This window comes from Coregonus lavaretus, assembly GCF_964263955.1.
Source record: "Coregonus lavaretus genome assembly, chromosome: 11".
NCBI classification, from domain to species: Eukaryota; Metazoa; Chordata; class Actinopteri; order Salmoniformes; family Salmonidae; genus Coregonus; species Coregonus lavaretus.
This window is the reverse complement of record NC_139998.1, coordinates 50,008,379-50,152,557: the sequence shown is the minus strand read 5'-3', so window position 1 is coordinate 50,152,557 and position 144,179 is coordinate 50,008,379. Positions and strand designations below refer to the sequence as shown.

Genomic DNA, 144,179 nt, shown 5'->3' with positions numbered 1-144,179 from the left:
AGACCATAATATGTCCTTAGTGATGTGGACACCGAGGAATGTTAAGCTCTCGACCTGCTCCACTACAGCCCCGTCAATGTGGATGGGGGCTTGCGCGGCCCTCCATTTCCTGTAGTCCACGATCAGCTCCTTTGTCTTGCTCACGTTGAGGGAGAGATTGTTGTCCTGACACCACACTGCCAGGTCTCTGACCTCCCCCCTATAGGCTGTCTCATCCTAGTCGGTGATCAGGCCTACCACCGTTGTGTCATCGGCAAACTTAATGATGGTGTTTGAGTCATACAAAGCCACACAGTCGTGGGTGAACAGGGAGTACAGGAGGGGACTAAGGATGCACCCCTGAGGGGACCCCGTGTTGAGGGTCAGCGTGGCGGATGTGTTGTTGCCTACCCTCACCACCTGGGGATGGCCCATCAGGAAGTCCAGGATCCAGTTGCAGAGGGAGGTGTTCAGTCCCAGGGTCCTTAGCTTAGTGATGAGCTTTGAGGGCACTTTGGTGTTGAATGTTGAGCTGTAGTCAATGAACAGCATTCTCACATAGGTGTTCCTTTTGTCCAGGTGGGAAAGGGCAGTGTGGAGGGCAATAGAGATTGCGGTATCTGTGGATCTGTTGGGGCGGTATGCAAATTGGAGTGGGTCAAGGGTATCTGGGATGATGGGATGATGGTGTTGATGTGAGCCATAACCAGCCTTTCAAAGCATTTCATGGCTACAGATGTGAGTGCTACAGGGCAGTAGTCATTTAGACAGGTTAGCTTGGCATTCCTGGGCACAAGGAACATGGTGGTCTCCTTAAAACATGTAGGTATTACAGATAGTCAGGGAGAGGTTGATAATGTCAGTGAAGACACTTGTCAGCTGAATAAGCATCCTGGTAATCTGTCTGACCCTGCGGCCTTGTGAATGTTAACTTGTTTAAAGGTCTTACTCACATCGGCTACGGAGAGTGTGATCACACGGTTGTCTGGAACAGCTGATGCTCTTACCATGGTTCAGTGTTGCTTGCCTTGAAGCGGGCGTAGAGTGAATTTAGCTAGTCTGGTAGGCTCGCGTCACTGGGCAGCTCGCGTCTGGGTTTCCCCTTTGTAATCCGTGATAGTTTGCAAGCCCTGCCACATCCGACGAGCGTCTGAGCCAGTATAGTAGGATTCGATCTTAGTCCTGTATTGACCCTTTGCCTGTTTGATGGTTTGTCAGAAGGCGTAGCGGGATTTCTTTAAAGGGTCCGGATTAGTGTTCTGCTCCTGGAAAGCAGCAGCTCTAGCCTTTAGCTCAATGCGGATGTTGCCTGTAATCCATGGCTTCTGGTTGGGATATGCACGTACGGTCACTGTTGGGACGACGTCGATGACGCATTTATTTATGAAGCTGGTGACTGATGTGGTAAACTCCTCAATATCATCGGATTAATCCCGGAACATATTACAGTCTGTGCTAGTGAAACCGTCCTGTAGCTTAGCATCCGCTTCATCTTACTACTTCCATATTGAGCGCGTAAATGGTACTTCCTGTTTGAGTTTTTGCTTGTAAGCAGGAATCAGGAGGATAGAGTTATGGTCAGACGTCCCCTCCCCACCCCACCCCGGACACACACAGGTCGACGTCCCCTCCCCCCACCCCGGACACACACAGGCCAACGTCACCCCCCCCACCCCACCCCACCCCGGACACACACAGGTCGACGTCCCCTCCCCACCCCGGACACACACAGGTCGACGTCCCCTCCCCCCACCCCGGACACACACAGGTCGACGTCCCCTCCCCCCACCCCGGACACACACAGGTCGACGTCCCCCCCCCACATTTACATTACATTACATTTAAGTCATTTAGCAGACGCTCTTATCCAGAGCGACTTACAGTTAGTGAATACATTTTTATTTTTTTTATACTGGCCCCCCGTGGGAATCGAACCCACAACCCTGGCGTTGCAAACACCATGCTCTATCAACTGAGCTACATCCCTGCCGGCCATTCCCTCCCCTACCCTGGACGACGCTGGGCCAATTGTGCGCCGCCCATGAGTCTCCCGGTCGCGGCCGGCTGCGACAGAGCCTGGATTCGAACCAGGTTCTCTAGTGGCACAGTTAGCACTGCGATGCAGTGCCTTAGACCACTGCGCCACTCAGGAGACCTACCCCACCCCGGACACACACAGGTTGACGTCCCCCCCCCCACCCCACCCCGGACCAACACAAGTCGTCGTCTGGAAGCTGGAAGCACAACTGCTTATCTGACTGACCGCGTTTCCAAACCCGGGTATCCTGCACACCTTAAGACTTTTAAGCGTAAATCATAGTCCACAGAAGCAGATAGTTCGACGTCCCATTGTGGCATAGCTACGCATCATGCGCTGGGTCGCACAGCCCAAGCGCACACCTCCCCCACAATTCCCAACCAACACTGCACTTCACAGAGCTGGCTTACTGTAATATCAAATGCTGGGCTAAAATGATTTGACATTCCAAGTCTGTATTACTTCAGTACGTACACCATTATTTTCTCAGCAGGCATTCAATTTTTTTGTTGTTGATTGAGTTAGATGTTCTCCCCCTTAGCTCCTCTATCTGTTTCTCTCCTGTGTTGTCTGTATGTTGTGGCACCTACGGTGGCCATATTAGGACAGCCTACGGTGGCCATATTAGAACAGCCTACGGTGGCCATATTAGAACAGCCTACGGTGTCCATATTAGGACAACCTACGTGGCCATATTAGGACAGCCTTCGGTTGTCATATTAGGACAGATTATGGTGGCCATATCAGGACAGCCTCACCATAGGCATCCCCAGTGGTGTAATACTCAAAACCAGTCTCGAGACCACATACTGAGTGTCTTGGTCTTGTCTCGGTCTCTGATACATTTTTACTCTGTCTTGACTCAGTCTTGACTCAGTCTTGACTTGGTCTCGGACAATGAGGACTCGTAATTTCTTCCTGAGACCAGCCGAGACCAGTGGAGTAAAAAACTCAGAATTATCAGCCCCTGTTCAGTCAATGCATAAAACTGCTTCAGCAGGCCAGATATGCACACTTCTTTCATTACACATTTATATCTTATAGCCTATTAAAACCTGGGCTTCCTATTTTACTCGTAACACTACTGTCCTTTACTTTTGTTGAAAGACATCCTCAAAATGTGTCGCACCTCTGAATTTCCTTGCTCCGCTTGTAGGTGAGAGTCGCATACTCCGCTTAGGGGAGACCGGGGTAAATTTTAATACATTTTGTAATTGTATCTATTATTTAGAGTGGCTCTCTATTTGCCCTCGGCATGCAATCTTTTTACCATTCTAAATGGCTAAAGAATCCATACAGTATGTTCTTCGGAAATATTAACACAGAAATACTGGACATTTTGAGCTATTATTATGGTGGCGATCTAACAAAATTACAATCATGGTCTTGAATTGAACTCGCATTGTTCCAGTCTTGGTCTTGACTCGGTCTTGCTTTAGGTGGTCTCGAACACAACACTGGGAATCCCCTCCCTCAGGCAGTGGTCAGTCAGGGGGTTAATGCAGGATGATATCTCTGTCACGCCCTGACTGATGGGACTCTTGTATGTTGAGTCAGGATGTGGATATCTATGTTAGTATTTCTATGTTCGCATTCTAGGTTGTGTATTTCTATGTTTGGCCGGGTGTGATTCCCAATCAGAGGCAGCTGTCGCTCGTTGTCTCTGATTGGGGATCATACTTAAGTAGCCTGTTAGCACTCATTAGTTGTGGGATCTTGTTCCGTGTAGAGGCTTGTATTGTGTTTAGCCTGAGGACTTCACGTTACGTTGTTTTGTTCGTGTGTTTATCGTTGTAATAAACATGTACGCATTTCACGCTGCGCCTTGGTCTGACCCATCCTTAAACGAACGTGACAATCTCTACATGTCAGCTGATCTAAAGCATTTTAAAAGTTTTTTTGGGAAGAAGGCATAAAGCCCAGATTAGGGGGACAAAAATAAAACAATCCCTTATGGGGCCTCCCGAGTGGTGCAGCGGTCTAAGGTACTGCATCGCAGTGTTGCGGTGTCACTACAGCCTGGGGTTCGATCCCAGGATGTGTCACAACTGCCCGTGACCGGGAGTCCCATATGGCGGCGCACAATTGTCCCAGCGTCGTTGGGGGAGGGTTTGGTCGGGGGGGCTTTACTTGGCTTATCGCACTCCAGCGACTCCTTGTGACAGGCCGGGCGTCTGCAGGCTTACTTCAGTTGTCAGTTGAACAGTGTTTCTTCCAACACATTGGTGCAGCTGGCTTCCAGGTTAAGCAAGCGGGTGTTAAGAAGCGCGGCTTGGTCATGTTTCGGAGGACGCATTACTCGACCTTCGCCTCTCCTGAGCCTGTTGGGGAGTTGCAGCAATAGGACAAGATCATAATCACGAAATTGGTGAGAAAAAGGGGTAAAGAAAATGAAATAAAAAATATCAAAAGTATCCCTTATGTTCATTCCATAATACACTGTACAGTGAAGCTTATAGGGGTTTGGGCTTGAATAAACAGCTTCAGATAGCTCTATTCTGTGGCTGATTGTAGGTGAGGTTCAGATCAATAGTGGGATAACACTTATTCTAAGAACTGGCAGCTTGGAGCCAAGGCTGATGAGTGAAGAGAATGTGGAAATTTAAGAGTAGGTGTCAGCACTTAGCAAAGCTAAGAGTGTTTTGGGGGGCGGGTGGGGGGGCAGTGTGTGTGTATGTGCGCATGCGTGCATTTTGAGTGTTCCTTATAGGCCTACATATCCAGCATACTTCGACCAAGTTCTCAGGTGTCGATAATCCATGCTATTCCCCCCATGATAGGGGTTTACACAGGTTTTGAAACCAGAGCCACTGTTCTGCTGTCGTATCTTTGTGATCCCAACGTGGTTCATATTGGGAGTGTAACTCTACAGTGACTTAAGCTCAACAGACTTGTATTTGTATTTATTATGGATCCCCATTAGCTGTTGCCAAGGCAGCAGCTACACTTCCTGGGGTCCAGCAAACATAAGGAAGTTATACAATTTACATTCACAACAGATTTCACAACACACTAAGTGTGTGCCCTCAGGCCCCTACTCCACTACCACATATCTACAACACAAAATCCATGTGTACGTGTGTGGATAGTGCGTATGTTATCGTGTGTGTGTATGCGGCAGGTAGCTTAGTAGTTAAGAGCGTTGTGCCAGTAACCGAAAGGTCGCTGGTTCTAATCCCAGAGCCGACCAGGTGAAAAATCTGTCGATGTGCCCTTGAGCAAGGCACTTAACCCTAATTGCTCCTGTAAGTCACTCTGGATAAGAGTGTCTGCTAAATGACTCAAATGTAAATGTATGCATATGTCTGTGCCTATGTTTCTGTTGCTTCACAGTCCATGCTGTTCCATAAGGTGTATTTGTATCTAATTTTACTGCTTGCATCAGTTACTTGATGTGGAATAGAGTTCCATGTAGTCATGGCTCTATGTAGTACTGTGTGCCTCCCATAGTCTGTTCTGGACTTGGGGACTGTGAAGAGACCTCTGGTGACATGTCTTGTGGGGTATGCATGGGTGTCCGAGCTGTGTGCCAGTAGCTAAAGACAGACAGCTCGGTGCATTCAACATGTCAATACCTCTCACAAATACAAGTAGTGATGAAGTCAATCGCTCCTCCACTTTGAGACAGGAGAGATTGACATGCATATTATTAATGTTAGCTCTCTGTGTACATCCGAGGGCCAGCCGTGCTGCCCTGTTCTGAGCCAATTTGCGGCACCTGACCACACGACGGATAAGTCGTCCAGGTGCGACAAAACTAGGGCCTGTAGGACCTGCCTTGTTGATAGTGCTGTTAAGAAGGTAGAGCAGTGCTTTATTATGGACAGACTTCTCCCCATCTTAGCTAATGTTGTATCAATATGTTTTGATCATGACAGTTTACAATCTAGGGTTACTCCAAGCAGTTTAGTCAACTCAACTTGCTCAATTTCCACATTATTTATTACAAGATTTAGAGGTTTAGGGTTTAGTGAATGATTTGCCCCAAATACAATGCTTTTAGTTTTTGAACTATTTAGGACTAACTTATTCCTTGCCAGCCATTCTGAAACTAACTGCAGCTCTTTGTTAAGTATTGCAGCCATTTCTGTCACGCCCTGACTCAGGGGACTCTTATATGTTGAGTCAGGGTGTGAATGTTCTATGTTAGTATTTCTATGTTTCAGTCTAGGTATTGTATGTCTATGTTTGGCCGGGTGTGATTCCCAATCAGAGACAGATGTTGCTCGTTGTCTCTGATTGGGGATCATACTTAGGCAGCCTATTGGCACTAGTTAGTTGTGGGATCTTGTTCCGTGAGTAGGCTTGTTTTGTGTTTAGCCTTAGGACTTCACGTTTCGTTGGTTTGTTGTTTTGTCGTTTGTTTATCATTTAAATAAACATGTACGCATTTCACGCTGCGCCTTGGTCTGACCCGTCCTTAAACGAACGTGACAATTTCAGTCTCTGTAGTCGCTGACGTGTATAGTGTTGAGTCATCCGCATACATAGACACACTGGCTTTACTCAAAGCCAGTGGCATGTTGTTAGTAAAGATTGAAAAAAGTATGGGGCCTAGACAGCTGCCCTGGGGAATTCCTGATTCTACCTGGATTATATTGGAGAGGCTTCCATTAAAGAACACCCTCTGTGTTCTGTTAGACAGGTAACTCTTTATCCAGTGGGTGTAAAGCCTATAACACATCATACCAGTCAAAAGTTTGGACAAAGCTGTCATCAAGGCAAAGGGTGGCTATTTGAAGAATCTCAAATATAAAATATATATATTTGTTTAACACTTTTTTGGTTACTACATGATTCCATATGTGTTATTTCATAGTTTTGATGTCTTCACTATTATTCTACAATGTAAAAAATTGTAAAAATAAAGAAAAACCCTTGAATGAGTAGGTGTGTCCAAACTTTTGACTGGTAGTGTACTTGGATTTGTAGTGTCAGCATTTGTAGCTGGCATGTCATGCCTAAGTTTGCTAATCTTGCCAATTAAAAAATCATTAAAGTAATTGGCAATATCAGTCGGTTTTGTGATGAATGAGCCATCTGATTCAATGAATGATGGAGCTGATGGAGCTGAGATGAGGTTCAATTCTCTAAATATCTGGGACAAGATGACCCACTGATGCTGTAAAGCACTTCTGATCAGATTTAGCAACAATAGACAGATTCTGAGGGCTGAGAAGTAGCTGGGTAAGGACTATTATATTATTATATCATACCGTCACAGTTTTCTCCCATTCCTTCAATTGAGAAAAGACTTAGAGTCGTTTCTAAGTGCTCCCAAATCAGATAAAACAGTAAACGTTCTCAGCGCTATGACGCTGACATTCTCCCAGAAAGGATTATGTCCTGGTGCTAGGCTGGCTTTGGAGAGACTATGTGGGAGTTGGAGGTGTAAACTCACCCTTTACTTTTTGATAGAGTCTACTGGATATTTAGCCTGATCCAACATCATGATCGGACTGCTGTGTAGTGAAACAGAATGTATGCTCGTGAGATTAGGATGGTCGAATAAGGCTACTGGATATTATCATGCTACCAAAATACAGTCCAATGGGTACAACCAATGTTCCCTCTAATTTTTTGGGGCACTGAACAAATGTTTGGTCTTGTGAGCGGAAACTTGAACGTTGTGAGAATTTTGTGCAACTTCCGGCGTGCGTTTACAGTGAAGACTGAGGCTGTACCCTTACAGTTTTAGACAGTAGCCAGTAGGCTGTTGTGGCTATTTGAACATAATGTAGGCCTACCAACAAAACCAATGGAGCAAACACCATAACATTTTCACATGGAAATAGCTTTTGATTTCTATTATATAGCCTACAGTGGAATATGTGATGTGTTCAATGCAGGCCTGCATTGCATGAGACTTTTAAAAAACGTTTTTACATTATGAAGGGCTTGACATTAATTCATTATGTTTTACTTGGTCTGTAACACCATGGGCCAAATAGGTGACTGTAAATTGCAGTGTATTGTGTTGTATGATGCAAGAAACCACTTTACAAAATAAAATAAATTCTTATTACCATACAGAGAATTAGACAATGTAGGCTACCCCTCTGCCTATTGGCTTATTTGCATATTCAAGCCTGTCTCAAGATACAACATTACCCCTTTAATTAAGACATAAGCTTTTTACCTGACTGGCTTTTCAAAGACAGCTTGAAATGTAGCCTGTCAGTGTAGATGGGAACATGCTCTCTCTGCTGTCTCCTGTAGTCCACGATCAACTCCTTTGTTCTGTTGACGTTGAGGGAGAGGTTATTTTCCTGGCACCACTCCGCCATGGCTCTCACCTCCTCCCTGTAGGCTGTCTCATTGTTGTTGCTAATCAGGCCTACCAATGTTGTGTCGTCAGCAAACTTAATGATTGAGTTGGAGACGTGTGTGGCCACGCAGTCATAGGTGAACAGGGAGTACAGGAGGGGGCTGAGCACGCACACCTGTGGGGCCCCCATGTTGAGAATCAGTGGCGGAGGTGTTGTTGCCTACCTTCACCACCTGGTGTCGGCCCGTCAGGAAGTTCAGGACCCAGTTGTACAGGGAGGGGTTCAGACCCAGGGTCCTGAGCTTAGTGATGAGCTTGGAGGGCACTATGGTGTTGAAGGCTGAGCTGTAGTCAATGAACTGCATTCTTATATAGGTATTTATCTTGTCCAGGTGGGATAGGGCAGTGGGCAGTGCAATGGCGATCGCATCATCCGTGGATCTCTTGGGACGATATGCGAATTGTAGTGGGTCTAGAGTGTCGGGTAAGGTGGAGGTGATATGATCCTTAAATAGCCTCTCAAAGCACTTCATGATGACAGAAGTGAGTGCTACGTGGCAATAGTCATTTAGTTCAGTTACCTTCACTTTCTTGCGTACAGGAACAAATGGTGGACATCTTGAAGCAAGTGGGGACAACAGACTGGGATATGGAGATATTGAATATGTCCGTAAAACACTCAAGCCAGCTGGTCTGCACATGCTCTGAGGACGCGGCTTGGGATGCCGTCTGGGCCGGCAGCCTTGCGAGGGTGGGTGTGTGTTAACCCAGCCTTGCGAGGTTTAACACGCACACAGTCCTCGTGAGCATCGGGGGCCCGCGTCGGCGGCACGGTGTTGTTTTCCTTCGAAGCGGGAGAAGAAGGTGTTTAGCTCGTCTGGGAGCGAGGCGACAGTGTCCGCGACGTGGCTGGCTTTCCCTTTATAGTCAGTAATTGTCTGTAGTCCCTGCCACATACGTCTCGTGTCTGAACCGTTGAATTGAGACTCCACTTTGTCCCTGTACTAACGTTTGGCCTCTTTGATTACCTTACAGAGGTAATAGCTGGTCTGTTTGTACACATCCATGTTCCCAGTCACCTTGCCATGGTTAAATGCAGTGGTTCGCACTTTCAGTTTTGTGAGGATGCTGCCATCTATCCACGGTTTTTCTAGTATTGGTTTCCTTACCGTAAGCAGTCTATGGACAAAGTAATACAGGTAAGGAAACCAATATCAAAGAGGTGTACACTAATTATGATAAACACAGAGCCCAAATGACACACATAATTCACTGTCTAGCCTGACATAACATAATCTGTTAGTGGTCCACCTATCCCTTTCCCCCCTTCTCTGTGGTGACTGTGTGACTGTCTCTTGGGTACTGCTAGTCCCAGCGCAGTCTGTCTCATGTCTCTTTCTCCTGGTTGATAGTTTAATTACCCCAGATAAATCCATTGGCAATTTGTCAGGCTGTGACAGTGTCTCCTCCCTCCCTCTGCTCCCCCTCCCTGGTTCTAACTAAGCCCCTGTAATGAATCACTGATCACCCGGTCTTTGAAGAGCATCTCCAGCCCATTATCCCCTAATTACCCCAGACTAGCAAAGGCTCTGATTCTGTCCAGCAGGGGGCACTCTGGGAAGTAGAGTCCTCACATAGTTGAAGTAGATCTAATCAAGTGTAGGCCAATTTTTGGTATATGTTTTTATGGGATAAAATGTGTGCTGCCTTGTCTGGCAATTTTTTTCTGTCAGAAGTTCAGTCCAATGGAGTTTCAGTAGGCGACCATCTCCTTGTCCAATGGATCCAAAATGGTAAGGTAGTTTGAAAGCCTGCTGGCTGGGGCAGTTTATGCACAGGGATCAAAGTATTGTTCTCCATCTCTACCTCCTGTTTGGCAGAGAAGCCATCTTGTTCTCCATCTCTACCTCCTGTTTGCCAGAGCAGCCATCTTGTTCTCCATCTCTACCTCCTGTTTGGCAGAGAAGCCACCTTGTTCTCCATCACTACCTCCTGTTTGGCAGAGAAGCCATCTTGTTCTCCATCTCTACCTCCTGTTTGCCAGAGCAGCCATCTTGTTCTCCATCTCTACCTCCTGTTTGGCAGAGAAGCCACCTTGTTCTCCATCACTACCTCCTGTTTGGCAGAGAAGCCATCTTGTTCTCCATCTCTACCTCCTTTTTGGCAGAGAAGCCATCTTGTTCTCCATCTCTACCTCCTGTTTGGCAGAGAAGCCACCTTGTTCTCCATCACTACCTCCTGTTTGGCAGAGAAGCCATCTTGTTCTCCATCTCTACCTCCTTTTTGGCAGAGAAGCCATCTTGTTCGCCATCTCTACCTCCTGTTTGGCAGAGAGGCCATCTTGTTCGCCATCTCTACCTCCTGTTTGGCAGAGAAGCCATCTTGTTCTCCAGGTCTACCTCCTGTTTGGCAGAGAAGCCATCTTGTTCGCCATCTCTACCTCCTGTTTGGCAGAGAAGCCATATTGTTCTCCATCTCTACCTCCTGTTTGGCAGGGAAGCCATTGTCGTATCGGATGAGTGGTGGCAATTATTGCTGATGAACAAAAGGAGTCTGCTCATACGGAACGTTGATCATAAGGTTTATTCAGATCACAAGCTTCAGCGTGAGTGACAGACTCACGAGGTCTGGAGAGCAGTGTCCTCCAATTCTAATGGCTGCTCTGCCCTTTCTGTAGTCTAGCCCCTATTTATAAACAATGCAACAAGATGGGCTCCCTCTTCTGGCCAATCACCAGTCTCCCCTGTCTACAACACACACTTCCTGTCTATTGTATATGACATTATACTAAACATTGCCTTTTGATACTAACATAACCAACATTCCATTTCTTCATGAAAAACATTTAACAAAGACATAATCTTAATACACTACATATTCCCCCCTTCGAGACAAAACTAAAAAGTCTCGACAACAATAGGATTATGACCAGTAACAATTTATCTTATTGAGTATCTTTAACCTTAAACCAAAAACATTCTCCTCTAGAGTGTAAATACCCTTCTATGAAATATGAATAACTGTTTATGAAATGTGAATACATTACTATGAAATATGAAGAAATTTCTATGGAGTGTAAGAGCGAAAAACTGTCCGGCAACCTTCCATCCATATCAATCAAGACAGTAAAATTCTCTCACGGTCCCTCTGCCCCAGGCAACCACCTCGGTACTCCAGATAAACTCATAACCCATGTAAATGCATTTGAAAGTATGATGCAATTAAATACACATGTAAGCCCCTGCAAACAAAATCCTATCCAAAAACATCCACTGTAAGGCTGGTCAACCCATTGGACCGTACAGTGAAACTCTCCCTTCCTAGCCTCTCTGTCCCTAAACATTCACGAAATAAACAAAAACATCTAAGATCCTCACATGTATTCAATAACATCAAACATCATTCTACAAAAATTAATCCCTGAGAATATGACACAATTATGTATTACACATGTCTATATTTCATTGCAGACACTGGAATGTAGTCCACTACACTTCATCTCCCTGTAGTCTCCTCTTCCAATGGACTGTTGATGATGGAATCAGCCACACCCTCCTTGTTTCATCTCCTCCAGTCATATTGTCCCTTCCCATGTTCCCCCAAATGCTTCTGGAAGAAAAGAAAAGAAACGACCAAACAGTATCTTTTGCAAAACAACATTTTCAAATTAAACCTCAATTTCACCTAAGAATTTAAAAATGATATATAAATGATGCATGAATCACATAAACCTATTCCCCCCTTTGATTCATAAATCATACCAACATCACCCCAATATTGAATTTTTTTTTTGAAAAATCATCAATTAATCAAAATGATATTTATCCATCAGTTCCACTTGTCCATCTTTATCCAGATCAGGAACAGTCAACACCGGCATCTGAGTGTTGTCTCCAGGCATCACTCTCCAACCTATCTTAATATCATAGCTTTCTCAAAGGTCAGTAACAAATTACAAACATCACACAGTGGTATCAAAGCTGCCATTAAAAATGTAACCCATCACTGCCCCTACTGGCCTAATTGATCTTGCAACCAAATCCTCTCAGATCTCCCAAACGCATCCCTTATAATGCATATATAACCCTAGTGATAATATCTGAACTATCTGGACTCAAAGTATCTACTATTATCAATATGATCTTCCCAAATGTTACACCATACCATGGAACAAATAAATCCCCCTTTCTCCCTTAGATTCATCCTTCAATGATAGACTTGAAGACTATGACATGTAGCCATGTCACCCTTTTAACCCTAGATTTAGCTGTGTCCGGTGCTATCCCTCTTATAATGGTAAAAACCTCATATGGAAGCTTCAACGTTGACATGTAACAAAATCCTATCCATCCATAATGTAAGAATATATACTTTATCACCACAAACCCTCAAAATATCTCTAAAATTCCCCATAGTCACATTGTCAGACAAAAGCTAATCTTTTAACCATCAAAGTCCTGCTGTTCTTACTACCTGGTACATAAAAAGTTACATTATATTTGTCATCTCTAACCTTATGTTCATGCTTATCCAAAGTCATCATATAATCATCACAATCTGATATTCCCATAAACATACCCCTTACCTCATATGTTTTATTAGAACAAAAACAACTTTTAGCCCTCACTGGTTACACCTCAAATGCTCCAGTTACGCTGTTACCTGATTTTTCTTTACCATCCAATAAATGCACACAAGTTAATTCACTTAACCTAATACTACCTAACCCTAGGCTTAAACAAATGTTTTGACCACGACATTATTTTATCGGTTACTGATTATTGTTGCTGATACCACAATCATGACAACGCATAAGATTGACACATACTTGATAGAGGTCGACCGACCGTCTCTAACATGTTTGTTGGAATTCTCACCAGACATGGACCCTCAAGATTCCTCACTGATCTTACAGCATGAGCTGCTGGAACCTACCCATCTATCTCTAATTTTCACAACAGAAGAATCAAACCACTCCCTTTAGTTTCTCTCTCCCCTAACGAGCGGTACTGCAGATACCTCTCCTTGTCTGCCATTAAAATCAAAGACCTCATCCTGTCCATGATGAATCTATATTCTCTCTACTACTATCTGTTCTCCTATTTTAACCCTATTCGTACTATCATTGACAGCACTCTCCATCCGTAACATAACCCCTGAGTCCTTCTTGCTACCCCCTTTAATTTCAGAAAAGTTGTTGTCGGTGTCATACTCCCTACATTTGCTATTGCCATCGTATCACTAATCCCTTCCAAAGTTACCATTAAAGTAGTTGACCTAATTAACCTTAATTATTTCTAGTGACAAAGCTACCAATATCCTATGTGTATTATTCACTGTTGGAGTGACTACTGTAACATATTCTTCCTGAACTCCTTCGGTGACTGCGGAAGCTTCAACAGATTTCAAATCTTCCATTATAGGCATCACTTTACGAATTACATAGCCTTTTAACCAATAATTCTTAACCGGAACAAATTTTAATGCTTGCACTAGATAAATACACATATATTCTCCCTGACCTTTCTCTGTAACATTACGCCAAATAAGTGAACAGTCACTCCTAACCTCTTCCACTTCATATCGTTGTACAAACTATCCCTCCTTTGACTAGGGGCAACAGCTTCTACTCCTGGTCCTGATAACAATACTTATTCTCCATAATTATCTCTCCATATGGGAGGAACGTCCCCATCCTAACCCTAATAAGTATTCTTTCCCCTAAAATTGGTGCTGTATTGGTTCCCTTATAATCAAATGCGATATATTTATGGCTTTAATAACTATCAATGTTGAAAGAGTTAAATTGCTTCTCACTGTTGTTTTAATAGACTGAAGTGTTAATGTCCTTAGTTACTCCTAGTTTTCCCCAAAGAAAAAAGTTGTCTTTGCTTGTACTTCCATCTATCACCACTAGTGTCACTTTTTCCCCAAATCTCAGTCCTCTCTATAATCCCTGACTTTCAACCTTTTGATTACACAAAAAACACCTATAATTACCTTGATCTTCCTACTCTAAAGTGTCATTCACTACTGTTCTCTCTCTCTCTTACTACTAACTTTGAAACTTAGCTTACTGTCTTAGAGTTCCTTCAACCTAGTCCTCCTAATTTATTTTAATCTAATCTTTTCCTCCTAATCTTTAAAAACCTTTCCCCTGATTTATTCACAAAATCCCTTTACCACCAAATGTTAGAATATGTGATTGGGAAAGTTCCCCACCTGCCTTTGACTCATTACACACAGACTTGGCAAAACGACTAAACACCTTTTAGCCTAGCCTGAAATCCCTTAGTGTAAGAATTTAACCCAGAATAAACAATGCATCTCTTTTAACTTTATTTTTCCAGACAGATTGTCTAATAGACAGAACAATAGATTATCATCCTTCCTATGCTATTATCTTTTTTAAGCACATGATTCCCAGATTCCCAAAAACCCAGTCGTCTAGTGTACATCTTATTGTACAATTCAATTTAAACAATGCATCTCTTCCCAACACTGCCATAACAGTATCTTCTAATATTAGTATGTCTATTTTGATTTCTCTTTGATTTTTATAGCAGAGCTCCATTGATTCCCTAACTTCAATTGTTAGCTATTTTCTCTTCTTCTCTAATCGATTCTCTCAGCTGACACCCCCCTTCGTCTCTTCTAGGCACTAACAGGTGATCTTCACTTGCTCCTTTATCTTCCTCTGTTGTTTTCTCCTGGCGCATTTCCATCCCAGGTAAAGTAACCAATCTGTCCACAATTATAACAGTCTTCTGAAAGTTGCTGGAAGTGTAGCTGAAATCTTCCTCCTTCTTCTATTTCTTCTTTGTTCTTCTCCAATTCTTGGGATCCTCTCAGCAGTTTCTCCTCTTCTGTATCTTCAGCGTCTCGAGCTGTTCCTCTAGCTCTCTTACCTCTCCCAAAGTCGTCGCTTCCTCCAGGCCTGATACGCCTCGGTCTATATCTCCTATTTCTTCTTTGCCAGTCATTGTAGGATAAAATCCTCTTGAACATAAAGCACCTTTAATCTCCAAATCTTCATCGCTTTCTTCATCAGAACTCGAATCTCTTGTCTCCTTCTTCGTTCAACTTTCATCAGAGATCAAATCTCGTGTATCCTTCTTCGTTTCTCTCTTGCCAACTTCCTTCTGATCACAGAGTCATATCCACCCATGACCTCTCTCAATCACTCTCAACTTCATCATCCTCATCTTCTTTAAGTTCCCAGACATCTCGGTTTTTCTTCCTTCTGGAGTTTTGGATTCATCTTTATCGTCGTTTCTGCTTGTCCTCTATCTATTATTCGTTCATCTTCATCTCTGATGCAACAATCACCCTCCTGGATGATCACTGAAAGCTTCCTTCTCATAAGGTGGGTGTCTTTTTGCTGAATCCGTATGTGAGAAAGGTGTACTAACATCTGCCATTAGTTTCTCCTAACACTACTTTAGTTAAAGAATTACTATTTTAGTCAATTTTCCCCTATATCAACCCTTTTATATTCCTTTATTGTGAACTATCTTATTTTAGACTGTATAGCCTATGGCTTCCCCCCTTAAATTATTAATATAACCCTAACAACCCCAAAAAATAAAATAAAATAAAATATGAATATTAAAAAATTCAATTAAATGCCTTATTCAAAAACCATTTAATTACAAATTAAAAACCAATTAAAAACTCAATTAAAAATTATGAATAATTTAAAACCAATTTTTTATTCCTATATCACCAATTTATCAATTAGTGTTGGCTATCTTACCACAACCCATCAAATGCAAGTAAATGTAACCCTAAACTCCATTGTTTAATATGCACCCAAGTATCTTAATTGCCGAATAATGTCAGTACCTGATTTCCAACCTAATTCCAATCAAACCCCAGTTATGCACAGAGCCTCAAAATGCAATTTTTAATGAAATAGTATTTGCCAAGCCTATGTGAAATTGTCATCAAATATTTTGTGAACTAGCCTGATATCTGATCCGATCGTCTGACTCTGCCTCGTCACACCTTGTCACGTCACGCACACGTTAGCCCCCCTCTCTCTCCTTTGCTCCGTTCTATAGCCTCATATAACAAGGGAAGAAAACGGTACAGACAAGCATTTAAAGTTTATACACTTAACCAAGTTATCCACATTCAATATTCCCCACTCACATTTGCTACAAAACTGAACTCAGGAATAAATAGATCGCTCAAAACATTTTAATTTTATTTTAATCCGTCATTTAATTCAATGCATTATACTTCGCCAACATATATTTAATTTATAAATTTACTACATCTCAACAACTAGTTTCTTGTTCGAATAACAGTTACTCTAACGATTTTAAAAGATTCGTGTCCACCTTCCTTTCTCTGTAGCTATTTCACCCCTGAAGGGAAACCCCAAAAACCTATGACCTTAAGCCACCATTTTGTTTTGTAGGCTCAGCGCGACCGCATGTCGTAGTTTTAGCCCTGTAAAATCAAGCGCATGCGCACATCCCCTTAAGCCCATGCTTACCACACAATAGAACGATAACATTACGCTACAGCGTCACTATTTTATACCTTATACTCACACAATTACACATAACAGAGCTCACATTTGCGTAGAACTTTCAGTTCCACCACATACAAACAAGTTTAAGAGGCTTGAATCCATCGCAGTGGACCTCTAAGGTTAAAGTTATCATGTAGCACGCAACACAATTAGCATTTAGCAATTAGCATTTAGCCGTAGCTTTAGGTACACTGTGACACCACACACATTTAGCATTTAGCATTAGCATTAGCCTTTAGCCAACTGCGGCCTACAACATGTAACAAAACCCCGCATTGCGTCTTTAATTGAGTACTGTTTCGTTTGTCCTAAATTTATTCTGCCGTGGGTATGGCTATTTCTACGAGCGATCCCCCCCAATGCAAATATCCCGTCGGACAGAAGCTGAGCAAGCCATCCCCAAGAAAATGTCCCACCAACCCCAGTCCCAGACTGACCTGAAAACTCCTAACGCGTTTCCCGGATTTTGGCCCACCCTTTGGTCGCCCCGTGTATCACGAGGGCTTATCTAAACCTGCAATGCTCTAAAATTGTATACATATCTTGGCCCCGACTGTTCTTGACTTACTATTCAAGCAACACATCTCTATAAACAATCCCTAAACTCTAACCACTTTTGCGCTATTTTTAAAATTTGTATAATGATTAGCCAGACCCCAGTCATCAGCAAAAACACCACCTGAGGCACGGTCATAATGGTACATTCCTCCAGTGTACACAAGCAGTAACAAAACTAACAACTTAGCTGTGTTTAGTCGGGTCATGACTCCAGACCGAAGTTAGCTTGAGTTAGCTTGGCGACTCCAAATGCAGCAAAGAAGGATTGCAGAACCACTCCTGGCAAGCTCGCCATTTGTCGTATCGGATGAGTGGTGGCAATTATTGCTGATGAACAAAAGGAGTCTGCTCATACGGAACGTTGATCATAAGGTTTATTCAGATCACAAGCTTCAGCGTGAGTGACAGACTCGCGAGGTCTGGAGAGCAGTGTCCTCCAATTCTAATGGCTGCTCTGCCCTTTCTGTAGTCTAGCCCCTATTTATAAACAATGCAACAAGATGGGCTCCCTCTTCTGGCCAATCACCAGTCTCCCCTGTCTACAACACACACTTCCTGTCTATTGTATATGACATTATACTAAACATTGCCTTTTGATACTAACATAACCAACATTCCATTTCTTCATGAAAAACATTTAACAAAGACATAATCTTAATACACTACACCATCTTGTTCTCCATCTCAACCTCCTGTTTGGCAGAGAAGCCATCTTGTTCTCCATCTCTACCTCCTGTTTGGCAGAGAAGCCATCTTGTTCTCCATCTCTACCTCCTTTTTGGCAGAGAAGCCATCTTGTTCGCCATCTCTACCTCCTGTTTGGCAGAGAAGCCATCTTGTTCTCCAGGTCTACCTCCTGTTTGGCAGAGAAGCCATCTTGTTCGCCATCTCTACCTCCTGTTTGGCAGAGAAGCCATATTGTTATCCATCTCTACCTCCTGTTTGGCAGGGAAGCCATCTTGTTCTCCATCTCAACCTCCTGTTTGGCAGAGAAGCCATCTTGTTCTCCATCTCTACCTCCTGTTTGGCAGAGAAGCCATCTTGTTCTCCATCTCTACCTCCTTTTTGGCAGAGAAGCCATCTTGTTCGCCATCTCTACCTCCTGTTTGGCAGAGAGGCCATCTTGTTCGCCATCTCTACCTCCTGTTTGGCAGAGAAGCCAACTTGTTCTCCAGGTCTACCTCCTGTTTGGCAGAGAAGCCATCTTGTTCGCCATCTCTACCTCCTGTTTGGCAGAGAAGCCATCTTGTTCTCCATCTCTACCTCCTGTTTGGCAGGGAAGCCATCTTGTTCTCCATCTCAACCTCCTGTTTGGCAGAGAAGCCATCTTGTTCTCCATCTCTTCCTCCTGTTTGGTAGAGCAGGGTCTAAATGGTTCTCCTGTACAGTTGCGACCCATCATTCAGGGCAGGTGGGGCAGTTTTTTGGGGGGGGGGCAATCTACTGGCAAATCCTTTATCATCCTTGTCATATGAAGATAAATAATGAAGAGTAATTATAGATAAAACATATTGGTGCTCATTGGACATAAACATCACACAACAAGTTGGAAATTGCAAATTCAACAATGAGTGGTTTGGAAGGAATCAGTGGCTAACTGCAAGCATTGCAAAGCAAACACTAGCCTGCTATTCAGTGGAGTGGCTGTGTGGTCCCAAGTCTGGGATTAAGGGTCTCTTTTCCAAGCTTAAAATGATAAACATTCAACATTGGCCATGCTGTCAATGAAGCATGATTTGTGCCGCGCTCAAAACAACTGTTAACTCGGGAACTGGGAAATCTGACTACAGTGAGTTCAAGACAACTGGGAACTCAGGGGAAAAAACTAGCTCAGACTGGGAAAATACGTTTTGAACGGTCATCCAACTCGGAATTGTAAATTGGGAACTGGCCTCTTTCTAGAACTACGACCTGAAGATCACTGATGTCATCATGATTCAACCTTGTTTTTTTCCGAGTTCCAAGTGCTCTTGAAAGCACCATAAATCCAGAGAATGCCAGACTTTGATGACAAAGTTTGATGACAAAATTTCCCCATGAAGGACCGCCGCGCCAACTTCCTGTTCAAGTGAGCACAGCACAACAAGGTGAGTCCAAAAATGTATTGTATGCTGCTGCATAAATGATGTAATATGCCAGGGAGATATGTATACTGTAGCTAAGAAAGTAATACAACTGTAAGTGTATGTTGTGTAGTAAGCTGTTAGTAGCCCATGTGCCTCACCATAATAATTTGGTCTATTTTCCCCTCTTAATTTCGCCTACTGTTTCGGACTTGGTGGTGCACATGTAGCCTATAACCTGTTTTAGAGAAATGTAATCATTTAATATTGTAAGAGCTTTCATTGTCTGCTTATATGCCCCCTTTACTTATCCTACGGTTCTGACGTGATGTACAGGGAGAACACTGTAAGAACGGCCCATGTTCTGAATTCTGTCGCTCTACATTTAAAAAGTGCTGAACAAATAGTTACATTGACTATGTCCGTCCTAGCTCGCTCATTAATGTCGTAAATCGACATTACGGATTGCCTCTTTTTTTTTTTTTTTGTCATTTAGCAGACGCTCTTATCCAGAGCGACTTACAGGAGCAATTAGGGTTAAGTGCCTTGCTCAAGGGCACAGACAGATTTTTCACCTATTCGGCTCGGGGATTAGAACCAGCAACCTTTCGGTTACTGGCACAACGCTCTTAACCACTAAGCTACCTGCCGCCCTACTCTTATCCGCTTGTCCTTCCCTTATGCCATAGTTTGTACACCTCAATTGTCAGTAGAAACCACATTTGTTTAAGCAAGTCAGCCATATCAGCTATGTTTTTTTAAAAGGCAGTAAATGAGGCTGAATGAACTGTTTCGCTGCCAGACAAGGCTCCGCTGATAGCCAAGTGTAACAGTGGTAAGGTGTTGGGACTGTTGTTGGGACTGCTGTTGGGACAGTTTTATGTAGGCCCTAACAGTTTGTGGGCACCGTTTGTCACCGTTATGGTGCAATTTATGTTTTGTTTAGTGTTGTGTTGTGTTGTGTTGTGTAGTAGCTTTGCTGGCATGCATCCCACATGTGTATTTTTTTTTTGCCCCACCAAAATGTACATTGCCACAGCTCCTGTAGAGTGTTTGGGCCACGGCAGAAAATGGAGCCCCTAACTCCCTATCTCACTCCCAGATGCTACACTTGGGATTTGGGGCGAGTCACCGCAGACCAATGATAAAAATTGGAATTGGTAGCCGACATGGAACAGGGTCAGGGGATTTGGTCTCAACACATACATATTATGTGTGATGGAGGCACATCTGGTTTACCAGGGGGTCTGTTAAAACAATGGAATTAGGGGTGTATAATATTCGAGGAATGTGATTCCACTCTTTGCAACATGATACGGAACTCCGCTAGATGTGTTAATGTTTTTTTACATTTCTTGGAACATCTCCACAGCCTAGGTACACTCCACTGAGTTCACTCTGATATAGAATGAACTGATCCAAATACAAAACATGGATTTGTGGGAGAGTTTAGACGCAGGTCAGAGTGTGTCGGGGATTCAGAGTGATGAAGCAGATTTACTAAACAGTGTGTGTGCTGGGACAGAAAAGTTCCCGTAGAAAAGGGTCTCTAGATCACACAACGTCGGCCATATTTAACATGTGCCTAGATCTCACACATTTGTGAGAAAGCGATATCTCATCACTTATTTACTGACCTTTTAAGTATAGCCTAAACAATGTTAGGCTATGTTTTCTAGAATACCTTTTTAATGTGTACCCGACTTTATCTGGGATCCTAAAGCTTATGCTTGAACAAAAAACTCTATGGTACTTTTGGGATCCTGGTGTCCGTTTTTTGTCAGTGTGGAGGTGAAAGCCTGTCAGAAAGGGTTAGCTTCTCCAGTGAAACTACTTCTTTGCATTTTATAGCTCGAGGTCTTGCCCTGTGTCTGCACTATTTCTTTCTATCCTCTTGTTTCTCTCCTTTTGTTTAGATAAAGCGAGGGATTAGGAAGATTTGCCACCATAAAGTAGTGGTTTGATAGGCTTTTATCCCTCCATCTTGCTAAAGCTGTGTCTCCCCTGGATTAGGCGGCTACAATAGGGGCCCTTGTGCTAGGCCGCAGCCCGAGGGGGACAACCAAACACTGGCTCAGGGAGAAAGGAAGGAAACAAACCTGCCAACTTCGATATGTCAAGTTGGCCAGAGGAACCGTTGGCCAGAGTGGCTGTGGAGCATGTACGGTGGTGTGTAGGTTATGTGATACGGTTGTATCTTGATCAGGGCTTCCAAATTCCAGTCCTGGAGGGCCAAAACACTTGTGGTTTTCATCCTCTCCTTATCAGGGATTAATTCAAACTTGGGACACCAGGTAAGTGCAATTAACTACCAGGTAGAAACAAAAAACTGAAGTTTTTCGGCCTTCCAGGCATCCCTGATCTAGATTCTACAGGATCCATTGGATTAGTTAAGTCAAACTCTTCAAGGGTGCCACTGCCACAGAATATCCAATACACATTACTAGTACCCAATATGGCTTAAAATCAAAAGATTCCCTACCTATCTGTTTACATTTTACATTACAGAGCTAATATGGGCACAAGGGTCCTATTGGTGTCAGTTATTATGTCAGTTATTATGAGCATTAACGCCAATGTATCTCAACCTACGCACCTGTTGAGATGAGCTGTTATGAGGTCTGTGGTTACCCTAAGAGTTTTACTGCCCAGGAATCCTATGGCAAAATGATGCCTTATCTCCAGATGCAGAATCAGATGGATTACCATCTCTCATATTTAAAAGAATCAACAGGGCAATGGACGCTAAGAGCTAACCGAATCCCATTGTGATGCAGGGAGGGACAGTATGCCAAGAGTGTGCAAAGCTGTTATCAAGGCAAAGGGTGGCTACTTTGAAGAATCTCAAACATAAAATATATTTTGATCTGTTTAACACTTTTTTGGTTACTACATGATTCCATATGTGTTATTTCATAGTTTTGATGTCTTCACGATTATTCCACAATGTAGAAAATAGTAAAAATAAAGAAAAATCCTTGAATGAGTAGGTGTGTCCAAACTTTTGAATGGTACTGTAAATATATATCTCAGTGGGTGTGTGCGTGCGTGCGTGCATGAGTGGATGTGTGCTAAGGTGAGGAGAATCAGAGCAGGTGTTCAGTTCAGTTCAAATGTCCAGCATTCTGATGGCTTGTAGATAGAAACTGTCTCTGAGCCTGTTGGTATCAGAACTCATGCTCTGATACCGTCTTGACAGAAGGGGAGTGAACAGCTCGCAGCTGTGGTGTGTTGGGCCGTTGATGACGACCGCAGGCCTTCCACTGGCACTGTTTTGAGTAGATGTCCTGGATGGGTGGGAGCACAGTCCCAGTGATGTACTGGGCCATCTTCACCACCCGCTGCAGGGCCTTGCGGTCGTGGAGGGAACAATTCCCATAGCAGGCCATGATGCAACAAGTTGCAACCGGTCAGGACACTCTCGATGGTGCAGCGGTAGTATTTGGAGAGGACCCGGGGTGGCATCCCAAATTTCTTCAGCCACCTTAGGAAGTAGAGACGCTGATGCGCCCTCTTGACAAGAGTGGTGGTGTTGTCAACATTCAACTTCTTTGTTTTGCTGATGTTGAGGGAGAGGTTAAGACAAAGGAGATGATTGTGGACTACAGGAAAAAAAAGAGGACTGAGCACGCCCCCATTCTCATCGACGGGGCTGTAGTGGAACAGGTTGAGAGCTTCAAGTTCCTTGGTGTCCACATCACCAACGAACTATCATGGTCCAAACACACCAAGACAGTCGTGAAGAGGGCACGACAAAGCCTATTCCCCCTCAGGAGACTAAAAAGATTTGGCATGGGTCCTCAGATCCTCAAAAAATTCTACAGCTGCACCATCGAGAGCATCCTGACTGGTTGCATCACCGCCTGGTATGGCAACTGCTTGGCCTCTGACCGCAAGGCACTACAGAGGGTAGTGCGTACGGCCCAGTACATCACTGGGGCAAAGCTCCCTGCCATCCAGGACCTCTATACCAGGCGGTGTCAGAGGAAGGCCCTCAAAATTGTCAAAGACTCCAGTCACCCTAGTCATAGACTGTTCTCTCTGCTACCGCACGGCAAGCGGTACCGGAGTGCCAAGTCTAGGTCCAAAAGACTTCTCAACAGCTTCTACCCCCAAGCCATAAGACTCCTGAACAGCTAATCATGGCTACCCGGACTATTTGCACTGCCCCCCCACCCCATCCTTTTTACGCTGCTGCTACTCTGTTAAGTATTTATGCATAGTCACTTTAACTCTACCCACATGTACATATTACCTCAACTAGCCGGTGCCCCCGCACATTGACTATGCAACGGTACCCCCCTGTATATATAGCCTCCCTACTGTCACTTTATTCTATTGTATATATAGCCTCCCCACTGTCACTTTATTTTTTACTTCTGCTCTTTTTTTTTCTCAACACTTTTTTGTTGTTGTTTTATTCTTACTTTTTTGTTTAAAATAAATGCACTGTTGGTTAAGGGCTGTAAGTAAGCATTTCACTGTAATGTCTGCACCTGTTGTATTCGGCGCATGTGACCAATAAAATTTGATTTGATTTGATTTGATTTGAGGTTGTTGTCCTGGCACCACAATGCCAGTTCACTTACCTCCTTGGAGTTAGTGTTGTGCAAAGCCACGCAGTCATGGGTGAACAGGGAGTACCTGTGTTAAGAGTCAGTGCAGAGCAGGTGCTGTTGCCAATCCTCACAGCCTGTGGTTTGCCCATCAGGAAGTCCAGGATCCAGTTGCAGAGCGTGGTGTCCAGACCCAGGGCTCTGAGCTTGGTGTTGAGCTTGGAGGAAACAGTAGTGTTGAATGCTGAACTGTAGTCGATGAACAGCATTCTCACATAGGTGTTCCTCTTGTCCAGATGTGTTAGGGCCGTGTGAATAGTGATGGACATGGCATCTTCCATGGATCTGTTGGAGTGGTAGGCAAACCTTTTTTTCTTGGGCACTGGGACGATGGTGGTCTCCTTAAAGCAGGTGGGGACTACAGCCTGGGGCAGGGACAGGTTGAAGATGTCTGAGAAGACGCTCGCCAGCTGGTCAGCACACACTCCGAGGAAGCGGCCAGGGATACCATCTGGACCAGCGGCTTTGGGAGTATTCACTCTTGAGAGTTTTCCACCTGTCACCCTCAGAGACTGAAAGCACCTGGTTGTCCAGAGCAGCGAGAATCTTCCTGGATGCCTCGCTATTGTCTGCCTCGAAGTGAGCACAGAATGTGTTAAGCTCGTCTGTGAGTTTGCCTTTGCAGTGTGTGTGTGTGTGTGTGTGTGTGTGTGTGTGTGTGTGTGTGTGTGTGTGTGTGTGTGTGTGTGTGTGTGTGTGTGTGTGTGTGTACACTTGCATATACAGTACTTGCCAAAAATAAATATAAAACAGAGATTTCTATAAAAAATAAAGGGGATTTATCCCTTTAAAGCTGGTATCTAACACATAGGGGTTGGGGGTTCTTTAAGGGAAGGCCCTGCTAAAAACATGTCTAAAAGATTGCTCTTGGCAAGTTGCTTTGTTACTCTTGTCACACAAGTCCCCAGGTAGCAGTCAATTCTCCCCCATACATCAAAATGATTAATTTAACATGAGTGAACACAGCCCTGATTAGCCTTGACTGAGATCAGGGGAGGCTAAAAGCGGGAGGATTGGAAGAATAGAATAATGTATTCATTAAGTTGCGAAAACCTCATAATGACTCTTAATGTGCTTTGAGAGACTCAACTTTCCACTCTATTAGGCCTAATGCAAAATATCAGTCGAAAATTAGCTCTATTTTTGAGCTGTAAAATTACAAACGCGTGTGTGTAATAAACATGATTAAACTGTAATCAAACGTCCTTTAGAGTTTCCATTTAGTGTTTTACCGCTCGAGTTGGTTTATTAAGGCATGTACTGCCAAAGTCCTGATATGACTGGATAAAGTTTTAGATCCTGAAAGCAGGCAGGCCTACGTCATTCAGAGATGACGAAGAGCAAAGACACTGATCAGTCGAGGCTTTAAAGTGATAAAGTCTAAACGGCATGCTTTAAAGTGATAAAGTCTAAACGGAGCAGATGCCGTGTACGCAGAGAACAATGAGCCCTAGAGCCAAATCCGTGGAAATCTGAGATGAATTTCGAAATAAGGGCTAGAAAAGTTAGAGTGTGTTGTTAAGATGAGAGCGAGAGAGAGGGGATGGAGAGAGAGAGCGAGAGAGAGAAAGAGAGAGAGCGAGAGAGAAATATCGCTGTAGGCCTAATAGAAGTTAGTCTTCCTCATGACCCTTGGCTTTAAACCATTTCGACGCGCTGGACATTAGCCCACATTAAGTTCTGTAGAAAGCTGATTTGAGGAAGAGCAGCTGAGGGGAATACCTTCTCGCTTTAATTGCTTTAGAAAGGGTTCCCACAAAGAGACACTGCCCAGATTTACCTCCCGTTTAAGTTCTTATTTCCATCGGTTCACAAGTTAATCCGATTTCTCTCTCAGGCCCAAATACTCCGTGATATATCTGCTGACAAAAGAGGGTCGGTTTGAAGGAATAAAAACTTTAAGAAAATAAAGAACTATAAGAACAAACAATGGGAAACGAATGTGCATTTATACGAATTAAGTCCCAATTACACTTAACTGATGAATTGCTAAATGTGTTGTGGTTATTTTCATTAGACATATTAACCCTATCGTTAGGCTAATTATCAGTTAATAGGCTTATTCGTTGAATATTGAAAATGACTATTAGGCCTGAATCCTTGTCACTATTATAATAAGGGAATATCATGACTATTAAGTCACCAAGACCCATCTAGACTCAAGACCCAAATCAGGAACGATTTTCTTTCGTCAATAAATCAAAGACACATTTTTAAACAAGAGACTGCCTGCGTGCCAGCAAAAACCCCCATTCTGATGTTGAATAAATACTGGACCTGCCTAGATTATTGTTGTAGGTAGGCCTAATCTAATAAAGTATCACAAATAAACAAAAACATTGGTTCGTGGAGATACTGAACAGTCCATCTGTTGCGCATAATGATCTCCGGGGCGCGCGTTGGATGGTGCATCAATGACAGCGCAGTAACTTGTCCTGCCAACCAGCTCAATCCACCAGGCTATGCCAAAACGGCGTATTCATTATCTACAACAATTTAATATCGTTACCACTATTTGCGTCATAGGTTTCCCAATTGTCTCATGCAGTCGATCAAGATGTGAGAATTGCACGACCTACAAAGAAAATACAACAACATATTCGCATTGAGTGTATTTGGCAATTCACCTCAAGACTGGATTGTGACTCTGTCTTGAGTGCCTATACATTTTCTTTTCATGTAGTGTCTTCTCTAAAGTCGAAACTTCTATGGATGAATATGGCCAAAGATCAAATTGAGTTTAAGATTTCACCCCCCCTCTCACTTTCTCTCCTCTCTTGGAGAAATTCCACAAAATATGCAAGCACTACATTAGAAGGCTACTTTTCGCTGACCTTAATTCCAGCCTAAACGGTTTTTCTCCAGGAGAATACATATTTTCTTAAAACCTTGAAGAAGAGAGGGGCATTATTGTTTTAATCCTCTTAGCAGCAGTCATTTTAAGACCGTTTTTTGGAGACTGAAATGGCGTCTTTTCTCCCCAATCCTAACCTAAATCCCTTGGGGCCGGGAGAGTTTCTAAAGGTAGGACCCTAGCATCTATTAGCCATCTCTCCACCGCAGTCTCCTCTGCAAATGTCTCGACAAAGTCGAAAAGCAAATAAAATTAAATGCATGAGTAACTTAATAACCTTTTAAACACCTCAAACCCTGCATGCAAACCACTGTAATGAAAACGTTATTGAAGCCATTGGCACTTCTTGAATGAACAGGCACTTCTTGAATGAACAATCATAAGTTCTTATTTACCACTGATTTGAATTAACCTGTTATTATTATTAAGATTATATGTAGGCTATTATAATGTTACATGCTTTTGCAACATGACATTGAAGATATTAGCCAATGTTCCGTGCTCCATTTGAAAATAGACTGCATATTGACCAAATATATACATGCAAAACAATTGCCAAATGTATATTTGAATTAAGAAAATGAGACTCAAGGAAACACTTATATTTCTGCTTATCAAAATATAGACTGAGCAACATGCGGGATTCCTTAATGCATGACTTGTACGTACAATTAATAGTTTATGGCCTAAGAAAATGAAATTATAATATTTTTGTGCAGGCCTATACAGCGAGAATAAAATATTATTATTGCTATTTTGATAGGCTTAATGATTATACCTTGCCAATATGAGAATTCTACATTAAGACATTTAATTATCACACATCTGCATACAAACTATTATATGTTTGATGATAACATTAATGTCCAGACAACGATTCATAAATGAACAGTCAAAATCAGTCATGAGAAAGCCTGGAGTAGAATAAACTTATTTTGGTTGACACAGCAAAGGACCATTTGAAACTCTGCATGACCTCACCAGGCGCTCGAGCTCCTTAAAGCCCATACGTCGTGCGCGAGCCCAATAGATGGCAGCTCTCTGGATTCCCGACACTCTCTAACGACAGGAGAGTGAGAGCACCGCGCGCAGAAAACGGAATACAGTATTCCTGAGGAGTATGCAGGACTTAACAGCACGGAATTGAGAAGTAACATACAAGGTGATACTTTGAAAGCTAATATTCCATTTGAAAACAGCCGGACATAGGCTATAGGCCACGGGCGGTGTTCGTAAGAGGTGAGAACTTTTTGAAGGGCATGCATCTGTATAAAGAATCAGGTTGGACCTGTTAGTAAAGTAAAATTATGTGTGGCTGTCATAATTCCACTTTTATTGCATTTCCTTGCAACTTGAAACCTCTTCCATTTAAACCTTGGAGCAAGATATTGTTCAAGTCTTCTCATTACACATTCATTACGCATGGAAAGATCTAAACAAACTTAGACTTTAACATTATTTCATGATTTTTGTATTTATCTCCGGAATAATTAAATTAACCATTGGCGTAATTTTGGGCAAAAATGTGAATAAAGGGTTCATGTAGAAGGAAGAGTGTGTCGCCTGTACAGGCATATCGGCGGGCCCCTGGGCGATATTTAGCCTCTTCCGTGTCTGGGGTAGAACATATAAATCCACGGCAATTAGCATAATGGGGGTTAAATCAGCTCCCCAAGGCTAACTGATTTTGTCCACATCGAGAGATTAATATTTTTGGTGACGAGAAGGATTTAAAGAGCCTCAATAAAGCAATTGTAAACAATATGTAGACTACAGGCAATGGCACTTATAGGACCTATGATGAACAGTCATATTCAAAAAGGGACATTATTAATCACATACATACATACACACACACACACACATCCATACATGAGTCTGGTCACACCAATGGTCACATCAATTTATTTTATTTTGTGTGCTTTTTCAGAGAAAAGTCCCTGATTAATTTCTGATTATTGTGTAGTTTTCTGTTGACGTTTTTAAGTTCCGCTAACGCTGTAGGGGGCCACGACGCTTAGCTATTCAGGCACAACGTCAAGTGCGACATTAAATTAATGAATATCAATATCAGCATTAACGTTGAGATAACACTGGAGGGCAGGCTAATTATTTCACACAGCCTCTGGGGCTTTAATGGGGGGAACTCTCATGGGAAGGACTGGTTAAATAGCGAGCTCTCCGTGGGAAAAGGGGGTTATAGGTTTAGTGACTGGCTAGGTTTCTCAATGCCGTCATATAATAAAGTCACTCTCAGCTTGAATCTTCTTAAAGAAAAATAGTTACAGTTATAGCCATATAATAACTGATGTAATATTGGATCATGTCCAAATGCAGCTTCACCATTAGGTTATTTGATGTCAGCTACTGACAGTTTTAATAAACACACACACACACACACACACACACACACACACACACACACACACACCTTTCACGTGTCAGAACTGATGACAAATGAATAGCCTAGCAGTTGGAGCCTATTTGCACCTACATTAGACGGGTAGCCAACAGGGGATCCCTATGCATATATTTAACTGAATATCCTTACATCTACCCGCCACTGCAAGCCTCCAGGCGGTGGGACGGAGCCGCCATAGACCGGGAGAAACGGCTGCCATTCAACTCCAATACTCAGGGAGCTAAATACATATTTTGAAAAGGCCCTTATGTCCCCGTCCTGGCCAATGTCAAGTGTTCCCTCATGGCCTATGGCATATTCCAGTTTATTGTAAATCATTCTATTGTAAAAAATAGTTTATTAAAATAAATAAAATACATTACAGTAAAAAGTAAGCCTATGATTTAAGCCTGTATTTTAGGCCCATGATGATCCCTGTAAATTTGTCTGAAATTACCCCCTCATTACACTACTGTATTATTGGCATGGCAAAAAAATGAGATCGATTTATAATAGGTATGCTTCCATCATAAATTATAAATCAAGATTTGTATAGCATTCAAACATATATCTTGATAAATGTTCATGCTCCTGCATTTGGTGACAATAAGAAAGTGAAAATATGGATGATAGCCTATTGATATAAGGTATATCCAGGTTATGAGCGTTCGATTAATTATAATAATAATAATAATATTATATTAAGCTTTTATTACCAATTTTTGTAATGTCACTTCATGCATTGTACATTTCTGCATTATCAGTTACAAGCTGAAATGTTAAGCTCGTGATAGGGATCTGATACAATCATTTTGGTACTGTATTTAAATGTATTGTTGGGGTACAAATTCCCGCTGTCACCCTTAGGGCTTTTCATTCCCAAGAGCATATAAAATGAAATAATACCGAAGGCTATATCATCTTTTCGACAAACGTTTCAACTCGATGTAAGCCTACTTAATATAGCAAATAAATAGGTCAAAAAATGGCATATTTTAATCCACCTATTTGAGGAATTTAAATTATATTCAAACAAATATTACTATAGGCCTAGGTATTTACAATGATTCTTAAAATACCAACATTGCAGTGTTCCAAATTTTGAACGCAATATGAACGCACATGAAGTTAGCCCAACTTGTCTTAAAAATAGACAAAACTAAAACATGATTCGTTATGACTTGTTTAATGCCCAGGATGCGATTAAATTCGGAACGCACAGAAAAACCTTTGATTTATGTGGTAGGTACCCTTTTCAACAGTAGGCTTGGGTCATTTTTATCGTAATCTATAGGCTTAACCTGTGTAAATAAAAATGGTTCGAGTTAGGCTATTATGCACGCTATTTTGCTACACATTATGGATAATGACAATAATTAAGCAATTTATAGAACTCTTAATGAAAACATGATTATAACATTTAATAAATGAGTCTGGTCACACCAATGGTCACATCAATTTATTTTATTTTGTGTGCTTTTTCAGAGAAAAGTCCCTGATTAATTTCTGATTATTGTGTAGTTTTCTGTTGACGTTTTTAAGTTCCGCTAACGCTGTAGGGGGCCACGACGCTTAGCTATTCAGGCACAACGTCAAGTGCGACATTAAATTAATGAATAACAATATCAGCATTAACGTTGAGATAACACTGGAGGGCAGGCTACTTATTTCACACAGCCTCTGGGGCTTTAATGGGGGGAACTCTCATGGGAAGGACTGGTTAAATAGCGAGCTCTCCGTGGGAAAAGGGGGTTATAGGTTTAGTGACTGGCTAGGTTTCTCAATGCCGTCATATAATAATGTCACTCTCAGCTTGAATCTTCTTAAAGAAAAATAGTTACAGTTATAGCCATATAATAACTGATGTAATATTGGATCATGTCCAAATGCAGCTTCACCATTAGGTTATTTGATGTCAGCTACTGACAGTTTTAATAAAATGGGCGGCAGATATCCTAGGTTAGAGCGTTGGGCCAGTAACCGAAGGTCGCTGGTTGGAATACCCGAGGAGACAAGGTGAAAAATCAGTGGATGTGCGGTTGAGCAAGGCACTTAACCCTAATTTACTCCAGGGGCGTCTTACTACTATGGCTGACCCTGTAAAACAACACATTTCACTGCACCTATCCGGGGTATGTGACAATAAAACATCTTAAAACATCTTAAATTAATGGAAATAAAAAACGAAGTTTAATATAAATACATAGCCTACATAAATAAAAGTTTAATATATAAATGTTCGATAATTTAGGCCACTTGATGTTTGAATCTAGGCCTACATCTACAGGCCAAGTCTTGCTTACAGGTACATAAATCAACATTGATATTACTGGTTTTACTAATTCAACAATAACTAATTGTTTGAAACAACAACTTTTCCCTCTGTATTTACAGGCGACGCAGCCATGCAGCACTACGGAGTGAATGGATATTCTCTCCACGCCATGAACTCACTAAGTGCCATGTACAATCTTCACCAGCAGGCGGCGCAGCATGCCCAGCACGCGCCCGACTACCGGCCGTCCGTGCACGCGCTCACGCTGGCAGAGAGACTGGCTGGTAAGAACTGGTTGCACATTTACTCATTCTACTGCGTAAATCTGTCCATAAATCAGGAATATTTGCAGTACAATCAGGCTTTCATGCTGTGTGATGGACAAATATTATGTTGCCTTATGTTCAAAAGGTGTTCTTGAGTTTTATGCAATAAATTGTTACATTGTTTCAGAAAGGCTTATTGATCAGCAATATCTGACCTGTCCCTCAATTAAATTAGCCCAATCTCTTTTCCTTCAACGGCTGCACATTTCAAGACATAATCCTGGAGGCCCGGTATGGCTCCCAGCACAGGAAGCAGCGGCGCAGTCGCACGGCCTTCACTGCCCAGCAGCTGGAGGCCCTGGAAAAGACCTTCCAGAAGACCCACTACCCTGATGTGGTGATGCGCGAACGCCTGGCCATGTGTACCAACTTACCAGAGGCCCGTGTACAGGTGAGGATATTACTTAGTCAAAATAAATAAAATATTTCACCTGCCTCTTAACTTTCAGTATTGGTGGGGGAGAAGAGAGGGGGTGGGGGCGATGAAGATAAATACTTGCTTAACCCTCTTCGTTCCTGGTGGAACATAGGACCATACTAAAGATCTCCAATGTTGCTGGTGGAACATAGGACCATACTAAAGATCTCCAATGTTGCTGGTGGAACATAGGACCATACTAAAGATCTCCAATGTTGCTGGTGGAACATAGTACCATACTAAAGATCTCCAACGTTCCTGGTAGAACATAGGCCCATACTAAAGATCTCCAATGTTGCTGGTGGAACATAGGACCATACTAAAGATCTCCAATGTTGCTGGTGGAACATAGGACCATACTAATGATCTCCAACTTTCCTGGTCTCAGCAGTTTTATTTTGCTTCTGGCCATGACAAGTGGATGTTTTTGAGTTTCGCTGTCAAGAAGTTCAAATGCAATTAGTAACAATTATATTAGTGAGAATACATCATGTACACATGACGCACCAAAGCCATGTAACAAATCACCAATATTGACATTATCAGAAGCCTTGGCTATTATAGAGAATTGTAGTTTATTACAAAGTGATGACATTGTGTTTATTATTGTATAACAACTGAAATCCGTCCTCTCACCAGGTGTGGTTCAAGAACCGCCGCGCCAAGTTCCGCAAGAAGCAGCGCAGCCTCCAGAAGGAGCAGCTCCAGAAACAGAAGGAGGCCAACAGAGAGGGAGGTGACGAGGAAGAGGCCAAGACCACCGACCCCTCCACCCAGACCACTCCACATCCCTCCTCCTCCTCCTCCTCCCTCTCGGAGACCATGCGACCCCAGCCTGCGGAGATGAGTGTGGAGGTGAATGTCACCTCCCCGGAGGCCTCGGACAGCGAGTCGGCTGCGGAGGACAACGGTGAGGGAGAGGAGGAGCTGAAGTGGGAGAGGCTGCAGGAGGACACGCAGCAGCAGCAGCAGCTTCAGGGGGAGGTGCAGCAGGGGGGTGCAGGACTGCAGCCAGGAGGAGGATCCCCATCCTGCAAACGCCTCAGCCCCACACCAGGTGAGAAATCCCACAGACATTGGGCCATTAGACATAAGTATTTATTATACTGTAGATGCACCCTTGATTTCCTTAAGAAGCACATACAGTGGGGAGAACAAGTATTTGATACACTGCCGATTTTGCATGACATAAGTATTTGATACATCAGAAAAGCAGAACTTAATATTTGGTACAGAAACCTTTGTTTGCAATTACAGAGATCATACGTTTCCTGTAGGTCTTGACCAGGTTTGCACACACTGCAGCAGGGATTTTGGCCCACTCCTCCATACAGACCTTCTCCAGCAGATCCTTCAGGTTTCGGGGCTGTCGCTGGGCAATACGGACTTTCAGCTCCCTCCAAAGATTTTCTATTGGGTTCAGGTCTGGAGACTGGCTAGGCCACTCCAGGACCTTGAGATGCTTCTTACGGAGCCACTCCTTAGTTGCCCTGGCTGTGTGTTTCAGGTCGTTGTCATGCTGGAAGACCCAGCCACGAACCACCTTCAATGCTCTTACTGAGGGAAGGAGGTTGTTGGCCAAGATCTCACGATACATGGCCCCATCCATCCTCCCCTCAATACGGTGCAGTCGTCCTGTCCCCTTTGCAGAAAAGCATCCCCAAAGAATGATGTTTCCACCTCTATGCTTCACGGTTGGGATGGTGTTCCTTCTTCTTCCTCCAAACACGGCGAGTGGAGTTTAGACCAAAAAGCTCTATTTTTGTCTCATCAGACCACATGACCTTCTCCCATTCCTCCTCTGGATCATCCAGATGGTCATTGGCAAACTTCAGACGGGCCTGGACATGCGCTGGCTTGAGCAGGGGGACCTTGCGTGCGCTGCAGGATTTTAATCCATGACGGCGTAGTGTGTTACTAATGGTTTTCTTTGAGACTGTGGTCCCAGCTCTCTTCAGGTCATTGACCAGGTCCTGCCGTGTAGTTCTGGGCTGATCCCTCACCTTCCTCATGATCATTGATACCCCACGAGGTGAGATCTTGCATGGAGCCCCAGACCGAGGGTGATTGACCGTCATCTTGAACTTCTTCCATTTTCTAATAATTGCGCCAACAGTTGTTGCCTTCTCACCAAGCTGCTTGCATATTGTCCTGTAGTCCATCCCAGCCTTGTGCAGGTCTACAATTTTATCCCTGATGTCCTTACAAAGCTCTCTGGTCTTGGCCATTGTGGAGAGGTTGGAGTCTGTTTGATTGAGTGTGTGGACAGGTGTCTTTTATACAGGTAACGAGTTCAAACAGGTGCAGTTAATACAGGTAATGAGTGGAGAACAGGAGGGCTTCTTAAAGAAAAACTAACAGGTCTGTGAGAGCCGGAATTCTTACTGGTTGGTAGGTGATCAAATACTTATGTCATGCAATAAAATGCAAATTAATTACTTAAAAATCATACAATGTGATTTTCTGGATTTTTGTTTTAGATTCCGTCTCTCATAGTTGAAGTGTACCTATGATAAAAATGACAGACCTCTACATGCTTTGTAAGTAGGAAAACCTGAAAAATCGGCAGTGTATCAAATACTTGTTCTCCCCACTGTATGTCAATTTTTGTTAGTGTGCTTATCCCTTATCTGCAGGACTTCAATGTATTCTATATTATTATGAATTCGTTTTGAAAGCGCAAAATCGACATTTTCTCTAAAATAATAAAAACTATAACTAAAATCTCTCTCTCTCTCTCTCTCTCTCTCTCTCTCTCTCTCTCTCTCTCTCTCTCTCTCTCTCTCTCTCTCTCTCTCTCTCTCTCTCTCTCTCTCTCTCTCTCTCTCTCTCTCTCTCTCTCTCTCTCTCTCTCTCTCTCTCTCTCTCTCTCTCTCTCTCTCTCTCTCTCTCTCTCTCTCTCTCTCTCTCTCTCTCTCTCTCTCTCTCTCTCTCTCTCTCTCTCTCTCTCTCTCTCTCTCTCTCAGACTCTCCCCTGGGCTCTCCCTCCCTCCCCTCCTCCAGCGGTGGCATGGGCAGCAGTTGTGTGTCCCAAGGCTCCTATGCCTCGTCCCCCCTCAGCCTCTTCCGCCTGCAGGAGCAGTTCCGCCAGCACATGGCTGCCACCAGCAACATGGTCCACTACCCCTCCTTCGACATGGGTACCCCCTCCTCCCTGCCCTATCTGGGCATGAACGTCAACATGCCCTCCCCCCTGGGCTCTCTGCCCTGCCAATCCTACTACCAGTCCCTGTCCCAGGCGTCCATTTCCCAGGCCCAGCAGGTGTGGAACAGCCCCCTGGCGGGTCTCCAGGCCCCTCCAGGCAGCCTGCCCAGCCTCAACAGCAAGACCACCAGCATTGAGAACCTGCGTCTGAGGGCCAAGCAGCACTCTGCCTCCCTGGGCCTGGACACGCTACCCAACTGACCCCCAGACTGACACCCCCCAGGGCAGGGCAGCTACCTGGGACACAGTCAGATGTTATGACCCCTTCTACTGACCTCATTACTGACTGGACATTACAGACACTGTATCAGTTTTGTACACTGGGACTGCATGGGACTGGAGATTAGATCAGTACCCTACCGGACACTACTTATTTGACCCCATTGCAGGTTAGATGCATAGACCCAGTGCAATCTCACTACTATACTGAACAAAAACATAAACGCAACATGTAAAGTGTTGGTCCTGTGTTTCATGAGCTGAAATAAAAGTTTTGCACGCTTTGAGGGAGCTTGCAATTGGCATGCTGACTGCAGGAAAGTCCACTAGAGCTGTTGTCAGAGAATTTAATGTTCATTTCTCTACCATAAGCCGTCTCCAACGTTCTTTTAGAGAATTTGGCAGTACGTCCAACCGGCCTCACAACCGCAGACCACGTGTAACCTCGCCAGCCCAGGACCTCCACATCCAGCTTCTTCGTCTGAGACCAGCCACCCGGACAGCTGATGAAACTGAGGAGTATTTCTGTCTATGATAAAGCCCTTTTGTGGGGAAAAACTCATTCTTATTGGCTAGGCCTGGCTCCCCAGTGGGTGAGCATAGGCCCTTCCAGGCCAACCCATGGCTGCGCCCCTGCCCAGTCATGTGAAATCCATAGATTAGGGCCATCCTTATATGAACTGCAACTCAGTAAAATCGTTAAAATTGTTGCATGTTGCGTTTATATTTTTGTTCATTATACTTCCTACCAAACCAGTTGGATCAGAGACTTCAATGCTACACTCTTAAATCACAAAGCCGTCATCTCATACTGGGGCAAATGCATTATGACGTCTACAGTATATCTGATGATCTCAACACTAGAGCTGGCGAGGGTGACAATAATATTAAAGATGTGCTTTGCATGCATCCTGAGACAAGTATTACAATGGCACAAAAATAGAAATGGCACAAAGATTGAACCAAGATTCCAGCCTCGGATCAAAAAGCCAATTCAAACATTTACAATAGGACAGACTGGCCAGTTCAATAGCCTACAAATCCCACAATGCCCTGCACCTGGCAGATGGACAGTACTTCCTGTTTTAGAGCGACATCCAGAGGAAGATGCAAAGCAAGATGGTTCACGCCGCCCAAAATCTGTCCACGAAAACAAGACTAGGAAGTGAGGAATTTTTGTATGGAGTTCAATGAGTGTCGAATTTGGTCAACAAAAAATTTAATTGCTAATTTGCTATGCAAGGCTTATTTGATCAAATAGACATTTCGTAATGGTTAGGTTGTTACGAATGCACTGATATAAGTGGACACACATGGCATTTCAGCAACAAAATATATATATATATATATATATATATATATATAGATATATATAGGAGTTGTGCCTGTTGTTCACATGCGTATCTGCCCTCTCATTGGCTAGAATGGTCCTACCGGATCTTGCCTACTCCCATCTTTGAGGATATGCATTTCCATTGTTAGAGCAGTTACTCGACTATCTTGTCAATATAATAGATAATCTTCGCTACATCCCACCTGCAAGAATTTATTCCACATTGTACTGTAAATATCCCTCCATGTTTGTTTCCATCCCATCTGCTTGGCTAGGGAGTATAAAATCGGTGTATCCTTTTGTGTCGAGGATTTAGAAGAAACATTCAACCTATTTCTGACTTGTTCCATTGTGGCTTAATGCAAAGGACCCACAGTATAATGAGCCAACACCTGCTGGGTACAGATTATAGTCTGTGGAATCCTACAGGGGGAACAGAGCGACGTTCAAATATGAAACTGTTCAACCTATGTTATGTTCGCCTGAGTGCCAGGCTGTTTCTGCGTTCAACAGCGTTGGTACATCCTTAAAAAGACAATGACAAAAAAACTTGGTGTTGTTGACTAAAGCAGAAACGGACTGGCACCCAGTTCATAGCTACACTATATGTATTTTATCATTGTAGATCCCAGACGTGTATTTCTCAATTGTTTACTTAAATGTGAGTAATGTATCTGTTAAAATGCAAGGGAATAAACCACATGTATGAAGACTGATTGTTAATGAGATTATTATTTTAGATGTTTATTAAAATTATGCAAATTACAATTTATGAATGTTTTAACCAAACAATTTTGTGAACACATCACAGGCCACAGAGGTCAATGTGTAAGCCTTCTATGTTGGTTTGAACTCGTGTTGTACGGGGAAGACAGTTTCTATTTTTGTTCATTGTATCTACACATCCCTCCCAAATACATAATCACTGTTAACGCGTCACACAATAAACACAATTAAAAACTTTCCATGTTACACCCAACTATTCAGTGAAAACATGCACAGAGCTGAAGTCACTCATCTCAAACAAAACGCACACATGCCACTTGTTCACCGAATGCAGAGTAACTAATCCTAAAGGAAATGACTGAATCCCCCTCCCCTTCTCAGCCCTGTCAGTCGAGGTTGGCTGCACCGAAACAGAATGCTTTGCCATAAGAAGATTACCTTGGGTTGGGATATCGATGGAATAAGATGAAATAGAACTGAAAGGGTGCCTAGAGTCAGCAAAGTTCAGACATCTGTTTACCATGGTCCACCCTCTCACTCCCAGTCTCACTCCCTCAACAACCCATAAGATCAGAAATCTCTCTATCCCACTTTACGTAACGGAAGGATATCAAGTTGCAGAGTACATAAAAACGATTTGAAAAAAATCATTACAAATCATTTGTTGATATAAAAAATCCTGCCAGAGAAATATTGGGTTGTTCAAGCCTGTGTGATTATGTGGTCATGTTACGCTAATCAGTGGGGTTTGTGCATGTACACACATTTGTATATCGTGAGTTTGTGTGTGGACTGGTCAATGTGAATGCTGTGTGTGTGTGTGTATGACACTGCTAAACCGCTGAAGGAAGGTTTCCATGAGCTCTTTGATTTGTATCTGGGTAATGTGCTATTAGAGGGATTTTCCTCGTTGACAGCTCAGAGAATGTGCGGAGGAATTGCGATGCTAGCGGTCTAAGAGAATACTGGAAACAGGATTAGGATCATATTCTGGAAGCGCCTGTCACTTCATCAATGGGCTAAGGTTCCCTGGGTGACAGCCCTCCTTCTCTGCCCGGCTAAAACCTTTAGCGGGCCCCATAAAGGGAGTGAAAGAGGGGGAAAAAAACAAATTATTAAATGAATGGTGCGCTATAATTTGGGTTGTGCTGGGACCAGGGGGGTATTGTGTTGGGAGGTCTAGGGGGCATGGATTTGGAGGGAGGGGTGGGGGGAGGAGGAGTTGGTGCTGGGTGAATGACTGGTCTCTGGGAAGTTATGCTGCATTCATAACATCTCGTAAATTGGTAAATACCAGCAAGCGACTAGGAAAAATCCACTTGAACACCCCTCAAACTGGTCATTTCTAGCGGGAAACTCATCTATCATCTCTGAGCGCCGACTTCTCCCACATGCTAAACTCTGACATTACATTTTAAAGGAAACCTACATAAAAGCATTTTCGGCAGTTAAATGCAACAAAACATTATTTATTAAAACAACTGATATGGTTTTTTAACACTATAATTTGTTTACGAGCATGATAGCTGTACTTTCAGTTTATGGTTGACGCAGCTCGTTTGCCATTAGCCAATTAGCGTTCTCAACGAGTTCAAAGCCCATGAATGCACAACACATTACGCCCAGTTTTCAAGCAGTATTTTCAGAGTTCGCCACTTGTTATGACGTCGCATTACACACACACACGCACAAAAACACAGACCCAATCCATTGGCTGTGCATAAGGGAGGGTTGTTATACTGATGCTATTGCACAGGGAGGAGGCAGGCATGGTAGTGTACTCCACAAGGAGGAATAGCAGCAAGTGTATGGTGAAGAACAGCGTCCTGTGAACGTTTACTTTTAGTCGAACATTACTCCCTTGTTTCCAACTGTATCAGTCATGCATGTAATTCATTTTTGTTGAATGATTAATTGTTTCATACATGTAGTTGTCTGAGCTCTATTGCTGTCTGAATAATCCAGTGATCTTTAAAGTAAAATCACTGATGTTTGGTCCACTTAGGAAAGTAAGTAGTGGCCAATTAGATGGGTTGAGTATACAGATGTAGGATCTCAATTTGATCACCCTGTTGCAGGAGAACTTCCCTGCAATGTATGACATTTTCAACATGTAGGGTATTTGAAGTTTTAAAAGGTTTCTGAAGTTCGTATTTTACACTTTGACATTTCAGACTTGATTTTCCCTTACGAATGTATCAACCCCTACAAACATATTTTTCTGCTGTAGCAAACAGGTTCATATTATGATCCTATATCTGTGCTCAACTAGATGGTTTGTGTTGAATTTACTCAAACAGACAGTTTACTTGATGGGTTGTGTTTCTGCATATGACTAGAGGAAATAGAAGAGGAATGACATGAATAGTTCATAAAACAAACAATGAACAGACAGTGGGGGAAAAAAGTATTTAGTCAGCCACCAATTGTGCAAGTTCTCCCACTTAAAAAGATGAGAGAGGCCTGTAATTTTCATCATAGGTACACGTCAACTATGACAGACAAAATGAGAAAAGAATTTCCAGAAAATCACATTGTAGGATTTTTAATGAATTTATTTGCAAATTTTGGTGGAAAATAAGTATTTAACAAAAGTTTCTCAATACTTTGTTATATACCCTTTGTTGGCAATGACACAGGTCAAATGTTTTCTGTAAGTCTTCACAAGGTTTTCACACACTGTTTCTGGTATTTTGGCCCATTCCTCCATGTAGATCTCCTTTAGAGCAGTGATGTTTTGGGGCTGTCGCTGGGCAACACGGACTTTCAACTCCCTCCAAAGATTTTCTATGGGGTTGAGATCTGGAGACTGGCTAGGCCACTCCAGGACCTTGAAATGCTTCTTACGAAGCCACTCCTTCGTTGCCCGGGCGGTGTGTTTGGGATCATTGTCATGCTGAAAGACCCAGCCACGTTTCATCTTCAATGCCCTTGCTGATGGAAGGAGGTTTTCACTCAAAATCTCACGATACATGGCCCCATTCATTCTTTCCTTTACACGGATCAGTCGTCCTGGTCCCGTTGCAGAAAAACAGCCCCAAAGCATGATGTTTCCACCCCCATGCTTCAAAGTAGGTATGGTGTTCTTTGGATGCAACTCAGCATTCTTTGTCCTCCAAACACGACGAGTTGAGTTTTTACCAAAAAGTTATATTTTGGTTTCATCTGACCATATGACATTCTCCCAATCCTCTTCTGGATCATCCAAATGCACTCTAGCAAACTTAAGACGGGCCTGGACATGTACTGGCTTAAGCAGGGGGACACGTCTGGCACTGCAGGATTTGAGTCCCTGGTGGCGTAGTGTGTTACTGATGGTAGGCTTTGTTACTTTGGTCCCAGCTCTCTGCAGGTCATTCACTAGGTCCCCCCGTGTGGTTCTGGGATTTTTGCTCACTGTTCTTGTGATCATTTTGACCCCACGGGGTGAGATCTTGCGTGGAGCCCCAGATCGAGGGAGATTATCAGTGGTCTTGTACGTCTTCCATTTCCTAATAATTGCTCCCACAGTTGATTTCTTCAAACCAAGCTGCTTACCTATTGCAGATTCAGTCTTCCCAGCCTGGTGCAGGTCTACAATTTTGTTTCTGGTGTCCTTTGACAGCTCTTTGGTCTTGGCCATAGTGGAGTTTGGAGTGTGACTGTTTGAGGTTGTGGACAGGTGTCTTTTATACTGATAACAAGTTCAAACAGGTGCCATTAATACAGGTAACGAGTGGAGGACAGAGGAGCCTCTTAAAGAAAAGTTACAGGTCTGTGAGAGCCTGAAATCTTGCTTGTTTGTAGGTGACCAAATACTTATTTTCTCAATTTGTCTGTCATAGTTGACGTGTACCTATGATGAAAATTACAGGCCTCTCTCATCTTTTTAAGTGGGAGAACTTGCACAATTGGTGGCTGACTAAATACTTTTTTTCCCCCACTGTATACAGCATCAGGGGGAGGTGCAGCAGGGGGGTGCAGGACTGCAGCCAGGAGGAGGATCCCCATCCTTTAAACGCCTCAGCCCCACACCAGGTGAGAAATCCCACAGACATTGGGCCATTAGACATAAGTATTTATTATACTGTAGATGCACCCTTGATTTCCTTAAGAGGCACATACAGTGGGGAGAACAAGTATTTGATACACTGCCGATTTTGCAGGTTTTCCTACTTACAAAGCATGTAGAGGTCTGTAATTTTTATCATAGGTACACTTCAACTGTGAGAGACGGAATCTAAAACAAAAATCCAGAAAATCACATTGTATGATTTTTAAGTAATTAATTTGCATTTTATTGCATGACATTTTCTGGATTTTTGTTTTAGATTCCGTCTCTCACAGTTGAAGTGTACCTATGATAAAAATTACAGAACTCTACATGCTTTGTAAGTAGGAAAATCTGCAAAATTGGCAGTGTATCAAATACTTGTTCTCCCCACTGTGTATATATATATATATATATATATATATATAAAAATATGTATTGTCACAAACACTGGATAGGTGCAGTGAAATGTGTTATTTTCCAGGGTCTGCCATAGTAGTATGGCGCCCCTGGAGCAAATTAGGGTTAAGTGCCTTGCTCAAGTGCACATTGACAGATTTTTTTCACGTTTTTCTTTCACGTTGTCGGCTCGGGTACTCCAACCAGCGACCTTTCGGTTACTGGTCCAACTCTCTAAGCATTAGGCTACCTGTCTTCATATAAATATGAATGCATCCACAGACATGACTGCAGGATTACTTCACCGACTTCTCCGCTGAGAACGAGAAACGTCACCATGACAGGGGTCAAAGGTTAGCGATGCTCCATTCAGCCCCACCCACTCTCCCCCCGCAAGGACTGGGTCCATATGTCTGGAGCTCTTTGTCAATGAACTTCTTTCTACATAGCATTAGTGTTAAACAAGGAGAACTATCTGAATATACAACCACTTCTGTTATAAAGACACAATCCCACACATGACCACTTGTATGCATTCAGCACAGGTCCTTAGAATTAGAACATCTTAGTTACTGAGAAGGATCCGATGCTGACTCTCAGCACAATTCACTCAACAAACTCCATTAATTTGTTTCCTGACTTAATTTATTAAAGGAAAGATTCACCCATTTTTTATGTTATATGATGTAAAACTCGTCATACCGGCTGTATTTCTGCCTGCTTGAACGGCAATAGCTCAGATAAACAGGAAAACAGGAAATTACCACGGGAATCGATAGAACATCGCTCAGAGACGCACAAAAATGATATAACATTCAAAATGGATGAATCTTTCAATTAAGCAAGGTCACCCCAAAAAAGCTTATGACCTCTCCTCACAACTTAACCTCACAAGCCCTGATTACTTAAAATCATGACTTCCAAGGACAGAAGAACGTCAAAAGTTTAAGGTTAGTGCCCGAGGGCACCAGACTTTAAACAACGATACAGATGTAACTATGTGCCATTCAATGTATTATCTGAGCACCACCGGTGCTCCCAAGTCAAAATTCCACCTGCATTTCACAGGTCACGTTTATAAGTGCGTGTTCCCCAAAATAATCAATATTAGGAAACGTTTTTTTGCGGCACACCTGAGAGTTCAAAATGGATGAATCTTTATCTTTCAATTATGGGTGGTCCTCTGTAGCTCAGCTGGTAGAGCACGGCGCTTGTAACGCCAAGGTAGTGGGTTCGATCCCCGGGACCACCCATACACAAAAAAAAAAAAAAATGTATGCACGCACGACTGTAAGTCGCTTTGGATAAAAGCGTCTGCTAAATGGCATATTATTATTATTATTATTATTATTATAGTTCCTCAAGGCACACCAGTGTGCCGCTGCAATAGAGCATCACCAAGACCAACTGATCCTAGACCTGCTACTAGGCCAACTTCCCCTACGGAAGAACCACCAAGACTCCCTCCACCAGGGGCGTATAGTAACTCCCAGGTCTGCTCACTTGTTTGAAACAATACTTTCACAATACTGCGTAAGGAGTTTGATTGTTGGCCGACAAGTTCTATAATTCCCGGAATTACAGACTAGTATGCAAAAGCTAAATCAGGCTCTGAAAAGTGGATGAGACGGTCTGTATCTGCAGGCTTCACTAGTAGCTCCCCAGCTTGTGTACCGCCAAGACGCTCTCCTTTCTCCCCCTGACTTGGGTGCTAATCCTGACACGCACGGTCTGCATTTTTGACTGTACGTGTTTAAGCGCATTTATCTCCCCAATGTAAACCAATTTGGCTGTAAGGGCCGTGGGCCAAGCATGCCGCAAGAGGAAAGAAAGGGAAAAACTCCCAACCTAGCAGATTGCGCAAGAGGGGGAAGAGATGGTGAGGTAGTGAGAAGAGGGATGGAAAGAGGGAGGGGAGGATGAGAGGAACACCTGAAAGCAGCAGAAAAAGGGATGCGGAACCATCTTCAAAGAAAAAAAGCCCAGAATGTCCCTTGTCCAGAGGGGAAGCTTTTCAACGTTGGAATAGCGGCTCTTAAAACCGCTAGAACCAGGATCACGGAATTGTTGAGTCACAGAATCGTAGGAAATCATTCAGAGCTCTCGGCTAATCCCGTCACAGAGAAATTGTTGGGCATATACTTTCGAGAGATCCCTGCCCCTATGCAAGAAGAAGCACGGTACCTGGGCTGGTGCATTGAAAAAAGCTCCCTTGTGCTATTCCATGTACACCTGTGTCAGCTGTCTGGTAATCTCCCCCATTCCTCTCCTCCCTCCACATGCTGCCTCTTCCGATTGGGGAGTAATGGTGGTTGAAATGGACCAAAGTCCTAAAAGCTGCCAATCTCAGTCTGATGTCCCTTTGGAAGTGTCTTTCAGGTCTCAGAGGCAGAACTCAGCACTTTGAACATCTAGGAGCCAGGAGTCGTGCTGCGACAGACATTACCTGCGAGTCTACAGCACTAGAACGACCGCGGGGCTCCTTGGTCCCTGAAATGGCACATTAAGACAGAATCATCCTAGTTTAGTTGGGGTGATATCGTGTTTTTATTTGTTTGCACCCGAGCGGGGTGTGAATGGGTTGGTATGGCTTTTTAAGTACCTGATCTCATAGCCTGAGGTTTCTGTAAATGAGGTGTTTGGACCTCTAACCAATGAGCCATGACATGAGGAGGAGCCTGCTGGAGACACTGGTATAGGTTCCCTGCTAGATGGTCTGTTATGTTCAGTTTTCTTGGTCTTGAGCCAGGTAAAGATGCAGTCGAGTGTTGAGCTCTAACTTTTCTCTAACTCTGTTAGAAAACTCCTCAGTAGTACGGTGTCCATATCAGGACAGCCTTAGTGTCAGTCCTCCTGAGCTGGACAACGTACCTCAGTATTCAGTCTGAGTAAATGCCGTAAAGGTTTTAGTCCAAGCAGGACCAGAAGTTGATCATCAGTACGGGGTTGTTATTAGCAGAATGGGGAAAAACAGCCTTATGTGGTGTACTTTTGACCTCTCTGAGCATGATAGTAGGGGACCACTCCAGGAACTATATTAAAACACACATTACAAGTCACTAACTACAATCAGCTAACATTATTAAACAATGACATCATCCTGATTACAGTTTGAAATCAAGCATTTAAGTAGAACCATTTGAATGCTGTGAGAGAGCGAGAGAGATAGTGAGAGAGTGAGTGTGTCACTGTTACTGGAGGGATTTGCGAACCATGTCAAGTTCTGAAGAGACCTGAGGCCACCCCCCCCCTTCTCTGCTTAATGCTTCTTGAATGAGACACAGCCAGAAGCACACACACACACACACATCACTCTCTATGTACCAGATAACACTAATACTCTCAATCTACTCTCTCCTTGCTTGCCTAATGTGTCTACCTCAGTCTATCATATACTATTTCATATAGTAAAAAGAATAGGAGTTGGTTGCGGTGGTCAAAAACAAAATACATTGTCCCAATGGTCCCCCATCCTAGGAGTTTAAAACATGTACATTTATGTAAAAAAATTAAAACATATTTACAATACTTGGGTGTAATGACAATCCGCAGCAGTCATGGCGCTCTGGCCCTGCCAATGGAACAGCTAAGTCATTAGATCCCCCCCCCTATCCCTGCTCTAAAAGATATGTCCTGTTATTGAGGCAAAGCAGTAATCACTCAGACACAGAGGGACAATTATCTGTGGCACCAAGATGGAGAGAGGAGCGCAAAGAAGGAGAGACAAGGAGGAGAGAGAAGAGACAAGGAGGAGAGAGAAGAGACAAGGAGGAGAGAGGAGGGACAAGGAGGAGAGACGAGGACAGAGGAGAGACAAGGAGGAGAGACAAGGAGGACAGAGGAGAGACAAGGAGGAGAGACGAGGACAGAGGAGAGACAAGGAGGAGAGACAAGGAGGACAGAGGAGAGACAAGGAGGAGAGACAAGGAGGACAGAGGAGAGACAAGGAGGAGAGACAAGGAGGACAGAGGAGAGACAAGGAGGAGAGAGGAGAGACAAGGAGGAGAGAGGAGGGACAAGGAGGAGAGAGGAGGAGGAGAGAGGAGGGAGAAGGGACAAGGAGGAGAGACAAGGAGGAGAGACAAGGAGGAGAGAGGAGGGACAAGGAGGAGAGACAAGGAGGAGAGAGGAGAGACAAGGAGGACAGAGGAGAGACAAGGAGGAGAGAGGAGAGACAAGGAGGAGAGAGGAGGGACAAGGAGGAGAGAGGAGGAGGAGAGAGGAGGGAGAAGGGACAAGGAGGAGAGACAAGGAGGAGAGAGGAGGGACAAGGAGGAGAGAGGAGGGACAAGGAGGAGAAAGGAGGGACAAGGAGGAGAAAGGCGAGACAAGGAGGCCAAATAAGGAGAGAGGAATGTGGAGGGCAGGTCATCTGATGCAGTACTCCATCACTCTCCTTATTGGTCAAATAGCCCTTACACAGCCTGGAGGTGTGTTGGGTCATTGTCCTGTTGAAAAACAAATTAGTCCCACTAAGCGCAAACCAGATGGGATGGCGTATCGCTGCAGAATGCTGTGGTAGCCATGCTGGTTAAGTGTGCCTTGAATTCTAAATAAATCACAGACAGTGTCACCAGCAAAGCACCCCCAACCATCACACCTCCATGCTTCACGGTGGGAACCACACATGCGGAGATCATCCATTCACCTACTCTGTGTCTCACAAAGACACAGCGGTTGGAACCAAAAATCGCAAATTTGGACTCATCAGACCAAATTACATATCTTCACCGGTCTAATGTCCATTGCTCATGTCTCTTGGCCCAAGCAAGTCTCTTCTTCTTATTGGTGTCCTTTAGTAGTGGTTTCTTTGCAGCAATTCGACCACGAAGGCCTGATTTACGCAGTCTCCTTTGAAGAGTTCATTTTGAGATGTGTCTGTTACTTGAACTCTGTGAAGCATTTATTTGGGCTGCAATTTCTGAGGCTGGTAACTCTAATGAACTTATCCTCTGCAGCAGAGGTAACTGGGTCTTCCTTTCCTGTGGCGGTCCTCATGAGAGCCAATTTCATCATAGCGCTTGATGGTTTTTGCGACTGCATTTGAAGAAACTTTCAAAGTTCTTGAAATGTTCCGTTTTGACTAACCTGCATGTCTTAAAGTAATGATGGACTGCCGTTTCTCTTTGCTTATTTGAGCTGTTCTTGCCATAATATGGACTTGGTCTTTTACCAAATAGGGCTATCTTCTGTATACCACCCCTACCTTGTTACAACACAACTGATTGGCTCGAACGCATTAAGGAAAGAAATTCCACAAATTAACAAGACACACCTGTTAATTGAAATGCATTCCAGGTGACTACCTCATGAAGCTGGTTGAGAGAATGCCAAGAGTGTGCAAAGCTGTCATCAAGGCAAAGGGTGGCTACTTTGAAGAATCTCAAATATAAAATATATTTTGATTTATTTAACACTTTATTTGATTACTACATGATTCCATATGTGTTATTTCATAGTTTTTAATGTCTTCACTGTTATTCTACAATGTAGAAAATAGTAAAAATGAAGAAAAACCCTCGAATGAGTAGGTTTGTCCAAACTCTTTGACTGGTACTGTACACTCCATCGCTCTCTTCATCCCTCTCTCATTTCTTCGTCTCTTCGTCTGACCAGCATCTCCACCTCTCTCATGAAGCGCAGACAGAGCTCATCCTGCCAGGGCAGGGCGACACACTGGACGGCCACAGGAAGCTCCTCTCCACCAGTCACTGCCTGTAGAGACACACACACCTACGTAAGTCCCAACCAATGATGTGCAGATCAGAGCCCGTACTCATAAATCCTTTAAATCTGAGTAGGAGTGCTGCTCTAGGGACAGTTCCCCACAGTCCACCCCTAGCAATCTAAAATGCAAAACTGATCCTATAGCAGCAATCCTTCTCAAAGACGCTTTTTGAATATGGGCCCAGTGATCTGAACTCTGCAACACAGCAACCAGGACCTCCATCTACTGGTTACATGTGGCACTGCAGCCTAAGATTGAGGTTAGTAGCTACATGAAGATGTACATTAATTAATAATTATGAGACTATAGTCTTGCATCATGTGCTTAGGCTACAGGTTGTATAGAATGGGTAAAATGGCCACTTCAAGTCAAGATGGAAATATGTTTGGAAAGGGCTAAATATACTGTAAATGTTTTAGGAGGAAGAGTTTGTGACTCCGACTACCTTTTTGTAGAGCTTGTCCCAGAGGTCCCCATAGTTGCCCTTGTAGTGCCGGAGTTCTTCCTCATCCTCTGCTGTTACCGTGGAGACAGGAACCACTCCAGCAGGAAAGTTAAGGAGATTGTAGAGAATGGTGTAGGAGACTGCACCTGGAAAGAGAGAGAGAGAAACAACTTAAAATCACACCACCATCTTGTCGTTACACATTGGAAAATCGGGCATGACTAAGTCTAAAGAAAAGTCTCATAAACCCCCAAAGGTTTAGTAAATCTTTGTGTGACTTAAGTAAATTATACAAGTGGCCTTGGACAACAACACAAAATCAACTCTAAGCAAAAACAGTTAACTTCCCTATGCTATAAAGACTAACCTAAACCCCATTTCATAAAGTGTTAATTTGCCACAGAGAGAGGAGAGATGGGTACAATACTGGTGAGTTTGCCAGGGTAGTTGTGGTTGTAGGCTGGACCCATCATGGGACACAGCAGCACATCCAGCTCACACCTCCTCCACTCTGCAATCACCTCATGCATGTAGTCCTTAGGACAGATGGAGAACAACATTTCCCTCAGAACATTGATGCCCACAGCCTTCTCACCAAAGCTAGATTTATTATACTGAACAAAAATATATGCAACAACTTCATTGATTTTACTAAGTTACAGTTCATATGAGGAAATCAGTCAATTTAAATAAATAAATTAGGCCCTAATCTATGGATTTCACATGACTGGGAATACAGATATGCATCTGTTGGTCACAGATACCTTAAAAAAAAAAAAAAAAGGTAGGGGCGTGGATCAGAAAAAAACAATTTGCCTCATGCAGCAGGGCACATCTCCTTTGCATTGAGTTGATCAGGCAGTTGATTGTGGCCTGTGGAATGTTGTCCCACTCCTCTTCAATGGCTGTGCGAAGATGCTGGATATTGGCATGAACTGGAACACACTTTTGTACACGTCGATCCAGAGCATACCAAACATGCTCAATGGGTGACATGTCTGGTGAATATGCAGGCCATGGAAGAACTGGGACATTTTCAACTTCCAGGAATTGTGTACAGATCCTTGCGACATGGGGCCGTGCATTATCATGCTGAAACATGAGGGATGGCGGCGGACGAATGGCACGACAATGGGCCTCAGGATCTCGTCACAGTATCTCTGTGCATTCAAATTGCCATTGATAAAATGCAATTGTGTTCGTTGTCCGTAGCTTATGCCTGCCCATACCATAACCCTACAGCCACCACGGAGCACTCTGTTCACAACGTTGACATCAGCAAACCGCTTGCCCACACAACGCCATACACGTGGTCTGCGGTTATGAGGCCGGTTGGACATACTGCTAAATTCTCTAAAACAACGTTGGAGGCGGCTTATGGTAGAGAAATAACATTCAATTATCTGGCAACAGCTCTGGTGGAAATTCCTGCAGTCAGCATGCCATTTGCACACACCCTCAAAACATGAGACATCTGTGGCATTGTGTTGTGTGACAAAACTGCACATTTTAGAGTGGCCTTTAATTGTCTCCAGCACAAGGTGCACCTGTGTAATGATCCTGTGGTTTAATCAGCTTCTTGATTTGTCACACCTGTCAGGTGGATGGATTATCTTGCCAAAAGAGAAATGCTCACTAATTGGGATGTAAACAAATTTGTGCACAAAATTTGAGAGAAATAAGCTTTTCTGTGCGTATGGAAAATGTATGCTATCTTTTATTTTTTTGATCAGTGTACGTACACCATGGCCAAAAGTATGTGGACATCTGCCAATGGAAAATCTCATTCCAAAATCATGGGCATTATTATGGAGTTGGTCCCCCCTTTGCTGCTATAACAGCCTCCACTCTTCTGGGAAGGCTTTCCACTAGATGTTGGAACATTGTTGCGGGAAATTGCTTCCATTCAGCCACAAGAGCATTAGTGAGATCAGGCAATGATGTTGAGCGATTAGGCCTGGCTCGCAGTCTGTGTTCCAATTCATCCCAAAGGCGTTCGATGGGGTTGAGGTCAGGGCTCTGTGCAGGCCAGTCATGTTCTTCCACACTGATCTCACCAAACAAACTGTATGGACCTAGCTTTGTGCACGGGGGCCTTGTCATGCTGAAACAGGAAAGGGCCTTTCCCAAACAGTTGCCACAAAATTGGAAGCACAGAATCATCTAGAATGTCATTGTATGCTATAGCGTTAAGATTTCCCTTCACTGGAACTAAGGAGCCTAGCTGAACCATTTAAAAACAGCCCCTGACCATTATTCCTACTCCACCAAACTTTACAGTTGGCACTATGCATTCGGGCAGATAACGTTCTCCTGCATCCGCGAAACACAGATTTGTCCGTCGGAATGCCAATATTTGTCTATGGAGATTGCATGGCTGTGTGCTCGATTCTACCCACCTGTCAGCAACGGGTATGGCTGAAATAGCCGAATCCACTCATTTGAAAGTGTGTCCACATACCTTCGGCCATGTAGTGTATGTATGTTTAGTACATAAGTATAGATTGTATTTGATTACTGCTACACTACATGACCAAAAGTAAGTAAGTATGTACAGTGGGGAAAAAAAGTATTTAGTCAGCCACCAATTGTGCATGTTCTCCCACTTAAAAAGATGAGAGAGGCCTGTAATTTTCATCATAGGTACACGTCAACGATGAGAGACAAATTGAGAGAAAAATATCCAGAAAATCACATTGTAGGATTTTTAATGAATTTATTTGCAAATTAGGGTGGAAAATAAGTATTTGGTCAATAACAAAAGTTTCTCAATACTTTGTTATATACCCTTTGTTGGCAATGACACAGGTCAAACGTTTTCTGTAAGTCTTCACAAGGTTTTCACACACTGTTGCTGGTATTTTGGCCCATTCCTCCATGCAGATCTCATCTAGAGCAGTGATGTTTTGGGGCTGTCGCTGGGCAACACAGACTTTCAACTTCCTCCAAAGATTTTCTATGGGGTTGAGATCTGGAGACTGGCTAGGCCACTCCAGGACCTTGAAATGCTTATTACGAAGCCACTCCTTCGTTGCCCGGGCAGTGTGTTTGGGATCATTGTCATGCTGAAAGACCCAGCCATGTTTCATCTTCAATGCCCTTGCTGATGGAAGGAGGTTTTCACTCAAAATCTCACGATACATGGCCCCATTCATTCTTTCCTTTACACGGATCAGTCGTCCTGGTCCCTTTGCAGAAAAACAGCCCCAAAGCATGATGTTTCTACCCCCATGCTTCACAGTAGGTATGGTGTTCTTTGGATGCAACTCAGCATTCTTTGTCCTCCAAACACGACGAGTTGAGTTTTTACCAAAAAGTTATATTTTGGTTTCATCTGACCATATGACATTCTCCCAATCCTCTTCTGGATCATCCAAATGCACTCTAGCAAACTTCAGACGGGCCTGGACATGTACTGGCTTAAGCAGGGGGACACGTCTGGCACTGCAGGATTTGAGTCCCTGGCGGCGTAGTGTGTTACTGATGGTAGGCTTTGTTACTTTGGTCCCAGCTCTCTGCAGGTCATTCACTAGGTCCCCCCGTGTGGTTCTGGGATTTTTGCTCACCGTTCTTGTGATCATTTTGACCCCACGGGGTGAGATCTTGCGTGGAGCCCCAGATCGAGGGAGATTATCAGTGGTCTTGTATGTCTTCCATTTCCTAATAATTGCTCCCACAGTTGATTTCTTCAAACCAAGCTGCTTACCTATTGCAGATTCAGTCTTCCCAGCCTGGTGCAGGTCTACAATTTTGTTTCTGGTGTCCTTTGACAGCTCTTTGGTCTTGGCCATAGTGGAGTTTGGAGTGTGACTGTTTGAGGTTGTGGACAGGTGTCTTTTATACTGATAACAAGTTCAAACAGGTGCCATTAATACCGGTAACGAGTGGAAGACAGAGGAGCCTCTTAAAGAAAAGTTACAGGTCTGTGAGAGCCAGAAATCTTGCTTGTTTGTAGGTGACCAAATACTTATTTTCCACCATAATTAGCAAATAAATTCATTACAAATCCTACAATGTGATTTTCTGTTTTTTTTCTCCTCAATTTGTCTGTCATAGTTGACGTGTACCTATGATGAAAATTACAGGCCTCACAATTGGTGGCTGACTAAATACTTTTTTCCCCCACTGTATGCATGTATGTACGTACGCATGTATGCATGCATTTGGAAAGTATTCAGATACCTTGACTTTTTCCACATTTTGTTACGTTACAGCCTTATTCTAAAATTGATTTTTATTCCCCTCATCAATCTACACACAATACCCCATAATGACAAAGCAAAAACACGTTTTTAGAAATGTTAGCAAATTTAGCAAAACTTAAATATTACATTTACATAAGTATTTCAACCCTTTACTCAGTCCTTTGTTGAAGCACCTTTGGCAGAGATTACAGCCCCAAGTCTTCTTGGGTATGACGCTACAAGCTTGGCACACCTATATTTGGGGAGTTTCTCCCATTCTTCTCTGCAGATCTTCTCAAGCTCTGTCAGGTTGGATGGGGAGTGTCGCTGCACAGCTATTTTCAGGTCTCCACAAAGATGTTCGATCGGGTTCAAGTCCTGGCTCTGGCTGGGCCACTCGAGGACATTCAGAGACTTGTCCCGAAGCCACACCGGCGTTGTCTTGGCTGTGTGCTTAGGGTCGTTGTCCTGTTGGAAGGTGAACCTTCGCCCCCAGTCTGAGGTCCTAAGCGCTCTGGAGCAGGTTATCAAGGATCTCTCTGCACTTTTCTGCGTTCATCTTTCCCCTCGATCCTGACTAGTCTCCCAGTCCCTGCCGCTGAAAAACATCCCCACAGCATGATGCTGCCACCACCATGCTTCACCATAGGAATGGTGCCAGGTTTCCTCCAGACGTGATGCTTTGCATTCAGGCCAAAGAGTTCAATCTTGGATTCATCAGACCAGAGAATCTTGTTTCTCATGGTCTGAGAGTCTTTAGTTGCCTTTTGGCAAACTCCAAGCGGGCTGTGCCTTTTACAGTCTGGCCACTCTACCATTAAGGCCTGATTGGTGGAGTGCTGCAGAGTTGTCCTTCTGGAAGGTTCTCCCATCTCCACAGAGGAACTCTGGAGCTCTGTCAGGGCGACCATCGGGTTCTTGGTCACCTCCCTGACCAAGGCCCTTCTCCCCCGATTGCTCAGTTTGGCCGGGCGGCCAGCTCTAGGAAGAGTCTTGGTGGTTCCAAACTTCTTTCATTTAAGAATGATGGAGGCCACTGTGTTCTTGGGGACCTTCAATGCTGCAGAAATGTTTTGGTACCCTTCCCCAGATCTGTGCCTCGCGACAATCCTGTCTCGGAGCTCTACGGACAATTCCTTTGACCTAATGGCTTGGTTTTTGCTCTGACATGCACTGTCAACTGTGGGACGTTATATAGACAGGTGTGTGCCTTTCCAAATCATATCCAATTAATTGAATTTACCACAGGTGGACTCCAATCAAGTTGTCGAAACATCTCAAGGATGATCAACGGAAACAGGATGCACCTGAGCGCAATTTCGAGTCTCAGAGCAAAGAGTCTGAATACTTAAGTAAAATTATTAAACCCGTTTTCGCTTTGTCATTATGGGGTATTGTTTGTAGATTGATGAGGGAAAAAAATCACGTAACAAAATGTGGAAAATGTCAAGGGGTCTGAATACTTTCCGAATGCACTGTATATACACACACAAATATTGTCTGTGACTTGTTCAATCGCATGCAACTCAGATAATTGTTTATAGGCAAAGAGACATCAAGGTGTGATTTTTTTTTTTATATGGCCTCTGTAATCTAAGACAATAAGACTCTTCACGAGTTTCTACATAAGCCAGCCGTTCCCCAGCCAATGAAAGCCTTAACGAGTTCCTCTGTGAGCCAGCCGTTCCCCAGCCAATGAAAGCCTTAACGAGTTCCTCTGTGAGCCAGCCGTTCCCCAGCCAATGAAAGCCTTAACGAGTTCCTCTGTGAGCCAGCCGTTCGCCAGGTAATCCCGCACACACGGGCGCACACGTACGAAAGAGTCGCCTACAAAAGAGTTTGCTTCTGCTGCAGCCTTCGCTGTAAAATATAACGCATGCGGCGGTCACTTGGTTGATCTCTAGACTGATATGTGAACCACGTTGGCCAAATGTCTACCTACCTCCACATCCGCATGCTGCCTCCACAGGTCTTGCACAGAGCTGGTGAAAAAGGAAGTGATGGAGTAATTCATTATGGTTACTTCTGCATTTCATAAACACTGGAGAACAAGGCTGATCAGGCAGCTCACCCAACTCCACGCAGGCTCTCCATAGCGGCAGCGATGCGGGGAAACTGAGGGAGGGAAACGTGTCAGAAGCTTCATAATACATCACTACTACATAATTACATAACCAGTATTCCCAGTCGACCACATTCTCCAGCACTTTAGACCAAATGCAAACTACTCTTCACACCCCTATACCCCTGTTAACTCCTGAGGGCAGGTGTACATAATTTGGCGGATATAATCAAAACAAGTATTACAATAAAAGCATTGATGCTACAGTTTCATCAATTGAATATACAGTAGAAAGATGCACTCATCCATAGGAATTACAATGATGCAGAACTGTGAAGGAGTCATTGGGCGGGGGGAATGGTTTCTCCAGCTCCTAGGTCACTGTTTTAACCTTCCCTTCACTCACTATAGGCTTGAGGAGAATGGAGAGGATTTTCTTCACAGTGCGAGGCAGACGGTAGGGGATAATCTGAACCCTCAGACACGGGTCGACTGGCCCCCCTTTCCTGAAATAACACACAAACAGAGTTACTTTCATTGACAACATATTTTAGTGTCCTGGATAGTTCATTTCACTCCCAGGGACGTTCATTGGGGTAGTTTTGTTTAACTCGTTGGGATTACCAGGGTCATGTCCATTAGGCCCAAAATGGAAGTAAACAGGTTGAATCAGGGAACGACAACATGGACTTGTTCAATGAGAAACAGTAATTTTCATTTTCCGTTTCAAAATGCTTTGCTACGGTGTGCCCTACTGAACACAACCCAGGGTAATTTGACTCACAGGTTGCTAAGCAAGGTAGTGCATCCGTCGGCTACGATACCCCTGACAACCAGCTCATGCATGGCATAGAACAGCCTGGGAGGACTGAAGGAAACCAACTAGTGAGTGAGAGAGATGGGGGGGGTGGAAAGAGTGAGATGGGGGGGGGGGGTGATGGAGGGAGAGTGCGAGAGATGAGGAGGCATCGAGGGAGAGAAAGGAATGCAATTTGCAATTACATATCAATACAGTCATGGATCGAACTATAAACTAATTATGCATATTTTTATATTCATGTCATTCAGCAGTCCAAGTCAACACTGTGTCTGATAAAAGTGTTCAACCAAGCTCTGATCTGGATTATGACAAATAGATCAGATTTGGGCTGGGGGTTACTCACCGTGTGCCCTGCTCTCTCCAACAACGCCTTGGTCTCCCTCAGGGCTCGGCCCATGCATGGAGAGGGCATAGTGTAGCCGTCGTTCTCATAGTAACCGATCCTCAGGGGCTTGGAGCTCTGGTATACCTGGAGAACGGAGGAAGGATATAAAGATTTTCCATCAGAAAATATAATAGTAATATATACTGAACAGAAATATAAACGCAACATGTAAAGTGCTGGTCCCATGTTTCATAAGCTAAAATAAAAGATCCCAGAAATTTTCCATAAGCACAAAAAAGCTTATTCCTCTCAAATGTTGTGCACAAATTAGTTTACATCCCTGTAATGAGCATTTCTCCATTGCCAAGATAATCCATCCACCTGACAGGTGTGTCATATCAAGAAGCTGATTAAACAGCATGATCATTACACAGGTGAACCTTGTGCTAGGGACAATAAAAGGCCACTCTAAAATGTGCAGTTGTCACGCTGTGGCGGTCACGAAATTCCGTCAGCCGGTGATTGTCAAGCAAATAGCTGTCGGTCTCACGGTAATTGACCGTTAATTAACATAAACACATTTAGCATCTCCTGGCTTCCACACATAGCCTACAAGCCACTGATGCCGACCTTTGGAACATCTACATTTTAAACAGTCTAATAAATCCATGTAATATAGCCTACACCTTCACAATAAATCCATTATTATTTATTATTATGCGGCTATTCTGTGTTGAGCGGTTAACAAAGAAATAGGTTCTAATATATGCTTAATTTAGAGTTATTAATGGAACTTTAGTTGTTCTACAAATATATGTTTTGATTTTTAATTAATTGTAAGGCTGCATGATGCAACTAATGATGATTTGAAAAAAGTCGCTTGAAAGGCATAAGCTCTGCTTTGTTTTTTTGCGCAGGCTGTACACACTTCGTCAGTCTCTCATTCACAATCTGAGAAGCAATTGATAATGACTTGAATTTCCCGGCGGCATCCCCTTTGTGCGGCCATAATGCACCCTAAAAAAATCCTTGCCTTTTGCACCCCTTCTCCCCGAGTGCTGCACGCTCCGAAGCACCCCTCATCTCACTCACACGGCTCTCAATCACGTGATCGGGTCTTTCTCACAGGGTACAAGTGAAGACAGACACATCGGGGACGCAACTGCGCGTGTCCTTATCCAATTCCGAGGTGCATATTGAAGATATTGAAAGAACTGTCCACATTTACTTTTCGTCAGCCAACAAGATGAGTAGGCCTAACGAACAGCAAAAGCACTAGACTATGTCAATCTACTATCCCCCATAGTAAAAAAGTTGACCTATTCTATGCTGTGCGAGAAATAAACATTCCAAACATAGTCTGGGATATGTTGGAAAATTACAAACTCTCTTATGCACATGCGCTGTATGAGCCTTAAACCTGTAAATGTCCACTGTCTGTTTGAAGGTCTTGTAAGAAGAAGCTGGTATTTTTCGACTGCCTCTGTTCAACTTAGTCACAAGACAAAGAGCCTCTGACTGACCACAGTTTTTGGTCCATCCTGTTCTTTTCGTATCTTTCAAGGGGCACAGCTGTGTGGAGATATGAGGAGAACAGAGGCTAGCTTGAGCAACAGTGACAATTCTATCAGCAGAAAGGAGTAACAAAACTGGCGTCATCACTTGTTTGTGCGCTGTTCCCACCATGCTCTCACACACCTGCTAAACTGCCAAGTAGACAAAGGTTATGAAAGCTGAGACCCAACTCTTGTTGATGGGCTCTTAACTCTGCACTGTTGAGTGGAATGTTAACCAGCACCAGATTTGCAAATCTTAAAATAAAAAGTTGTTGGTTGAAGAATCTACAGTCTCTTCCTTTCTGGTTAGAATTTCGACGACAGGGATGCAATAGATCCCAAATTAATACAACCTTTTTACACAATGAGGCTGACGCAACAGATCAGAACGTTTAGCTTAAAACTGATAAACTATTAGGCTATTTCTTCACATTATAAGCGCAGCAATGCGCACACGGCAGTAGGCTTTAAGTGCGAATGTTCCATTTGCGGGAAAACACAATGATCAAAAGTGACCACAAATGCGATTATGCATGTAATGCTTTCATTATAAAGGTGCATTTTTATGTTGAAAATGATCTTCCCCAGACTTGAAACTCACGCGCTTCTTATGTACGCCAGTTAGGCTCTACACCCCTTGTAAAGCGGATTAAAGTGCTTAATTTTAAGATGTTATTTGGCCACTTTAGTTGTGATACAAACCTTATTAAAACATACAGTGGGGAGAACAAGTATTTGATACACTGCCGATTTTGCAGGTTTTCCTACTTACAAAGCATGTAGAGGTCTGTAATTTTTATCATAGGTATACTTCAACTGTGAGAGACGGAATCTAAAACAAAAAAACAAAATCACATTGTATGATTTTTAAGTAATTCATTTCCATTTTATTGCATGACATAAGTATTTGATCACCTACCAACCAGTAAGAATTGCGGCTCTCACAGACCTGTTCGTTTTTCTTTAAGAAGCCCTCCTGTTCTCCACTCATTACCTGTATTAACTGCACCTGTTTGAACTCGTTACCTGTATAAAAGACACCTGTCCACACACTCAATCAAACAGACTCCAACCTCTCCACAATGGCCAAGACCAGAGAGCTGTGTAAGGACATCAGGGATAAAATTGTAGACCTGCACAAGGCTGGGATGGGCTAAAGGACAATAGGCAAGCAGCTTGGTGAGAAGGCAACAACTGTTGGTGCAATTATTCGAAAATGGAAGAAGTTCAAGATGACGGTCAATCACCCTCGGTCTGGGGCTCCATGCAAGATCTCACCTCGTGGGGCATCAATGATCATGAGGAAGGTGAGGGATCAGCCCAGAACTACACGGCAGGACCTGGTCAATGACCTGAAGAGAGCTGGTACCACAGTCTCAAAGAAAACCATTAGTAACACAATACGCTGTCATGGATTAAAATCCTGCAGCGCACGCAAGGTCCCCCTGCTCAAGCCAGCGCATGTCCAGGCCCGTCTGAAGTTTGCCAATGACCATCTGGATGATCCAGAGGAGGAATGGGAGAAGGTAATGTGGTCTGATGAGACAAAAATAGAGCTTTTTGGTCTAAACTCCACTCGTCGTGTTTGGAGGAAGAAGAAGGATGAGTACAACCCCAAGAACACCATCCCAACCGTGAAGCATGGAGGTGGAAACATCATTCTTTGGGGATGCTTTTCTGCAAAGGGGACAGGACGACTGCACCGTATTGAGGGGAGGATGGATGGGGCCATGTATCGCGAGATCTTGGCCAACAACCTCCTTCCCTCAGTAAGAGCATTGAAGATGGGTCGTGGCTGGGTCTTCCAGCATGACAACGACCCGAAACACACAGCCAGGGCAACTAAGGAGTGGCTCCGTAAGAAGCATCTCAAGGTCCTGGAGTGGCCTAGCCAGTCTCCAGACCTGAACCCAATAGAAAATCTTTGGAGGGAGCTGAAAGTCCGTATTGCCCAGCGACAGCCCCGAAACCTGAAGGATCTGGAGAAGGTCTGTATGGAGGAGTGGGCCAAAATCCCTGCTGCAGTGTGTGCAAACCTGGTCAAGACCTACAGGAAACGTATGATCTCAGTAATTGCAAACAAAGGTTTCTGTACCAAATATTAAGTTCTGCTTTTCTGATGTATCAAATACTTATGTCATGCAATAAAATGCAAATTAATTACTTAAAAATCATACAATGTGATTTTCTGGATTTTTTAGATTCCGTCTCTCACAGTTGAAGTGTACCTATGATAAAGATTACAGACCTCTACATGCTTTGTAAGTAGGAAAACCTGCAAAATCGGCAGTGTATCAAATACTTGTTCTCCCCACTGTATATGTGTGAAATTTGTTTTGATTTATAATGGACAATTATCATGCACCTGTATTGAAACCGGGGCAGCGGGAAAAATACGTCATCTATGCACTTAAATAGCGAATGGAGGACGCTTTTCCCCGTGGTTTATTTTCATGCCAGCCAGGTAGGCTATACTCCTGTTGTAAATATAAGCAATGTGCTTAATATTAGGAAAGTTGAAAAAGAAATATAGTAGGCCTAGCCTATAGAAAGCTGATCCTCCTCTTTTCAGTAGAGGCCATCACTTCGCACGCAATTGCATAGCCTATTGAAATGTTGCGCAACATGAGCTCATGGGCTCTCGTGAAGTGTTTGATTAGATTTTCGAATACATTGATGTCAGAGTGATTAGAGGGACAATAGAGTGCTGAGTACCAGTTAGCAAGTTTGGTAGGCTACTAATGACCATCAGCAGCATCAGAGCTTGGAGAAGCCTAATTACTGTGACTAAATGGTCATGTGGAATTTGACTGCCTTCCTGACTCGTGACCGCTGGTGTGGCGGTAATACGGTCACCGCAACAGCCCTAGTCACACAACACCACAGATGTCTCAAGTTGAGGGAGTGTGCAATTGGTATGCTGACTGCAGGAATGTCCTCCAGAGCCGTTGCCAGATAATTGAATGTTCCTTTCTCTAACATAAGCATCATTTTGAAAAATTTGGCAGTATGTCCAACCAGCCTCACAACCGCAGACCACGTGTATGGCGTCGTGTGGGCGAGCGGTTTGCTGATGTCAACGTTGTGAACAGAGTGCTCCATGGTGGCGGTAGGGTTATGGTATGGGCAGGCATAAGCTACGGACAACGAACACAATTGCATTTTATCGATGGCAATTTGAATGCACAGAGATACCGTGATGAGATCCTGAGGCCCATTGTCGTGCCATCGTGCCATTCATCCACCACCATCACCTCATGTTTCAGCATGATAATGCACAGCCCCATGTCGCAAGGATCCGTACACAATTCCTGGAAGCTGAAAATGTCTCAGTTCTTCCATGGCCTGCATACTCACCAGACATGTCACCCATTGAGCATGATTGAAATGATCTGGATCGACATGTACGACAGCTTGTTCCAGTTCCCACCAATATCCAGCAACTTCGAACAGCCATTGAAGAGAAGTGGGACAACATTCCACAGGCCACAATCAACAGCCTGATCAACTCTACGCAAAGGAGATGTCGCGCTGCATGAGGCAAAATGGTGGTCACACCAAATACTGACTGGTTCTGATAAACGCCACTACCTTTTTTTTTTTAAAGGTATCTTTGACCAACAGATGCATATCTGTATTCCCAGTCATGCGAAATCCATAGATTAGGGCCTAATGAATTTATTGAAATTTCCTGATTTCCTTATATGAACTGTAAATCAGTAAAATATTTTAAATTGTTGCATGTTGCGTTTATAGTTTTGTTCAGTAATAATAATAATAATAATAATAATAATAATAATAATAATAATAATAATAATAATAATATGGATCTCCCATTATATTCAATAACCAGGTTTCCATCCAACCTTTTTATGCCAGTAAAGTACATTTTGGATATAAAATGTTGTGACAGGCCCGATGGAAACGGATAATTTGTCGGTAGACTTTCCAAATGTCGACAAAGAAAAATACGCTAGACAAGGTGGGATCTTTTTGTGTCCGTAAATTAATGATGCAAGAAATATCGGTGTAAGCGCTGGAGTGCAAATATTTATAGAATAACCATCATATCGAATTAAATATGGAGTCACGCGATGACGTGTGGTCCTCCCACTACGACTCATCAGGAAAACATGCACTTTATTAGGCTACAGATGAAATACATTATGATGAACTTCACAGGGTGGTGAAAGTGCATGGTGATAATAATAATAATAATAATAATAATAATAATAATAATAATAAGCCATTTAGCAGACGCTTTTATCCAAAGCAACTTACAGTCATGCGTGCATACATTTTTGTGTATGGGTGGTCCCGGGGATCGAACCCACTACCTTGGCGTTACAAGCGCCGTGCTCTACCAGCTGAGTAACTAGAGTGATGAGCTCTACTGGTGAACAATTAATCAATTGGCCACCCAGACTATTTACATTTGTTTTTACACTGTTGCTACTCGCTGTTTATTATCTATGCATAGTCACTTTACCCCTACCTACATGTACAAATTACCTTGACTAACCTGTACCCCCACACATTGACTCGGGACCGGTACCACCTGCATATAGCCTCGTTATTGTGTTACTTTTTATTTAATTTTTTACTTTAGTTTCTTTTGTAAATATTTTCTTAACTCTATTTCTTGAACTGCATTGTTGGTTAAGGGCTTGTAAGTAAGCATTTCACCGTAAGGTCTACCTACACTTGTTGTATTCGGCGCATGTGACCATTTTTATTTTACTTGATCAGTGGTCACCAACCGGTCGATTGCGATCGACTAATCGATTTCCAAGGCATTCGTAGTCGATCACCAAATATTTCCTATTTAAAAAATAGTTTAGCGCTATTCGCTATAGGTGCACTTGATTCAGCAGCCCTAGCGTCAGGAAGGCAATGTGTTGTTTCATGTGTTTGAAGGTAAAACTCTGCTTACGCTGCAGGCCCAGAGAGCAAATCAAGTGCACCTATCGGCCTACCGCTGGCCAATCAGATTGCTCAGTTCACCGTGTCTGCACAGTTTCCTCGAGCCAGACTGTAAAAAGAAGCCTCGAGCGCACAGAAAAGTTGATACTGTGAGATTTTAAAACTTTTAAAACCATGACTAGAGAGATACTCAATGAATAGAGCAAAGAGTTGCTGTTTTTATAAGTTCATGTTTAGGTTGTTATTCAACACTTTTATAAGACGTTAAAAGGTGCGTTCTCCCTACTTCCACTCACACTACAACCAGCACTGCAGCTGCAATGAATGACTATAGCAAAGTGTTTCGATAAGCTTGCGTTGTTATTATTAGCGGCTTTTGTCTATTATTTTTCTTTCTCTGGTGATAAGAGTAACATAAATTGGTGCATGAGACAGAAATAACGCAGTGCGACTTGAGCTTCTTGATAGGCCACCCCTGTCAGCTGGAAGGAAGACTGTTTCCCCTTTTCTCAGCGGAGGGAGGGAGAGCGGAAGGGCAGTGAATCGGGTGAGAGGAAGCCACTGCTCTCTCTCTCCCTCCCTCCCTCCCCTCAGACTGACTATGAGACACAGGCCATCAGTCCAGTAAAAAAATAAAAGCTAATTATTATGCTCAGTCAGCTCTGCCACACAAGAAATCCAACAGATTATACAAGTTTGATCATATACGTAAAATGTTGAAATATAATTTCAAAATGGTCTGAGAAGAACAACATTGGCAGGGCAATTCAAGGATAGCCAATATGCAGTGAAAATGTATTGGGCCTATAGCCTACAGCACAAACCTCAATGCTACATAACTGTTTTTAATTGGTTAATGTTGCATAGGCTTATGTTTTTGAAGTCATGTTTGTATTTTCTTTATCAGAGTGGTAGATCTCGGCTTGCTTTTGGACTCAAAGTGATCTTGACTCAGAAAAGGTTGGTGACCACTTGTGAAGATGAAGAGGGTTAAGAAGGATATTTAAACCTTGAGACACAGATTGTGTATGTGTGCCATTCACAGGGTATGGTAGTAGTTGCCAGGCGCACCTGTTTGTGTCAAGAACTGCAACGCTGCTGAGTTTTTCACGCTCAACAGTTTCCCGTGTGTATCAAGAATGGTCCACTACCCAAAAGACAACCAGCCATCTTGACACAACTGTGGGAAGTATTGGAGTCAACATGGCGAGCATCCCTGTGGAACGCTTGACATCTTGTAGAGTCCATGCCCCGACGAATTGAGGCTGTTCTGAGGGCAAAGGGGGGGTGGGGTGCAACTGAATATTAGGAAGGTGTTCTTAATGTTTTGAACACTGTGTATCTGCTAGCTGTTGGCTAGAGTGCACGTGCCCAGGGGCGGACTGGGACAAGAATTTGGCCCTGGCATTTTATCCACACCAGCCCACATCGCAAACTGTAAATATAATACCCACTGCTAGTAGCCATGTATTCATCCAACAGTAAATTGAATGTCCTCCCAATGGCCGGTGCACATTTCGTGCGCGCACCGCTCCATCTCAGAGCTACATCAAAAGTTTACCTACAGAAAACTGACACCCTCCTCTCTTCGACAGGGACAAAGCTTCCAAAGCTGTGCTTTTCCCGCAATTGCATTTTGAAATGTTACACGATCAGAGCGCATTGGGGGAGAGGAGAGTGGCTCGTTCATCACAGCAGCAGACTCCAGAGAGGGCACAGGGGCAGGGCAGACACTTTCATTACAGGAGTCATGAGGATAATGCACTTTACTGTTTGGCCAAATTATGGTTTTAGCCGGCCAAAAAAAGAGGACGTTTTGAGTGAGGCGACAATGTAGCTTAGTACAACAGAGAAATTGCGCAAACATCTTTAAAACAAATCTTAACAGCCCCATGGCCTGAAGCCCATGTCACATTTTTGATTGTCAATTTTGATCAGTCTACCCAACTAAGAAAACTGTCCAGCCCATCTGGCATTTGCCAGAATTGCCAGATGACCAATCCGCCCCTGCACATGCCAATACCAGAGTGGGCAAACTTGCTATATAACGCAGATTTATTTGTAAGTTGAAATGCGATGGAAACCCATTTAACTTGTATTTTTTTTATTCAGTACATGGGAATTTAACCGTGAAAAGTATTTTCATTTGCACTACGTCATCACGCACAGCCCTTGACCACAACAAGTCAATTTGATGGAAACAAATCTCTGGTGGGAAAATGCACGTATTGTTTTTATACAGATTTTACAACATTCGCATGAAAATCTGTCGCCAATTGTATGGAAACCTAGCTAATGATACGTATTCTATGATAAGATAAACTTCACCCTGGAACCTGAGACTATGTACGGATCTAGGATCATCTTCCCCTCCCACAATCCTAACCGTAACCATTAGTGGGGAAAATACTAGACTGACCCAAGACCAGCATCTGTGGGCAACTTCTCCCTCCTCCCTATGATAGAGAACCCACCTGTTGGTTGAATGGGATGGGTGGTACCATGGGGTCCAGGGTGAACATGTGGTCACAGAGCAGAGCCTGCATACAGAGAGCCAGGCTGTCCACGTCTCTCGCCATGGGCCCAAGGGACGACAGCACTGGAACAAGCATAACACAAACAAGTCACTAAACACTAACAATTTCATTAGTTACCATGTCGCTACAATACCAGAGTTACTTTATATAATGCAATAAGCACCCTTTTGAAAGAATTACTATATTTTCCACAGAATCAAAGCAGTGCTCACTTTTCTTTTGAAAATAATTTTTTTTGTAGACCTTATGAAGGACTGACAGAGGGGTCAGGTAAAATGTTACCAATTTATTTACTATGCATGAGCAGGGATAACAGTTATATGTTTGAGCCTTACCTGACTTTTGGCCCCGGGTACAGGAGCTAGCACCTCGCAAACTAAAAAAAAACATACAAAGAAATAAGTAAATGGGAAAGTCAGTCAATATCTAACCAAGACAATCAGGTCAATATCTAACCAAGACAATCAAGTAGCGCCTCGCCAAAAAAAAAAATATAAAAAATAACTAAAACAAAGACAAATCAGTCAATATTTAACTAAGCCAAATCAGGTCATTGACATGCACATCAGCATAAGCACAGAATGTATGGTTTTACAGGGGAAATAAACATCTTGTGATGTAATCTGGGAGTCTTGTGATGTACTCTTTCTTTGAACTGTGCTCAAGGTTATGAGCATTGCTATAGATAACATATTAGGCCATGTTACCATGAGACACACAGATTCACTAACAGATACATTGACAGAAACACTAACGAACACTGACAGACACACTAAGAGTAACAGACAGACCCAATAACACACCCACCCACCTCAGCCTGTTGGATGTGGGCTTGAAGCCACAGATCCCACAGAAGGATGATGGGATGCGGATGCTGCCCCCGATGTCGGACCCTATGCCCAGAACCGAGCCCCCTCCTCCAATCAGCGCCCCTTCCCCGCCCGACGAGCCCCCTGGCGTTTTCTGGGGGCTGTGGGGGTTCAGAGTCCGCCCATAGATGGGGTTACCACAGTCATAGCTGGAAACGGGGACAATAAACAGATTTTTAGGACATGTTTAAAGGACTGCTTGCTAACAACATGAGACATGGATGCGGACTAGCCTGGTCTTAGGGCTTCGACGATTACCACGTCCAGACATTCCTCAATCACATTACTCAAGTCATAGCTCTTGCACTAAATTACATGACTTACTGTGGTGCAACTGGCACGTCAAAGCAATCGTTATCCCACCTACTACAGTGTGTCAATGTAGCTCCAGTGTATGTGGCGATCATTCACCAGTTGACATTGTTTGGTATGCAAATAACATTCTGAATCTCATTTGTTGCATTCACAAGTCTATAACAACTATTTACTTTTGCAGGCCTTGGGGCACATTGGTCTTGACGAAGGGAATGGCGCCTTGTCTCTTCAGCACTTCAACCACCACACTGTCCCCTGTGGCAGGCAGCTCCAACTTACAGATCACGCCACACGTAGAGTCATGACCCTAAACACAAAAACAGGAGGAAAAACTACAACATGGAAATCATTCATGTAAAAAAATACTATTTCAGTAGACATGCACATCTCTGAACCCAGAACCATGTAGGGCTTATGTCACGAGAGATTCAACTATACTGAACAAAAATATAAACACAACATAAAACAATTTCAATGATTTTACTGAGTTAGTTCATATAAGGAAATCAGTCAATTGAAATAAAATGAATTAGGCCCTAATCTATTGATTTCACATGACTGGGAAGGGGCGTAGCCATGGGTGGGCCCACCCATGGCTGGGCCCACCCACTGGGGAGCCAGGCCCAGCCAATCAGAATGAGTTTTTCCCCACAAAAGGTTTCAGCTTTCCGGGTGGCTGGTCTCAGATGATCCAGCAGGTGAAGAAGCCGGAAGTGGAGGTCCTGGGCTGGCGTGGTTACACGTGGTCTGCGGTTGTGAGGCCGGTTGGACGTACTGCCAAATTCCCTAAAACGACGTTGGAGGCGGCTTATGGTAGAGAAATTAACATTCAATTCTCTGACAACAACTCTGGTGGACATTCCTGCAGTCAGCATGCCAATTGCATGCTCCCTCAAAACTTGAGACATCTGTCGCATTGTGTTGTGTGACAACTGCACATTTTAGAGTGGCCTTTTATTGTCCCCAGCACAAGGTGCACCTGTGTAATGATCATGCTGTTTAATCAGCTTCTTGATAGGCCACACCTGTCAGGTGGATGGATTATCTTGGCATAAGAGAAATGCTCACTAACAGTGATGTTAACAAATTTGTGCACAGAATTTGTATGGAAAATTTATGCAATCTTTTATTTCAGCTCATGAAACATGGGACCAACACTTTACATGTTGCGTTTCTATTTATTTTGTTCAGTATAGAAGCACAATCTCTGATCCCAGAACCATGTTACCGGTTGGGCTTATGTCACGAGAGAGTCAACTAAAAGTGCACAAACAGAGATGTTACAGACAGGCCTACTATGGAGCAGCTTCCTGGACACAGATTAAGCCTAGTCCTAGACTAAAAAGAATGTTCAATGGAGAATCTCCATTTAAAGTGTTTTAGTCCAGGACTAGGTACAGGGGAAAATGGCAATGAAAGACACTGAAACGGCACCTAATCAACACTACCTTGTATCCCATATTTTCCTTGATGCTGACAGGGACCCCATAAAGGAGACCATCTTTGCAAGAGTCAATATCCTCCAGCTGATCCCAACTTTCCAGCAGGACCTCAGTGCAACAGTTCAGTCTCCTATTGACCTCCAAGGTCTGTTGGGAAACAGCATGGGAGAAATCAATGGGACTGCTTTAGTAGATTGATAGGCCTAGTAGCATGGTCCCAGATCTGTTTGTGTTGTCTTGTCAACTCGTATGGTCATTGTAACAAGAGCACAAACAGATGACAAACAGATCTGGGACCAGGCTAGATTGATTACCACACCCCACAAGAAATGTTGCCTAATAGGTGATAGGCCTTCAATACAACAAAATGCATTATTTTATACAATACAGCTGCATTTGTTTTGTAAACACTGCAAAAATTATCCAGGCATGTCATCATACACTGAGTGTACAAAACATTATGAACACCTGCTCTTTCCATGACAGTCTGACCAGGTGAAAGCTGTGATCCCTTAGTGATGTCACTTGTTAAATCCACTTCAATCAGTTTAGATGAAGGGGAGGAGACAGGTTAACAAAGGATTTTTTAAGCCTCGAGACAATTCAGACATGGATTTTGTATGTGTGCCATTCAGAGGGTGAATGGGCCAGACAAAATATTTAAGTGCGTTTGAATGGGGTATGGTAGTAGGTGCCAGGCTTGTGTCAAGAACTGCAACGCTGCTGGGGCTTTAACGCTCAACAGTTTCCCGAGTGTATCAAGAAAGGTCCACCACACAAAGGACATCCAGTCAACTTCACACAACTGTGGGAAGCATTGGCATCAACATGGGCCAGCATCCCTATGGAACGCTTTCGACACCTTGTAGAGTCCATGCCCCGACAAATTGAGGCTGTTCTGAGGGCAAAAGGGGGTGCAACTCAACATTTGGAAGGTGTTCCTAATGTTTTGTACACTCAGTGTAAAGGCCTTCTCAAGGCTGTCGGCTGTGACATTCCATTTAAATACGTAAACATTGTTAGACGGTTAATGGTTTGCAGAAAACATTGCAGGAGTAGGATATGACCGGTCAAAGATCACTGATTTAGGGCACAAGACTAGGTCACCCATGCTTGCAGTGAAAACAAAACGCTCAACTATAAAAAAAAATATGCAGTCCACAAAATGCACATTAGAAATAGCTGGTATGCGCTATAACTGATTTACTGGGGATGTTGATTCGTTTGTGCATTACCTTTTCCATGTATGAGTGGAACACAGCTTGTGGAGTTAGTGTTCCATCCTTCAGTTGTTTGGACAGCTCAGCCAGGGCCAGAGAGAGGATGAGAGAGGTGTCTGTTTCAGGGTGCTGACATGGGAATCAAATAAGTATTAACATTGGGTAGGCCTATACCACCAGATATCTATCAAACTACCCTTTCTGAAAATCAAAATGAAATGTCATGCTATCTCAGTCAGTGGGGTAGTCGTGTAGGGGTCCTCTGAATACCCCCTATGCCTCTTTTCACTTTATGCATTTATGGCTAAGTGAAAACTGTTTCGAACATTAACTTTGAGTGAGTTAGACATTAAATAGATCAGTTATTATATAGTACTGGGGTGGCTGACTGCCTAACTGACTGACTAACTTAATCAGCAGTGTTGAATGTTCATTCATCGAGGTTGTTAGCTAGCTTTCGCTTAATCTATACATAGAGGGAGAATGCCCCCTTGGGTTCTCGAGAGCAAGTTTTCGCTAAACTAAAGTCAAACTTACCGATTCTTTGAACTGACAGACAGCATGCTCAGCTCGTTGCAGCGACTTTTCTCTTCGCACTTTTGCCCTCTGAATTTTCTTCCACGACTGGTGGTGTTCGAACCATTTCAGCAAAAGGAACAAGGCACTTGCACCGCATGCTGTGGCTGTCAGAATCGCTGTCCATTTCGGCTTTGCCCCAAAAATAAGTTGTTTATAGGTATCCATTCTGTCCATGACGCCTTTAAAGCTATCCAGCTAGGACAACAGGCTTTCTAAACTCATGTGATAGTGATGAATGGGGCAAACTTCCATGAGTCATAAGAAAACAATAGTTTGTGATTGCGGCCCGTAAGCGTTCCTGAATCTGCAGAAACGCCCCCTCTCGAGCATCCCATTGGTTCCTGCATGAACACCGCCACCATCGAGCATCCCATTGGTTACTACATGAACGTCCCCTCTCGGGAGCACGCCATCTTCATGCTTGTGTGATACTTGATATTCGGGATTTCCCCTGATTGTCTATGCGATGAAAATGTGGGTCGAAAGGGAGATAACGGTATTATCTGAGTTTTTCGGGGGCGAAGGACACGGTGTACCTGAGTCCTAGCTAGCAAACAAGGTAGTACAGTGTCCTTCGCTCTGGGCTGCCGAACACCTGCCCTCGCCGTTAACAGAACTTCGGCAAAGCAGTGCCCGACAGGCAGGAGCGAAGTACACTGTCTACCGGTGTCCTAGTTATCGTTAGCTAGTTACCTATCCCGCCTTCTGTGTAACGGAGTCCTAGCTTACTAGCATCCACTGTCCTTCGCTAACGCCTGCCCTCGCCGTCGTTAACAGAACTGCAGGAAAACAGTGCCCAACAGGCGGGGAGACGTACTGTCTACCCGTGTGCTAGCTATCTCGCCTGTTGTGTACTGGAGTCCTAACCAGCTAGCAAAGTGTAATTCGCTCCCGCTTGCTGTACACCTGCCCTCGCCGTCGTTAATAACATAACTGCGGGAAACGGTGCCCGAAAGGCGGGGGCGAAGGACATGGTCTACCGGTATCTTAGGGAGTCTTAACTAGCTAGCATCCAGTGTCCTAGCTAAATCGCCTGCCGAAAACCTGCCCTCGCAGTCAACAGAACTGTGGGGAAACAGTGTCCGATTGGAGGGGGCGAAGTACACCGGTGTGCTAGTTAACTTAACCTATCCTGCCTGCTGTGTACTGGAGTCGTAGTTTTCTAACTAGCTAGTTATCACCCATTGTCCTAAACGCCTGCCGAACAACTGTCCTCGTTAACTAAATTACTAAAATGTTAACAGAACTGCTGGGGCGAAGGACGTGTCTATCTACCGCCTCTTATTCTGTGGGGTTTACTGTACTGGAGAGTTCCGCCTGTGGAACGGAGTCCTAGCTTAATAATGGACCTATACTGCTATAGAAGTATAAAGATGGGTTCCTGCATATGGAATGACCACATGCAAGAACGCCCCGAATTGCGGGCACCCTTCTCAACAAAAAAAAAAACACCGGGGCGGGCTCGAGTCAAAATGAGAAAGTAGCTAACTAGCAGAGAGGAAGCCGAAGCCTAGTTTTGCCTGTGTACGCTAGATGGCGCAGTCGAAGGTCCAGTTCATAGATCATATTAACCCTCCCGTTGTCCTAGGGTCAAAATGACCCGCCACTGTGTTGAACCAACTTTATTTAATTTTTATATTTTTTGGATCATTTGTGAGAAGGAGGCAGTGATACTTTCTTTAAAGTCTCACTGCCTCCTTCTCACAAATGATCCCCAAAATATAAAAATTAAATAAAGTTGGTTCAACACAGTGGCGGGTCATTTTGACCCTAGGACAACGGGAGGGTTAAATTAGTGTTCTAATTCCTAATTCAATGGTCCAGTTTGCCTTCAGATGGTTGCCTGGCTACCCAGTCTCATTGTTCCGGCCAAACGCCACGCTCTTCTCTGCAATGAAGTAGCGATCGATAGAGCCAAGGCCATTCGGATGGGGAACCTGTGATACATCTTTTAAGGCACATTAGGCTACTCTTGTGCCAAAAAAATATTGTATCTTATCAGGGACTGTTGATTGCATGAAGGCATGCTATACAATAGGTTTTAATTATGTGAAATTGTGTTTAAGCTGAACATATAAATGCTTTGCAATTATCCAGTTGAGACCAATGGCCAAATTAATGTATGCTGCACTTGCCAAATTGATGCATCATTCCCAGTCTCAATAACTATACAGCCAGCCGGTTAACAAGATTAGATGCATCATCCAATATATTAAATCCAAACACAGAAAACAAACACTGATTCAACACTTAATCTATAATTTATTCACATGAACAGATACAGTGTGTATGAGGTTACAACAGACTCAGAGGAATCCTTTAAAACCAGGTATTTCAGTTAAATGGTAGTTGTCTATATCTGACCGGGAACTTCCACCAGTAGTGCAGGGAGCTGGAGGGACTTTACTTGACAGAATGGAAGACTTTGTGAGCCACCTGGAGGACAGAAATTAAAGGGCAAGTTATTGCAAACTGTCTTGTACAAATGTATGCAAAGTGAGTGACACTTTTGTCTCCTTAAGTAGCTAGTTATCCCATCCAAAGTTGGAGTATTTTCTCTTCATTCCTCCTGTCTGACGATAGAAAGCACACAACCTTATCACCAAATGAGGTTCGGTCCACTCTTCTGTCCCTGTTTCTCCACAGCCTTCTCCTCCATCCTGCTATTCAACTACTGTATCCAATTTGTAAGTCGCTCTGGATAAGAGCGTCTGCTAAATTACGAAAATGTAAAATGAAAATGTACTGTACTCAGATTCTAAGATCTCCAATCATGAGGAACTTAATGAAGGAGGAACATGTTATAGAGTAAATCCACTGACTCCTGAAAATTGATATAATCTTGGCTGTAGAAGTTCAAACGTTGAGTCATCTAATTTACCCATGCATCAGTTGTGGTGGTACACCTGGATGTTTATCCCAATGCTGACAGTAATACTAGGCTATTCTTTTCCCTAGAGATATAGGGAGGGGGTATACTGCTACGTATCTCTCGAATACACTGACTGCATCTCAATAGTCTTAAGTCGCTTCCTCTCCTCGTTTCCCCTCTATCATCTACACTGAGGTGAAGAAACTGGACAGGTGAAAGCAAACACCCAGTATGGTTTCAACCACAGTGCTGTCAACTGTTTTCAGAACAGTACAGATGAAGGAGAGGAGACAAGGAGAGGGAGCCACTGTGTACGATTGAGGTGAACCCACTGATATCGCTCTCTCGTCATGTTTATTCTTGGCAGACAGAGATCTACCTCCAGCCTACATACAGTACCAATCTGGAATACCTGCGTGTTTCAAGCAGACCACCATAGTCCCTGTGCAGAAGAACGCCAAGGTAACCTGTCTAAATGTCTATCGCCCGTAGCGCTCACATCTGTAGCCATGAAATGCTTTGAAAGGCTGGTTATGGCTCACATCGACACCATCATCCCAGACAGCCTGGACCCACTCCAATTCGTATACCGCCCCAACAGATCCACAGATTACGCAATCTCTATTGCCCTCCACACTACCCTCTCCCACCTGGACAAGAGGAATGCCTGTGAGAATGCTGTTACTGCGTACGGCCCAGTACCTCACAGGGGCTGAGCTCCCTGCCATCCAGGACCTCTAAGCGGAGTCAGAGGAAGGCCCTGAAAATGGTCAAAGACTCCAGCCACCCAAGTCATACTGTTCTCTCTGCTACTGCACAGCAAGTGGTACTGATGCACCAAGTCTGGAACGAACAGGACCCTGAACAGCTTCTGCCACCAAGCCATAAGAGTGCTAAATAGTTAACCAAATAGCTACCCGGACTGTCTGTATTGACCCCCCCCTTTGCACTAACTCTTTTGACTCGTCACATACGCTGCTACTTCTTATTATCTATCCTGTTTCCTAGTCACTTTACCCCTACCTATATGTACATATCTACCTCAATTACCTCGTACCCCTGTACATCGACTCGGTACTGGTACATTTAAATTACATTTACATTTGTCATTTAGCAGACGCTCTTATCCAGAGCGACTTACAAATTGGTGCATTCACCTTATGATAGCCAGTGGGACAACCACTTTACAATAGGTTATTATTATTTTATTTTTGGGGGGGGGGGGTAAGGGGGGGTAGAAGGATTACTTTATCCTATCCCAGGTATTCCTTAAAGAGGTGGGGTTTCAAGTGTCTCCGGAAGGTGGTGAGTGACTCCGCTGTCCTGGCGTCGTGAGGGAGCTTGTTCCACCATTGGGGTGCCAGAGCAGCGAACAGTTTTGACTGGGCTGAGCGGGAACTGTGCTTCCGCAGAGGTAGGGGAGCCAGCAGGCCAGAGGTGGATGAACGTAGTGCCCTCGTTTTGGTGTAGGGACTGATCAGAGCCTGAAGGTACGGAGGTGCCGTTCCCCTCACAGCTCCGTAGGCAAGCACCATGGTCTTGTAGCAGATGCTAGCTTCAACTGGAAGCCAGTGGAGTGTGCGGAGGAGCGGGGTGACCTGAGAGAACTTGGGAAGGTCGAACACTGTGTATATAGCCAGGTTATCGTTACTCATTGTGTATTTATTCCTTGTGTTATTATTTTTCTATTATTTTTTTCTCTCTGCATTGTTGGGAAAGGCCCGTAAGTAAGCATTTCACTGTTAGTCTACACCTGTTGTTTATGAAGCATGTGACAAATAACATTTGATTTGAGTAGGCTCTATCAAGAGCTGCAGGGCGCTATCAATGGAGTCACATGCACTCTCATGCCTGCTTGTATGTATTCCCTTGAACCCTCTTGTTCACTGTTGGTGAAAGTGTCTGGGTAGATCTCACGTACACAGTGGTCCCGCGCATGGAGGAAGTCAAAAAGCTCCTCAGTGCAGTCCTCTCTGGTTTCGGACTTGGAGCCGACCCTAGATTCGCAGTCCTCCAGTTTCGCCCTGGCGTGGACGCAGTGCTCTGCCTGCGCACACTTGTCCCGCACCACCTCAAGGGGGTCCTGGAACAGATCAACCAAGGCCAATAAGTACACAAACCATCTATTCTCCTAGCCTGGTCTCAGATCTGTTTCTGCTATAGCCAATATGTCTGGCATTACAAATAACCATAGGACTTGGCTATAGCTCAAACAGAATTGGGACCAGGCTATTTATTCCCTCCAGTTGCATGACAACTAGTTAGCTATGTGAGAACAGATTATGTGGGTTTTAGAACAAATGCAAGGTGGGCAGATTATGCTGCATCAAACCAAATCGATTCATACCACCATATCTTCCTCCTCCTCGTCTTCCTCCTCTTCCTGAAAGAAAAACACATTTCAAACCACTCGAAACATTACACCGATAGAACCCACTGGACAATTTAATAAGGTTGTTAACTAAGATAACTAGCGCATGGTATTTATTGCCACTGGTTGATCGAAAGCAACCTAGCAGATTATTGGCTAACTAGCTAGCGAGTTTGCTAACGTACCAGATAGCCACTTTGGCTATCTCAGGTTTGGCCTTTAAAAAAATGAGCCAGTTCATTATTTAACCACATATTGAATAAAAAAAATAGTGAGTTCACGTCTTACATCTTCGGGTTCCCCGGTTAGGACCATTTTCTCCTCGAAACCCATGACGTTTGTGCTCTTGACCAGGTATGACCCGCTGTTACATGAAGAATTTGATGTTGGAGGACGGACCAGTCCAGGTCACTCACCGGATGTTATCGTGTCGTCACATCACTTCAGTTTCCACTAGTAACAACAAAGTCGAAATTGGCTATGTCGTAAAAATATTTTTTTTGGGTCTTAATTCAAAGGTTAGCAGTATGGTTAAGGTTAGGGTTAGGTTTGAATTCACATTTTAAGAAGATAAATTGTAGAAATGGGCGGGGTTTATAACTTTGTGGATGTGGTAACTAGTGACGACCATTTACCTCTTCTACAGTGAGGGAAAAAAGTATTTGATCCCCTGCTGATTTTGTACGTTTGCCCACTGACAAAGACATGATCAGTCTATAATTGTAATGGTAGGTTTATTTGAACAGTGAGAGACAGAATAACAACGAAAAAAATCCAGAAAAACGCATGTAAAAAATGTTATAAATTGATTTTTCATTTTAATGAGGGAAATAAGTATTTGACCCCTCTGCAAAACATGACTTAGTACTTGGTGGCAAAACCCTTGTTGGCAATCACAGAGGTCAGACGTTTCTTGTAGTTGGCCACCAGGTTTGCACACATCTCAGGAGGGATTTTGTCCCACTCCTCTTTGCAGATCTTCTCCAAGTCATTAAGGTTTCGAGGCTGATGTTTGGCAACTCGAACCTTCAGCTCCCTCCACAGATTTTCTATGGGATTAAGGTCTGGAGACTGGCTAGGCCACTCCAGGACCTTAATGTGCTTTTTCTTGAGCCACTCCTTTGTTGCCTTGGCCGTGTGTTTTGGGTCATTGTCATGCTGGAATACCCATCCACGACCCATTTTCAATGCCCTGGCTGAGGGAAGGAGGTTCTCACCCAAGATTTGATGGTACATGGCCCCGTCCATCGTCCCTTTGATGCGGTGAAGTTGTCCTTCCCCTTAGCAGAAAAACACCCCCAAAGCATAATGTTTCCACCTCCATGTTTGACGGTGGGGATGGTGTTCTTGGGGTCATAGGCAGCATTCCTTATCCTCCAAACACGGCGAGTTGAGTTGATGCCAAAGAGCTCGAGTTTGGTCTCATCTGACCACAACACTTTCACCCAGTTCTCCTCTGAATCATTCAGATGTTCATTGGCAAACTTCAGACGGCCCTCTATATGTGCTTTCTTGAGCAGGGGGACCTTACGGGTGCTGCAGGATTTCAGTCCTTCACAGCGTAGTGTGTTACCAATTGTTTTCTTGGTGACTATGGTCCCAGCTGCCTTGAGATCATTGACAAGATCCTCCCGTGTAGTTCTGGGCCGATTCCTCACCGTTCTCATGATCATTGTAACTCCACGAGGTGAGATCTTGCATGGAGCCCGAGGCCAAGGGAGATTGACAGTTATTTTGTGTTTCTTCCATTTGCGAATAATCGCACCAATTGTTGTCACCTTCTCACCAAGCTGCTTGGCGATGGTCTTGTAGCCCATTCCAGCCTTGTGTAGGTCTACAATCTTGTCCCTGACATCCTTGGAGAGCTCTTTGGTCTTGGCCATGGTGGAGAGTTTGGAATCTGATTGATTGATTGCTTCTGTGGACAGGTGTCTTTTATACAGGTAACAAGCTGAGATTAGGAGCACTCCCTTTTAGAGTGTGCTCCTAATCTCAGCTCGTTACCTGTATAAAAGACACCTGGGAGCCAGAAATCTTTCTGATTGAGAAGGAGTCAAATACTTATATGCAAATCAATTTATAACATTTTTGACATGCGTTTTTCTGGAATTTTTTCTGAAAACTGTTGTGCTGATTAAAGAAGCAATAAAACTGGCCTTCTTGAGACTAGTTGAGTATCTGGCGCATCAGCAATTGTGCGTTCGATTACAGGATCAAAATGGCCAGAAACGAACTTTCTTCTGAAACTCGTCAGTCTATTCTTGTTCTGAGAAATGAAGACTATTCCATGCGAGAAATTGGCAAGAAACTGAAGATCTTGTACAACGCTGTGTACTACTCCCTTCACAGAACAGCGCAAACTGGCTCTAACCAGTATAGAAAGAGGAGTGGGAGGCCCCGGTGCACAACTGAGCAAGAGGACAAATACATTAGAGTGTCTAGTTTGAGAAACAGACACCTCACAGGTCCTCAACTGGCAGCTTCATTAAATAGTACCCGCAAAACACCAGTCTCAACGTCAACAGTGAAGAGGCGACTCCGGGATGCTGACCTTCTAGACAGAGTTGCAAAGAAAAAGCCAAATCTCAGACTGGCCAATAAAAATAAAAGATTAAGATGGGCAAAAGATCAGACACTGGACAGAGGAAGATTTGAAAAAAGGGTTATGGACAGACGAATCGAAGTTTGAGGTGTTCGGATAACAAAGAAGAACATTTGTGAGATGCAGACCAAATGAAAAGATGCTGGAGGAATGCTTGATGCCATCTGTCAAGCATGGTGGAGGTAATGTGATGGTCTGGGGGTGCTTTGGTGGTGGTAAAGTGGGAGATTTGTACAGGGTAAAAGGGATCTTGAAGAAGGAAGGCTATCACTCCATTTTGCAACGCCATGCCATACCCTGTGGACTGTGCTTGATTGGAGCCAATTTCCTCCTACAACAGGACAATGACCCAAAGCTCAGCTCCAAACTATGCAAGAACTATTTAGGGAAGAAGCAGTCAGCTGGTATTCTGTCTATAATGGAGTGGCCAGCACAGTCACCGGATCTCAACCCTATTGAGCTGTTGTAGGAGCAGCTTGACTGTATGGTACGTAAGAAGTGCCCATCAAGCCAATCCAACTAGTGGGAGGTGCTTCAGGAAGCATGGGGTGAAATCTCTTCAGATTACCTCAACAAATTGACAACTAGAATGCCAAAGGTCTGCAAGGCTGTAATCGCTGCAAATGGAGGATTCTTTGACGAAAGCAAAGTTTGAAGGACACAATTATTATTTCTATTAAAAATCATTATTTCTAACCTTGTCAATGATTACATTTCCTGTGCATTTTGCTATATTTCCTATTCAAACTCATGTATGTTTTCATGGAAAACAAGGACATTTCTAAGTGACCCCAAACTTTTGAACGGTAGTGTATATATTTTTACAAATATAATTTCCTTTATTATTTTCCCCTAATCCTACCATCCCTCCCCTAATTGGAGTAAACTAATTGACAACAACTCTTAGGCTTCTACTTCCAGCTTATACAAACTATACACATTTTACGGACACAGTATAGTTTACAATATTTATATTTTGTTTGTTTTTAGTCCCATCTTTCAGCTCCACTCAAACCCTCCCATCTTTCTCTCAACACCATCCAGTTTTGCGTACTCTGGATCTGTTTTTTTCTGGGTCTGAGACCACCTCCACCCCCCTTCGCTGGAGCTTCCTCTACATGTCCAAATACCCAGAGTATGTTGTCCCAAAGGTAAGTCCTGACATCGATGGAACCACTACTGGCACAGTGGGGTTTGGTCATTAAAAGGGATAGTTAAAATGTTTGTGTGTGAACTATCCCTTTAAACACTGATGAAGTTAGAGGAATGATTCTCAGTTGCTGTATTTGTTCCAGGATGTTTTGTTCATCCTGTAACAAGTTTGACAATAATTATTATATTTTTCCAGTGTGTCACCATTGTTCCCAATCTGATCTCTGTGATGTTTGACAAGAGCGAGTGGGAGACTCCCCACACCTTTAACCCTGGACAATTCTTAAATGCAGAGGGGAAGTTTGTGAAACGAGCAGCTGGTAATAATTGTGATTTTCTTTCTGGGAACATAGGAACTGTACTAAACTGTACAAAATCATGTAACGCTAATTCCTTATGTGTTGAAAAAATATTTTGTCAGTATACCATGAAGAATAAAGGGATATAGTTCACAAATTGCATAAGTAACTGCAGTCTATAGCACTATGTTCACACAATGAAGTACAGTACTGATAGATTAATTATTAATTACTAATTATTACACCCTGAAACTGTGTATAATGTGTTAGAAATGTGTGAGTGTAGGACCAGTAAAGGCTATGGCATTGAGCCACTATTTAGCAATGTGAGTAAGAGTTAGGCCAGACAACAAAGACAACTGAGAAACTAAGATAAAGAGGCCTCCCAATTTAGGGAGGGGAGAAACTGTTATGAAAACATGGTGCAGAATATTGTGAGAACGGCAATAACTGAGTAATGCAGGGAGTAGGGTGTGTGTGTGTGTGTGTGTGTGTGTGTGTGTGTGTGTATGTGTGTATGCATGTGTGTATATGTGTGTGTGAACTGATGGTCAGTAGAGCAGTTTTAGAGTGGAAAACTACAGCCCGCCTACAGAGGGGAGGGATTTTTTTGTATGACGTATGAGTATAAAAGATGGACTCTGAAATTGTGATGGCAGAATTCTCAATGAATAAATATCTCTGACTATGCAGACCGGGACTCTGGCCGTAACTTAAATCCCAAAAGACTTACAACCTTTTGGGAGACGCACAGAGAAACTGAAATAGTTTGTTAAATAATTCACATAACAAGTTAATACTGATTCTACCCACCTGTCTCTCCTCCAGGTAAACGAGTGCGCCTGGGAGAGAGCCTGGTCAGGATGGAGCTATTCCTCTTCTTCACCTCCTTCATGCAGAGGTTCTCGTTCTCCATGTCGGCCGGAGTGAAGCCTGTGATGGGACTACAACTTTGGCATTATTGGAGATTTTTAGTTAACTACTCTGTCTCACTGAAGGGCAGACAACATAACAAACCAATTATAGGAATTATGCATGTTGTAGAATGAAACGCCTATATGCCCTATATGCCTATGGATTAAGAACCAATTAAAGGGTTAAAACAGAGCCATGATGAAATGGCTCTATATGTATTTTTCTATTACATATATTATAATATGCTTAACAATAGTAGAGACATTTCATTAGTGCAAATGCTGTGCTTCTGAGAAAGGATGGTTCCCTCTAGCTCCCTGCAGCTGGTCTGGGCATGTAGTCAAGGACATGGGATGGAGATAAACTTCAGGAACAGATAGACCTGTATTGTTCCCATTTCTTGTTCTTTCTCGTTGTTTCCGAGTAACCTGGTCACACGGTCAAGACAAAGAGCCTCAGAGTTACTACAGTTTGTCAGTTCATCCTGTCTTTTACTATCTTCCAAGGGCGCAGCTGTGTGGATATATGAGTAGTAACGGAACTAACGTTATCACTTGTTTGTGCGCTATGACCCGATACACATAGCCACAAGAAGAAAACCATAGTGGCTCCAGGTCAAGGGAGGGTGGCTGTTTGGAAAAAGAGGGGGTTCCGATATGATATAAAAAGGAGACCAAGCAGACATGGGGATAGACAGGAAAGAAGCTAGACAAAGAAACCATAGTGGCTCAGATATGATATGAAAAGATGAAGCTGTATAAAAAGAGAGCTCCAAGTCTGGGATGGCAGTTGCTCTGCAGACCAGCTCGGCTCTATTGCTTGTGTAATAAAGTCTATCTTGATTCTACAAAAACTCTGAAAGTACTTTGTTTGTTTTAATAAGTATAGGGTATAATTTTCCACAACAGCATTAACCTGTCACCCGTTCCCCATGACATCTGTGCCACCCCGCGCCAATGAGAGGGCACTGATCCAATGAGATGGCATGGTTTCTCCACGCCTACAGTAACAGTTACCATAATTACATGAGCAGTTTCACTCATCATCAATAAGCTCATAATCATCATACACCCTGTTTTGAATGATCATGAGACAGACAAAACTGTGAAGAAATGTATTTGATTATGGAGACAGTTCTGTCGTTATTTACATAGACGGTTTCACTCATCATCAATGAGCCCATGTCTTGTTTTGAATTGTCAAATGACAGACTAAGCAAGGAATTAATAGTTTTGTACAGTGAGGTGTTGTGTGCTATATTTGGGTTATAGATTGTGATCCTGTACAGATATAATGACAATCCATGTTTGAATGAATGTGATTATTTTTATTTTAGATTTATGAAATAGAGGGACTGCTTTTCATTACTGTGATCATTTGAGATATACAGTATTACAGAAGATATGAAATAAGTATGATTAAGATAAGTATAGATAAAAAGTACTTGCCTTGATTGACCTTTGAACTATATTCTGAACTCTGATTATATATCGTTGAAGTGCTACTTTGGCTTTACCTGGTACCTTACAGGAGCAGAGTATGTTCAAGAGAAAGAAAATGCTGTGTTTTGTTTTTCAGGGAAGCAAACAAGTAAAGGAAACACATTTTGTAAACAATGTCTTCCACAAATCTCCTTTCCAGTAACAATTAAGAAATAAAGAATTTGAATTTGATACACCACTCTTACAATATACAAATCATGATATATCAGCTTTATGCTGGAATTCTCTCCACACCCTACTACCATAAACCTATTTCCTCAGTTTGAGTACAAAATCTTTTAGACCGGTTTGACAAACAATGTAAATCACCTTCATCAACCAGTTCATGCAGGGCCTAGTCCTACACAAACCACAAGGAATGAATATCAATCGTATTTTCATGATTCCTCACATCCTCGTCTCCTTCTCAAGGCACATTGGAGCAAGAAATCTGAGGTTCCTCCCCTCGGATCTTCTACTCCAATGTATTTTGAGAAGGAGGCACAAGGAATCAACAAAATACAATAGAGAGTCACCCAAGGTGTCTCATCGAGGCAGGGCACAGATTTTGAAGGGCTTTTGTCCACTGATGATGCCCACCTGGCCAAGCTCCCAGCCCTGTGGAGGTGTGAAGGTGAACCTCTGGAGCAGACAGGTGAAGAACAGAAACAGCTCCATCCTGGCCAGCTGCTCCCCTGGACACATCCTCTTACCTGAGAGAGAGGAGAACACACACACACACACACACACACACACACACACACACACACACACACACACACACACACACACACACACACACACACACACACACACACACACACACACACACACACACACACACACACACACACACACACACACACACACACACACACACACACACACACACACACACACACACACACACCTTTAACATGAGGATGGAGAGTGTGTGTGTGGGTGTGTTTGTGTGTGTGTGTGTGTGTGTGTGTGTGTGTGTGTGTGTGTGTGTGTGTGTGTGTGTTCTCCACCCTTCCAACCTCTACGTGTCTTGGCAGACTCTATGGAAAATGAAAACCATAACAGTTCTGTCTAATGTCTCCTCAAGAATCTGCAGTAGCACATTCCATTTTGAACAACCGTTTCTCTGGTAGGGCGGAATGAAGCAAGATAGGGTTGTGATACATGTTTGGGAGACAAATTAAGGGTTTTTGTTATGGATTAACAGTATTACATTACATGTTTACATTTTACGTGTATGTTAATAATACATTACCTCTAGAAAATGGGATCAAATTGTATTTTCTGACACATTTTTCATTTTCATCCAGGAAATGTCCAGGATTTAACTGATCTGGGATTGCATACTCATTTTTGTCCAGGATTTAACTGATCTGGGATTGCATACTCATTTTTGTCCTTTAGGATTGGTTTTAACATGGGAAGAACCATAGTTCCCTGTGCAAAACAGAAGAGTCCATTTGTCAAATGGCATTGCCAGTAAAACCTTCAGTGTGACGTCAACATGCACCATTGCACCAACACGCATCAACTCAAACATTCAGTTGATCATGTACTCCAGCAGTAGAATCACAACATCTCCACCACCATCCATCGACCCTACACCCACCTTGGGCACTAGATACCCCGCCACGGTGGTGTCTTTACTGGCCACTCTGGGAGGCGTGAAGGGGACGATGTTCCCAAACCTCTGGATCTCATGAATCACAGCGTAGGTATACGGCATTTCGGCTCGGTCGTCCATTGAGGGCTGGCGAGCCGAACCTATGACCTCATCGATCTCCACCTGCACCTTCTCTACGGAGGAAGTCAGAATGAGGAAGTTAATGATTGTCTAGAGCAGATGGCTGCATAGCGCATGCAGTATAATTGATTAATAAAGCCATAAAACAAGTCATTCTTCTGGTAAGCACTAGGCTATTATAACAGAGTACTGTTAGGGCCTGTTTACTCTTAAGGCCTGTTACCTCTTAGGGCCTGTTTACTCTTATGGCCTGTTTCCTCTTAGGGCCTGTTTCCTCTTAGGGCCTGTTTACTCTTAAGGCCTGTTTACTCTTAGGGCCTGTTTACTCTTAGGGCCTGTTTACTCTTAGGGCCTGTTTACTCTTAGGGCCTGTTTACTCTTAGGGCCTCTTTACTCTTAGGGCCTGTTTCCTCTTAAGGCCTGTTTACTCTTAAGGCCAGTTTACTCTTAGGGCCTGTTTACTCTTAGGGCCTGTTTCCTCTTAATGCCTGTTTCCTCTTAGGGCCTGTTTACTCTTAGGGCCTGTTTCCTCTTAAGGCCTGTTTCCTCTTAGGGCCTGTTTACTCTTAGGGCCTGTTTCCTCTTAAGGCCTGTTTCCTCTTAGGGCCTGTTTCCTCTTAAGGCCTGTTTACTCTTAGGGCCTGTTTCCTCCTAGGGCCGGTTTCCTCTTAGGGCCGGTTTCCTCTTAGGGCCTGTTTCCTCTTAGGGCCTGTTTCCTCTTAGGGCCTGTTTACTCTTAGGGCCTGTTTACTCTTAGGGCCTGTTTCCTCTTAGGGCCTGTTCCTCTTAGGGCCTGTTTACTCTTAGGGCCTGTTTCCTCTTAGGGCCTGTTTACTCTTAGGGCCTGTTTCCTCTTAGGGCCTGTTTACTCTTAGGGCCTGTTTACTCTTAGGGCCTGTTTCCTCTTAGGCCCTGTTTACTCTTAGGGCCTGTTTACTCTTAGGGCCTGTTTACTCTTAGGGCCTGTTTCCTCTTAGGTCCTGTTTCCTCTTAGGGCCTGTTTACTCTTAGGGCCTGTTTCCTCTTAGGGCCTGTTTCCTCTTAAGGCCTGTTTACTCTTAGGGCCTGTTTCCTCTTAGGGCCGGTTTCCTCTTAGGGCCGGTTTCCTCTTAGGGCCTGTTTCCTCTTAGTGCCTGTTTCCTCTTAGGGCCTCTTTCCTCTTAGGGCCTGTTTACTCTTAGGGCCTGTTTTCTCTTAGGGCCTGTTTCCTCTTAGGGCCTGTTTACTCTTAGGGCCTGTTTACTCTTAGGGCCTGTTTACTCTTAAGGCCTGTTTACTCTTAGGGCCTGTTTACTCTTAGGGCCTGTTTACTCTTAGGGCCTGTTTACTCTTAGGGCCTCTTTACTCTTAGGGCCTGTTTCCTCTTAAGGCCTGTTTACTCTTAAGACCTGTTTACTCTTAGGGCCTGTTTCCTCTTAGGGCCTGTTTCCTCTTAATGCCTGTTTCCTCTTAGGGCCTGTTTACTCTTAGGGCCTGTTTCCTCTTAAGGCCTGTTTCCTCTTAGGGCCTGTTTACTCTTAGGGCCTGTTTCCTCTTAAAGCCTGTTTCCTCTTAGGGCCTGTTTCCTCTTAAGGCCTGTTTACTCTTAGGGCCTGTTTCCTCTTAGGGCCGGTTTCCTCTTAGGGCCGGTTTCCTCTTAGGGCCTGTTTCCTCTTAGGGCCTGTTTACTCTTAGGGCCTGTTTCCTCTTAGGGCCTGTTTCCTCTTAGGGCCTGTTTCCTCTTAGGGCCTGTTTACTCTTAGGGCCTGTTTCCTCTTAGGGCCTGTTTACTCTTAGGGCCTGTTTACTCTTAGGGCCTGTTTCCTCTTAGGCCCTGTTTACTCTTAGGGCCTGTTTACTCTTATGGCCTGTTTACTCTTAGGGCCTGTTTCCTCTTAGGTCCTGTTTCCTCTTAGGGCCTGTTTACTCTTAGGGCCTGTTTCCTCTTAGGGCCTGTTTACTCTTAGGGCCTGTTTCCTCTTAGGGCCTGTTTACTCTTAGGGCCTGTTTACTCTTAGGGCCTGTTTCCTCTTAGGGCCTGTTTACTCTTAGGGCCTGTTTACTCTTAGGGCCTGTTTACTCTTAGGGCCTGTTTCCTCTTAGGGCCTGTTTACTCTTAGGGCCTGTTTACTCTTAGGGCCTGTTTACTCTTAGGGCCTGTTTACTCTTAGGGCCTGTTTACTCTTAGGGCCTGTTTACTCTTAGGGCCTGTTTACTCTTAGGGCCTGTTTACTCTTATGGCCTGTTTACTCTTATGGCCTGTTTACTCTTATGGCCTGTTTACTCTTAGGGCCTGTTTCCTCTTAGGGCCTGTTTACTCTTAGGGCCTGTTTCCTCTTAGGGCCTGTTTCCTCTTAGGGCCTGTTTACTCTTAGGGCCTGTTTACTCTTAGGGTCTGTTTCCTGAACACAGATGAAGTCTAGTTCTGGACTAAAAAGCATGCTCAATGAAGACTCTCTATTGTGTCCGGGAAACCATCCCTTTGACGCCAACATGTACAGCATTGCCCAGCGAAGGCTGTTGGATGTCGTCTCTGTCCCGGCCCCAAACAGATCCACCACACAGTACAGCAGGTTCTCCTCAGTGAAGCCAGCCGCCCCATCTTGATTCTGCACTGGGAAGTGGTCATCAGGTGAAGTCAAGTTGAGGTCAAATCATCATGCACTGGCTGTAGGCTGTAGGGAGTTTGCTGACAATTTACATATTCAGTCATATTAAACCACAAATGTAACATTTTCTTGACGGAATTAGCCCAAAATATGACGAACAAACTGTATTAACGTGGCCATCGTAATTCTAGAGACATGAGAGTAGATCACATGCAGTAACTGTTAAAGATCGAAAAGAGCTGAAAAAGTCCAGCAGTGGTATAACCTTCTCTATCTCTTCGAGGTAACAGTCTATGTAGTCTCTGGGGTTGGACGGGTTTTCGTCCTCTTTGTGTTCCTCTACTTCCTCTCTGATAAACTGCTTTATGGTACCAAGGTTGATGAAGGCTGATTTGTGCCTCCCAGGTAAATAGTGCAGCAGTGTGGGAAACTGATTATACATCTGTCGAAAGAACAGGAAATTAGCCTGAGAAGGTAGATTTCCTGAGGAGAATTTGTGTCCTTGCAGATACTGTGCACTATAACTCACTTTGCCAAAGAGATACATTGATCACCCAACAGAGAATAGCAGACACGTCTGTGATGTTGTAACCATACCCGTCCCCAGAAGGTAGCAGGCAGCTGTAAAACATCCTCGGAGCATTTCAGCATGTGGTGGAAGTGGTGGTCGTTGTATTCAAACCTACGACCAAACACCAGGGTGCACATGATGTTGGCCACTGCATTGTTGGTGACGACTTCAGGGTTAAAGGGCAGGCCTGAAACAGATCAGAGGTTGGTTCAAAGACGGTGGATAAATGAAGATGTCTTAGACAGTTTAGACACAGATAGAACAATGAGCCAGATATTTCACGGGATGTATAAGTGTGAAGCATCTGGTTGGCGTTTCCACTCACTACCAAATACGGTGATGAGAGGAAGCCCAGTGGCCGGCAGTGGAAGAACATTGACCGAGATGGATTTTGGCCAACATTATGCTAATTTCCTCATTGATGAAACATTTGATCTCAATACAGTTTTCTGTTCCGAAAACTAAAATCTGTTATGAACAGATTGAACTCAGTTTTGTAGATTTGACCCTTTGCCAAAGTGAGAGAAAAAATAACTTTGTTTCGAGCGGAGTGCAAAGGCAAATTGAGTTACTGCGCACGCGCACTTCACAGAGTAGGCGTTCCCTAACGGAATTATGCAAATAACTACATCTCAAGATGCACGTTCATAGTTCATTTACAGGTAGAGAGAGGATATCTTGATCAGAGACGGTTGGAAATTAAAGCTAAGAAACATCTGGACTTCACAATAGCAAAGTTTTGGGTTTGAACCCCAGATAGCATTAAACCATACAACAACTAGCCATTCTGGATAAGAGTGCCAGTTAAACAACTGAGACTGTGGTTCATTCCATGGTTTGGGCACCATAAAAGTGTAGCAAAAACGCTGACCTCACCTCTCTCTGCCAGGAAGTGGCTCTCCTGGAGTATGGCGGTCTCCAGGGTCTTCTTCCCCACTCCAAAGTACTTGAGCGTGGACAGGGCAAAGTGCCTCTGCTGCCGCCACATGTGACCGTTAGAGGAGATCAGGCCTAGATAAACCATCATCCGGTCAAGACATCGAGACAATGACAGAATTACTAAGACCCAATATGACTAAATAAGACCCAATATGACTGTGTGGTTCTGCCTGATGGGTCATTCTTGAATTGTGGTGGTAAATGCTGGCCGTTGACTTTGGCAACATGTTGTAAAAACACAAAAATTTACAAAAACGTGAGAAATAATACATTTTACTGCAGTTCAATGTAAGTCATTTATACTGAAAAATATATATTTTTATGCATTGTAGAAAATACTGGGGGCTAGCTAATTGGCTTGTCCCACTGGTGATATGTTGAGGTGTAGTGAAATGTTTTGGGGATTTAGAGATACACTCTATCTATATATTATTTTGAATGCTAGACAGTAAAAAAAAGTATTTAAGAACAATCACCTATTAAAACACTTTTTTTTTTACTAGTATAATGTGTTTCCCTCAGTTTTATGTCATTGTCGTTACCGCCTTAAATCACTGATTACAAAGATATACAAGGACCTTGAGCATTCTCTCCAGTGGTACACTGTTATTGGGGGAGGGGTCTATATCAGGGGAGGGTGCTGAGGGAGGACTGCTCATAATAATGGCTGGAATGGAGTCAATGGAATGGCATCTACCACATGGAAACCACATGTTTGATGTGTTTGAGACCATTCCATTGACTCCATTCCAGCCATTATTGTGAGCCGTCCTCCCCTCAGCAGCCTCCAATGGTCTATATTAAAGAAAATTCTTAGCTAATCACACCCTTTTAGTATGTATACATTTGAGGATTCCATTGATAATTTGGTGTGTCTAAATCCAAAGTGTCACTTGGTGTTGGTCAATTCAAATAAAGGGAAATAACGTTGTGAGCAAAATGATTAATCATACCATTTTAGAGTTATGTTTTTTAAATGATTGATGACCTTAGATTTTATTTTGTGACCTCCATTATAGAAAACTGACCAAAAATGTCTCATTGGTGTTACCATCATTGGTGTTACTACTACTGGTGGCACAATGTTATCATAATGGTCAAAATTATTTCAATTCATTAAGCCAAGGTTTCCCAAACTTGGTCCTGGGGCCCCTCCTGGGTGCACGTTTTCTTTTTTGCCCTAGCACTACATAGCTGATTCAAGTAATCAAAGCTTGATGATGAGTTGATTATTTGAATCAGCTGTGTAGTGCTAGGGCAAAAACCCAAACGTGTACCCAGGGGTGGCCCCAGGACTGAGTTTGGGAAACCCTGCATTAAGCTACCATATTAGCCTACCCAAGCCTCTGCTCATTCTGTCGTTCAGGGGGTAAGATGGCCGATCGGTGAAGGTGTCGGCCTGCTCCACAAAGGCTTCCTTAAAGCCTCTGAGACCAGAGAGGAGCACACAGCGGTTCCCTCCACCCAAGTCTAGTGTAGTCACATCCCCGTAGGTCTCTACGAACTATAGAAAACACACTACAGTGGGCATGTCAGACTAAGCACACTAATTACATTATCATTTATCTACAATACAAACTAATGATTACAGAATGATTACATCCAATTGGTCACTGAGTATAGCATTTTTTGTTGTTGTGGAAAAGCCTATGGAGATATGGGGGAAAAAAAGGTGCCTAAAAAAAATAACCTAAAAGGGTTATTCGGCTGTCCCCATAGGTTAACCCTTTAAAGAACCCTTTTTGGTTCTAGGTAGAACCTTTTTGGGTTCCATGTAGAACCCTTGCCACAGAGGGTTCTACATGGAAAGCAAAATAATTCTAGCTGGAACCAAAAGGGGTTCTAGCTGGAACCAAAAAGAGTGTTCCTATGGTGGACAGCCGAAGAACCCTTTTGTAACCTTTTTATCTAAGAGTGTATAATTTGAGCAGATACACACAACCTTATCTCTCACGTGTCCTTACCTTTTTAAAGGAGCCTATGCGGTCCTTGATGCTGATATTCAGCATATTCCCAACAAAAGGCAGGGGGAGGGGCCTGGTGGGTAGTTCTTAGAAGGCAGATCACGGATGTACTTGGTCACCAACAGAACCAAGAGGAACAGGAGGACCCCCTTGGTATCGATCCAGTGTCCCTCCAGACAGGCTAATGCCTCCAACATGGTGGAAACCCTCACGGAACTCTCTGGTAACACATACAGTAGCAGGAGAAACCCTGAGTATCAGTCTTTACTCTTAAAGCATGTAGTCGAAGATCACATGCGGTCAGCAGACAAAACCGTAAACTTTTATTTTGAATAAACAAGTCATATTCTGTGAGAACATAAATCCATGGAGGACTGCAGTGATATAGAGCAAAGTTCAACAGCTTCTGGCTTTCACAAATGTAAACAAATTCCTTGCCTTTCCAGGCCAAACCGATGGTGAAAATGTTTCCTAAAATGGTACTTACATTTGTAGTTTGGTGTGACCCAGATGTTTCAGCCTGTTCAGACTGACTCTTACTGGGGCAGGAATTCAGACTGGGATAATCGCACATTTGTTACTCAATATCTGCACAATGAAGGTCTCTGTGATTGGCTAGTTTTGGAAATGGTATTATGTAAAATGCTTGTACAATGAGGTTACACAAGGGAATATTTGACTGTCGTGCCAATACTGACTACTACATTTTAGTTCCTAATATTTTGACATGTAGACAACCTACATTGAGAAAGAAAAAAGTATTACATTTATTTTCACTTTATTATGTCATTGATGATTTCCAATACAATAAATGTCACAAACTATAAGCAAGTTACATTACATGACAATACATAACAGCACTATTCACGCAGTAAAGGTCAAATACAGACTCAGTACACAAGATCAACAATAATCAATGTTGATTTAAAAGTTGTACTGATGTTGGCACTAAACTGTTAAGGGCTCTCTTGCATTACATCACGTTTTTCAAAACAAAGATCTGCCCTCCCTGTCACTCTCCTCGGGTGAGGAGAACCTGCCCAGAAACAGAATGGCTTTGGTCTGGTTGTGTCTAATGAAGAAAATAAAGGGGTGGTCTGCCGTGAAGTAATGTGGATTACTGATACCGTACGATACGCCCTTTGCCTCTGTGGATGCACCTGCCTCGGTGCCTCTCTCGTTCACGTCCACAAAGGCCTTGTGGGCTACAGTGGATAGGTAGAGCCTATCTTCCATCGCTGCGCTCATCCCAGACAGGTCTGCTCTGTCCTGGTCGAACACATCCACCATGCCCAGCGAGGCCAGGGGTGCGTTCAACTGGTAGTCCTCTTGCAGTTTAAACTTGGGGATCGAAATGTGGACTTTGGTCCACGTGCCCATGTTCTGCCGTCTGGTCCACTTGTGGATCCTCTTCGGTGTCAGCGCTCTCCCCAGCTGTGTCAAACAGTAGGGAACGACCAATCAGAACAAACAGGGGATGATGTAACCACAGGATGTTGGTGGCACCTTAATTGGGGAGGACGGGCACGTGGTAATTGGCTGGATCGGAATACTTGGAAAGGTATCAACAACATCAAACATATGGTTTCAATGTGTTTGATTCAATTTGCTCCGTTCCAGCCACTATTATGAGGCGTCCACCCCTCAGCAGCCTCCATTGTATATAACACAGCACAGCTCTACATTGGCGGGATATGAACCTTGTTGCCAGTCTTATGTTAACGCATTTAAAAGGTAAGAAGATATATGTTTTTATAGTCAGTTTGTAGAGAAATTTCTTCGTGACGTTTTACTTTCCAAGTAATTAAATGACAGCAGAGGTTTTCACTATATCTACATACCAGTGGAGGTTGCTGAGGGGAGGACGGCTCATAATAATGGCTGGAACGGAGCAAATGGAAAGGCATCTAACCATGTTTGATGTATTTGATACCATTCCACTGATTCCGCTCCAGCCATTACCACGAGCCCATCCTCCCCAATTAAGGTGCCACCAACATCCTGTGCTTCATACTGGAAAAGTTGTGGGTGTATGATCCACAGAGTATTGAACCATGGTCTTCCACGCAACTCAAGGCTAATAGCCCTCTGAGCTAAAGGCTGGGTCAATAGTGGTTTTGGCTACACCTACATTCAGTAACTGCTCAGGGTCATTGGACTCTGCAGGCAGAAGGAAGAACATGCTCAGCTCCTCCCCTTTATACGGAAGCTCCAGGATTTGGAGATTGAACTGGGATATGTAGTTGTATGGTAACTTCTTGACTTGAACCATCATCTGCACCTGTCTTTTCTCGTTCTGAAACCACACAAAAGAGACATCAATAATCACAGTACAAATGACACATACACACACATGTAATCCAGGACCATGTTTGAGGACTGTATTTCCAGAAGTTTTATGGCTTGAACAAAAAAAATGTTTTTGGGGGGGCTGGTTGCAATTATGCAATTGTTGCAGACAGTGGATTTTCTACACTCTGCTTATTATGACTCAAATACAGGATTTTCAGACACTGTAGTTCTCTCACCTCATTGACTTTAAAGGTATGTTCCATGGTATCGGCTTCATGGAACTCACTTATCCACTGTGCTTTAAAGTAGATTGCATTCACAAGAACCAACCTGGTCATGCTGCTTAGAGCTTCAGGTTTCAACATCGCTTTAATTTTATCTGTAGATAAAGAACACAAATAATGAACGGATCCACTGATCCCTTCAACGATCGATCTGAATCCCCCCAACTTCTGTAGTTGGAGCGGACACATCCTTACATTAAAACGTACAATAGTTATATTTTACACTCCTGAGTTCCACCAGTCATCTTACTGTCTGTTTTCTTTTCCACCCAGCTGTTGATTTGTGCTCTGGACTCCTCTGCAGCCCCAATGAAGTCCACAGCCTTCAGCTCTGATTGGTAGAACTTCTGTGTGGCTTCAATGAACTCCTAGAGGAGGTAGTTCAAAATCAAAACCCTATAGAGTCACTCTAAACTAAAGCAGCTGAGCATGGTACCAAAGAGTCTATTCTAGAATATTCTACTGTATCTTAGTCCATGCCGCTCTGTCATCGCTTGTCCATATACGTATATATTCTTAAATCCCATTCCTTACTAGTTTTGTGTGTATTGGGTATATGTTGTGAAATTGTTAGATATTACTTGTTAGATATTACTGCACTGTCGGAGCTAGAAGCACAAGCATTTCGCTACACCCGCTATAACATCTGCTAAACACGTGTATGTGACAAATAACATTTTATTTTATTTTATTTTTGAGCAGAATATTTCCAATGGTCATCAATATTTCCTATATTTTCACAATTGTCAAGTTGGGGAAAGAGGAATGACAACATTTGCAAACAAGGCAGAGAGATTCAGCAGGGCTACAAACAAGGCAGAGAGATTCAGCAGGGCTACTGTCTGCTGCTAGATATTTGGGAAGGAGCTGGTCTAACTCACTGGGAAGAAGTTGAAGGTCTCTTCTCCATACAGGCAGTTGACCAGTTTCAGTTGGTATGAAGCTGAGGGTTTGTTGGTGTTTGAGCTGAGGTTTTGAAAATCAGAGTGGACGTCAGTGGCAGTGTCGAGACACAGGGTCTAGGAATAGTAGAATGAGTGAGTAGTATCTCTTACACACACTTGCCAGGTTGAGTGCTGTGGCAAAGACAGACAGGGCTGGTAAATGATCATATACATGAAACATAGAACAAAATCGGTTGCTTGTGTGTGTGTGTGTGTGTGTGTGTGTGTGTGTGTGTTTGTTTGTGTGAGAGTGCATGCTGGCATAGGGCTACCTTTGCTATCTGTTCGGCGGTGTCTCCTTTGGCCCCCAGGTAGACCATGGCCAGAGCTGAACTGATGCTCAGAGGGGAGAAGAATATGTTTCCATCTGCATGGTTTTCACTCAGTGTACGGTAAAGGTCCAGAGCAAACGCTGTGTTGGAGCTCTGAACAGTGGATGAAGGGTTGTTGAAAGGTATTGCCTCACCGTCTTTGGACCTATTTGGACTTTGTTGCCGGACGCAGCCGCTGAAACCAGATCCCATCTCAACTCTGCAAATAATTCTGGATGAGAAAGGCTACTCTTCCATAATTGTTATAATGACATCAATATAGATTATATTATACAGACGTCTGTCTGTAAACAATGGCTCGTTGCGGGACGAAGCAAAAAAATATAGATAAATATAGTCTACTTACGTTGGTATTTGTCGTTGCTCTGAAACCCCTTTTCCTTCTACCGTTTATCAACGCGGACACTTCTTTTCCAAGTGGGAGGTGTTGCAGGAAAAGGAGATGAGGATGTGGTTTCACTTTTCTCAGTGGTTCCCCAGTCTGTCCCATTGACTCTGTGTCAGTATCATAACACTGGCTTATCTACCACTTTATGAGCTATAGAAATAGGCTACATTGTAAATATACATGTATCTATGTGGGTCTCACATAGGCTGCGTTTACACAGGCAGCCCAATTCTGATATTTTGTTTCACTGATTGGTCTTTATCACATCAGATCTTTCCACTTCAGATCTTTTTCAAAGCTGATCTGATTTTCTGTTGCCAAAACTAAAATCTTATGAACAGAGTGGACTAAGCTTTGTAGACTTTACCCTTTGTAAAAAAAAAAAAAAAAAAACGCGTTGTTTAGAAGGAGTGCAAAGGGTAATAGAGTTTTTGCACACGCGCACTTCACAGAGTAGACGTTCCCTAACAGAAATATGAAAATACATGCTAGAACGTGCCAATAGGATCTCGCTAGCTCGTGCTTGGCTCTGCCCCCCTCCTTGCTTCGTCTGCCCTCTATAACTAATTTGTTCCCATTGGAAACAACAGGCTGTGGTCTATCTTGGGTGAGTTATAATCATCTTTGGTAGGGCGTTGCCAAGGCGTTCACTCGTTTGCATGATTAAATGGCGACATCATGTGGCCTAAACAGAAATACACGCAATGAAAGCAAGGTGGAAAGAGTTTATGGATGTATTTCTTTATTTTAAACCCCTAAGGTCGATGTCCTCGCCCCCTGCTGAAATCTAATTAGCATAATAAAAACATCCCCAAACAAATCCACCAGTTTAACTAGAGATACCTGTTCTTTGCATTGGATGCATCTTAATTCCCTCTGTGGAAAGATGAGACTCTCACGAACAAGATGGTGTTTTGCTATACGACCCCCACAAGCGTCTTGGGACTCCTCTGAAGTCGGTACAGCCGATCTGCCAACTTCTGTCTGTAGCGTCCGAACACTAGTATGACCCCTCTGTGGAAAGGTGAAACTCTCACGAGCAATTGCGTGTCGGTTGTTTTGCTCTAGGACAAGGACTCACAGGACTCTTCTGAAGGTCCCCGGTACCAGTTGAAAAAATGAATGGAAGTATACTGTATACTGGAAGTTTACGGCCAAAAATACGGCCAAAAATAATGTCCAAAAAAATAACAAATGTATCCTGATCTTTCTTATATCTCTCAGATATAGGACAGACACTTATATCTGAGAGATATATGGGCTAATAGCGGTAAAGCCCCCCAAAAATTATTAAACAAAATAAAAAAGCGATACTTCAAGGGGTCTTAAAATTCAAAATCAAATAGCAAAATGTTCCTTGGAATGACCTTCTTTAAACAATTCCATATAGCTTAGGAGAACCCCCAGCCCCCACCCCCCTTATTTATTACCATAAGCAACAGACTTGCAGCGGGGTCTGTGTATTCGCATATTTAAGAGTTCAGTAGGCCTATCCTTTAACAAAACTCATACATTTAATAAATTAAAGAATTGATAGCCTCCAAGGCTACTGTCATACAATCCCTTTTGAAGACTGATGCAGGAGAACCGCGTAAGTTGCACATTTCTTGACAATATTGTTTTGAACATTCGTTTTAGGACTGATGCCCAACTGAACATCCTACTCAATGCATTGAGCAGATCCCTTGGGTTTTCTCGTTTGGTCTAAAAAGTCCCTCCTCTCTCCTCTGGATTCTCTCTTTTGTGACCCGGAAACAGATAAGTGGTCGAGGAGTGTGTCAATTTGTTAGTTGGCAAAAGGAAAACGCTTCTCCCCTCCTCGATAGCCTCCTTTTGGCGAGGAAGCGGAAGTGTAGGCTATCCTACCCATAGAGATAAATAGAGAACTAATCTTTGTATCTGTGCTATTGGTGCGCAGGTCAGCTGTTTTTTTTTACCTGCACCAGGCAGCAATTGCTGATAACCCATCTGCAACAGCAAGACTATATGTGATAAAGTAAAAATCTGAGGCCCGCACCCGACCCTAACCCGCTGATATAGAAAATGTGCTGTAGGCTACAGTCCGAGACAGCAGAATTATTTTTTAGACAGGGGGTGCATGATTTTTTGTGCCTAGTTTAAATATGTTTCTGCTTATAATTTCCTACATTTTGGTAGGCTATTTGTTAGTCAACTTGTCTATAATTTAAAACAGTGCATTCTGAAAGTATTTAAACCTTTTTCACATTTTGTTACAGCCTTATTCTAAAATTGATTAAATTCTTTTTTTCCTTCACCACTCTACACACAATACCCCAAAAATGATGAAGCAAAAACAGGTTATAATTTTTTCCACATTTATAAAAAATGTAAAACTGAAATATTTTACATTTTAGTCATTTAGCAGACACTCTTATCCAGAGCGACTTACAGTTAGTGAGTGCATACATTTTTCAATTTTTTTTTATCATACTGGTCCCCCGTGGGAAACGAACCCACAACCCTTGCGTTGCAAATGCCATGCTCTACCAACTGAGCTACACGGGACTATAAATATCACATTTACATAAGTATTCAGACCCTTTAATCAGTACTTTGTTGAAGCACCTTTGGCAGCGATTACAGCCTTAAGTCTTCTTGGGTATGACGCTACAAGCTTGGCACACCTGTATTTGGGGAGTTTCTCCCATTATTCTCTGCAGATCCTCTCAAGCTCTGTCAGGTTGGATGGGGAGTGTCGCTGTACAGCAATTTTCAGCTCTCTCCAGAGATGTTCGATCAGGTTCGTCCAGGCTCTGGCTGGGCCACTCAGCGACATTCAGAGGCTTGTCCCGAAGCCACTCCTGCGCTGTCTTGGCTGTGTGCTTAGGGCCGTTGTCCTGTTGGAAGGTGAACCTTCACCCCAGTCTTAGGTCCTGAACGCTCTGGTGCAGGTTTTCATCAAGGATCTCTCTATACTTTTCTCTGTTAATCTTTCCCTCGATCCTGACTAGTCTCCCAGTCCTTGCCGCTGAAAAACATCCCCACAGCATGATGCTGCCACCCCCATGCTTCACCGTAGGGATAGTGCCAGGTTTCCTCCAGACGTGACGCTTGGCATTCAGGCCAAAGAGTTCAATTTGGTTTCATCAGATCAGAGAATCTTGTTTCTCATGGTCAGAGTCCTTTAGGTGCCTTTTGGCAAACTCCAAGCGGGCTACCATGTGCCTTTTACTGAGGAGTTGCTTCTGTCTGGCCACTCTACTATAAAGGCCTGATTGGTGGAGTGCTGCAGAGATGGTTGTCCTTATTGAAGGTTCTCCCATCTCCACAGAGGAACTCTGGAGCTCTGTCAGAGTGACCATCGGGTTCTTGGTCAACTCCCTGACCAAGGCCCTTCTTCCCCGATTGCTCAGTTTGGCAGGGCGGCCAGTTCTAGGAAGAGTCTTGGTAGTTCCAAACTTCTTCCATTTAAGAATGATGGAGGCCACTGTGTTCTTGGGGACCTTCAATGTTGCAGACATTTTTTGATACCCTTCCCCAGATCTGTGCCTCGACATAATCCTGTCTCTGAGCTCTACGGACAATTCCTTTGACCTAATGGCTTGGTTTTTGCTCTGACATGCACTGTCAACTGTGGGACCTAATATATACAGGCGTGTGCCTTTCCAAATAATGTCCAATCAATTGAATTTACCACAGGTGGACACCAATCAAGTTGTAGAAACATCTCAAGGATGATCAATGGAAACAGGATGCATGCACCTGAGCTCAATTTCGAGTCTGATAGCAAAGGGTCTGAATACGTATGTAAATAAGTTATTTTATATATATATATATATATATATATATATATATATATATATATTTTTTTTTTTATATACATTTGCAAAAATGTCTAAAAACCAGTTTTTGCTTTGTCATTATGGGGTATTGTGTGTAGATTGATAAGGACATTTTTTTATTTAATCCATTTTAGAATCAGGCTGTAACGTAACAAAATGTGGAAAAAGTCAAGGGGTCTAAATACTTTCCGAATGCACTGTATGTTGCCCAAGAAGACTAAATAAACCTTTGCTCACCAGAATAATGTCATAAATTATCGAATAAAGGCTTGAATCTAGTTGAAATCAGTAAAGTTTTCTCTGTCATCTCTGCTTCTTTAGTGGAGCAAAGACGTTTAGGGACTGAGGAGGAAATGCCATTACTCTGTTCAAAATGTCCAAATGACATCCGTTTGACCGGTTGTAAGGATATAGAAAACTGTGAAAACGACCCAACATGTTTCTGATAAGATTTCAGTTCGGGCTTGGATGCATATTTTATGTGGTTGAAATACTATCAGCTTTTATGATGCTGATACAGACGGTCCCTAACTGTGCATTGCATTCTCTCAAGATGCTGAATGAAAGAAATCCTATTTCTCCACTCCTGTTCCCGAGTCAAAATGTACATTTGGTGTATCATTTTACTGCAAGAAATGCTTAATTCTGCAGGAGTTAATATTAAGACGATGTGAGAGGTTATAGAACTAAAGTCAGTGTCCAGATTTCAGTTTCCATTTAACCCATCTGAACAGTAGGCTACAGTTCTCTTGATGTGCCATATGCCTATTTGAAGTCCCCATCTTGTGACTGTCGAATTTGTATAGTGCCTCACAATCATCACACATAATGTAGCCGGCACTGCTATCATCCTCTTTGACCACTTCACCAAATCTTTCCCAAACATTACTTTTCTGGCCCTCCTTTCTCTTTATTTTCAACTCTCCATTTTGCAGCTTTTCTCTTATTGAATTAAACTCCGACATTGTCCTTTTTGCCTCAGTGAAACGACATTTACTTTTTCTGCCCGCTCCCAAAAGCGTTTGAAGATTGGCGTGTAGGCTATTTGGCGTGGGTAAAGTTAGGCCCTAAAGCTTAGGCTTGCTTACGCACTAATGCCAGACAGACAAAAAAAGAATGAAAGAAAAAACTCAATGTAGCTTATAGATGGATATAAATTGCACAAGAATGATACATTTATGGATTTATTTATTTATTGTTTTCTCTTCATTCAACCCGACCGCCACCCACCCGCCATTCATCCATCCACACAATATTTCATGACCCTAAACCCGCTTGATTTAACCGGGGGCCTGCGGCTTATGAGTCAACCCTTGCATCACTAATCTGTATCATTATAGCATATGTGACAGCATGGGTAGCGCCATTAAGGCAATCTCCATTTTGAAGTAGTCCATTTTTTTCTTTTCAGCCAAAGATGTTGGAAGTCCCACCAGTTGGCTACATTCAAATGGTGGAAGACCTCAATTGCTCTGCCCATGCTAATACGGCCTTTTGGCCACTAGAGGCCTCTATCATTCTCTATGATCCTACTTGAGTCCTTTGCAGAAATATTTTGAAATCTGCCACACCCTCTTTGTAATTGCATACTTGGAGTGTCTGAAAATGGGCATTGCAAAAGAAGTGGGTGGATCAACAGTGATGAGTGGCGCAGTGGTCTAAGGCACTGCATCGCAGTGCTAGCTGTGCCACTAGAGATCCTGGTTCGAATCCAGGCTCTGTCGTAGCCGGCCGCGACTGGGAGACCCATGGGGCGGCGCACAATTGGCCCAGTGTCGTCCAGGGTAGGGGAGGGAATGGCCGGCAGGGATGTAGCTCAGTTGGTAGAGCATGGTGTTTGCAATGCCAGGGTTGTGCGTTTGATTCCCACGGGGGGCCAGTATTTAAAAATAATGTATGTACTCACAAACTGTAAGTTGCTCTGGATAAGAGCGTCTGCTAAATTACGTAAATGTAATGGATGTAACATCAGTGAGTAGATCAACAGTGATGCGTGTAACATCAGTGGGTAGATCAACAGTGATGTGTGTAACATCAGTGGGTAGATCAACAGTGATGCGTGTAACATCAGTGGGTGGATCAACAGTGATGGTGCATCATCAGTGCCATTATTGGTTAGACCGGCCATAGCCAGGTGCACTGCGGTTCATCTTAATGTTTACATAGCAGGTTAAGAGAACTAACGTAGCAGGTTAGGATAATTAAGGGTGGCAGGTTAGGATAATTAACGAGGCAGGTTCGGAGAAAGAAGTTAAGGTTAGGAAAGGGGTTAGGCTTAGCTAAAATGCTACAGTTGTCAACAATCAACATGTTGTGCAGCCCAATCAGCCACGCAAAACGGTCTTGAGTGGCAACAAATCTGCCCAATTAGCTGATTCGCTTTCCATACACCCTGTTCTGTTGGTCCTCTCACTTCTGTTGACACGCCCACTTCCAGATACTCCATGTATGCAGTTATGCATGATTGTTTTGAATCAGCTATTGTTTTCTTGAAGGAGAAAAGCATGCAAACATAAAAAAAAGTATATGCTACTTATCCTTTTGCCTATAACATGTCTTGCACAACTAGCTAAATGTGTTTTTATCACTTTGTACATTTATTTTGAGATTCCACCCTGTAAACGTAGTTTGCTTGACTGACTGATCTACAAATAACATGGAGTAGTTATTTATGAATATTTATTTTTGTACATCAGTCTGCCGGCAGTCGCCTACACTGTCAACTGCTATGTCGAACAAGCCCTTTCATTTAATACAACCGTATTTTCGTCAACTTTCCCTCTCCTCCCTGCCTCTCCTCTAATACCTTTAACGTTTTTCAAAATGAGGCCAGAGAGGAAGGCTCAGAGAGGACGCAGGAGTTGAGCAAATGTTATTGAGAAAAGGAAAGGCCACTGACTCTGGGTTGTTGGATCGACAATGTCCATAATGAACGTGATCTTGTATTATTATGTTTTATTTAATTTTATTCATCAAGCAATTCAGTATTCAATTGTATTAAATGTGAATTAACAAATTTAACTTTAACTTGAAAACGTAAGCATGGCAAGGCAAAACATTTTTTTTACGTCAACCAATGTTTGACTTCATAATCAGTTCTCTGAGACTTGATTATGACGTCAAGCATTGGTCGATGTAAAAAAAAAAAAAGCATTATGGACAGTGTCGGTACAACAACCCGAGTCAGGGATCTTCTTCACTGTCTGTAGACTGAGAAGATTATACAAGATTACGGTAATATTTTCTAAATGTGATGTCCTTGATTTTATCATATGCACATGTATAGCCTGTTTTCCCACACTTTTATTATTTCATTTCAACTCGCAAGATGCAAAGGAAAGTTGCCACGATTATTAATTAATAATTTAATAGAAATGGGGAAAACCGTGGCTGACCAGATATTGCCACAGGGTGTCGCGAAAAAAAGAGAGAGATCCTAAGAGGCAGCCTCAACTGAAAATAAGAGGTCTGTTTTGCAACTGTCTGTCTGGCCCTCGACTCCTCCTCCACCTTACTGTCAGTAGCAACGTTCTGGTATAGTCCCGGTTGCTTTGTGCTACCAAATACTGTATCAGATTCTTTTGTAAGTCTTACGAAGAGCCAACAAAGGGGTTGGCTCATTATACCCGGTGCTGCCAATAAATTGTTGCTCGGCAATGTATAGGGCTGCTGGTTGCAATTAGCCAAGTTATCGTTCAATTTGAGAGGGGTTACATTTGACAGCTCGGCGCCTGGGACAGGGAGCTCGCGCTCTGCGTCTCTGCCTTGCCCATCATGGCGACCCAAGAAGCGGGTAAGTCATGACAAAATATATCAGTTTGTTTCCACCAAGTTTGTTTATGCATGTTTAATGGGTCTAGCTTGCTACAGTAGTTATGCTGTGAACTCGTGACGTGCTGTAGCTGACAGTTTGCAAGGCAGATTCATTACTTTTTTCTCTTATGGGGATGATGCTGTTGTTTGTGTCCGTGAGCCAGACAGACGGCGTCTGAAGTGTCAGCAGTTAGTTGATAAAAAATAACTAGTATTGATGTTCACAACACGTACATTCCATGGCATGAGTATCTCCTTATGACACACACACTTTTGAGAAGCAGCTTCCAGGGGCACAGTCAACACGTCCTATTATTTAGATGGCAATTATGTGCTTTTTGCTTTAAAAATTACTCAGCCGGGTTTTTTTTTCTCTCTCTCTTTCTCTCTCTCTCTGTGTGTGTTGTGGTCTATTTTTCTTACGTAGCCTGGCTGTGTGTATGGCAGTAGTCAGGGTAGCTCTGCCAGCAATGGTCTCCATGCCCTACCCCTCCCTTAACATGAACACAGAACGTTCAAACCCTAACTCTCCTATCTGATGTTCTCCTAGGAGGAACATCATCCAATTTACTAATGAGGATCAGCTTCAAGCTGTTACGGAAACACACTCACGTGTGTTTGTTTGTGTGTATTTTCCACAACTGTCCTCCTGTATGTGTGTCAGGTCTAAGCATGTTTTTTTGTAGTATGTGGACTGCATTTATGTCCCCATGCAATTATAGGCTAGCAAGCTACGAAAAAATATTGCAGTTATAATGCAGTAGATAGTGCATTTGGAAAATATTCAGACCCCTTTACTTTTTCCACATTTTGTTACATTAATCAAATCAAATCAAATTTTATTGGCCACATGCGCCGAATACAACCGGTGCAGACATTACAGTGAAATGCTTACTTACAGCCCTTAACCAACAGTGCATTTATTTTTAATAAAAAAGTAAAATAAAACAACAACAAAAAAGTGTTGAGAAAAAAGAGCAGAAGTAAAATAAAATAACAGTAGGGAGGCTATATATACAGGGGGGTACCGGTGCAGAGTCAATGTGCGGGGACACCGGCTAGTTGAGGTAGTTGAAGTAATATGTACATGTGGGTAGAGTTAAAGTGACTATGCATAAATTATTAACAGAGTAGCAGCAGCATAAAAAGATGGGGTGGGGGGGGGGGGGGGGGGGGGGCAGTGCAAATAGTCCGGGTAGCCATGATTAGTCTTATGGCTTGGGGGTAGAAGCTGTTGAGAAGTCTTTTGGACCTAGACTTGGCACTCCGGTACCGCTTGCCGTGCGGTAGCAGAGAGAACAGTCTATGACTAGGGTGGCTGGAGTCTTTGACAATTTTGAGGGCCTTCCTCTGACACCGCCTGGTATAGAGGTCCTGGATGGCAGGAAGCCATCCATTTATTTTTTTTAGGGGGGGGGGGGGTGGGTTGGGGTAGAAGGATTACTTTATCCTATCCCAGGTATTCCTTAAAGAGGTGGGGTTTCAAATGTCTGGTGAGTGACTCCGCTGTCCTGGCGTCGTGAGGGAGCTTGTTCCACCATTGGGGTGCCAGAGCAGCGAACAGTTTTGACTGGGCTGAGCGGGAACTATACTTCTGCAGAGGAAGGGGAGCCAGCAGGCCAGAGGTGGATGATCGCAATGCCCTCGTTTGGGTGTAGGGACTGATCAGAGCCTGAAGGTACGGAGGTGCCGTTCCCCTCACAGCTCCATAGGCAAGCACCATGGTCTTGTAACAGATGCGAGCTTCAACTGGAAGCCAGTGGAGTGTGCGGAGGAGCGGGGTGACGTGAGAGAACTTGGGAAGGTTGAACACCAGGCGGGCTGCGGCATTCTGGATGAGTTGTAGGGGTGTAATGGCACAGGCAGGGAGCCCAGCCAACAGCGAGTTGCAGTAATCCAGACGGGAGATGACAAGTGCCTGGATTAGGACCTGTGCCGCTTCCTGTGTAAGGCAGGGTCGTACTCTCCGAATGTTGTAGAGCATGAACCTACAGGATCGGGTCACCGCCTTGATGTTAGCAGAGAACGACAGGGTGTTGTCCAGGGTCACGCCAAGGCTCTTCGCACTCTGGGAGGAGGACACAACGGAGTTGTCAACCGTGATGGCGAGATCATGGAACGGGCAGTCCTTCCCCGGGAGGAAAAGCAGCTCCGTCTTGCCAAGGTTCAGCTTGAGGTGGTGATCCGTCATCCATACTGATATGTCTGCCAGACATGCAGAGATGCGATTCGCCACCTGGTTATCAGAAGGGGGAAAGGAGAAGATTAGTTGTGTATCGTCAGCGTAGCAATGATAGGAGAGGCCATCTGAGGATATGACAGAGCCAAGTGACTTGGTGAAGCAAAAACAGGTTGTTAGACATTTTTTCAAATGTATTACAAATAAAAAACGGAAATATCACATTTACATACAGTACCAGTCAAAAGTTTGGACACACCTACTCATTCAAGGGGTTTTCTTAATTTTGTACTATTTTCTACATTGTAGAATAATAGGAAAGACATCAACACAATGAAATAACACATATGGAATCATGTAGTAACCAAAAAAGTTTTTAACAAATCAAAAAACAGGTTTCTTAGTGACCAAGACTCTTCCAAGAGCTGGCTGCCTGGCCAAACTGAGCAATCGGGGGAGAAGGGCCTTGGTCAGGGAGGTGACCAAGAACCCGATGGTCACTCTGACAGAGCTCCAGATTTCCTCTGTGGAAATGGGAGAACCTTCCAGAAGGACAACCAACTCTGCAGCACTCCACCAATCAGGCCTTTATGGTAGAGTGGCCAGACAGAAGCAACTCCTCAGTAAAAGGCACATGACAGCCCGCTTGGAGTTTGCCAAAAGGCACCTAAAGGACTCTCAGACCATGAGAAACAAGATTCTCTGGTCTGATGAAACTAAGATTGAACTCTTTGGCCTGCATGCCAAGCGCCACGTCTGTAAGTCGCTCTGGATAAGAGCGTCTGCTAAATGATGAAAATGTAAATGTAAAATGGAGGAAACCTGGCACCATCCCTATGGTGAAGCATGGTGGTGGCAGCATCATGCTGTGGGGATGTTTTTCAGCGGCAGGGACTGGGAGACTAGTCAGGATCTAGGGAAAGATGAACGGAGCAAAGTACAAAGAAATCCTTCATGAAAACCTGCTCCAGAGCGCTCAGGACCTCAGACTGGGGCGAAGGTTCACTTCCAACAGGACAACGGCCCTAAGCACACAGCCAAGACAACACAGGAGTGGCTTCGGGACAAGTCTCTGAATGTCCTTGAGTGGCCTAGCCAGAGCCCGGTCTGGAGAGATAGCTGTGCAGCAACGCTCCCCATCCAACCTGACATAGCTTGAGAAGATCTGCAGAGAAGAATGGGAGAAACTCCCCAAATACAGGTGTGCCAAGCTTGTAGCGTCATACCCAAGAAGACTCAAGGCTGTAATCGCTGCCAAAGGTGCTTCAACAAAGTACTGAGTAAAGGGTCTGAATACTTACAGTACCAGTCAAAAGTTTGGACACACCTACTCATTCAAGGGTTTTTCTTTATTTTTACTATTTTCTACATTGTAGAATAACAGTGAAGACATTAAAAACTATGAAATAACACATATGGAAGCATGTAGTAACCAAAAAAAGTGTTAAACAAATCAAAATATATTTTATATTTTATATTCTTCAAAGTAGCCACCCTTTGCCTTGATGACAGCTTTGCACACTCTTGGCATTCTCTCAACCAGCTTCATGAGGTAGTCACCTGGAATGCATTTCAATTAACAGGTGTGCCTTGTTAATTTGTGGAATTTCTTTCCTTAATGCGTTTGAGCCAATCAGTTGTGTTGTGACAAGGTAGGGGTGGTATACAGAATATATTCCTAATTGGTAAAAGACCAAGTCCATATTATGGTAAGTACAGCTCAAATAAGCAAAGAGAAACGACAGTCCATCATTACTTTAAGACATTAAGGTCAGTCAATCCGGAACATTTCAAGAACTTTGAAAGTTTCTTCAAATGCAGTTGCAAAAACCATCAAGCGCTATGATGAAATTGGCTCTCATGAGGACCGCCACAGGAAAGAAAGACCCAGAGTTACCTCTGCTGCAGAGTATAAGTTCAGTAGAGTTACCAGCCTCAGAAATTGCAGCCCAAATAAATGCTTCACAGAGTTGAAGTAACAGACACATCTCAACATCAACTGTTCAGAGGAGACTGTGTGAATCAGGCCTTCATGGTCAAATTGCTGCAAAGAAACCACTACTAAAGGACATCAATGAGAAGAAGAGACTTGCTAGGGCCAAGAAACACGAGCAATGGACATTAGACCGGTGGAAATCTGTCCTTTGGTCTGATGAGTCCAAATGTGAGATTTTTGGTTCCAACCGCCGTGTCTTTGTGAGACGCAGAGTAGGTGAACGGATGATCTCAGCATGTGTGGTTCCCACCGTGAAGCATGGAGGAGGAGGTGTGATGGTGTGGGGGTGCTTTGCTGGTGACACTGTCAGTGATTTTATTTAGAATTCAAGGCACACTTAACCAGCATGGCTACCACAGCATTCTGCAGCAACACACCTTCCCATCTGGTTTGCGCTTAGTGAGACTATTATTTGTTTTTCAACAGGACAATGACCCAACACACCTCCAGGCTGTGTAAGAGCTATTTGACCAGGAATGAGAGTGATGGAGTGCTGCATCACATGACCTGGCCTCCACAATCGCCCGACCTCAACCCAATTGAGACAGTTTGGGATGAGTTGGACCACAGAGTGAAGGAAAAGCAGCCAACAAGTGCTCAGCAAATGTGGGAACTCCTTCAAGACTGTTGGAAAAGCATTCCAGGTGAAGCTGTTTGAGAGAATGCCAAGAGTGTGCAAAGCTGTCATCAAGGCAAAGGGTGGCTACTTTGAAGAATATAAAATATAAAATATATTTTGATTTGTTTAACACTTTTTTTGGTTACTACATGCTTCCATATGTGTTATTTCATAGTTTTTAATGTCTTCACTGTTATTCTACAATGTAGAAAATAGTAAAAATAAAGAAAAACCCTTGAATGAGTAGGTGTGTCCAAACTTTTGACTGGTACTGTATGTAAATATGATATTTCCGTTTTTTATTTGTAAAACATTTGAAAAAATGTCTAACAACCTGTTTTTGCTTCATCATTAAGGGGTATTGTGTGTAGATTGATGGGGAAAAAACAATTTTAATCGATTTTAGAATAATGCTGTAACGTAACAAAATGTGGAAAAAGTCAAGGGGTCTGAATACTTTCAGAATGCACTGTAGATGAGAGGATAGGGAGAGGGGTTGATTAGAGTGCAGGATCGGGGAAAGAGAGGTGGAGAAAGATGGGAGGAGAGCTTGGTGAAGGACAACTGAAGGCTATTGTAATGAGAAGAGGATTGGGAAGCAGGATAAAGTGCTGAGACGGCAAGAGATGCCATTTTCAGTGGAATAGAGAGGATTTGAGAGAATTAGCCTACGGTACAATATGTTCAGTGACGCTAAAGCTTATTTTCACACCAGAGGAAGGTAATGTATTTCAGACTCCATTGCATAACAATGAGAATGCTATTAATGTAGGCTATTTGAACCTGGCTGGCTGCCTGGCTGGATGTTTTTACCCAATTCTACTCAATCCCACTTGGTCGCTAGACCTACATCAGTGGCTTTTTGTCTGTCAGTAACGATGGAAAAGGACAGACACTGCTCTATGCCCTAGCGACCTAAGCAACCTAAACTTGTTGTTAGTTGTTTACTGTAGTGTTGTCAAAGCTGCAGATAGTGTCTTTGATCTGCTGCTGATCTTCCTTTTTCTCAACTCTGTTGTCTGAATTTGCAAGTCACTCATTTCCTGTCTCTAAGAACACCACACACCACATCCTCTCACACCTTATACCATGCCTTTACCCTGCATTTTGGCTTCTCTGCCGTACTAGTTACCAGAGGTGTGGACTCGAGTCACATGACTTGGACTCGTCTGACTTGAGTCACAAATTTGATGACTTGAGACTCGACTTGATAGAAAATAACTTGAGACTTGACTTGGAATTGGAGCCTCAAGACTCGGGACTCAACTTTGACTTGAGACTGATGACTTGAAATTATCTAGCCAGGTTTTGTAACGTTTTGTCTCTGTGGATTGCTCTCCACGCAGCCAGAGACAGTATCGCACATGCAAAAAAACAGATTGGTTAGTTAAATGCACACAGTGCTCTCTGATTGGACCAGCAAACTGTCAATCAACACAGGTTTGGTGCGCTAGCGCAGTGAGAAGGTTTTGTGTGAAACTGAATGGGGAAAATTACATATTTTTCATATTTGAATAGGCTACATATAGCCTACCATTTGAATGTTATATTTATACCTTTGCTTTTTCGATCTGGTCACTAGCATAGGACTACAGCGTAGCACCAAATTGTTGTTTCAAAAACATCTGTGTGCTTCAGAACCAAAAAGTTGCACGTCTTGACTGTTGACCAATGACCAGTCATCGGCATTTGTGCTCAAAGGCGGGTGCACATATCAAGATTATTGAACAGAAAGCGCTAGTTTAATTTTCCTCTTTTGCCTGGCAAAAACAGAGTAGCCTACCTACAGTACATTTAATATTATCCATATAAAGTACCGTTTAGCAATCTGCTACGGACGCATCGTTGCCAAAACAATAGGCTACCTGGTGATTCCATTTATAATTTTCATATTTCAGATAGGCCTAGTTTGAGTGGGTGTTAATTCTATACAGTGGCGATTTTAGCATGTCAATCTTGGTGGGGCAAATTGTTTTATTTTATTTTTATGCATGCCAGAAAATCCACTACACTACACTAAACAATACATTAATTGCACTATAATGGTGACAAATGGTGCCCACAAACTGTTAGGACCTACATACAGCTGTCCCAACAGCAGAGCTTTCTTTTCCTTACCATGGAGTGAATCCTTACCACCGCTACACCTGGCTATCGGCGGAGCCTTGTCTGGCAGCGAAACAGTTCTTTCAGCCTCATTTACTGCCTTTAAAAAATATATATCTGATATGGCTGACTTGCTTAAACAAATGTGGTTTCTACTGACAATTGAGATGTACAAACTATGGCATAAGGGGACGACAAGCGGATAAGAGGCAATCTGTAAGTCTAAGATGGACGTAGTCAATTTAACTATTTGTTCAGCACTTTTGAAATGTGCAGCGACAGAATTCAGAACATGGACCGTTCTTACAGTATTCTCCCTGTACACCAAGTCAGAACTGTAGGATAAATAAAGGGGGTATATAAGCAGACAATGAAAGCTCTTACAATATTCGATGATTACATTTCTCTAAAACAGGCAGTAGGCTACATGTGCACCACCAAGTCAGAACAGTAGGCTAAATTATGAGTGGAAAAGGGACCAAATAGTTAGGGTGAGGCACATGGGCTACTAACAGCTTACTACACAACATACACTTAGTATTACTTTCTTAGCTACAGTATACAGTTGAAGTCGGAAGTTTACATGCACTTAGGTTGGAGTCATTAAAACTCGTTTTTCAACCACTCCACAAATTTCTTGTTAACAAACTATAGTTTTGGCAAGTCGGTTAGGACATCTACTTTGTGCATGACACAAGTAATTTTTCCAACAATTGTTTACAGACAGATTATTTCACTTATAATTCACTGTATCACAATTCCAGTGGGTCAGAAGTTTACATACACTAAGTTGACTGTGCCTTTTAAACAGCTTGGAAAATTCCAGAAAATGATGTCATGGCTTTAGAAGCTTCTGATAGGCCTTGAAATACATCCACAGGTACACCTCCAATTGACTCAAATTATGTCAATTAGCCTATCTTCAAACTCAGTGCCTCTTTGCTTGACATCATGGGAAAATCAAAAGAAATCAGCCAAGACCTCAGAAAAAATAAATAAAATAATGGTAGACCTCCACAAGTCTGGTTCATCCTTGGGAGCAATTTCCAAATGCCTGACGGTACCACGTTCATCTGTACAAACAGTAGTACGCAAGTATAAACACCATGGGACCACGCAGCTGTCATACCGCTTAGGAAGGAGATGCGTTCTGTCTCCTAGAGATGAACGTACTTTGGTGCGAAAAGTGCAAATCAATCCCAGAACAACAGCAAAGGACCTTGTGAAGATGCTGGAGGAAACAGGTACAAAATTATCTATATCCACAGTAAAACGAGTCCTATATCGACATAACCTGAATGGCTGCTCAGCAAGGAAGAAGCCACTGCTCTAAAACCGCCATAAAAAAGCCAGACTACGGTTTGCAACTGCACATGGGGACAAAGATCGTACTTTTTGGAGAAATGTCCTCTGGTCTGATGAAACAAAAATAGAACTGTTTGGCCATAATGACCATCGTTATGTTTGGAGAAAAAAGGGGGGACTTGCAAGCCGAAGAACACCATCCCAACAGTGAAGCACGGGGGTGGCAGCATCATGCTGTGGGGGTGCTTTGCTGCAGGAAGGACTGGTGCACCTCACAAAATAGATGGCATCATGAGGAAGGAAAATTATGTGGATATATTAAAGCAACATCTCAAGACATCAGTCAGGAAGTTAAAGCTTGGTCGCAAATGGGTCTTCCAAATGGATAATGACCCCAAGCGTACTTCCAAAGTTGTGGCAAAATGGCTTAAGGACAACAAAGTCAAGGTATTGGAGTGTCCATCACAAAGCCCTGACATCAATCCTATAGAAAAATGTGTGGGCAGAACTGAAAAGGCGTGTGCGAGCAAGGTGGCCTACAAACCTGACTCAGTTACACCAGCTCTGTCAGGAGGAATGGGCCAAAATTCACCCAACTTATTGTGGGAAGCTTGTGGAAGGCTACCCGAAACGTTTGACCCAAGTTAAACAATTTAAAGGCAATGCTACCAAATACTAATTGAGTGCATGTAAACTTCTGACCCACTGGGAATGTGATGAAAGAAATAAAAGCTGAAATAAATCATTCTCTCTACTATTATTCTGACATTTCACATTCTTAAAATAAAGTGGTGATCCTAACTTACCTAAAACAGGGAATTTTTACTAGGATTAAAAGTCAGGAATTGTGAAAAACTGAGTTTAAATGTATTTGGCTAACGTGTATGTAAACTTCTGACTTCAACTGTGTGTGTGTATATGTATGTATGTACAGTGGGGAGAACAAGTATTTGATACACTGCCGATTTTGCAGGTTTTCCTACTTACAAAGCATGTAGAGGTCAAAAATCCAGAAAATCACATTGTATGATTTTTAAGTAATTAATTTGCATTTTATTGCATGACATAAGTATTTGATACATCAGAAAAGCAGAACTTAATATTTGGTACAGAAACCTTTGTTTGCAATTACAGAGATCATACGTTTCCTGACCAGGTTTGCACACACTGCAGCAGGGATTTTGGCCCACTCCTCCATACAGACCTTCTCCAGATCCTTCAGGTTTCGGGGCTGTCGCTGGGCAATACGGACTTTCAGCTCCCTCCAAAGATGTTCTATTGGGTTCAGGTCTGGAGACTGGCTAGGCTACTCCAGGACCTTGAGATGCTTCTTACGGAGCCACTCCTTAATTGCCCTGGCTGTGTGTTTCGGGTCGTTGTCATGCTGGAAGACCCAGCCACGACCCATCTTCAATGCTCTTACTGAGGGAAGGAGGTTGTTGGCCAAGATCTCGCGATACATGGCCCCATCCATCCTCCCCTCAATACGGTGCAGTTGTCCTGTCCCCTTTGCAGAAAAGCATCCCCAAAGAATGATGTTTCCACCTCCATGTTTCACGGCTGGGATGGTGTTCTTGGGGTTGTACTCATCCTTCTTCTTCCTCCAAACACAGCGAGTGGAATTTAGACCAAAAAGCTCTATTTTAGTCTCATCAGACCACATGACCTTCTCCCATTCCTCCTCTGGATCATCCAGATGGTCATTGGCAAACTTCAGACGGGCCTGGACATGCGCTGGCTTGAGCAGGGGGACCTTGCGTGCGCTGCAGGATTTTAATCCATGACAGCGTAGTGTGTTACTAATGGTTTTCTTTGAGACTGTGGTCCCAGCTCTCTTCAGGTCATTGACCAGGTCCTGCCGTGTAGTTCTGGGCTGATCCCTCACCTTCCTCATGATCATTGATGCCCCACCAGGTGAGATCTTGCATGGAGCCCCAGACCGAGGGTGATTGACCGTCATCTTGAACTTCTTCCATTTTCTAATAATTGCGCCAACAGTTGTTGCCTTCTCACCAAGCTGCTTGCCTATTGTCCTGTAGCCCATCCCAGCCTTGTGCAGGTCTTCAATTTTATCCCTGATGTCCTTACACAGCTCTCTGGTCTTGGCCATTGTGGAGAGGTTGGAGTCTGTTTGATTGAGTGTGTGGACAGGTGTCTTTTATACAGGTAACGAGTTCAAACAGGTGCAGTTAATAAAGGTAATGAGTGGAGAACAGGAGGGCTTCTTAAAGAAAAACTAACAGGTCTGTGAGAGCCGGAATTCTTACTGGTTGGTAGGTGATCAAATACTTATGTCATGCAATAAAATGCAAATTAATTACTTAAAAATCATACAATGTGATTTTTCTGGATTTTTGTTTTAGATTCCGTCTCTCACAGTTGAAGTGTACCTATGATAAAAATTACAGACCTCTACATGCTTTGTAAGTAGGAAAACCTGCAAAATCGGCAGTGTATCAAATACTTGTTCTCCCCACTGTATATGTGTATATATATATATAGCTAAACAGGTGGGCCTCTGCCCTGAATGACAGGTCGCCACAGTTTCTATTCCTCAGTGATGGTACTGACTATCTACAGATGGCTGTAGCATGGCATTGCCTTCAATACTTATGGGATGAAGATATTCATTACGATATTTGTGAGGAAGAAAAAGGCTACAGACAGATGATGCTTAACCATCCGATCCTGCAACCTCCGCTGCATACAGGCCGTATGATCATGCTTGCTCTGGACTCCAGAGAAGTGACAATGTGACATGATATCCCTAGTTGATATTGACCGCTAACATGAATGACTTTCAGCTGAAAATGCAGGTGTAAAACGCAGTTTATTCCTGTATCTTCTGTTTCAAAAATGCATCACTGTTTATGGCTGTAAAAAAAATTATATAAAAAATGTAATAATAATAATAATAATATGCCATTTAGCAGACGCTTTTATCCAAAGCGACTTACAGTCATGCGTGCATACATTTTTGTGTATGGGAGGTCCCGGGGATTGAACCCACTACCTTGGCGTTACAAGCGCCGTGCTCTACCAGCTGAGCTACAGAGGACCAGTGACCAATGACAGGCTACATTTGCGCCGCGATTGTGCTCGTGTGTTCGCCCTGTGTGCTCGTGCATGGGCGGGGGTCGCAAGCTTTGAACCACTCCTTCGTGGGTCAGAAAGTTTGAGAACCACTGAGCTAGTGAACAGATTGCTGATGTGCTGTACAGCTATAGAATCGGGTGCAGCGCAAACGTCATTGTAGGGAGAGAGGATTGCCATAAATAAATATGCAGCTCCAAAAATGGTTTGATCAAGAATATGAACCGTTTACTTTGCAAGCTCACCAGTAATTGGGCATCAAGCAACAATTACTAGCATAGGACTACTGTTTTTTTGGTAAGTCAAAATTGCTTGAAATTGATAATTTACTTATGAAGCTTGCATTTGGAATTTGTACAAATTTTATTGTTACATAATCAAAATGTGTTGTCGACAAAATAATCAAAAGGGCTGTCTGGTAGCTTCAATAAATACACAAAGATTTGTAGTAGATTTTATTTTATTTTACTTGACTTGGACTTAACAATACATTTTGTATTGTAAATATGTAGTGGTGTATTGATGTTTTATGATGTTTTATGTTTGATGTAAGTGCCTTAATGTGTTTGGACCCCAGGAAGAGTAGCTGCTACCTTGGCAACAGCTAATGGAGATCCCTAAGAAATACAAATATTCGACCTGTTCTACTTGGGACTTGACTTTTTTTTTTCTTTTTTTCCTCGCATATACAGTGGGGAGAACAAGTATTTGATACACTGCCGATTTTGCAGGTTTTCCTACTTACAAAGCATGTAGAGGTCAAAAATCCAGAAAATCACATTGTATGATTTTTAAGTAATTAATTTTTATTTTATTGCATGACATAAGTATTTGATACATCAGAAAAGCAGAACATAATATTTGGTACAGAAACCTTTGTTTGCAATTACAGAGATCATACGTTTCCTGTAGTTCTTGACCAGGTTTGCACACACTGCAGTAGGGATTTTGGCCCACTCCTCCATACAGACCTTCTCCAGATCCTTCAGGTTTCGGGGCTGTTGCTGGGCAATACGGACTTTCAGCTCCCTCCAAAGATTTTCTATTGGGTTCAGGTCTGGAGACTGGCTAGGCCACTCCAGGACCTTAAGATGCTTCTTACGGAGCCACTCCTTAGTTGCCCTGGCTGTGTGTTTCGGGTCGTTGTCATGCTGGAATGCCCAGCCACGACCCATCTTCAATGCTCTTACTGAGGGAAGGAGGTTGTTGGCCAAGATCTCGCGATACATTGGCCCATCCATCCTCCCCTCAATACGGTGCAGTCGTCCTGTCCCCTTTGCAGAAAAGCATCCCCAAAGAATGATGTTTCCACCTCCATTCTTCACGGTTGGGATGGTGTTCTTGGGGTTGTACTCATCCTTCTTCTTCCTCCAAACACGGCGAGTGGAGTTTAGATCAAAAAGCTATATTTTTGTCTCATCAGACCACATGACCTTCTCCCATTCCTCCTCTGGATCATCCAGATGGTCATTGGCAAACTTCAGACGGGCCTGGACATGCGCTGGCTTGAGCAGGGGGACCTTGCGTGCGCTGCAGGATTTTAATCCATGACGGCGTAGTGTGTTCCTAATGATTTTCTTTGAGACTGTGGTCCCAGCTCTCTTCAGGTCATTGACCAGGTCCTGCCGTGTAGTTCTGGGCTGATCCCTCACCTTCCTCATGATCATTGATGCCCCACGAGTTGAGAACTTGCATGGAGTTCCAGACCGAGGGTGATTGACCGTCATCTTGAACTTCTTCAATTTTCTAATAATTGCGCCAACAGTTGTTGCCTTCTCACCAAGCTGCTTGCCTATTGTCCTTTAGCCCATCCCAGCCTTGTGCAGGTCTACAATTTTATCCCTGATGTCCTTACACAGCTCTCTGGTCTTGGCCATTGTGGAGAGGTTGGAGTCTGTTTGATTGAGTGTGTGGACAGGTGTCTTTTATACAGGTAACGAGTTCAAACAGGTGCAGTTAACACAGGTAATGAGTGGAGAACAGGAGGGCTTCTTAAAAAAAAACTAACAGGTCTGTGAGAGCTGGAATTCTTACTGGTTGGTAGGTGATCAAATACTTATGTCATGCAATAAAATGCAAATTAATTATTAAAAAATCATACAATGTGATTTTGTTGATTTTTGTTTTAGATTCCATCTCTCACAGTTGAAGTGTACCTATGATAAAAAATTACAGACCACTACATGCTTTGTCAGTAGGAAAACCTGCAAAATCGGCAGTGTATCAAATACTTGTTCTCCCCACTGTATATATATATATATATATATATATATATATATATATATATATATATATATATATATATATATATATATATATATATATATATATATATATATATATATATATATATATATATATATTATACACACACATCCTTTTTAAAATTATATTTCCCTTCATTACTTTCCAACCCCACCACCCCTTCCCCAATTGGAGTAAACAAGTGAACAACAACGCTTAGGCCTCTACTTCCAGCCCATACATACTATATACATTTTATGGACACAGTCAAATTCTACAATAATTCTATTTTGTTTGTTTTACTCCTGAACTTCCTCCGATCATTTTCATGATGTCCATCTGGTTTGCTTCTATATGCCATATTTTTCTAACTGTGCTCTTTCACAAAAGCTCTCAACCTATAACCTATATAATTATTATGGACACAGTATGCTTTACATTAGTTATCTTGTTGTTATTAGTTGTTGTTAGTTGTTATTAGTCCCATCCTTCAGCTCCATTCAACCCCTCCCATCTATCTCTTAACACCATCCATATTGGATTTCTATTTGCCATATATTTTTCAACTGTACTGAGATGTTTTACAAAAGTTCTGAACCTTTCTATTCTCATTGTTTCTACAGATCGTAAATTGAAAATAAACATTTTTGCTAATAGTATTATTATGTTATTGATCGATTGACTATGACTTTTCAGATCACCCAGTAGTGCTATCTGCAGGGTTAGCTCCAGATAAATATTGCAATCCTTTAGCCATTTCTGGACCTGTGTCCAAAAACAAGCTACAAATGGACAGTACCAAAACAAATGATCTAATGATTCTGTCTCTTCGCAGCAAAATCTGCAGAGCTGGGAAGATTGTATCTCCCATATAAATAACATTCTATTGGTAGCAAGAATTTTATATAATCATTTAAATTGAAAAATTATAAGTTTTGAATCCGGCGTCAATTCATAAACACTATGCTATGGAATCGGTACGTCAAAAATCTCTTCCCAACTATTTTGCAATCTATATGGGACGGCTGTCAATCCTTTGGTCCTTAAATTAAACTGGTATACTTTTTTATTTATCACAATTTTCTTTAACCAATTATGTTCTTTAATGCAGGGCCGACAGACAAGTTCCTTACTTTTCCCCCTTCCACTTTCCTCTTCCATTTTTGCGGTAATGCTGCAATTATTTGGTTGTAATTTTGGGTAGAGCAGACATTTCCATATGTTTTTGTTAGCTGCATGTGCGACATAACTCCACCAGTCCTACCGATAATATCATTTACTTGAGACTTGCTTGTGATTAGAATAATAGTGACTTGGTCCCACCTCAAATAAAATTAAATGTTAATGGTCACATACACATATTTAGCAGCTAATAATATAATATGCCATTTAGCAGACGCTTTTATCCAAAGCGACTTACAGTCATGCATGCATAACATTTTTTTTGTGTACAGATGTTATTGCGGGTGTAGCGAAATGCTTGTGTTCCTAGCTCCAACAGTGCTAGCTCCAACACAAATCTAAAAGTAAAAGAATGGAATTAAGAAATATATCAATATTAGGACGAGCAATGTCGGAGTGGCACAGACTAAAATACAGTGGAATAGAATACGGTATATACTTATGAGATGAGTAAAGTGAAGCTAGTGAAGGCTATTTAACAGTCGGATAGCCTTGAGATTGGCTTTGATGCACCTGTACTGACCTCGCCTTCTGGATGATAGCGGGGTGAACAGGCAGTGGCTCAGGTGGTTGATGTCCTTGATGATCTTTTTGGCCTTCCTGTGACATCGGGTGCTGTAAGTGTCCTGGAGGGCAGGCAGTGTGCCCCCGGTGATGTGTTGGGCAGACCACACCACCCTCTGGAGAGCCCTGCGTGTGCGGGCGGTGCAGATGCCGTACCAGGCGGTGATACAACCGACAGGATGCTCTCAATTGTGCATCTGTAAAAGTTTGTGCGGGTCTTAGCATTCTGCTAGTTAGCTAATGCTAATCCATACTATTGCTGTTTGAAAGTTGAAGTTAATTCCTACACAGCCACAGTTAGCGTTAGCTTTGTGAACTGAGTCAAATTAAGTTACTCAGTACGCACAAAAAAACTGATCTAAGGTCAGTTGTGTGTTTATACTTAACCAGATCTGGCTTTGTCAGGCTTTACCCAAATCACCTTGCAGATCTGGATTTGGTAGGTCTAGCCTTTTCATATGACTATGCCAATGCTGCCTGTGTGGTATTCAGGCCTTACGGTAACGTGAATTACCGAGATGTCTTTTATTGTACAATGTATTGTATGAGAGGTAGCGTGTGTGCATGAGAGAGTAGTGTGAGGTGCTGTAAATTAGCTGGATTAGAGATTATATAGGAGAGCATCTGTCAGAGAGCCTCTCTCCTACCACCAGCTGTAGGCTACTGCTACCTGCTGCTCTAAACTAGCGCTATGCTACCTAGGCTACTGCTACCTGCTGCTCTAAGCTAGCGTTATGCTACCTAGGCTACTGCTACCTGCTGCTCTAAGCTAGCGCTATGCTACCTAGGCTACTGCTACCTGCTGCTCTAAGCTAGCGCTATGCTACCTAGGCTACTGCTACCTGCTGCTCTAAGCTAGCGCTATGCTACCTAGGCTACTGCTACCTGCTGCTCTAAGCTAGCGCTATGCTACCTAGGCTACTTCTTGGGAATCTCAATATGACTACAACTCCCTTTTACTGTAACTGTACATAACTTCTTATCTACTTTTGAAAACAAATAAGCCTAATGACTGTTATAAAGTGTTCTATTATTGATCGCTGTGTGTGTGATTCCTCCAGGTAAAGCAGCTTGTATAACACAGTATCCTGTATGAGGTATTGTCTCTGTCTCTCTCTCTCAGACATGTCGCGGCGCAGTATGAGGCTGGTTTTAGGGGGATACTACCACCAATCCTCAGACGATGACGAGTCCTCCTCCGTTTCCTACAGGGAGAGCCCTGTGAGGTGTGTTTCATGTTGTACCGTATAGCCTAATACAGTAGGCCTGACAAAGTTGCTTTAACAAAGTTATCTCTCTCTCTCTCTCTCTCTCTCTCTCAGGGTTTTTACTAAGAGGAAGACGGGTGGTCGTAAAGTGGCAGCCTCTCGTACCTCCAGCCGGGCCAACAGCGTGGCTAGCACCACTAGCAGCAAGACTAGTACAGTGGAGCCACCCATCAATGCTGAGGACTACATTGGTACGGTTCACACCACTTCCTACATCCACTGTCTTAATGACACTCACTCAGTTACTTTCACTGTCTAAGCCTATTCTGTATACTTTGTATTGCAGCTGCCTGTTTGTCTATGGTTATAGTTAGCTATTATGGCTATTCAAAACTGACCGTCTGACTCTCTCTATTTGTCCCCGCACACCCTGCCTTTCAGGGGTCTTAAGCTTGGGTCAGAGGAGGAAGACCTTCCAGGAACCTCCAGCCCCAGCCCCGGCCCCGGCCCCCAGCCTGAAGCTGGTTCCCAGCCCCAGGGGCTTCTCATCCTGCCAGACTGGCCTGAACCAGGCCCAGAGCCAAAGCGCCGTAGACAGCTCTGGTTACTCCTCTTCAGAGGCAAGACGTTACAGAGGATACTCTGGAGACTCCTCCTTAGGCAAACAAAGGGTTAGCGCCAACCAGAGCTCTGGCAGCAACAGGACAAGCGCCAGTGCCAGCCGGAGTGAGTAGTGTGTGTGCTAACTTTACCTGCTAGCGTAGCATTAGCTTGTCTCTATGCTTGTAGCTTGTTTGTTAACGTTAGCTTTATCTCTGTCTTCTCCTGTAGCCCCTCCGTTTGTCCCGGCCGATGTGAGGAAGGCCGTTCTAATTGCCATCCTCCTCATCCTGTTGACCTTCGGTGAGTGACATCACACCACAGAATCAGACCGTCTATAGTTCTATAGAACTGCCATGAAAAGAATCAACAGCACTGTTACTTTATTGGTGCCAGCAGTACATTGTACACAGATGACATGCCTAACAATAGTACTTACTGCCAATTGAAATAACAGAAGTACAACACATACAACCCATTGTTGACGATCAATAATGTTCTAAATGTTGTCTGTGTAACCTGTCCTGTATGATAATGTGCTCCTTAGAGTATTCAAGTCTATTCTACCCCTCTCTGCTAGGCTGCTGGCACCTTGCCCCCTTGGTATGGGCCTCCCTGACTCCAGCCCTGAATGTTATGACTATGACCCAGAACCGACCCGTCATCACCCCGACTCCACCACCTGTCTTCACTCCGCCTCCCAAGGCTATGGTAGGATCTGATGGGACCGCATACCCGCCAATAATCTCTCTTTCTCTTGATTTGATAGGATGCTGCATTGACGCTCTCCATGTGTACTCCTGGATTGTACAATAAAAGCTTGTTTGTTGAAACTCTTTCTGCAGGATGGAGCTTCGGTATTTAATTCTGCTCTGGAAGCTAAGATGAACACCATCCTGGTAAGGGAGACAAAGAGAGAATGCACAAATATACAGCATTTGGGTGTATTCATTGGGTTAACTGACTTGTGTACGTGTTCTCCCGCAGAGAGAAATAGAAATTCTTAAGAAGAAGGAACACCAGCAGAAATTTGTGACCGAGGTGAGTACTCTACAGTGCAGTATTATTTGGAATGGGGTGTCATAAGGTCCTATAACAGTCTAGTATGGAGAACAGTGTTTCAGTTATAGATGTCTATTGTAGTGTAGTATATGTGTAATAGGGAGTGATTTATAATACCCCATAATGACAAAGCAAAAACAGGTTTTTAGACATATTTGCAAATGTATTATAAATAAAAAAACGGAAATATCACATTTACATAAGTATCCAGACCGTTTAGTGAGTACTTTGTTGAAGCACCTTTGGCAGCGATTACGGCCTCGAGTGTTCTTGGATATGACGCTACAAGCTTGGCACACCTGTATTTGGGGAGTTTCTCCCATTCTTACATTTACATTACATTTACGTCATTTAGCAGACGCTCTTATCCAGAGCGACTTACAAATAGGTGCATTCACCTTATAGCCAGGGGGATAACCACTTTACAATGTTTTTTTAATTTAATTTTGTATTTATTTTTTGGGGGGGTTGGAGTAAGGGGGGGGGGGTAGAAGGATTACTTTATCCTATCCCAGGTATTCCTTAAAGAGGTGGGGTTTCAAATGTCTCCGGAAGGTGGTGAGTGACTCCGCTGTCCTGGCGTCGTGAGGGAGCTTGTTCCACCATTGGGGTGCCAGAGCAGCGAACAGTTTTGACTGGGCTGAGCGGGAACTATGCTTCCGCAGAGGTAGGGGAGCCAGCAGGCCAGAGGTGGATGAACGCAGTGCCTTCGTTTGGGTGTAGGGACTGATCAGAGCCTGAAGGTACGGAGGTGCCGTTCCCCTCACAGCTCCGTAGGCAAGCACCATGGTCTTGTAGCAGATGCGAGCTTCAACTGGAAGCCAGTGGAGTGTGCGGAGGAGCTGGGTGACGTGAGAGAACTTGGGAAGGTTGAACACCAGACGGGCTGCGGCATTCTGGATGAGTTGTAGGGGTTTAATGGCACAGGCAGGGAGCCCAGCCAACAGCGAGTTGCAGTAATCCAGACGGGAGATGACAAGTGCCTGGATTAGGACCTGTGCCGCTTCCTGTGTAAGGCAGGGTCGTACTCTCCGAATGTTGTAGAGCATGAACCTACAGGATCGGGTCACCGCCTTGATATTAGCGGAGAACGACAGGGTGTTGTCCAGGGTCACGCCAAGGCTCTTCGCACTCTGGGAGGAGGACACAATCTCACAAACACACATCTTCTCTGCAGATCCTCGCAAGATCTGTCAGGTTGGATGGGGAGCGTCGCTGCACTGCTATTTTCAGGTCTCTCCGGAGATGTTAGATCGGGTTCAAGTCCGGGCTCTGGCTGGGCCACTCAAGGACATTCAGAGACTTGTCCCGAAGCCACTCCTGCGTTGTCTTGGATGTGTGCTTAGGGTCGTTGTCCTTCGTTGTTTCATCAGACCAGAGAATCTTGTTTCTCATGGTCTGAGAGTCCTCTAGGGGCCTTTTGGCAAACTCCAAGCGGGCTGTCATGTGCCTTTTACTGAGGAGTGGCTTCCGTTTGGCCACTCTACCATAAAGGCCTAATTGGTGGAGTGCTGCAGAGATGGTTGTCCTTCTGGAAGGTTCTCCCATCTCCACAGAGGAACTCTGGAGCTCTGTCAGAGTGACCATCGGGTTCTTGGTCACCTCCCTGACCAAGGCCCTTCTCCCCCGATTGCTCAGTTTGGCCGAGCGGCCAGCTCTAGGAAGAGTCTTGGTGGTTCCGAACTTCTTCAATTTAAAAATGATGGCGGCCACTGTGTTTTTGGGGACCTTTAATGCTGAAGAAATGTTTTGGTACCCTTCCCCAGATCGACGCTTCGACACAATCCTGTCTCGGAGCTCTACGGACAATTCCTTCGACCTCCTTGGTTTTTGCTAAGACATGCACTGTTAACTGTGGGACCTTATATACACAGGTGTGTGCCTTTCCAAATCATGTCCAATCAATTGAATTTAACATAGGTGGACTCCAATCAAGTTGTAGAAACATCTCAAGGATGATCAATGGAAACAGGATGCACCTGAGCTCAATTTCGAGACTCATAGAAAAGGGTCTGAATACTTACGTAAAGACGTTTTTCTATTTATTTTTGTTTGTTTTTACATAAAAAAAAAAAAAAAACATGTTTTCACTTTGTCATGATGGGGTATTGTGTGTAAATTGATGAAGATTTGATTTGATTTGAACCATTTTAGAATAAGGCTGTAACATGTATATGTTTGCCTTCCAAAAGTATTCATCCCCCTTGGCATTTTTCCAATTTTGTTGCATTACAACCTGTATATTTAAATTGATTTTTATTTGGATTTCAACAAATTCAAAAAAAATATATAACGGAAAAGTGGTGCGTGCATATGTATTCACCCCCTTTGCTATGAAGCCCCTAAATAAGATCTGGTGCAACCAATTACCTTCAGAAGTCACATAATTAGTTAGATTGCACACAGGTGTACTTTATTTAAGTGTCACATGATCTCAGTATATATACACCTGTTCTGAAAGGCCCCAGAGTCTGCAACACCACTAAGCAAGGGGCACCACCAATCAAGCGGCACCATGAAGACCAAGGAGCTCTCCAAACAGGTCAGGGACAAAGTTATGGAGAAGTACAGATCAGGGTTGGGTTATAAAAAAATATCAGAAACTTTGAACATCCCACGGAGCACCATTAAATCCATTATAAAAAAATTGAAAGAATATGGCACCACAACAAACCTGCCAAGAGAGGGCCGCCCACCAAAATTCACAGACCAGGCAAGGAGTGCATTAATCAGAGAGGCAACAAAGAGATCAAAGATAACCCTGAAGGAGCTGCAAAGCTCCACAGCAGAGATTGGAGTATCTGTCTGTAGGACCACTCCACAGAGCTGGGCTTTATGGAAGAGTGGACAGAAAAAAGCCATTGCTTAAATAAATAAATAAGCAAAAATGTTTGGTGTTCGCCAAAAGGCATGTGGGAGACTCCCCAAACATATGGAAGAAGGTACTCTGGTCAGATGAGACTAAAATTGAGCCTTTTGGCCATCAAGGAAAACGCTATGTCTGGCGCAAACCCAACACCTCTCATCACCCCGAGAACACCATGTTTTTCATCGGCAGGGACTGGGAAACTAGTCAGAATTGAAGAAATGATGGATGGCGCTAAATACAGGGAAATTCTTGAGGGAAACCTGTTTCAGTCTTCCAGAGATTTGAGACTGGGACGGAGGTTCACCTTCCAGCAGGACAATGACCCTAAGCATACTGCTAAAGCAACACTCAAGTGGTTTAAGGGGAAACATGTAAATGTCTTGGAATGGCCTAGTCAAAGCCCAGATCTCAATCCAATTGAGAATCTGTGGTATGACTTAAAGATTGCTGTACACCAGCGGAACCCATCCAACTTGAAGGAGCTGGAGCAGTTTTGCCTTGAAGAATGGGCAAAATTCCCAGTGGCTAGATGTGCCAAGCTTATGGAGACATACCCCAAGAGACTTGCAGCTGTAATTGCTGCAAAAGGTGGCTCTATTAAGTATTGACTTTGGGGGGGTGAATAGTTATGCACGCTCAAGTTTTTCTGTTTTCTTGTCTTATTTCTTGTTTGTTTCACTAAAATATATATTTTGCATCTTCAAAGTGGCATGTTGTGTGAATGAAATGATACAAACCCCCATAAAATCAATTTTAATTCCAGGTTGTAAGGCAACAAAATAGGAAAAATGCCAAGGGGGTGAATACTTTCGCAAGCCTGTGTGTGTGTGTATGTTTTGTACTATAGAAGTGTTGTATATTTACGTATATGGTTGAGATGTAGTCTTTGTGCTCGTCTATCCCAACAGATGGTAGAGAGACTGCAGACAGACTTGGCAGATGTTAGGACGGACGTGAGGGACGTGAGAGTGAGAGTGGACAGGTGAGTGTGTGTGTGTGGCTGGCCCCATCCAGAACCTACCCCTAGCCTCTACCTCCTGCCCCTACCCCTAGCTCCTGCCCCTACCTACTACCCCTAGCCTCTACTTCCTGCCCCTGCCCCTACCCCTAGCTCCTGTCCCATGCTCCCCAGGGTTGAGTATGTTCCAGTTATAGTAACATTCTCCTCCAACAGTAGATCTCTGGGCACTTGGGAAGATTGAAAGGATTGAAAACCTACTCTCATGCTTTTTCTATTGACCGATCTAATGTCCCAACCTTGGTTGCAAAACAAACTTTGTCTTAAATCCAATCTTGACTTAACCTTTAAGAATGTTTTGTGAGTTTGCTGTCACAGGGGGTTGAAAGAAGATAAATTAACATCTCTGTTTCTCACTGGACAATTAAGTTATATTGTATTCTTTTCTATTGTAGTGTGAATCCGCTGGATTGGGAGCATCGTTTGAGCCAGCAGACAGCCGGCTTCACCAGTCAGGTGGGCGAGCTGAAGGACCAACACACACACGTCAGGCAGAGAGTCGCTTCCCTGGAGGACCAGAGTGCCACGGTAATGTACACAAAACACACATACTCAGTCAAATTTGTAGCACTGAACTTTTGCACTTTCTTAAAAGTGGTTCTGCATAAGAACTGGTGCTAAATATCTAAAATGTGAATGGATGAGTCCAAAATGGCACCCTATTCCCTACATAGTGCACTACATTTCACATTTTAGTCATTTATCAGACGCTCTTATCCAGAGCGACTTACAATACATTTTGACCAGAGCCCTATGGTAGTGCACTAAACAGGGAATGGGGTGCCATTTGGGACACAGTCAATTATGAGCCTTCCTAACCTAATGGATGTGGTCTCTCTGTGTTGTGTAGCTGGGGCAGCAGGTCTCCTCTATTCAGAACCAGCTTCCTCCAGCTCCCAACCCCACCACAGCCAACACACACCTGACCTATGAGCTCAAAGAGACCATGGCCAAATGGCTGCGTGAGAATGTGCCCCAGAACGAGCCACGGATGGTGAAAGAGGTTGTGAAGGACTGCAGTCCCCTATTGGCCGACAGGATGCCGGACTTTGCCTTAGAGTCCCAAGGTGCCAGCGTTGTGAGCACACGGTGTTCTGAGACTTACCGTACCCGCTCGGCATGCGTGTCCTTCCTGGGTGTACCCCTCTGGTACCCCTCTGAGAGCCCCCGCACCGTTATCCAGGGCCAGACGGTGCAGGCTGGGAAGTGCTGGGCGTTCCACGGAGCGCAGGGCACCCTGGTCATCGCCCTGTCTCATCCTGCCCACATCACCCACGTCACCCTGGAGCACCTGCCCGTCTCCAACGCCCCCACCGGACGCATCGACAGTGCGCCCAAGGCCTTCTCTGTCTATGTGAGTCATCTCTGACCTCTGACCTCTGGCCCTTCCCTGACACACTATTCAGTGCATAACTTTTGCCCAGAGCCACATCTACATAATCTACTGTTGAGGATTTCCTACAGAGATGTTTAGAGCAGTATGGTGAATATCTTTAACGCTGATGACTCGTTTCTGTCTTTAAAAATCGGACTCCTCCCTCTCTCTGTGCAGGGTATGTCCACTGAAACAGAAGATGGCATCTGGCTGGGAACCTTCACTTATGATCAGCACGGAGAGCCAATCCAGACCTTCCAACTGCCTGTGAGTCCCAAAATTCTATCTTAGCCTGGGTTGTATTCATTAGTGCACACCGTTTCAAAATTAAGCAAAACATTTTGCTACAGAAAATGTGTGTTTCTTATTGGACAAGTTCAGGTAGTCCCTCCCTCCTTTCAGTTTTTCTTCCATTTGGTGCCTAGTGAATACGACCCCCAGTTAGGCAACCTAGGTTATTTTTGGTTGGCGTGACGTTAGTCGGGCTTGATGTTTATGCAACAGACTATAGCTGAAATAAGCCTGGAATAGAACTGGACTAGGACCATAGAACTAAGTTCTAACTACCTAGCTAGTAACTACTGTTGACCCTAATGCAATATCCATTCAGTCATCTAACCTTTTCTCCTTGTTCTCTCTGTCAGAACCCTACCAGGGCTGGCTATTATTACGTGGAGCTGCGCATTCTGAGTAACTGGGGTCACCTGGAGTACACGTGCGTGTACCGCTTCCGTGTGCACGGACACATGGCCGCCTCTTCCAAGTGAGAGGGGTTCACCGTCCACCCCAACCGCAGACCTCAGAGGCTTCGCTTTCATATCGGAGCAATTTTTTTTGGTTGCATCTCAACATTATGACGGACCATTCTAAATAAATCCCTCTATTTGGCATAATCCGGGTGGTTTCCTAAACTGGCTTCTGCTTGGTGTGAGGTCAGAGGTTAGTAGGGTTAAAGTTACAATTTGCAGTTTCATTTCTGGAAGAGGTATTGACCTGGCTAATAGGAGTGAGGGGATGTGCTTTTGAGAGCTACAAATTGAACTGTTTGTGTGCGTGTGTACGCTTTTGAGCATAGATTATTTGTTTGCATTTTAACCCCCGGCCACAGCGGACAAATATTTCAGATTGTACTTTGAATGTGTGTGTATGACAATCCTTCCTGTGTTACTGGGCTCTTATTCAGTTATTTAGTTTTATTTGATCTGTATCTTACAATTATAAAAAAAATTATACAAAGGTTTAATTATGTTTTAAAAAGAACGTTGTTGGATGTATATTTTGCAAGTATCGAGATGTATTTTATTAGGCCGATAAGAATTGGATGTAATATGCTTGTAAATGTATTATTTTCTGTTGGTCTGAATGGTTAAAAGTCTTGACGCACCTTGTCAATAGGCTTCCTATTACAGGATGTACTATATGATTGTAGATGCTTGCTACTTTGCATTTGGTAATGCACTGGTGTTTCAATTTCCTTATAATAATACCAACTACAGAGAAATAGACAAGTACACACTGAGGGTGGAACGTATTGTCTGAACAAAAAAATACAGCTAAGTTTACATGGCTTGCAGCATTTATTTTCGTTTTATTTTAAGTCATAATTCTTTTCAAATGTGGTATTCTTACCAATTTTGATCAGTTTAATAGTAGTGTGCGCACGTTTAGCATTTTTACAGATGCAAGGTACAAATCATAGAAAATAAATACATAATTTTTCTCTACCAATTTTACTGCAATACTTGAATAACTCTTTCACCTCAAAGCAATGAGTCCATTGCAATGATGTCTAAATATCAGGCTTTTCTACTTCTAAAGATTTGTAAATAGTAAAAAAAGTTTGAAATAATCAGGAACATTTTATTCATGTTTTTAAATCATTATGTTTACAATTACAGTATTATGTGCACCATTTTAGTGGTAGCTACAGACTAACAAAAGACAAGAAGGACATATACAGAATGATTAGCTCTCAAAAGCATTTTTTGAGGTATTTTGTTTTTATCTGATGTTACGGCAGTGAAACATCGTACTTAACTCTGGGTCAATTTTAAGTTTGTCCAAATACAACAGAATATAAGTAAAGAATTTATCCATAGGAATGCAGTTCAATACCTGTGTATGACATGTACTCTGAAATTGCACTTCAATTATTTTGGGTTACTTTTCTGCAACAATGCTCTTTGACAGAGCGGCATTTTGACAGGTACATGATCAGATGTTTAGAATTGGGACATACTTAACCAGGTGCGTGTTATATTGGCACGAAATGGGATAAAACATTTTGAAACAGGGTGAGTGAAACAGGAAAGTAGTATGTGAACTTGTTTAAGAATTCTGAATTGTTTTGTGTTGCAACATTTTTGCTACATTGTGCCCAACTGAATACGGCACAGGTGAACATAATGCTCATGATATTGGTTTGTATTTATTTAATCATGTGCATATCAAACATAATTGAATTAAGAACATTGTGTTATTTATTTGTTTTTCAAATACTCAGTGGTCTATATATGATATTGATTTGCTATTGATCAGGTCATTGATAATGCATCGATATTGTACCATGTAATTAATGCAGGGTAATGTAAAATGACTGCACAAGTCTTCCCTTGGACTGTTATATCCAAGTCCAGGCACTCGTGTGGACTATTAAAATATATCAACGCGTATTGGCTTACTGCGTCTGATACAAAATGGAGGAGATGCAATTATATAGCCTTGACTCACTTGGAATCAGACACCCTGATGAAGGCCTAAGCCAATATGCATTAGTGTATTTTAATAATGTTGTAGCCCATTCATTTTTTTAATGGGCTTTTTAATGAAAGGCTTTCTAACTTTCAAACCCACCAGGTGCCTTGACTTGGATTGTTTATGCCACTTAGCACCTATTTGTGGTTATCATTTATCCATTATGCTTTTCAAGTCCTATTCCCCTCAAAGAGCACCTGTGGTTGTTTTGGAATACCTGAAGCGCTTCTGCTACGTTTTCTTTCTTCTTCTCTTCGAGGTGTTATAGACATTGGAGTGACAAATAAAACTTAACAACCGTGTTGCCTTTTTCAACTGATTATTTTAACTCAAATTGCTCAGCAATGCTTTTAAAGTAAAGCTACAGTGCCTTCAGAAAGTACCCCTTGCCTTATTCAACATTTTGTGTTACAGCCTGAATTCAAAATGGATCAAATCAAAATAAAATCACCCATTTACACAATACCCCATATTGACAAAGTGAAAACTTGTTTTTAGACATTTTCGCACATATCTCATTTACAGAAGTATTCACGCCCCTGAGTCAATACTTTGTAGAAACACATTTGGCAGTGATTACAGCTGTGAGTCTTTTGGGGGTAAGTCTCTTAAGAGCTTTGCACACCTGGATTGTACAGTATTTGCCGATTGTATTATTTTTATTCTTCAAACTCTGTCAAGTTGATTGTTGACCATTGCTAGACAGCCATTTCCAAGTTTAGCCATATATTTTCAAGTAGATTTGAGTCAAAACTGTAACTCTGCCACTCAGGAGCATTCAGTGTCGTGTCGTCTTGGTAAGCAACTCCAGTGTAGATTTGGCCTTGTGTTTTAGGTTATTGTCCTGCTGAAAAGTGAATTTGTCTCCCAGTTTCTCTTGGAAAGTGACATAACATAACACTTTGTATTCAGGACAAAAAGTTCATTTCTTTGCCAATTTTTTTACAGTATTAGTTAAGTGCCTTGTTGCAAACAAGATGCATGATTTTGAATATTTTTATTCTGTATAGGCTTCCTTATTTTCACTCTCATTTAGGTTAATATTGTGGAGTAACTACAATGTTGTTGATACATCCCCAGTTTTCTCATATCACAACCATTAAACTCTGTAACTGTTGTAAAATCACCATTGGCCTCATGGTGAAATCCCTGAGCATTTTCCTTCCTCTCCGGCAACTGAGTTAGGAAGGACGCCTGTATCTTTGTAGTGACTGGGTGTATTGATACACCATCCAAAGTCTGCTTTTTAAATTTTTACAATTGGTGACCTTTGACCTTTGCGAATAATTGTGGTTGAATCTGTGCTTGAAATTTACTACTCGATTGAAGGACCTTACAGATAATTGGGGGGTAGAGCGATGGGGTAGTTATTCAAAAATCATGTTAACCAGTATTATTGAACACGGAATGAATCCATTTAACTTATGTGATTTATGCAAATGTTTACTCCTAAACGTATATTGGCTTGCCATAACAAAGGGGTTGAATACTTAATGACTCAAGACATTTCAGCTTTTAATTTCTTAATTTCTAAAATTCTCTACAAACAAAATTCCATTTTGACATTATGGGGTATTGTGTGTAGATCAGTGACACAATCTCAATTTAATCTATTTTAAATTCAGGCTGTAACACAACAAAATGTGGAAAAAGTAAAGGGGTGTGAATACTGTCTGACGGCACTGTAAGTAATATGGTGGTTTGGTTTTACATATATTCTTAAATCACTGGGAATCGTATGCCAGTTCTATCCCCATACTCTCTGAAGTGTGCGCCTGTTCACGTCCTATCACAAATTGGTTTAATAAGGACAATTTAGGATTGTTACATCAATTTTTTTACTTTAAAATTAACAAGAGGGTGCTGCTCACCATCAAAATGATACATAGATTTAACTTATGGTGTTGATAGTGTGTGCATGTGCAAACGATGTCTGCCAGTACTGTGCTCTAAAACACAGAAGAAGACATTTTAACACACAATCTCCAGGATGGCAAAGGACTTAACCCCTGATTCACAGAATCTTTCACACTACTGACTTAGTATTTTTTTTTTTTACATTGAGAGTTGCAGCACTCTTCACAGTTCAAACTATCATTTCGATCTCATGGAGTGGTCCCCTTGTTTCCCTTGCAAACTGAGAGGTGAAACCTCTGAACTTCTGCTCCAATGTGCTTTGAAAAGAAGAATAGGAAGGTGGACATGAGCAATCAAGGAAATACAATTGAGATTCACCCCATTAGGTGGAGTGAATGAGTGCATACTTCAGGAAGAGGGGTTGAGAATCAGACCATAGCCAGGGTTATTAGACTGAAGTGCTCTTCCACTGTCCTAATGTGAAGTCAAGGGGCGCGTTTGAGTGGTAAGGCTAAAGCAACCGACTGTAGACGAAAGTGGAAGAGTGAAGTCAGGGGAGGTGCATCTGCGACAGCCGAAAGTCGGACACTAATGTGGTTTTCCAACAGCAACGCACAGATCAACAAGGCAGTGATGCCATTGTTTATAAAGGTTTTTCTTTATAATGTCAAAATAAATGTCTCCAACCCCCATATCACACACTCACAAACTATAAATATATGTGTATACATTGTTGGTGAGAGAGAGCCTCAAATATCACATTCAATTGTACATATCCACTGTGAATCGTGGCAAAAGTTGGTTCATGTTTCAGCAATGTCTTTGATCACGTTCACGTGGGTCAAACAAAAACAACTAATGATTGGTTGACAATAGAACCTCCCACAATGCAGGCGATGGCTGCAGGATGAAGTTGGTGAAGAGCAACTGCAGAAATTTTAAGTTGACTGCAGTCACATGATTTTTTGTAAAGTTTATGCAGTCGTCATGTAAGCGCAAGTGGGACAATTTGTATCCCCATAATGCAACACACTTTGGAAGGCAACTTGACAAAAGTGATCCGCTCAAACGCGCCCATTGGCTCGAATCTAGTTTGTTCCTTTAGATTTTGAGAAAATTAACACCTAAGGAAGAATTTTTCACAACTGTCATTGGCCGTGTTCAAGACGATCAAAACCTTAATGTATCATGGATAAATTGTGACTAATCGACAAATGTATAATGAGTAGTTATTTATGATGCAAGGCTCTTTGTAGATCAGTCAGTTGACAGTGGCCTGAACTGTTGGTTGCAATGTTGAACAAGCCAATTGACTTCTCAAACCCCAAACCCTGGTCTGGTCTGCTTCGCAAGCGTTCCTGCTCGCGATGTTGCGCCTCTGGGTTTAGAAACTCTGTGGTTTGACCAGCTGGCAGCAGGATTGATACACAAGTATGGGTCACTGAGGTATAAAGAACTGGAGACAGCATCCAAGATGGCCGACAGTTGTTTTCAACGTAATCTATGCACGTTCGCATACGCGTTTCATGGTTGCTGCCATGTTGCTAGTTACCCATAGTGTTATTGCATTTTGGTACACCAGAAGTACATTCATTTCCAATGGAATGCTGCATTTGCCTTGCAGCATTGTGTTGCAGAGGCAGTTGCAGTGCATTCTGTGTGGTGCATAATTTGGATTTATCAAACGTATGCCTCAAACTGTATGCATAGAGGACTTGACGAAAATGGTAGCAGAAGGTGAATGTTTAACTTTTGTTGCACACATATCCAGATGATGCAGATTACCATTTTGCTCAAGATGCTGTAGGTGTGATAGTGGAGTTGCTGGGACTATTTTGTCTGTGCACTAGTAATGGAGCAGCACGAGCAGCAACATCATCATGAGCGCGGGAAGCTTTTGGGCAGTCTGCCAGTGTTGCCGGGGACTGCATGGCTGCAACTAGTTGGGGTAGGTGATATCTAATTTTCCACCACCACAGTTACCACAACCACTAGAAACATAAAAAGTAATTTTGTGTATGCAGTTGTATGCAAGTAATTTATTGAGGACTAAATCATATGTGCTCTAGCTAGCTCTACATGTACCTTGTGAGACCTAGCAGTTAGTTGTATGATTTTTTATATTCAACATAATGCAATCATAACAATACATACAAATTGTTTAAAAAAATAAAAAGTTAGTGAAAATAGTTTCTGCAAATGTTATGCAGCTATGATTTGCTTGTTAATCACTCAGTTAATCAGTAAAGTTGCCTTGTATATAGAAATAGCCGAATCCACTAATTTGAAGGGGTGTCCACATACTTTTGTATATATAGTGTACTTCTGGTGTAGCAAAATGCTATGTTTGTGTCAGCGATATCGAGGCGTTAAGGTTAGGGGAAGGGTTAGCTAGCATGATAAGTAGTTGCAAAGTAGCTAAAAAATAGCAAGCAGTTGCAAATTAACTAAAGGGATGAGATTCGAACATTCACGTTATACGCCCGACCAACCTCACTCATTGTTTCTGTTTTCAATAACCTACTATCTTTATCCGTGAGATTGAAATTCAATGTATACAACATCGTGTACTGCGTGTACTGTACTGTGCCTGTCACGAATTTCCAATGAGCAATTTGTGTCTATTTCACAATAATCTGTGATACTGGGTTGACTAGAGTATCTGGTCAATATAATGGATAATCTGTGTCTAGGGGTGTTGTGCTTGTTACAGCCTACAGAGGGAGCCGCTAGTGGTTGCTAGCCTGCCTAGTCAGTGAGTCAGTTGAATGAGAGAGCCAACTGAAAACAACTGAAGAGAGAAGCACTAGATAAAATCATGATTTTAAACTTTATCTTCATGGTGAGCGAGTTATAAAGCATAGATCTGCCTCTGCAAGCCTCCTGCAGGAATTTGCCTATTACGGCTTCATTCTGCAGAAATTTGCTTTGTCCTGCAGGAATAAATTAATACTGCAGGATCTGCCTCCGCAGAGTTTACTGCAGGAATTTGCCTTGACCTGCAGAAAGGTACCTACTTTGATTTTTGAAATTCCTGCAGGAGTGCTGTTTAAGCATAGGCAAAACTGACAGTTATCAACTTTTGTCCTGCAGGATTGCATTAGTCCTGCAGGTCACCTGCACAATTCCTTCACAGAGGCTCAAATTCCTGCAGGATTCCTGTGGGACTTTTATTGTAAGGGTTCTCCTTTTTTTGGAAGGGGGTAGAATAGAACAGATATAGAATAGATACAAATTATTTTGCTGTCACAATACCCAACCCCAGTAGGCCTACAGGGTCAGCCTCAGAGCAGCATGTTATGGGTTAAATGCCTTGCTCAAGGGCACAAGAGCAGTAGGCAGCACCTGAGATGTTCATGCCAGCAACCCTCCTCGTTGCCATCTCACTCTAAATAGGTTGTGAAAAAATTGTCTAAATTGTCCTGCAACACAAATCACCACTTGAGGGCAGCGTGAGATTGATACGCTTAGCAGACACCATCTCTTTGCACATCCAGTAGTAGCCTGTTCATGTCTAGATGTAGCTTTATTTGAGAGACACCACATTTTTCTCAGTGTTTTCAATTCTGTTATATTATACATCACATTCAGCCCATGTTAAAGCACACAGCTTTATTCAAACAGAACATTCAGCCCACATTAAAGCACACAGCTTTATTCAAACAGAATTTGTCCTATTTTCTCATATTTATTGGCACTGCTAGAGGCTAAGGAATGATCCTGCGGTGATGTACTGTAGCGCACACGTGTGTATTTCTCATGCTTACGGCCAATAAGAAAGGATGATCTTTAATGTCCTCCAGGGGAAAATTGTCTTCGACACACAGTACTCCTGTATACATTGCACGTTACCCATCAATAGCCACAAGAAGCCTAATGAAAGGGTCTAAAGGGGACCTAATACTGTATCCAGAATCTAAAGCATAATCGGACATGGATGCATACAAACAAGCGCACGCACACACACACACACACAGTGAGAAAGAGAGAGCGAAACACACACAGAGGCGCTGAAACATAGAGAGAAAGCTACAAACATATCATAAGACAATATTCCAATAAAACATGAAAAACAAGGACACATTTGATACATAAAACCCTCTATTTTCCAGTATAAATTATTTTTGAACATTGTTTTGTTAAAAACAAAACATCACCACTTTATTTGCAGTCCCAATACCTATTGGGATACAATCCTTGGTGGTATAGTACCTCAGAGACAGGCTTCTCTGTAACTTAACATAGATGATACTGAAGAGAAGAACGAGGAAGAGGAGGAGGAAGAGGAGGAGGAGGAGGAGGAGGAGGAAGAAGAGAAAGAGAAAGAGGAAGTGGAAGAGGAGGAGGAAGAGGAGGAAGAGGAGGAGGCGGAAGAGGAAGAGGAAGAGGAGGAGGAAGAGGAGGAAGAGGAGGAGGAGGGGGAAGAGGAGGAGGAGGAAGAGGAGGAAGGGCATTTCACAGTGCTGCAACAGTTCATCTTGAGCTGGACACAATAGATGAACCCAGTGGTGGTCCCTTTAGCAATGAGATTGTGATGATGGGAACATTTGATGTTTTAGGGACACAATGTACATCACCCTCTCCTTCTAAAAATACATAATCAATGTGTGGAGGCCACAGGAAGGAGTAGAAGAATATGACTATTGTCCAATGGAAACTTCTGCTTTATTCCAACCCCTCCGAAAGACACACATATAGAGGTTGGAGAATGGAGGAGGAGGAGGTGGATGAAGAGTGTGGCACTAGAAAGGTGTGTCCATATGACTTCCCTTGGCACCGGGCAGTACCACTCCGTAGCTCTTATCCTGCCACCTCAGCCACCTCATATGGATCTCCTTCTGGACCTGATACAAACAGACACACACCTATAGAATTAGGAATTAGAATACTAGAACGGACATGAACCTTCTTATGATGGGATAAAGGGCAGCCATTTTGGTCAGGGAGTTGGTCAACCATGGTTTGCCAGTGCTGTGATAAGATTTTGTGTAAAACAATGAATGTGAAGAATTGATCTGCACTGTATGTGTGTTAGCTAGCTAGCCAGACAGATTTAAAGGAATTATTCCATACATTTTTCAAATTAACTGCCAATATTCCATTCAAACAGTCAATCCACAGCCATACACTGGCTCAAATCAGTTGATGATAGGAGTTAGACAAGTTGGAAATGCAACAAGTACTGATGTTGTATCATATAATAGCACTCACAGATTTCCAAGAAAACAAAATCTAAAACATTTACCGTCTGTTTACATATATTTTAGGGGCTATTTGTACAGAAAATGTGTATAAAACCCATATAAACTGTACTTATAATTATATGACAAGTTAATTATAATTCCATTACACAATTTCTGATATAATCACATGCCTTACATTTATTGTCCTGCAGCAGTAAAAGCAGGAAATGCCTATGCCTCTACTGCCATTCAATCTAATTAGAATGGTTTGGGATTTCTCCTTGATCAAGATGGCTGCCATTTTCATCCCATTATGGAACTTTATGATATAGCCCCTCTAATAATTTAATAGGATCTAAATGCACACACCCAAAGACCTCAGATTACAGCACTACAGACATTGTAGGAGAGACTTAGATTACCACAGCCAGTTTCAGTGTTGTTGAAAATGAATGGATGGATGAATAAATTAATGAATTAACAAACAAATGAATTCAATTGATTGAATGATGAAACAAAGTCATCACTTATTGACTATTGTGTGTCTATTCACAGCAGCTCTGAGTTTCATTGCTGAATTACACTAGCTAGTCATTAAGAGGTGCAAATCTGCCAAAAAAAACCCAGCTGGGGACACATAAACTGATTTCTAAGCACTCAGTGTAAACACAGTAGGGATTCATATTTTCCCGAAAATCTACCAAGTTTCAATACCGGGAATAATGCTAATTGATCTCGAGAGTCCCGGGAAATACCCCAAAATCGGTTGTGCCCCATCTATAGCGTTTAAAACCAAGATGTGGTCACTATGGGTTCTCCCCAAATAAGAGGGGCGCTGCGCCACTATGTAAAGATTTCAGAGCAAATTAAACTGATAGTTACTCTGTCATTCATTACTAAATATCTTTGATAGCCAATGACATTGTTGTGAATTGCGAAACAGGCTGTTCATAAATTCTACACGTTATCATCAGCAGTAGGCTATCTCCACACAGAGCACACCCCGAGTATAGCATTTTCGAATCATACAACATTTGTAATGGCAGTCAAACCAAAGTCAAATGACCAAAGTTGCTAAGCTTGCTAGATAACCTCCTTTAACGAATGACAGAATATCTCCTATATTTGGCAAAATCGAGTTGATGATTATACAGATAGCAGATCAGCTCATGAATAAAGGGGAGATGAAGGGTGGAAATAGTTTAAATATCAAGGTATCTTAATGGGGACCAACTCCATTTTAAAAATATGCATATCTACTCCCATACCGTTTGTTGATCAGACATTCTCTACCGAAGCTCTCATATGGGCAACAAGTGGGTGGGTGGGTGGGTGCTTACATTTGTCCAATTCACACATGTACATGTACTATGTGTGAATTGGACATTTGTTTTTTGCATATCCCACTCCCCCTGAGACACCCTCGGAGAGTGGGTTCACGGCATTATTGACGGTGACCCTGGAGCAATATTGTGAATTTTGTGGAATTGCATTGGTGCGACATTGGGGATTTTGTATTTATTTCCCAGGTCTTGTCATTAGATTATTTCGGGAAATGTGAAGAGTGTTCCAGAGACAGCCCCGGGATCCCGGTAACCCATGTTAATACCTAAAGCACTGTAGTGTAAATTGCTTTGGATACAGGCATCTGCTCAATGGCTTATATTACATTATTAGCTTATGATTTATATCAAAGCAATATTTAGAGAGCAGTATGGTTGGTGTTTCTTATAGTTGGAATGTTAGTGTAGGCTACTCACCTCTTGATTGAGAAAACAGTAGAGAATCGCTACAATCAGCCCCTAGAAGACAGAGAATATATAATCAATAACTATCAATATTCAAAGAATTGAAGTACCCAGATGTTATCAACATTTAAGAGAAGTATAATTGTGAAGTATAATTGTGGCCAGTATAATTGTAAATAAAGCCATAAAAGGTATATGATATATTGCTGCACAGATTCAGCCATAGCATCGACAGCTGAACGACCGCAAATATGTATCTTGCTTGGTAATGAGCTCGCTGTAAGCCATGCTAGTGTTGAACTAGTTGATGAGACTGGTTGTATTCCCTATATAGTGCACTAGGGATCTGGTCAAAAGTAATGCACTATTTATTTTAAATGTACCTTTATTTAACTAGGCAAGTCAGTTAAGAACAAATTCTTATTTACAATGATGGCCTTATTTACGACGCTGGGCCAATTGTGCGCCGCCCTATGGGACTCCCAATCACAGCCGGTTGTGATACAGCCTGGAATTGAACCGGGGGGACTGTAGTGAAGCTTGTATTAGAGCTAATTTATGCTAGTTTATTCCTGTTTCTCATAGTTGCCTAATGGTTTCTTTTTCTATATTTGATAAGTATAATTTGTGTTTTTATCTGTTGTCTAGTACTGTCTTTTTGCTAGCTAGGGCCATCTAATTTAAGTGCTGCCTGTCTTCCCAGTAGCTTACTTGGTGTGTGAACTGCTGACTGCTCATAACTTGCAGATTAACATTGACACATCCACCAGGATCAACGTGCAGGGCAATTTGTGACTTGTTTTGGTAATCAGTGGCTTTATTGGAGGGGAATACATTCTCCTCTCCTAGACAATCATCAATTAGCACAGGGCGGTATCCTCTTTACCTCTGCTAGGCAATCAGCAATTATTGTTAGTTCTTCAGTCTCCCGTGGTTTCTCAGCGGCAGCTGTAAGCGGCAGTCGTGTCAGTCTCGTCGGCAAAACTAAGACCATCGCCAAAACAAAGACGGTTCTGCAGAGTTGTTGGAGGAAGGAAGGAGAGGAAGGCTCCACACCACTCTCTCACTCGAGTATCTTACCTAGTTATTCACAGATTCTCATTTTGCTCTTCTGCAGATGCTCTTATCTAGAGCGACTTACAGTAGTGAGTGCATCCATTTTTCGTACTGGTCCCCCGTGGGAATTGAACCCACAACCCTGGCATTGCAAGTGCCATGCTCTACCAACTGAGCCACACGGGAGCCCTCTACTCTTTATACACCAAGTCACTCGGCTCCGTCATATCCTCACATGGTCTCTCCCATCATTGCTATGCAGTTGAAACTCAACTACCCCCCCCCCCCCCCCCCATCTCTGCATTCCTGGCAGATATTTCAGTTTAGATGTTGGCCTACCACCTTAACTTCGACAAGACGGAGCGGCTCTTCCTCCCGGGGAAGGCCTGCCCACTCAAAGACCTCTCCAACACGGTTGACAACTCCAGTGTCGCCCTCCCAGAGTGCAAAGAACCTTGGCGTGACTCTGGACAACACCCTGTCATTCTCTGCCAACATCAAAGCAGTGACTCGCTCCTGCAGGTTCATGCGCTACAACATCCGTGGAGTATGACCCTACCGCACACAGGAAGCGGCACAGGTACTAATCCAGGCACTTGACATCTCCTGTCTGGACTACTGCAACTTGCTGTTGGCTGGGCTCCCCGCTTGTGCAATCAAACCCCTGCAACTTATCCAGAAAGCTGCAGCCCGCCTGGTTTTCAACCTTCCACGTTTTCAACCTTCCCACGTTTTCCCATGGCACCCGCTCCTCCACACACTCCACTGGCTTCCAGTCAAACTTGCATCCACCACAAGACCATGGTGCTTGCCTACGGAGCAACAAGAGGAACTTCCCCTCTCTACCTTCAGGTTATGCTCAAAGCCTACACCCCAACCTGAGCACTCCGTTCTGAATCAGGGTTCGTTTTGGCAGCTGGAGTGAAAGAGGAGCGATTACGATAGAGGAAACCAAGTCTAGATTTAATCTTAGCCTGCAGCTTGGAGAAGGACAGTGTACCGTCTAGCCATACTCCGAAGTACTTGTGTGAGGTGACTACCTCAAGCTCTAAACCCTAAGAGGTAGTAATCACACCGGTGGGGAAAGAGGCATTCTTCTTACCAAACCACATGACCTTTGTTTTGGAGGTGTTCAGACCCTGTCCTCATGTGACCTCGGATAAAATATTGACAATCCAAATGTTTTTACGGAGCTGTCTGGTCCGCTAGCCCGGGCTGTCTCTGACTGTTAGAGAAGTGAATGAATAATTATTAATACAGTAGATACAGTGGGGAAAAAAAGTATTTAGTCAGCCACCAATTGTGCAAGTTCTCCCACTTAAAAAGATGAGAGAGGCCTGTAATTTTCATCATAGGTACACGTCAACTATGACAGACAAATTGAGAAAAAAATATCCAGAAAATCACATTGTAGGATTTTTAATGAATTTATTTGCAAATTATGGTGGAAAATAAGTATTTGGTCACCTACAAACAAGCACGATTTCTGTCTCTCACAGACCTGTAACTTCTTCTTTAAGAGGCTCCTCTGTCCTCCACTCGTTAACTGTATTAATGGCACCTGTTTGAACTTGTTATCAGTATAAAACACACCTGTCCACAACCTCAAACAGTCACACTCCAAACTCCACTATGGCCAAGACCAAATAGCTGTCAAAGGACACCAGAAACAAAATTGTAGACCTGCACCAGGCTGGGAAGACTGAATCTGCAATAGGTAAGCAGCTTGGTTTGAAGAAATCAACTGTGGGAGCAATTATTAGGAAATGGAAGACATACAAGACCACTGATAATCTCCCTCGATCTGGGGCTCCACGCAAGATCTCACCCCGTGGGGTCAAAATGATCACAAGAACGGTGAGCAAAAATCCCAGAACCACACAGGGGGACCTAGTGAATGACCTGCAGAGAGCTGGGACCAAAGTAACAAAGCCTACCATCAGTAACACACTACGCCGCCAGGGACTCAAATCCTGCAGTGCCATCCGTGTCCCCCTGCTTAAGCCAGTACATGTCCAGGCCCGTCTGAAGTTTGCTAGAGTGCATTTGGATGATCCAGAAGAGGATTGGGAGAATGTCATATGGTCAGATGAAACCAAAATATAACTTTTTGGTAAAAACTCAACTCGTCGTGTTTGGAGGACAAAGAATGCTGAGTTGCATCCAAAGAACACCATACCTACTGTGAAGCATGGGGGTGGAAACATCATGCTTTGGGGCTGTTTTTCTGCAAAGGGACCAGGACGACTGATCCATGTAAAGGAAAGAATGAATGGGGCCATGTATCGTGAGATTTTGAGTGAAAACCTCCTTCCATCAGCAAGGGCATTGAAGATGAAACGTGGCTGGGTCTTTCAGCATGACAATGATCCCAAACACACCGCCCGGGCAACGAAGGAGTGGCTTCCTAAGATGCATTTCAAGGTCCTGGAGTGGCCTAGCCAGTCTCCAGATCTCAACCCCATAGAACATCTTTGGAGGGAGTTGAAAGTCCGTGTTGCCCAGCGACAGCCCCAAAACATCACTGCTCTAGAGGAGATCTGCATGGAGGAATGGGCCAAAATACCAGCAACAGTGTGTGAAAACCTTGTGAAGACTTACAGAAAACGTTTGACCTGTGTCATTGCCAACAAAGGGTATATAACAAAGTATTGAGAAACTTTTGTTATTGACCAAATACTTATTTTCCACCATAATTTGCAAATAAATTCATAAAAAACCCTACAATGTGATTTTCTGGATTTTTTTTCCTAATTTTGTCTGTCATAGTTGACGTGTACCTATGATGAAAATTACAGGCCTCTCTCATCTTTTTAAGTGGGAGAACTTGCACAAATGGTGGCTGACTAAATACTTTTCCCCCCCACTGTAACTCCGTGATGGATCAGTCTGGAAACCATTAGAAACCTCTGCCTGGTAACACTCAGGCCAGCCAAATCTCCCTCTGTCAAGCACTTGATCTTACAGAAGGAGAGGAGCATTCGAGAGGGGCATGATTGGGAAGAGAAAGTTATTATATTCCAGCCCTAGATAGCTTGAAAACATTTTGGGGGATGTTATCCAATTTTTTATTTGTTCCGATTTTTTTAAACAATATGTAAAAGGCCAAATGACAGAAACTAGATTACATGATTACAACTTTAAAAAGTTGTTAATGTAATTATCTGCTCAATTTTTCATATTTTGATGACTTTGTTTTACAGGCTGTAAAAGTGCTATCCATCCCAGGAATAATTTACGTAAATGCAATGTATATACAGTACCAGTTAAAAGTTTGGACACACCTACTCATTCCAGGGTTTTTCTTTATTTTTACTATTTTCTACATTGTAGAATAATAGTGAAGACATCAAAACTATGAAATAACACATATGGAATCATGTAGTAACCAAAGAAGTGTTAAACAAATCAAGATATATATTTTATTTTTGAGATTCTTCAAATAGCCACCCTTTGCCTTGATGACAGCTTTGCACACTCTTGGCATTCTCTCAACCAGCTTCACCTGGAATGCTTTTCCAACAGTCTTGAAGGAGTTCCCACATATGCTGAGCACAGGTTGGCTGCTTTTCCTTCACTCTGCGGTCCGACTCATCCCAAACCATCTCAATTGGGTTGAGGTCGGGTGATTGTTGTTGCATATTTAGATATCCCCTCTTTCTACATTTCAAATGGATATTTTCATCTCTGTCACATGAAATCACTCACAATGTTTTCCACTAATTGCATTATGGAATGAACATTTGTGCATAGCCTACTGCCTTGTGCCCAATGTGAAGAAATAATAGTTTATCAACATTTTAAGCTAAACGTTCTGATCTGTTGCATGAGCCTTTTTGGATGTGGCCTAGGCTTACTGGTTGTATGCATTTGGGATCTATCCTCCCACAACTGTCCCAGAGTCTGTTTAGAATAGGCAATTTTCTTCTCGAACAGAACGAACGACAAGCTGACCAAAAGAATAGGTAAACTTTTATACTATGGGGAATAGTAGATTGACATATGCTAGTGATTTTGCTGTTCATTACTCATCTTGTTGGCTGAGGAAAAGTACATGTGGATAGTTATTATAGGCTGCTCGTGGGTTTCAAGTTTGGGGAAACTAATTTTCACCATAGAAATGCACCTTCCTAATAAAGCAGTTCATCTATCCTCGCATTTGCAGACTTATGTAAAATAATTCCTAATGTGATGATTAGATTGGATAGTCAAACATCAATCAATCAAATGTATTTATAAAGCCCTTTTTACATTAGCAGATGTCACAAAGTGCTATACAGAAACCCAGCCTAAAACCCCAAACAGCAAGCAATGCAGATGTAAAAGCACAGTGGCTAGGAAAACTCCCTAGAAAGGCAGGAACCTAGGAAGAAACCTAGAGAGGTGGCCAGTCCTCTTTTGGCTGTGCCTGTGTAGATTAAGAGTACATGGCCATTTAAGTCCAGATAGTCATAATTTAGGCTAATAATATAACTCAATTACTGTTTGCAAAAAGAATACTTAAATGCAACATGTATGGACGTAGACTAGACCTATAGGGTATAGGAAAATGTTGGCCTTTCATAAACACATTTCATGAAATTCTACTACATTTTATATGACTGGAGACGTTAGCAGACTACAAAACGGGTAGACACAAATACAATATGATGTCCACCTAACCTGGAGGAGGAAATTATTGTCCAAAAACAAACAAAAGTGGCACTGATCCAATGATAAAGACAGTGAATATGCACAATCACCGGGGGCATGGCCGATGTTCTCCGTGGGTGCTGTCGTAGTAAATATATAATGTTATAGCTTGGTCTGACTAAAATCTTGTGCATGACCCATTTTGTGTTGGGCCTTTGTATTCAATACAATGCACAAAAGAGTCCTATCTTGTCAGCCTTATCAGCAGGTGGCTAAGGACAACACCCACGCCATAGGTCTCTCAGTTCTTCCAACTCACGAGTTCTTGCTCTGAGGACACACACACACACACCCCCCCACACACACACACATACACACACACACACACACACACACATACACACACATACACACACACACACACACACACACATACACACACACACACACACACACACATACACACACATACACACACACACACACACACACACACACATACACACACACACACACACACACAAATACATACACATACACACACACACACACACACACACACACATACACACACACACACACACACACAAAAATCCCCTTCTCTTAGGCTGAACATCTGAAGACAGAGAACCCGACTCAGAGCCAATGCAACAGTGATACTAACCTGGAGGGGACCTCGCCCAACTCATCAGGACCAATCAGAAGATCAGAACTACTAGATTCAACCTACTTCATTTTATTGTATAAAATGTCAGCACACAATGTTTCGGGGCGCTCTCTCAGATATCTCCCTACGAGATTGACGAACGGGTCCGTGCACGCGATTCCAGATATCTTTACCTCTGAATAAACTGCCTTTTATTATACCATTATCCACCCTGTCCAAAGTCTCTACTTGGTCTCAGTTCTCCAGTAAACTTGTTTTATCAACAAAATTGGTAGCAGAGGATGGTTTTCTAACTCTGAATTCGGTCCATAAAAGTTGATAGAGAAAAGAGACAAGTAAGAGACGGATCAGAAAGGACGGGTGACCTGTTCGCAGGAGCAGCCGGGAATCCAGCTCGCCTCAGGAAACTGATCTAGACGGCCGTCAATACAAAGGTAAGCAGAACCTGTTAAAACAAAATCTGCATATTGTATTATAGGATAAACCAAAATTAAGATCAGTAGTACTGAGCGTGAGTATGGATTACTGTTAAATTTATAACATATCTATTATGACTCAAAAGGCACATATGTAAAGATATCTGAAATCTTAAGGTTTTTACTGTTGAAATGTGACTCTCTAGAGAGGAGTCTAGTTACAGTGGTTCACAAGAGAAGGACCCTTTTATTTTTACTGTTGAAATGTGACTCTCTAGGTGAGGAGTCTAGTTACAGAGGTGTTGGTTCACAAGAGAAGGACCCTTTTATTTTTACTGTTGATATCTGAAATCTTAGGTTTTTACTGTTGAAATGTGACTCTAAGAGAAGAAGTCTAGTTACAGTGGTTCACAAGAGAAGGACCGACTTTTATTTTCTGTTGAATTGTGGCTCTCTAGTGAGGAGCCTATTACAGAGGTTTTGGTTCACAAGAGATGGACCCTTTTATTTGATCCACAAGAGAAGGATCTGGTGACTTGATAAAAAGATTCAGATAGTCGGGTTGAGTTAATTCCGTGAGAATCCAAGTCCAGAAAAGGTTCTCCCGACTAGACGCCAGTTGAATGGTTTAAACGACTGGGAGTCTTGGTTGTGGAGAATCATTAAAATAAAATAAAAATACAAGTTCAGATAGTCGGGCAATGGTTGACTTGGCACTCAACTAGATGTACTGTGAGGAACTCAAACTGAATTCATGTGTTGATGTTGATATGTAAATGCAAAATGTAAAAGTTGAAATGTTAACCTGAATGTTGTGTAAGATTGGCCGTTTCATGAGACTAACTAGTTGATAACTTTTAAGAGGACCACCGAGTCTTATTTGGCCTGTTCTGCAGCCGCTGCGCTGAAAGTTGACTTGTACTTTTTCCCTCTTGTGGTGTTGGTATTTCCTTAGTTCCTAAAAATAAATTGATAATTATTTTGGAAGCGCTCGAGTTTGTTAATATATTGTTCCAAAAGGGCGATTTTGATACCTTTTGGGAAAATATATAATAACTCGAATACCTGAAAAACAATAATAACTTTTGCAAAATAATTCCTAGGATTAAATTGATAATTATTTTAGGAGCGCTCGAGTTTGTTAATATATTGTTCCAAAAGGGCGATTCTGATACCTTTTGGGAAAATATATAATAACTCGAATAACTGAAAAACAATAATACCTTTTGCAAAATAATTCCTAATAATAAATTATTGAAAATTCTTTGTGTACGAGGGTGGGGCACCTGAGATAAGTCGGTGTTGGCACCAAGAATACATTGCTGGCCTCGGCCAGTGACGGGCTAAGTACACTAAGATAGTCGGACCTTACCCGAAATTCTATATACATATATATATATATACTGAAATAGCCATGGCCGTCACTACTATCCCTGATAGGTTGTTTCCACATTTAAAAGGTCCTATTTTAGATAGGTTGTGTGGTAGGTGTGTTTTGACGTATGAGTGGATAAGATTTGACCCATCATTAGGTGGGGGAGAATCACCGAAATTGACCAGAGGTACTAAATTCTCGGAGATGCCAGCTATCTCTGTAATTTCACATTTAAAACGTTCCATTTAAATGGTTGTGTGAAAGGTGCAGTTAACCTGAGACAAAAATCTCTAAGGGATCCAGTTGCTTCTGTGACTTCACATAATGAAGTGCCTAAATAAGGCTGTGTGAAGGGTGGCAGTCGAACTGAGAATGTGTTCTAGGACGCTTTGATAGCCTGAATACATTAAGCATTGTAATTCCAATTGGCTTTTTGGGTTGTGTGTTTTTATGTATTAT

General features: G+C 43.0%; 6 protein-coding genes and 1 pseudogene across 11 annotated transcripts in view; 2 read left to right on the top strand and 5 right to left on the bottom strand.

The window, feature by feature from the left end:
• Positions 1-31,724: 31,724 nt before the first annotated feature.
• LOC311137120 (diencephalon/mesencephalon homeobox protein 1-A-like) lies at positions 31,725-35,744 on the top strand (the record flags this gene model as incomplete). Its single annotated transcript, XM_084171460.1, has 4 exons — positions 31,725-31,878; positions 32,133-32,311; positions 32,978-33,395; positions 35,305-35,744. The coding sequence occupies 4 exons, from the start codon at positions 31,725-31,727 to the stop codon at positions 35,742-35,744; spliced, it is 1,191 nt and encodes a 396-aa protein (XP_084027586.1).
• An 11,952-nt stretch (positions 35,745-47,696) lies between these two features.
• Positions 47,697-70,190, bottom strand: LOC311137785 (fatty-acid amide hydrolase 1-like). 4 transcript variants are annotated; one of them, XR_014613981.1, is made up of 15 exons: positions 69,214-69,509; positions 68,692-68,805; positions 67,463-67,603; positions 66,188-66,321; positions 65,642-65,848; positions 65,166-65,206; positions 64,768-64,892; positions 55,833-55,958; positions 55,454-55,551; positions 55,076-55,175; positions 54,679-54,722; positions 54,550-54,589; positions 48,945-48,959; positions 48,424-48,569; positions 47,697-47,965 (listed from the first exon to the last, which is right to left on the bottom strand). XR_014613981.1 is itself a non-coding variant. In XM_084172369.1 (15 exons), exons 1-15 carry the CDS (start codon positions 69,427-69,429, stop codon positions 47,828-47,830), a joined length of 1,779 nt encoding a protein of 592 aa, XP_084028495.1. In that variant the 5' UTR covers positions 69,430-70,190; the 3' UTR covers positions 47,697-47,827. The 4 variants fall into 4 exon arrangements, 3 of the variants coding, with proteins under 3 accessions (XP_084028495.1, XP_084028496.1, XP_084028497.1); XM_084172369.1 differs by having other exon boundaries at positions 48,851-48,959; positions 69,214-70,190; XM_084172370.1 differs by lacking the exon at positions 67,463-67,603 and having other exon boundaries at positions 48,851-48,959.
• A 1,307-nt stretch (positions 70,191-71,497) lies between these two features.
• LOC311136756 (cytochrome b-c1 complex subunit 6, mitochondrial-like) lies at positions 71,498-74,910 on the bottom strand. The gene is made up of 4 exons (XM_084171030.1): positions 74,787-74,910; positions 74,475-74,510; positions 74,049-74,210; positions 71,498-71,691 (listed from the first exon to the last, which is right to left on the bottom strand). The coding sequence occupies exons 1-4, from the start codon at positions 74,829-74,831 to the stop codon at positions 71,659-71,661; spliced, it is 276 nt and encodes a 91-aa protein (XP_084027156.1). The 5' UTR covers positions 74,832-74,910; the 3' UTR covers positions 71,498-71,658.
• Positions 74,911-81,394: 6,484 nt separating this feature from the next.
• LOC311137578 (cytochrome P450 2J4-like) lies at positions 81,395-89,311 on the bottom strand (annotated as a pseudogene). Its single transcript, XR_014615464.1, has 10 exons — positions 89,244-89,311; positions 88,757-88,976; positions 88,131-88,296; positions 86,730-86,864; positions 85,880-86,040; positions 85,548-85,724; positions 85,034-85,282; positions 82,560-82,784; positions 82,334-82,387; positions 81,395-81,655 (listed from the first exon to the last, which is right to left on the bottom strand). The product of XR_014615464.1 is annotated as a cytochrome P450 2J4-like (transcript).
• Positions 89,312-89,517: 206 nt separating this feature from the next.
• On the bottom strand, positions 89,518-93,024 carry LOC311136801 (leukocyte elastase inhibitor-like). Of its 2 annotated transcripts, none has more exons than XM_084171081.1 (7): positions 92,955-93,024; positions 92,549-92,807; positions 92,214-92,351; positions 91,583-91,700; positions 91,285-91,427; positions 90,888-91,052; positions 89,518-90,190 (listed from the first exon to the last, which is right to left on the bottom strand). In XM_084171081.1, the coding sequence occupies exons 2-7, from the start codon at positions 92,798-92,800 to the stop codon at positions 89,744-89,746; spliced, it is 1,263 nt and encodes a 420-aa protein (XP_084027207.1). In that variant the 5' UTR covers positions 92,801-92,807; positions 92,955-93,024; the 3' UTR covers positions 89,518-89,743. The 2 variants fall into 2 exon arrangements, with proteins under 2 accessions (XP_084027207.1, XP_084027208.1); XM_084171082.1 differs by having other exon boundaries at positions 92,549-92,819; positions 92,955-93,023.
• A 24,317-nt stretch (positions 93,025-117,341) lies between these two features.
• On the top strand, positions 117,342-127,082 carry LOC311137577 (uncharacterized protein; the record flags this gene model as incomplete). Its single annotated transcript, XM_084172089.1, has 11 exons — positions 117,342-117,359; positions 117,570-117,834; positions 117,940-118,011; positions 118,289-118,419; positions 118,554-118,607; positions 118,696-118,749; positions 122,548-122,621; positions 123,053-123,185; positions 123,508-124,011; positions 124,210-124,299; positions 124,677-127,082. The coding sequence occupies 11 exons, from the start codon at positions 117,342-117,344 to the stop codon at positions 124,797-124,799; spliced, it is 1,518 nt and encodes a 505-aa protein (XP_084028215.1). The 3' UTR covers positions 124,800-127,082.
• A 6,303-nt stretch (positions 127,083-133,385) lies between these two features.
• The window catches only part of LOC311137576 (growth hormone-releasing hormone receptor-like), a gene marked incomplete at both ends in the record, with an annotated part of 31,652 nt that continues 20,858 nt past the window's right edge, over positions 133,386-144,179 (bottom strand). Inside the window, 2 exons of the mRNA XM_084172088.1 lie at positions 133,386-133,487; positions 135,587-135,628. Of these exons, the coding sequence (XP_084028214.1) occupies positions 133,386-133,487; positions 135,587-135,628 (144 nt within the window). The remainder of the gene's footprint in view (positions 133,488-135,586; positions 135,629-144,179) is intronic.

Coding starts and splice junctions, on each gene's coding strand:
- LOC311137785 (XM_084172369.1), bottom strand. CDS start 69,429: ATGGACAGAATGGATACCTATAAACAACTTATTTTTGGGGCAAAGCCG. Junction 67,604..68,691: donor TCCACTCATACATGGAAAAG/GTAATGCACAAA, acceptor GTTTCCCAACAG/ACCTTGGAGGTCAATAGGAG. Junction 66,322..67,462: donor AGGAAAATATGGGATACAAG/GTAGTGTTGATT, acceptor TTTTGTGTTTAG/GGTCATGACTCTACGTGTGG.
- LOC311136756 (XM_084171030.1), bottom strand. CDS start 74,831: ATGGGTTTCGAGGAGAAAATGGTCCTAACCGGGGAACCCGAAGAT. Junction 74,211..74,474: donor AGGAGGAGGAAGATATGGTG/GTATGAATCGAT, acceptor GATCTGTTCCAG/GACCCCCTTGAGGTGGTGCG. Junction 71,692..74,048: donor TCCATGCGCGGGACCACTGT/GTACGTGAGATC, acceptor TCTGTCCTCCAG/GTGGCTCACAAAGTCTTCCA.
- LOC311136801 (XM_084171081.1), bottom strand. CDS start 92,800: ATGGGATCTGGTTTCAGCGGCTGCGTCCGGCAACAAAGTCCAAATAGG. Junction 91,701..92,213: donor AGACCTTCAACTTCTTCCCA/GTGAGTTAGACC, acceptor TACCTCCTCTAG/GAGTTCATTGAAGCCACACA. Junction 90,191..90,887: donor ACCCTGAGCAGTTACTGAAT/GTAGGTGTAGCC, acceptor TGTTTGACACAG/CTGGGGAGAGCGCTGACACC.